At 46.2% G+C, this 130,253-nt stretch overlaps 1 protein-coding gene and 1 long non-coding RNA gene across 2 annotated transcripts; both read left to right on the forward strand.

The window, feature by feature from the left end:
- The first annotated feature begins 222 nt into the window (after window positions 1–222).
- CHRDL1 (chordin like 1) lies at window positions 223–64,225 on the forward strand. The gene is made up of 10 exons (XM_030209749.1): window positions 223–291; window positions 12,384–12,530; window positions 34,038–34,150; window positions 38,250–38,343; window positions 47,912–47,979; window positions 49,714–49,888; window positions 54,835–55,029; window positions 59,312–59,482; window positions 61,225–61,314; window positions 62,790–64,225. Exons 2-10 carry the CDS (start codon window positions 12,434–12,436, stop codon window positions 62,918–62,920), a joined length of 1,134 nt encoding a protein of 377 aa, XP_030065609.1. The 5' UTR covers window positions 223–291; window positions 12,384–12,433; the 3' UTR covers window positions 62,921–64,225.
- A 47,103-nt stretch (window positions 64,226–111,328) lies between these two features.
- On the forward strand, window positions 111,329–124,255 carry LOC115474868. The gene is made up of 3 exons (XR_003942922.1): window positions 111,329–111,339; window positions 117,902–117,905; window positions 124,175–124,255. It is a non-coding gene; the product is annotated as an uncharacterized LOC115474868 (long non-coding RNA).
- Window positions 124,256–130,253: the final 5,998 nt, after the last annotated feature.

Below are 130,253 nucleotides of genomic sequence, written 5' to 3' on the forward strand. Positions count from 1 at the left end.
GGTGGAGCTTTTCCTGTACCCTTTTTCTTCTCTGTCTTCTACCCTCTCTCTCTCTCTCTCTCTCTCTCTCTCTCTTTGCAACACACCCCGAGCAGGCAGGGAAACTGTTGATTTCTGGCTCATCCGCAAGAAGCAACACATCTTCTCCCCCCGCCCTCCCCCAGGAGGTCATCGGGAACAGGCTACTGGAACCAGTTTCATTTGAAGAAACTGGGAAGACAGAACTACGCAGAAAGGCTGCCTGGCTTAACTTTTCTTTCTCAGCCCTGGGTGGAAGACGGTCCCAAGGAGGTAAGTTTTTACTCTCCCCCTCCCCACCCCCGGGCGCTCTGCTGGAAGATCGGTGTCTTATCACACATAAAACGAAGAAATATATTCAGCATTCCTTTCCACCACACCGGGGAAGTTCCTCAGCGCTACCCCTGCAATCCTCAGATCAGATGGGATTTGGGTGGAGAAATTGCACAGAGTTTTGCATCCCAGATCCAGGTACTTAAGTAGGTATCTGAGCATTTCTTGAATGATTGTTTACAGGGGAAAGCGAGCAAGAAAAAGAAATATTCCAGCTTTATTCTGCAGATAACGGGGAGGGAGGGAGGTGGGGGGGGGGGGGGGGGAGACGGTCGGTATTAACCTGTTTCCAGGTTTGGGTAACTGCTATTTTCCAAAGGGATCATCACACATCTGTCCTGTGCTCGGTCTGGAGAGAGGATCTCTCTGGGGCACTTTCTCAATCCCAGCACTGAATTTCCATATGATGTCCTGGATCAGGACCGGGTTCGGCTGGTCCTGAAACCAAACTCTCCCTCCCCCCCTCCTCCCCTCCCCCTCTACACCCTAATAGTGCAACGACCCCGATTCTAAGCCTCTCAACATCCCGAGGGCTTGAACGTCCACTACAGCCTCCTGTAACAAGGTCAGATTCATCTAACAGACTGAGCCCAGAGAAATCGGGGGCTTCTTATAATGGGGGGTCCGGGGGGGGGGGGGTCCGCCTTTTGCACCTTGCCCGCCCCACTCAGTAGATATGTGTTTCGGGACCTGGCTGGGGGATCAAAGGGTTTCCCCAGTGGCCCGGACTGGGAGCCACTTTCTGACCGGCCGGAGAAAACACGAAAATGAAGTTCCTGATAGACACTTACCCAGTGGTCTCTATTGCTCGTTATTTCTGTATTTAAGAAATGAAATAACCAACATCTTTATGTCCTGCTTGGTAAGAAACTGGGAATTCTGGTAAGTCAGGAAAAGATTCCATAGAAATCTTGATGTCTTCCAGTGTCTCCCTACAACTGCAACAAAATAAATCGAATTTACAGAGAAAGGATTAAATTATAAACACCATCAGGACAGGCTGGAACGTGGAAACGTTGCACGAAACATTTTTTTTTCTTCTTGACGTTAAATTGCATTTCGTTTCGGACCCACAAACTCACAATCAGGAATCCCGTGTGACCTGTTTTCATGTGAAATGCTCTTTACGGTGACACGGACGTCATCTCACCTGGCCAAGCAATGGAGCAGGGAAAATCCCAGGACAACATGCGAATCAAAATACAGAGAAAGAAATGCTTTTCCCTGTTTTTGCCCAGGTATTTTAATTTTGCTTTGTGCGATTTTTTTGATTTACTTTTTTTCCCATTTTTTTTTTTATTTTTCTTTATTGGTGTCAGCAACATCAATGATAAACAGTTACAGCCTTCAACGGAATTAGCCAAATATGAGAGTATGCTATATCAGACGTCTCAATATGCGGGCATATGGACCAAATTTTTGAAAGAGAATGTGTCACACGATGTATAGGGTACAAGAGAGAGGATGGGGTGGGGGAAGGGGAGGGGGGAGGGGGGAGGGGAAGCCCATAGAGAGTGTGATGGAGGATGCCAGGGCTTGTGGGGTGAGATGATTGGGGGATGGATGGTGTGTAGTATGGGGAGGAAAACAGAAACATTTCCCAGCAGTTCTGAGGGGTTTCAGATTATTTTATTTATTTATGTTACATTTGTACCCCAGAAATTAGCTGTTGTCCCGTTCCATTGTTAACATATTTGAATGCTTTTGACCATTCCGTCCAGGAATTCTCACTTTTTTTTTTCTTTTTTTGTGGGTGGGGGTTGTTAACAAATCTAAGTAAGCCACATTGAGCCAGAAAATAGGTGGGGGGAATGTGGGCTACAAATGCAATAAATAAATAAAATAAGGTTGAAGGAAAATTTTTGCTTGGAAAGATATGTGAAATAGAAAAAAAAATCAATAAGAAAGATTTGGTACAAAGAGAGGAAGTTAAAACTCAATCTTTGGATTTAAATTTGACTCAAATTATTGAAGGAGACAGTGTGGGCTTAACAACTGCTACACTTAAAGTGATTTTTTATACTTCAGCCGGATAGAGACTGGATACTCAAACAATTTTTCCTTAATAAAAGACCTGACTTTCTAGCGAGTAAAATTAGAATGTATCCTGATGTCTCTAGGAACACTTGCAAAAGAAAAGACAAGAATTTCTCAAACTGAGACCAAAGGCAAGTGCAACTTGGAGAATTATTCTGGCTGAACTTTCCTTGCAAGTGCATGGTAAAATTGAATTCAATCAAGTATACATTTTTTGAGGCTAATCAATTAAACTCTTTTTTGGAAGCAAAGCTGAGAGACTCACACCTTCCACCAACAGGGACATTTACAACTTCAACTCCGTAAGTAGTGTTCATTGCTCGGAATGCTCATACCAGCCACCGTGATTTAGTTTTAGAAGCTGGCTTCTAAAAAATTTTGATTTGATTTCCTGAAAATAGTGATAATTCCCCAGTATTGTGGACTATAGACGAGTAATGGACTTCTTGTTAATTATATTTCCTTTTCTGTATATTTTCTAAGAATTTTTCCAAGAAACCAAATCGTCTTTATCTGTATTCAAGATATAATACTTGAATGTAACTTGAAATTTTTAAATAAAAAAAAAAAAATCAAAGCCCATCTAATCCCATTCCTTCTCAGAAATCTCTGACCGAGAATGAAAGGCCTTGTGCTGTTTTCGCCCAGGTATTTTAATTTAGCAGGATAGAAGTTTTGCTTTGTGCAATTTTTTTGATTTACTTTTACCTGTGAAAGATTCTACCCTCCCAGAGGTTGGGAGACATTAAAGCCGGGGCAAAACCTGCAGCAGTTTCAAAATCATGCAAGGAGAGAGGCTTAATGCTTTTTCAGGGCGAGAAGAGTCCACTTATTTTGTCCAAAACTTAAATCTGGCACTTAGACAGTGAAGAAGGACAGACAGCAGGGTGAGTGTGGTTACAGTGGTGTAAAGTTACAAAGCTGAATGAAAATGAAGCTGAAACATTGTTGCTATATTAAAACCACAAGCATACACAAAGAAAAAAAAACGCCCCTTAAAGAGACAAGGGGTGACGTCCCCTGGGCCCTGTTATATTGGAGACAGGCAGTGATTATTAGTTTGGAAACTCGGGGGGGGGGGGGCCTTTTACTAAGCTGCGGTAAAGTTATAATCCACTGTCGTGGGGCATGCTTAGGCATCCCGTGTTAGTTTTCAGATCTGCGTGTGCTTCCCACGTGTTAAAAAATGCTTTTTAGTTTTTAGCGCTGGGGGCATGTCTGCACTGGGTAGAGAGTAGGCATGCCCAGTGATAATCAGTTAGGGGCCCTTGTACAAAGGTGCACCAAAAAAGTGGCCTGCGGTAGTGTGGGTGAGTGTATTGTACAGAAGTACATAAGTGTTGCCATACTGGGACAGACCAAAGGTCCATCGAGTCCAGCATCCTGTTTCCAACAGTGGCCAATCCAGGTCACAAATACCCGGCAAGATCCCCAAAAAAGTACAAAACATTTTATACTGCTTATCCCAGAAATAGTGGATTTTCCCCAAGTCCAATTTAATAACGGTCTATGGACTTTTCCTTTAGGAAGTCGGCCAAACCTTTTTTTTAAACACCGCTAAGCTAACCCCCTTTACCACAGTCCCCTGGCAACGAATTCCAGACTTTAATTACATGTTGAGAGAAGAAAACGTTTCTCCAATTCGTTTTAGATTGGATGCACGCTGGACCATTTCTCCACTGCGTGTGGGGAAAAAAGGGGAGGGTTTGGGCTGGGAAATGGATGTGCGGCAAAATGAAAACCAGTGCACATCTATTTATGGCCTGAGACCTTAACGCCACCCATTGTCTTAGCGGTAAAGGCTCACACATTTCCCATGCGGTAACTGTCCAGTGCATGCCAACTGCTGATTATCGCCGGGAATGCCCCCCGTGGAAAAGAAAAATAGAAAATGATTTTCTACCGCATGTTTTCGCCATGCACCAAATTCAGAATGACCTAGAGATGGGAATAACTAGTGAGGTAATTAAATTCGCCGATGACACAAAATTATTCAGGGTCGTCAAGTCGCAGGAGGAATGTGAACGATTACAGGAGGACCTTGCGAGACTGGGAGAATGGGCGTGCAAGTGGCAGATGAAGTTCAATGTTGACAAGTGCAAAGTGATGCATGTGGGTAAGAGGAACCCGAATTATAGCTACGTCTTGCAAGGTTCCGCGTTAGGAGTTACGGATCAAGAAAGGGATCTGGGTGTCGTCGTCGATGATACGCTGAAACCTTCTGCTCAGTGTGCTGCTGCGGCTAGGAAAGCAAATAGAATGTTGGGTGTTATTAGGAAGGGTATGGAGTCCAGGTGTGCGGATGTTATAATGCCGTTGTATCGCTCCATGGGTTGACCGCACCTGGAGTATTGTGTTCAGTACTGGTCTCCGTATCTCAAAAAAGATATAGTAGAATTGGAAAAGGTACAGCGAAGGGCGACGAAAATGATAATGGGGATGGGACGACTTTCCTATGAAGAGAGGCTGAGAAGGCTAGGGCTTTTCAGCTTGGAGAAGAGACGGCTGAGGGGAGATATGATAGAAGTGTATAAAATAATGAGTGGAATGGATCGGGTGGATGTGAAGCGACTGTTCACGCTATCCAAAAATACTAGGACTAGAGGGCATGAGTTGAAGCTACAGTGTGGTAAATTTAAAACGAATCGGAGAAAATTTTTCTTCACCCAACGTGTAATTAGACTCTGGAATTCGTTGCCGGAGAACGTGGTACGGGTGGTTAGCTTGACGGAGTTTAAAAAGGGGTTAGATAGATTCCTAAAGGACAAGTCCATAGACCGCTATTAAATGGACTTGGAAAAATTCCGCATTTTTAGGTATAACTTGTCTGGAATGTTTTTACGTTTGGGGAGCGTGCCAGGTGCCCTTGACCTGGATTGGCCACTGTCGGTGACAGGATGCTGGGCTAGATGGACCTTTGGTCTTTCCCAGTATGGCACTACTTATGTACTTATGTACTTATGGTGCGTGCTTCACATGCGTAGGCCTTTACCAGCCTTTGTACAAGGGCCCGTAGTGCAGCTGCATCACTGCACGCCAACCAGGGGCGTAGCCAGAACTCGGCGGGAGGAGGGGCCAGAGCCCAAGTTGGGGGGGGCACATTTTAGCCCGCCTCCCCATCTGCCTCCCCCTTCCCCGCCACTTCCGCCGCCCCCCCCCCCACACCGCCAGCACTTCCTACCATCGCCACTGCTTGTAGTATATATAGGACAGATCTCGATTAATGGTCTTAAACCTGGGCACCGTCCTATTAATCTCCAGGAAAAGAGGTGGACATTTAGGGAAGCCACAGTACGCTTTAAAGCTAGCATATTCTGTATTCAACCTGCCTGACCTTTTCAGGAATCCTATGACAGCAGGAACAGTGCCAGTAACTTTAGCTGTGATCAAAGGAAAGATGTACCGTAAGCAGTCGGGGGACACATAAAATACAGAACAGAGTTCACTGGCTAACAGATATGGGGGAAAGGGGCCTGAGAAACAAGCTGGTGGACAACACGCAATCTTCTTCCCTTCCAACCCTCCACTTATACCTCTTACGATCACATTTCAACCTTGTACTTGAGGAGCAATGCTGAATTCATGGCCAGCAAAAATATTCCTGCAAACACATCCATTTATCTAGCAAGATCTGTAAAATGCATTTATGAAGAGTTCCTTTTTTTGCATTTTTAATTTAGACCCTTTTAAGGCACCATTAGAGAGACATGGACCCATGCTAGTCAGACTCAGATGTTTTGCACTGGGATTTGTATTTTCACCAAACAGTGCCCTAATGAAGGAAGTTGCCGGTACTTCATGGCTTCTATCTCTTAAGATGTTGGAATCTGCTTAAAATCCAGATTAATGTATGTCTTTCTAGATAAGTTGGTTTGGACACCTTTCTGTAGCAGGGCTCTGAGTGCGTCTCCTCTCTTTGGGGTTTATTTGATTGCGCAATAGCAGGAAGCAGGAGACTTACTTGAACTCTAAACACATGGTTCTATATTTACAGTAAACACCAATGATTAATTGTTGCAGGTATATAAGTTAAAGCCTTAGGTTTAAAAAAAAGAGTGCAATCTATTGTAAGGCCACTATGCGGGAGGTGGTGGAAATGAAAACGGTAACAGAATTCAAGCATGCGTGGGATAAACATAAAGGAATCCTGTTCAGAAGGAATGGATCCTAAGAAGCTTAGCCGAGATTGGGTGGCAGAGCTGGTGGTGGGAGGTGTGGATAATGCTGGGCAGACTTATACGGTCTGTGCCAGAGCCGGTGGTGGGAGGCGGGGCTGGTGGTTGGGAGGCGGGGATAATGCTGGGTAGACTTATACGGTCTGTGCCAGAGCCGGTGGTAGGAGGCGGGACTGGTGGTTGGGAGGCAGGGATAATGCTGGGCAGATTTATACGGTCTGTGCCAGAGCCGGTGGTGGGAGGCAGGACTGGTGGTTGGGAGGCGGTGATAGTGCTGGGCAGACTTATACGGTCTGTGCCAGAACCGGTGGTGGGAGGCGGGGCTGGTGGTTGGGAGGCGGGGATAATGCTGGGCAGACTTATACGGTCTGTGCCAGAGTCGGTGGTAGGAGGCGGGACTGGTGGTTGGGAGGCGGGGATAATGCTGGGCAGACTTATACGGTCTGTGCCAGAGCCGGTGGTGGGAGGCAGGGCTGGTGGTTGGGAGGCGGGGATAGTGCTGGGCAGACTTACACGGTCTGTGCCCTGAAAAGGACAGGTACAAATCAAAGTAGGGTATACTCAAAAAGTAGCACATATGAGTTCTCTTGTTGGGCAGACTGGATGGACCATGCAGGTCTTTTTCTGCCATTATGTACTATTTTACTATGTGGCACTGTTATCTGTAAAGCAGTGGTTCTCAAACCTGGTCCTGGAGGCACCCCAGCCAGTCAGGTTTTCAGGATATCACAATGAATATTCATGAGAGAGATTTGCATGCAGCGGAGGCACTTAAAGTCCTGCTTCTGCATCCTGCTGGCATTGCCCCAGGTGCATTATTTCTGCGGCCATTGTCCTCTAGTTTTTGAGGAGGAGAGTGGCCCGTGCTGTTTTCTTACATGGAAGTGCCTTGCACACGGCAACAGATAATTCCAGTGCTATGCTTGCTGCTTCTAGATCTCGACTAGCTTAGAACAGTGCTTATCAGGCCAGTCCAGCTAGTCGCATCAGGTTTTCAGGATAACCACAAAGAATATTGGGGGGGGGGGGGGGGGGAGGGAAGGGAAAGGGATGGAACTTGATATACCACCTTTCTGTGGTTACAGTCCAAGCACTTTACATATTATATGCAGGTGCTTATTTTGTGGAAGGATAAGTAACTTGCCCAGGAGCTGCAGTGAGAATCAAACCCAGTTCCTGGGGATCAAAGTCTGCTGCACTAACCACTAGGCTACTCCTCCACTAGCAACATTCCATGTAGATTCTCAACTAGGGAAGGGGAAATGGGACTTGATATACTGCCTTTCTGAGGTTTTTGCATATATTCAGGTACTTATTTTGTAACAGGGGCAATGGAGGGTTAAGTGACTTGCCCAGAGTCACAAGGAGCTGCAGTGGGAGTTGAACTCAGTTCCCCAGGATCAAAGTCCACTGCACTAACTACTAGGCTACTCCTCCACTAGCAACATTCCATGTAGAATCTCAACTAGGGAAGGGGAAATGGGACTTGATATACCACCTTTCTGTGGGGTTTACATGGTATATACAGGTACTTATTGGTACCTAGGGCAATGGAGGGTTAAGTGACTTGCCCAAGGTCACAAGGAGCTGCAGTTGGTAATTGAACCCAGGTCCCCAGGATCCAAGTCCGCTGCACTAACCACTAGGCTACTCCTTCACTTCTTATTCTTTGGGATTCTGGAATCTTGCTACTCTTTGGGGGTTGCTACTCTTTGAGATTGTGCATGGAATCTTGTTAATGGGTCTTGATATACAGCCTCTCTTTGGTTTCTGCAACTACATTCAAAGCGGTTTACATATATTCAGGTACTTATTTTGTACCAGAGGCAATGGAGGGTCAAGTAACTTGCCCAGAGTCACAAGGAGCTGCAGTGGGAATTGAACCCAGTTCCCCAGGGTCAAAGCCCACTGCACTAATCACTATTCATTGTGGATATCCTAAAAATCTGCTTGGATTAGGTGTACCTCAAGAACTGAGTGGAAAGCACTGGCTTAGAATAAGGTCATTCAGCATTGGGATTTGTTCATTGTGTAGTCAACCTACATTGTTGCCAGTGTAGAAATCTTTAACTTGAGAGCAGTGGCGTAGCCACAGGTGGGCCTGGGTGGGTCAGGGCCCACCCACTTAGGGTTCAGGCCCATCCAACAGTAGCATACGTTTAGTGGTAGCTGGTGGAGATTTCCCTTTCATGGTAAGCCAAGGTGGAAAGAAGCGTTTTCTCGCCAGCTGAGATATTTTTTTGGTGGTGGTGGTGGTGGTGGTGAAGAATACTTCTTGCCTAGGCCCACCCAGAATCTGTTGTCTGGCTACGCCCCTGCTTGAGAGTAAACTAAGGCATTCAGGGGTCCTTTTACTAAGCTGTGGTAAAAGCAGGCCTGCGCTAGCTTCACAGCAGCAGGCAAAAAGCTGTCTTTTTTCTGGAAAAGAAATGGCCACGCGGTAAGTGAACCGCTTACCGTGTGGCCATTTCAGAGGGGAGCACCCGTTGAGGTGGTGGTAAGGGCTTCCACGCCAACCTGGTGGTAACCGCACTGCCCGATTACCATCGGTAAGGACCAATGCTACAAAAATAGAAATTATTTTTATAGCGCCGGAAATGGCACACGTTGGGGGTGGGAAGCTGTGGTAGGCCAGCGGTAGTTCCGGATTGGCGAGCGGCAAGCCTGTTACTGTGCATCTAGCCTTCAGTAAAAAGGCCCCTCAGGGCTGAGTTAGTAAGACTTTTGTATGTAGCACTAAGTTGGAGGAAACCTTTCAGAATTAGGGGCCAAGGGACTGCTCATGAATGATGCCCAGCCCACAAGACACATCACAGCCTCAAATTACAAGAAACACAATACTTATTACTTGTGTTCTGTCCCCCATGAGTCACCCTTTAAATGCTGTATAAACTATGCAAAAGCCCATGGATTTTGTAATGATACCAAACCGAAAAGCAGAACAGTGTCTGTCTACATCTTAATTACTGATACGCAGTGGCGTTCCGAGGGGCGCTGACACCCGGGCCGGATCGCCAATGCGCCCCGCCCCCTGGGTGCAGCACCCCCCCCCCCAGCGAAGGGACACCCCCCACCCCGGTGAAAGAACCCCCCCCGGGTGTACGCCGCTGGGGGGGTGCCAAGCGCCGGTCAGCATCTTTGGTTTCCATGCTCCCTCTGCCCCGGAACAGGTTACTTCCTATTCCGGGGCAGAGGGAGCATGGAAACCAATGACGCTGACCGGCGTGCGGCACCCCCCCAGTGGCGTGCACCCGGGGTGGAGCGCCCCCACCGCCCCCCCCCCCCTTGGTATGCCACTGCCGATACGACAGCTAGCTTCAAACTCTTCGATTACCTGTTTCTGGGGCTTGGCCAAAAAGACAGGGACTACTGTATTATGCAATGGTGCCTCATTTTGCAGACTTTAGTTTTGTGCAAATTGAATTGTGCAAGGATAGTATGAAGACAGCTGATACGAAAAGTAGAAGCAGAATTTTTTTCCCCATGGCCGTAAGCACATTTCAGGAGGATCAGCTGCACACAATAATCTTACTTAGCATCAGGGCTTTCTTTTTGAGGGGTACTTGGGGGTACTGAGTACCGGCACCTTTTCCATTGTCTACTAAAATTGACCCATGGTTCCCAAGTTTTAATGAAAGAGCTCAGGCTCTACATTCCAATTCTGCCTTGTCATAGATTCTGTGACTGGTTGCAGGGAGCCTGGCTATTGTGGGATGAGTCCCTCAGTGATCACCCCACCCCTGAAAGTTGGCCTAGCATTTGAGTACCGGCAGCTTTTTTGCTAGAAAAAACACTACTTAGCATAGGTTATTCCCTCTTAATCACCTTTTTCAATGGTGCCCATGTCTGCCCTCAGCTTTCCTTTTGGCTTTGCCTCTGTTTAATACTCTCACCCAGGTTAAACAGGTGAATGGTAATTCCTAACCGTCAAAGTGTAGCAACCTCTTCACTACAAAATCAAAACCTCCCCTCCCTAATTTCATATTGTGAGATTCTGAATGGTACTTCCCTATCCCTCAGCACACATGGCCCTTCCAGGACCTGATGCGTAAGTGGAGGGTCACTGTTTTAAGGGACCTGAATTCCCAGAGAAGGCTGCATTAGTGAATTCTGGAATCCGTTCAGGGAGGCACAAACCGCAGCACGTGTTGACACCCTAAGACTGTGTGTGAGAGTGTGTTAAGAATTCAGAAGCGTAGTCAGCTTTGGACGTCAAGAGGGACAGACCTTCTGTAAAACAGGTGCTGTTGAAGGGCTGCAGGCCCAATTGGCATAGGCGTCATTTTGTTCAAAATCTGTTTGGGGGAGTGGCTGCTCCCGGTTTGCATCCCACCTAGCTATGCCTCTGGTTAAGATCATACTCGTCTGGCACAAGTTACGTTAAACACTAGACTGAAATAACTATCATTTCTGTTTCTGTCTCTCCTTCCTTCTAGCACTTCCTTGTGTTTCTTTTGTGAGCTAAGTACGTAAGTATATAAATATGTAAGTTTTGCCTTACAGGGCCAGACCAAAGCCCCAGTGTCCTCTTCCCAACAATGGCCAATCTAGATCATAAGTATCTGGCAGGATCCAAAATATATTGCTTACCCCCAGGGATAAGCAGTCACTTTCCCCAAGTCAACTTTACTAGTGGTTTATGGTCTTTTCCTTCAAGAACATGTCCAAACGTTTTCATAAATCCAGCTACACCAACTGCTTTCACCACATCCTCCAACCCTCTGCTCAATGTGCTGCGGTGGCTAAGAAAGCAAATAGAATGTTATTAGGAAAGGAATGGAAAACAAAAATGAGGACGTTATATTGCCTTTGTATCGCTCCATGGTGCAACCGCACCTCGAATATTGTGTACAATTCTGGTCACCGCATCTCAAAAAAGATATAGTGGAATTAGAAAAGGTACAGAGAAGGGCGACGAAAATGATAAAGGGAATGGGATGACTTCCCTATGAGGAAAGGCTGAAGTGTCTAGGGCTCTTCAGCTTGGAGAAAAGACAGCTGAGGAGGGGAGATATGATAGAGGTCTATAAAATAATGAGTGGAGTTGAACGGGTAGACTTGAAGCATCTGTTTACTCTTTCCAAAAATACTAGGACTAGGGGACATGCAATGAAGATACAAAGTAATAAATTTAAAATGAATTGGAGAAATTTTTTCATCACTCAATGTGTAATTAAACTCTGAAATTTGTTGCCAAAGAATGTGGTAAAGGCAGTTAGCTTAGTGGGGTTTAAAAAAGGTTTGGATGACTTCCTAAAGGAAAAGTTCATAGACCATTATTCAAATGGACTTGGGGAAAATCCACTGCTTATTTCTGGGAAAATCAGCATAAAATGTTTTGTACTTTTTTGGAATCTTGCCAGGTATTTGTGACCTGGATTAGTCACTGTTGGAAACAGGATGCTGGGCTTGATGGACCTTTGGTCTGTCCCAGTATGGCAATACGTATGTACTTATATGTACTTATGTACTAAGTTCTATAACGTAAGTATTCATTGAGTGACAACATACTTTTTCTACTTGTTTTAAATACACTGCTGAGTACACGTCTTTGTACGTTTTGAAAGAGTATACAATTGATTGGTAACCTGTTCTTGTCCACTCAGGATTTCATCATATCTCCCCTCAGCTGTCTTCGTCAAGCAAAAGAGCCTTCCTCATAGAGGAGTCCGTCCATCCCTTTTATCATTTTGTCTGTCCTTCTCTCTTTCTCTGTACTGCTCTGCCTAGATCTAGGAATTAAAGGACAGAGTTGCTGAAACTCTGATGGTGGTTGGTTGAAATCTCATTATCACCTGAGCTAGGCTTCTCTCTTCCCAGCAGGTTCAGTCAGTGTTTTGTCTGTGAAGAGACTTGGAATATTTGAAAAAATGAGAAATCCATGGTGGCTGGAAGAGTTCCGATTCCTGTTTTCTTGTCTGTTACTTCTTCTTTACCTAGATGGAGGGAAATCGGAGCCAGCAAAACGTAAGTGGCAGCTTTCACTAATAAAGAGTTTGTTTATGCAACTGTTTGTAAAGTTATTCATGGCGATTGAACCTCAAAAACAAGCTACCTCAGGACTTGTAGTTCTGATTAGAGGCTGACCGGAATTTAGTTTTGGCTTCGGTTACGGAGCTGAAACTGGCCCCAAATCCCTTTTCTGCCTGGTTTTGGTTTCGGCTGAAAGGTTATTTTAATTTTTGGCCAGGCTTTCAGTTTCAGCTGACAATGACCATGGGTTTTCAGTGGAAGCCAAAAATTTGTCCTGTTTATCTCCATCTCCCCTCCTCCTACCCCCCCCCCCCCCCCACCCATGGGGCCCTCTACAGCCTATTTTACAATCCCTGGTGGTCTGGAGATGTAGCTGGGATAGGATAGGGTTACCATATTTGGTCCCCCCCCCAAAAAAAAGGGCAAATGCCCCACCCCACCCCGCCCCCTTTCACACCCACCCTACCCCTTTCACACCCTCGCTCCGCCCCTTTCACACCCTCGCACTGCCCCCAGTCACATATTCCCCTCTCCCCTGTCACACACCCCATCACCCTACTACTACTATTTAGCATTTCTATAGCGCTACAAGGCATACGCAGCGCTGCACAAACATAGAAGAACGACAGTCCCTGCTCAAAGAGCTTACAATCTAATAGACAAAAAACAAAGCAAACAAATCAATTAATGTGTAGAGGAAAGAGGAGAGGAAGGTAGGTGGAGGCAAGTGGATATAAGTGGTTACGAGTCAAAAGCAATGTTAAAGAGGTGGGCTTTCAGTCTAGATTTAAAGGTGGCCAAGGATGGGGCAAGACGTAGAGGCTCAGGAAGTTTATTCCAGGCGTAGGGTGCAGCGAGACAGAAGGAGCGAAGTCTGGAGTTGGCAGTAGCGGAGAAGGGAACAGATAAGAAGGATTTATCCAGGGAACGGAGTGCACGGGAAGGGGTGTAGGGAAGGACGAGTGTGGAGAGATACTGGGGAGCAGCAGAGTGAGTACATTTATAGGTTAGTAGAAGAAGTTTGAACAGGATGCGAAAACGGATAGGGAGCCAGTGAAGGGTCTTGAGGAGAGGGGTAGTATGAGTAAAGTGACCCTGGCGGAAGATGAGTCGGGCAGCAGAGTTTTGAACCGACTGGAGAGGGGAGAGGTGACTAAGTGGGAGGCCAGCAAGAAGCAGATTGCAGTAGTCTAAACGAGAGGTGACAAGGGTGTGGATGAGGGTTTTGGTAGAGTGCTCGGAAAGAAAGGGGCGGATTTTATGGATGTTGTAAAGAAAGAAATGACAGGTCTTGGCGATCTGCTGGATATGAGCAGAGAAGGAGAGAGAAGAGTCAAAGATAACTCCAAGGTTTTGAGCTGAGGAGACAGGGAGAATGAGAAAGCCATCAACAGAAATAGAAAACGGGGGGAGCGGGGAGTTGGGTTTGGGGGGGAAAATGAGAAGCTCGGTTTTGGTCATGTTTAATATCAGGTGGCATTGAGACATCCAGACAGCAATGTCAGACAAGCACGCTGAAACTTTGGTTTGGATGCAAGGTGAGATATCAGGGATAGAAAGGTAGATTTGGGAGTCATCAGCATAGAGATGGTAGGAAAAGCCATGGGATGAGATTAATGAACCAAGGGAAGAAGTACAGATAGAAAAGAGGAGGGGACCAAGAACAGAACCCTGAGGTATGCCGACAGGCAGAGGGATAGAAGTAGAAGAGGATCCACCAGAGTGAACACTAAAGGTGCGGAGGGAGAGGTAGGAAGAGAACCAGGAAAGGACAGAGCCCTGGAATCCAAGTGAGGACAGGGTATCGAGAAGTATGCTGTGATCGACAGTGTCAAAAGCAGTGGAAAGATCAAGAAGAATGAGGATGGAATATTGACCTCTGGATTTAGCCAGTAGTAGGTCATTGGAGACTTTAGTAAGCGCAGTTTCGGTTGAGTGGAGAGGGTGAAAACCAGATTGTAGTGGGTCAAGAATAGCATGTGAGGAGAGAAAATCAAGGCAGCGGCGGTGAACAGCACGCTCAAGTAATTTGGAGAGAAAAGGAAGGAGGGAGATGGGTCGGTAATTAGAGGGACAAGTAGGGTCGAGTGAAGGCTTCTTAAGGAGAGGTGTGACCACAGCATGTTTAAAGGCAGCAGGGACAGTCGCAGTGGAAAGTGAGAGGTTGAGAATGTGACAGATAAAAGAATTAAGAGCAGGAGAGATGGCATTAAGAAGGTGGGTGGGAATGGGATCAGAGGAACAGGTGGTACATTTTGAGGAAGAAAGGAGAAGTGTAGTTTCCTCAATACTCCCTTACTCTTCTGCCTTGGTGGTCTAGTGACCTCTTTGGGGCAGGAAAGAGCCCCCTCTTTGCTGCCCGGAGCGCTGCCCTGCATCCTGTTGCTGATCTCAGTGCCGATTCAAAATGGCCACCGAGAGTTGAAGTCTCGCGAGGTCGCGTCAACTCTCGGTGGCCATTTTGAATCAGCGCCGAGATCAGCAACAGGATGCAGGGCAGCGCTCCGGGCAGGAAAGAGGGGGCTCTTTCCTGCCCCGAAGGTGGAAGAGGTCACTAGACCACCAGGGCAGTAGAGTAGTAAGTAAGGGGAAGGGAGGGCCGGGAGGCTAGCATAGGATGGCCCACCTGCCAGCCCGTTTGTCCAGAAATCCGGACAAACGGGCAGATTGGCAAAACCCACCCGGTTGCCCGGACATGCCCTCAAAAAGAGGACATGTCCGGGTAAATCCGGGCATATGGTAACCCTAGGGTAAGAGTGATCCCCAGTTACTCTTACCCATCCTAGCTCCGCTCTCAAAATGGTTTCCGTGACTGGGGTATTGCTCAGTCTTTGTTTTTTTGTACTGCAATTGCAAGTAATCGAGTTGTGATCTTGCACAGTGGTAAACATAGTGCTCCAAATAAATGTTTTTGATACAAAATTTTAGCAGGAATTTAAGTATGTAAATTTGGGATAGACACAGTTCCCGTGCCAACAAAGAAAAATTATTTTTGGGGGTGGGATTAGCATGCGTTGATGGACACACTACAACGGGATGCCTGCGGCACTGCATTTTACCACGCAATAGGCACGTGGTAGCACCTAGCGTGGCTTAGTAAAAGGGCCCCTAATATTATAAATGACACATGCAGTTAGGAGTGCAGTTAAGCTCATACCTTAATTATCTAATTGGAGCTAAATTAGCACTTAATTGGTGATAAGTACCATTTATTGGCATTAATAAGCACTAATTTGCATTAGTTTGGTGTTATACCCTATTCTATAAATATTGTGAGGGGTCTGAAAGGAGTCTAGTTCCAGTATTGCTGAAACAGGGATGGGGGAGACATTTTCCCTTTAGCTTTAATGACTCTTCTTCACTAATCCCTTCTAGACAAAAAGTTTGCCCTCTAGTGGCCAAAGTGCCAGTGAAACCACTAGTTAGGGGAAAAAACTACCATCCCCAGAAACCACTGGGACACCAGCAGGACTCTCAGGAAATGGAGGGAGAAATGAGTTCTGATCAAGGGAATGAGCAGCAGCTGGGGGAACCCGGGGCGGAGGAAGACATGGAATGGGATAAAGAGGAAGTAAGTAGGGGAAGAGGGGGAGGAGGAGTACACGGAGGTCTCAGGTCTTGCTCAGACCCCAGCAGGAAAGGTAAAGGGGTTTTGTGGCGTCAGTATGGCCTAAACTGTGGACAGTTGGAGAAGAGAAAATAATACAGTGGGGAAGGAACTGGTGGAGAAAGCTAACCCATTAACTACCTGAGGATGGAAGGTAGTGCCAGTGGCGTTCCTAGGGGCGCTGACACCCGGGGTGGATCGCCAATGCGCCCCGCCCCCCTGAGTGCAGCACCCCCCCCCCCGGAACAGCGCGACCCCCCCCCCCCCCGGCGAAATAACCCCCGGGTGCAGCGCAACCCCGGCGAAAGAACCCCCCCCCGGGTGCATGCCGCTGGGGGGGGGGGTACTGCGCACCTGTTGGCTCTTCGTTTCCATGCTCCCTCTGCCCCGGAACAGGAAGTAACCTGTTCCAGGGCAGAGGGAGCATAAAAACGAAGAGCCGACAGGCAAGCGGCACCCCCCCAGCGGCGTGCACCCAGGGCAGACCGCCCCCACCGCCTCCCCTTGGTACGCCACTGGGTAGTGCCGGTGAGGGTTATGCGATAATTGGGAATAAGACAAGGATTTATTGCTTGGTGGTATTCTGAATTAAGATTGAACTGTGTTGAGAAAGTGACATTGACCTAGAAGGGGCTTGGGTTTAGGCACGAGCATTTTCACCAGTCTTTCACACGGCCTCAGTGCTTGTCACTAATGTTAGGTGCCAACTCATACTAGTGTTTTATAACTCAATTAAACTCAGATATATCGCTGTTATCCCCCTCTTTCCTGCCCCGAAGAGGCCACTAGGCCACCAGGGCATGATAAGGCAAAGGAAGGGAGGACTGGACACCCTGAAGCCCGCCAGCCTGTCCATTCATCCGCAAATCCGGACAAACGGGCAGGCTGGCAAAACCCACCCAGATGCCCCACAGTGTCCTCAAAAAGAGAACATGTCCGGGTAAAACCGGACATACGGTAACCCTAGTGGTACTGGGTAACAATTCTTTGTATGCTGCTAGTTCTGCTGGACAGTGAAATCATATCACTTTGGTACCATAATTATGGGTATTGCAGGTCTGGAAGAATCTGTTTTACGTCAACTGTCCTGAGCTGAGCCCAGTTCTAGTTTATAAAACAATATAAACATCTGAGAGTTTTGCTGGACTTGATCCCATGCACGGTGCTGTTCTGCTGAGAACTCTTCCCAGCTCTACGTACGCCAAAAAACAAAAACAAAAACCTCACACAAACCAGCTCTGAAATATCCTTTGAGGAAATGAGGGATCCAGGCGCTGTCACGGGCTTCACTGTTTATTGTAGAAGAAGCTCACAAATAGAACAAGCCTTTTTAGTTTAACAAAGCCACTGATGGCTCCAAGATGAGGTTTGCAATGAAGGGAGCTAACGCGGCCACATGAGCTCACCCACACCTAATGGAAGAGTGTAAATGCAACGTAGTTTTGTTAAGAAAACAATATGTCAAATGCCTTGGACATTTAAGCCGTAGCACAAAATCCCAACAGTGACGCTTTCTTCTTGACAGCCATCTTGGATGCTTTCTAATTCTCAACAAAACAAAACAATGAGGTGGATCCAAGGAGGATATCAAAAGGTCTTTATTGGAAAACAGCTGAAAGGCGACCCGACACGGCCGTGTTTCTGCACAAAAGGCCTGTCTCAGGGCTCTAGGTGAATTAATCTGATGTTGTGGCAGGAGTGCTAAACTGCGAGATTGTTGTGAAAGTTCTCAATGTAAAATCCTTGTAATAGCCTCAATGGGACAGGAGTGCTGAAAGGAGTAGCCGTCCAATTTTTTCGCAATATTTTGCGGCACTCACTTGCAGCAATCCTGGACATGAATCACTGCCAGCCATCCTGAGAATGTAAGCTGCAGGCACTACAGCAGCATCAGGGGAAGAATTCCAGACTGGATTCTGAGTGGGCCTCCGGCAAGTTACATACAGTGGTGGAAATAAGTATTTGATCCCTTGCTGATTTTGTAAGTTTGCCCACTGACAAAGACATGAGCAGCCCATAATTGAAGGGTAGGTTATTGGTAACAGTGAGAGATAGCACATCACAAATTAAATCCGGAAAATCACATTGTGGAAAGTATATGAATTTATTTGCATTCTGCAGAGGGAAATAAGTATTTAATCCCTCTGGCAAACAAGACCTAATACTTGGTGGCAAAACCCTTGTTGGCAAGCACAGCGGTCAGACGTCTTCTGTAGTTGATGATGAGGTTTGCACACATGTCAGGAGGAATTTTGGTCCACTCCTCTTTGCAGATCATCTCTAAATCATTAAGAGTTCTGGGCTGTCGCTTGGCAACTCGTAGCTTCAGCTCCCTCCATAAGTTTTCAATGGGATTAAGGTCTGGTGACTGGCTAGGCCACTCCATGACCCTAATGTGCTTCTTCCTGAGCCACTCCTTTGTTGCCTTGGCTGTATGTTTTGGGTCATTGTCGTGCTGGAAGACCCAGCCACGACCCATTTTTAAGGCCCTGGCGGAGGGAAGGAGGTTGTCACTCAGAATTGTACGGTACATGGCCCCATCCATTCTCCCATTGATGCGGTGAAGTAGTCCTGTGCCCTTAGCAGAGAAACACCCCCAAAACATAACATTTCCACCTCCATGCTTGACAGTGGGGACGGTGTTCTTTGGGTCATAGGCAGCATTTCTCTTCCTCCAAACACGGCGAGTTGAGTTCATGCCAAAGAGCTCAATTTTTGTCTCATCTGACCACAGCACCTTCTCCCAATCACTCTCGGCATCATCCAGGTGTTCACTGGCTAACTTCAGACGGGCCGTCACATGTGCCTTCCGGAGCAGGGGGACCTTGCGGGCACTGCAGGATTGCAATCCGTTATGTCGTAATGTGTTACCAATGGTTTTCGTGGTGACAGTGGTCCCAGCTGCCTTGAGATCATTGACAAGTTCCCCCCTTGTAGTTGTAGGCTGATTTCTAACCTTCCTCATGATCAAGGATACCCCACGAGGTGAGATTTTGCGTGGAGTCCCAGATCTTTGTCGATTGACAGTCATTTTGTACTTCTTCCATTTTCTTACTATGGCACCAACAGTTGTCTCCTTCTCGCCCAGCGTCTTACTGATGGTTTTGTAGCCCATTCCAGCCTTGTGCAGGTGTATGATCTTGTCCCTGACATCCTTAGACAGCTCCTTGCTCTTGGCCATTTTGTAGAGGTTAGAGTCTGACTGATTCACTGAGTCTGTGGACAGGTGTCTTTCATACAGGTGACCATTGCCGACAGCTGTCTGTCATGCAGGTAACGAGTTGATTTGGAGCATCTACCTGGTCTGTAGGGGCCAGATCTCTTACTGGTTGGTGGGGGATCAAATACTTATTTCCCTCTGCAGAATGCAAATAAATTCATATACTTTCCACAATGTGATTTTCCGGATTTAATTTGTGATGTGCTATCTCTCACTGTTACCAATAACCTACCCTTCAATTATGGGCTGCTCATGTCTTTGTCAGTGGGCAAACTTACAAAATCAGCAAGGGATCAAATACTTATTTCCACCACTGTAGCTGCTTAAGGGATAAATGGTGAGCTGTGGGGGTCCCAGCCATGGTTCTGGTCACATTCTGCTGGCTGGGAGAGAGATGGATGCTGGGCGAAAGGGGGGGGGGAGAGGGGGATATGTTTCATCCTTATTACATTAAGGGGCTCATTTTTGAAAGAGAACATTTTTCAAAAAGTGCCACAAATCAGCATTTGGACATTTTGCTTGCCAAAACGTTCAAATCGCTATTTTTTCAAAACCCATTTTGTAAATGTTTTGGTATGCATTCATCGGCAGTGCGTCCAAATCACGAGGGGGCATGTTGGGGGCAGGATTTGGGTGTCCTTAATATTTGGATGTTTTTCTGCCGTAATGGAACAATACAAAAATGTCTGGGGCTACAATTTAGATGTTTTGGTCTAGACCTGTTTTTATCACGACTAAGTCAGAAACGGGTGCCCTAAATAAGCGTAAGGGGAGATATAATCCAGAGGCACCTGAATGGATTCATCTAACAGATATTGAGGGGGTTTAGGGGGGTTTGGGCTGTTGGGGGAATCAGTTGTTGAGGGGTTAGTGGGGGGGGGAGGGTGAGGGGGGAAGGGGGGTTTAGGGGGGGATAAAAGGGTTATAAGCATAATGTTAAAATAAAAATTAAATTGTTGCATTGTCATGTGCTGGAGCCAGTGGCTCGTTGTTATGTTTGAGATGCTATTTCAATAAAAATTCAAAGTTAAAAAAAAAAAGAAGATGACCACTGCATGGATTATGGCATAACCCCCCCCCCCCCACCTTACTTTTACTCCCTCAGTGGTCACTGACCCCCCCCCTCCCATCCCCCCCCCAAAGATGTGAAAGAAACAGTACATAACAGCCTCTATGAAAGCTTCAGATGTTATCACCAGTCCTGTTAGAGCAGCAAGCAGGTCCCTTAAGTAGCCTAGTGGTCAGTGCAGTACACTGTAGAGAAGGGGACCCAGGCCTATATCCCACTCTAACTGGTATACTTGTTTTGTTTTAGACTGGTTCAGTGTCAGTGCATTTTTTCTTCCGTTTTTTTTTTGAAAACCGATATACAGCGTGCGGCAGAGATAGGTGCAGCGATGCATCGCATACGATATCTCTGTTAACAATTAACGTACTGAGAGTCATCCTGATTTACAAGGTATTTTGCATGAAGAATTAATAGACCCCTGACGCAGGCCTTCTCGGCCGAAACACGTCACGTGTCGGGTTGTTTTATTGATTTGAATAAAGACCTTGTTTAGAAGGACATCAACTGTGAGAGGACTTTTTGGATCCACTGTTTGTTCGTTTGTCGGTGGAAAGTGTAAGCCATCCAAAATTCACCAAAAACCTACTGTACCCACATTCAGGTGACACCTGCAGACATAATGGTTATTGAAGTGGTATATAGTTGGGTACAGTAGGTTTTTGGTGGGTTTTGGATGGCTCACCATACAAACGGCTATGTTCATCCGCTCACTTACCTATTAGCGGTAAGTGAGCGGACTCCCAAATCTACCTTTCTACCCCTGATATCTCACCTTGCATCCAAACCAAAGTTTCAGCATGCTTGTCTGACATTGCTGTCTGGATGTCTCAACGCCACCTGAAATTAAATATGACCAAAACCGAGCTTCTCATTTTCCCCCACAAAACCACCTCCCCGCTCCCCCCATTTTCTATTTCTGTTGATGGCTCTCTCATTCTCCCTGTCTCCTCAGCTCGAAACCTTGGGGTCATCTTTGACTCTTCTCTCTCCTTCTCTGCTCATATCCAGCAGATTGCCAAGACCTGTCGTTTCTTTCTTTACAACATCTGTAAAATCCGCCCCTTTCTTTCCGAGCACTCTACCAAAACCCTTATCCACACCCTTGTCACCTCTCGTTTAGACTACTGCAATCTGCTTCTTGCTGGCCTCCCACTTAGTCACCTCTCCCCTCTCCAGTCGGTTCAAAACTCTGCTGCCCGTCTCATCTTCCGCCAGGGTCGCTTTACTCATACTACCCCTCTCCTCAAGACCCTTCACTGGCTCCCTATCCGTTTTCGCATCCTGTTCAAACTTCTTCTATTAACCTAAAAATGTACTCACTCTGCTGTTCCCCAGTATCTCTCCACACTCGTCCTTTCCTACACCCCTTCCCGTGCACTCCGCTCCATGGATAAATCCTTCTTATCTGTTCCCTTCTCCACTACTGCCAACTCCAGACTTCGCGCCTTCTGTCTCGCTGCACCCTACGCCTGGAATAAACTTCCTGAGCCCCTACATCTTGCCCCATCCTTGGCCACCTTTAAATCTAGACTGAAAGCCCACCTCTTTAACATTGCTTTTGACTCGTAACCACTTGTAACCACTCGCCTCCACCTACCCTCCTCTCTTCCTTCCCGTTCACATTAATTGATTTGATTTGCTTACTTTATTTTTTTTTTTTTGTCTATTAGATTGTAAGCTCTTTGAGCAGGGACTGTCTTTCTTCTATGTTTGTGCAGCGCTGCGTATGCCTTGTAGCGCTATAAAAATGCTAAATAGTAGTAGTAGTAGTAGCTTAAAGTGAGTATCCATTCAGTTGTTGATCGTGATTGAGTCATTGGTGACCATATATTTTCTTTTTGAGGTGCGGTTTTGTTTACAACTAGTTAACAATTGGATAGCAAGAAACAAGGTAAGACAGAAGTTTTATGTATTGGGTAAGAGTTGCTGCCTGTGGATTTGGGGCAAGTATTGTGATTTGGGGCAGGTATTGTTGGTGAGGCCCCATTTGGAGTATTGTGTTCAGTTTTGGAGGCCGTATCTTGCTAAGGTTGCAAAAAGAATTGAGGCGGTGCAAAGAAAAGCTACAAAAATGGTGTGGGATTTGTGTTACAAGACATATAAGGAGAGACCTGCTGACCTGAACATGTATACCCTGGAAGAAAGGAGAAACGGGTGATATGATACAGACGTTCAAATATTTGAAAGGTATTAATCCGCAAACAAATCTTTTCTCGAGATGGGAAGGTGGTAGAACTAGAGGATGTGAAATGAGGTTGAAGGGGGGCAGACTCAAGAAAAATGTCAGGAAGTATTCTTTCACAGAGAGAGTGGTGGGTACTTGGAATGTCTTCCCATGGGAGGTGGTGGAGATGAAAACGGTAACGGAATTCAGAAATGCGTGGGATAAACATGAAGGAATCCTTTTCAGAAGGAATGGATCCTCAGAAGCTTAGTGGAGATTGGGTGGCAGCACCGGTGGTTGGGAGGCAGGTCAAGTACTGGGCAGACTTCTATGGTCTAGGCCCTGAAAATGGCAAGGATAAATCAAGGTCAGGTACACATATAAAGTAGTACATATGAGTTTATCTGCCGTCATCTACTATGTTACTAAGTTAATATATGGGGGTAACGGTGAGATGTGTACCTGGGACCTTTTATGTGAAGTCTATTGCAGTGCCCCCTAGGGTGCTCCACTGCTCTGCTGGGAATGTCTCTGTGGCCAGTCTAGAATGCTGGCTCTCCTACATCCCAATGGTTTGATTTTGTACGTTTTTCACTTGGCCTTTTTTTTTTAATGGATCAAAAAGATAAACGGACACATTGAGCACAAAAACATCTAGCAAATGGCCATTTTTGGAACAAAAAGATAAATGTTTTTCTGTTTTGAAAATCGCTATATTCACCACTTGACTTTGGGACATTTTGAGCAAAATTTCCAAAGTCGAATTTAAACGTCATATCGAAAATGTCCCTCCACATATATTGGATATTATTTCAATGCCTTCTATTTTGAAATATTTTGTGGGGGATTCTTTTATTAATTGGCTGAGTTCTTAATAACTGGCTGTTATTCTGTTTGCCCATCGTTTAAAATATTTATTTTTGTATGGATTTTCTGCCAGTTCTGGAGCAAATGCAAAGACAGAGAGAAGTGAAGATTTCCAATCTCTACCTGCTGAAAATACAATGTTATCTTTCCTGCTGTTGTTGTCTGGACATTTTCTTTTTTAATTGTGCGTGTTTTGGTCTCTTTCTGCCTTTTCCGAAGTTCTTTCCCACATGCTTCTCAATTATATTTGATATTTTATGAATTATGCATATTGTATTTATTATTATGTTGTAGGTGTTTACATTTTTTGTGGTAGGTAATGTTTCTGTCTTTCCATTCTTGCGCTGCGTGAAGAGGCCGGCCTTTTGCACCTTTCTAACTCAAGGGCCAAGGTACAAAGCTTACCGTGGTTGCGACGTTTGCTTTAGACCAGTTGTATGCACAAAGGGTTTTGCAGGGCTTTACCTGTTTGCCGTAGCTGCTACTGAGAATCCTATGCAAATGTAATACAACAAGCTCGTTAATATTATAATGAGCATTCTGTGCAATGCACAGGAAGGGGTGCCTACCTTTAATGTGCTATAATTTATGTCAGGTCTGGTGCTGCCGTTGTGTGCAGTCTGCTCGTATTTTTCAATAGCACAGTGGTGTTCTTTGGTCGGCTGTCACCCAGGGCAGATCGCCACTCTGCATCCTCCCCCCCCCCCCCCGGGTGCAGCGTTGTTCCCACCCCACCCCTGGTGCATCACCTCCAAATCCCCCTCCTGCATTTCTCTTACCTCCTGGGGTGCAGGAAACGCAAAACACACAGTTACCCCTTAGCTAATTCTAGCAGGCAGAACACACTGGAGTGGAGGAGTAGCCCTAGTGGTTAGTGGATTTGGGCTTTGATACTGGTGAGCTGGGTTTGATTCCTAGTACAGCTCCTTGTGACTCTGGCCAAATTACTTAACCCTCCATTACCCCTGGTGCAAAATAAGTACCTGTATATAATAGATCAACCACTTTGATTGTAACCACAGAAAGGCGGTATATCAAGTCTCACCCCGTTCGCCTTTCCTTTTTCACCAAAAATAGCAGTATGGTAATGATTGCTTTATTTGAGTGGAATGTATTCACTTAATGTAAAAAGAGCCCAATGTGGCCACATTTCGACTGATGCCTGCATCAGGGGCAAGAAATAACCAAATCTCCAGTGGTCACAGAAAAAGAAGAATTGCATTTCTCATAGATGATATGTATAATCCCTTTTAAGACAGAGAAAACAACTTGTATAGTTATATCACACTCTCTCCAGCACTGGCTGAAGGTAGCTCATCTTAAAAATTTCAATTCCAGTAGGGACGTTTGAATCCAGGTCTTATGCAGTATGGTAACTGTAGCCCCTAATTCGATTCTACCCCCTAATGTCAGCACAGCTGGTCCAATAAAGCACCCTGAGGCACACCTAGCCATCAAGTTTTTCAGGATTCCACATTAGCTGCCAAGTTACCCATTCCAGGAGGGAGACTTTTTGGCCGGTCCTGAGTAGAGAGGTGTGGTAGCCGTGTTAGTCCACTTTTAAAGGTAATCAATAGAAATAAAACAAAATAAAACATGGAAAAGAAAATAAGATGATACCTTTTTTATTGGACATAACTCAATACATTTCTTGATTAGCTTTCGAAGGTTGCCCTTCTTTGTCAGATCGGAAATAAGCAAATGTGCTAGCTGACAGTGTATATAAGTGAAAACATTCAAGCATTACTATGACAGTAAAATCGATACTATTGGAGATTCTACATGGAATGTTGCTACTATTGGAGATTCTACATGGAATGTTGCTATTCCACTTGCAACATTCCATGTAGAAGGCTGCGCAGGCTTCTGTTTCTGTGAGTCTGACGTCCTGCACGTACGTGCAGGACGTCAGACTCACAGAAGCAGAAGCCTGCGCGGCCACATTGCTGATCTACAAGGGCCGACTTCTACATGGAATGTTGCTAGTGGAATAGCAACATTCCATGTAGAATCTATAGAAATCAAACCAAATAAAACATGGAAAAGAAAATAAGATGATACCTTTTTTATTGGACATAACTCAATACATTTCTTGATTAGCTTTCGAAGGTTGCCCTTCTTCGTCAGGTCATTTCACAGGACCCTACGGTCATTCACAAAGGAAAAATATTCAACATTAAGGAATCTTTCACGTGCTCATCTTCCAATGTGGTATATATCATTCAGTGTAAAAAATGCGACGAAGGCTGCTACATTGGAGAAACAAGTCAGATGCTAAAGAAGAGATTTAATTTACATAGACACCATATGAAAAATGCCAGTACCAATAACGATGTCACGCCTGTGGGGCAGCACTTTACAAAACCAGAACACTGTACCAGTGACTTCATGGTAAGAATCCTGAAAGGGAACTTTAAAACAATACAGGAACGTAAGACCTTTGAAGTCAGAATGATTAAATATTTTGACACCCACCGGACAGGACTTAAAGATCTGGGTTTTCTAGCCCATTATAAACCATAAAATTGTACTGCTTTGTCCCCCATCCTGTCTCTCACCTATCCACCCCCATCCTGTTAGACTGTCACTGAAATGCTTTGATGTTTCACTCATATATACTGTCGTCTACCAACATTTGCTTATTTCCGATCTGAGGAAGAAGGGCAACCTTCGAAAGCTAATCAAGAAATGTATTAATCCCTAAAATCATGTAACGACTATATCATACTCTGTAAGCCACATTGAGCCTGCAAAAAGGTGGAAAATATGGGGTACAAATGCAATAAATAATAATAATAATATTACGTTATGTCCAATAAAAAAGGTATCATCTTATTTTCTTTTCCATGTTTTATTTTATTTTATTTCTATTGATAAACTTGCATCCCAAAGCAGTGTAGTATTTGTAGTCCATGATTCTATCCTTTGAAATCAGGGTTGCAGGTCCCATAATGCACCAGCTGAGGATGGCAGAAATCCAGGTCCGGTCACAAAAGTCTCCCACCTGGAATGGGTAACTTGGCTGCTCTGCCCCAATGAATATGCATGAGTTACGCTCGCACACAGTATGAGCAGATTTGTTTCATACATATTCATAATCCTGATAACCAGACTGGCAAGGTGTCTTTCCAGGAAAGAACTGTGGAGCCCTGTTGTCACGGTTGTCAGAAATCCAGGACCAGCCTCATATGTCCCTGCTGGAACAGGGTAAGTTGGCAGCTAGTGTCCATGCAGAGCTGGGCTTGTTAAAAGCGATCTGGAAGTGGCAGACTGCTGCTGGGACAAAGTTACTTCCACAGTGTTAAATGATGACAAAGGCACTAAGAGCCAGATGCACAAAACCTAACGAGCCCACAACTTGCGTTTTAAACTGGTTCCAGGCAGTTTAAAACGCAAGTAGTTTACCGGGGGCATGCACTAAGGGCATTTTTCCTGTCACGGTAGCAGGCAACGAAAACGGAATGGAAATTATCCAAAGGCTATTATAATGAGATGCACTACCGTTTTTCCAATTCCCTTACCGTGGAAACCCTAACGTGAGGTCTGCACCTCTCGTTAGCGCTCCTGTGAGGGAATCGGAAAGGAAAAGGGCCCCAAAAAAAGGTAAAAAAAGAAAAAAAAAAGCAGCGAGCGCACGTGAGGGGCGTCCTTTATGGACGTACTCTGCCTGCGCTTGTGAGGGACGTCTTTTCGCTGTTGGTTTTTTTTTTTTTTTTTAGTTTTGTCTCCCCGGCGCTGCTCACCTTCTGTAGCAGCGAAGAGAAGGGAATCGGGGACCTGTGAGTCAATCCGGAGTTCGGGACGTCCCTTTCCATTATGCTCCTCTTCCAGGTCTCTTCAGCCAATCAGAGTGCGTGTAGCTGACACCAGCAAGCTAGCTGCGCTTTGATTGGCTGAAGAGACCCAAGAAGAGGAGCATAACCGAATGGGACGTCCCGATTCTCCGACTGGCTACCGAGGCAATGGTGAATGCAACGGAGCTACAACGAGTAGCTCATTTGCATTCCCTTTCCTTAGTCAATTCCCGTTCCCTACCGATTCGCTATGGAATCGGTAGGGAACGGGAATTACCGACGACTTTAGTGCATCTTCCTCTGTGAGAACTGCATGTAAACCAAAATTGAACCCTTGAAACATAAATGATTAATCCCTTAAATCTACTTATTGTAAAGTCTAATGTTTTACAATAGACTACATCCTGGGCCACTCTTTAAACAGGAATTTGCCTTCTGTTTACTTCTGTCTGCTGTCTTTCTATAACGATCTGCCTGGGCTCTCTTGAGTCCAGATATCTTTCAAACTGCCTTAAAAGGTGCTTTCCAGTCACTGAATGTCTTTTTAAATGGATTTCTCAAGACATCTGGCAGAGTGCTAGAGTCTTTCACTTCTGGCTTAAATCAGATCAGGACAGCAAAAGAGAGGGTCGAAGCGCCCACAACAAAGGAAAAAGAAAAAAGCACCGAGGTCCGTTCATGCATGGGTTACATAGAGGGGCATAATCGAACGAAAACGTCTATCTCCATGGGCGTTTATCTCCGAGAATGGGTCCGTGAAGGGGCGGACCGAACCGTATTTTCGAAAAAAATAGACGTCCAGCTCAAAAATGAATAAATCCAGGAGTCGTAGTGCACTGGTCCCCCTCACATGCCAGGACACCAACCGGGCACCCTAGGGGGCACTTTTACAAAAAAAAAAAAAAAAAAGGTAAAAGAGCTCCCAGGTGCATAGCACCCTTCCCTTGTGTGTTGAGCCCCCCAAATCCCCCTCAAAACCCACTGCCCACAAGTCTACACCATTACTATAGCCCTAAGGGGTGAAGGGGGGCACCTACATGTGGGTACAGTGGGTTTGGGGGGGGTTGGACGACTAAGCATTAAGCAGCTCAATTGTAACAGGTAGGGGGGGGATGGGCCTGGGTCCACCTGCCTGAAGTCCACTGCACCCCCTAACAACTGCTCCAGGGACCTGCATACTGCTGCCAGGGAGGTGGGTATGACATTTGAGGGTGAAAATAAAAAGTTGTGAAACATCATTTTTTGTGGTGGGAGGGGGTTAGTGACCACTGGGGGAGTCAGGGGAGGTCATCCCCGATTCCCTCTGATGGTCATCTGGTCATTTAGAGCACTTTTTTGGGACCTGTTCGTGTGAAAAAAGGGTCCAACAAAAGTGTCCTAAATGTTCGCTAAAACGCCTTTATTTTTTCGATTATCGCCCTAACGCGTACATCTCTCCTCGGCCGATAACCACGCCCCAGTTCCACCTTCACCACACCTCTGACACGCCCCCATCAACTTTGTCCGCATCTGCGACGGAGTGCAGTTGAAAACGTCCAAAATCGGCTTTCGATTATACCGATTTATTCGTTTTTGTGAGATAAACGTCTATCTCCCGATTTGGGTCGAAATCTAGGCGTTTTTCTCTTTCGATTATAAGGTGGATAGTAACATAGTAACATAGTAGATGACGGCAGAAAAAGACCTGCACGGTCCATCCAGTCTGCCCAACAAGATAACTCATATGTGCTACTTTTTGTGTACCCTACCTTGATTTGTACCTGTCCTCTTCAGGGCACAGACCGTATAAGTCTGCCCAGCACTATCCCCGCCTCCCAACCACCAGCCCCGCCTCCCACCACTGGCTCTGGCACAGATCGTACAAGTCTGCCCAGCACTATCCCTGCCTCCCAACCACCATGCATGGGTTAGTCACGAGTCCTTTATTATACTTGACATGGGCCTGCATCAGGGGTCTGATACAACAGTCACTTCGTTCATACGTATTTTTCATCACACAGTCGATATTTGCTTTTTTATAACTCACACACACACCAATTTGCATGTTTATCACAGTTGATCAATTTGGTAGTTTTATGTGTTTCGAATCATTTTTTATTAAAGCACCAACAAAAGACATTAAGAAGAGCAAATATCAGAAGACATCAAAATATCACTTCCCCTCTAGCCCTCCCCCCTCTCTCCCCTCCTCCCCACCCCCAAACCAAAAACAGAGAGTGACTGAGTCATAAGTTCAACAGGCAACCGCGGGCCACTGGTGAGAGTGTGTTCCAGAAAGGAGTCCACATGGGTTGAAACTGACCTCCTGGTGGAGAAGAGATATCCCGTACAGCAAGAGAAAGGCCAGCATACAAGACCACCACTGTTGTAGAGTTGGAGGTCTGGAAGAAAGCCAACAGAGTAGAATAGTTTTCTTAGTCGTTACCGCTGCCCGAATCATAAAACTTTTCATACCTCTTAGGACAGGAGAGGACAGTGCGGGAGTATTAAAAAGTAGCAAAAGGTCATGATGAAACCTACAGTGCCAAGGTCTAGAGACCACGCCCAGGAAAGAGTTCCAAAAACTCCGAATCAGGGAGCAGGTCCAAAATATATGGCCCAAGGACACTCCAGGTGCCCTTCACTTTGAAGAAGCACCATTAGTACGTAATCCCATGTGGTGGGCACAACGAGGAGCCACATAAAGACATAAAGCCTACTTCTACAAGACACTCACCCCAGCTAGCCCATTGATACAATAAAAGCAATCTACCATACATAGCCACAGCCATCCAACCTTGTATGCACCCGTCACTCAAAGACCAATTGTAAAATAGCCCCTCCTGACCACCCCTGCCCTCCCAAAACCCAACCCCATGCCCAAAACCCCAGAAACAACCCCAACATTACCCAAGTGAGACACATCACAAGGAAAGCAGATCTCACACTATTGATACAGGAAGTCCTGCCTCTCAAACTAAGATGGTGAACAGTAAAAGCCCAACAAAAACAAAAGTGCACCCCGTTATCCTGTAAAGAAAGAGGAGATATCCCCCAGAGACAACAGTTATACAGTAAAAGGGAAAGGGGAGCTAGGTAAACAGACAAAGATGAGTACTCAAACCCCCGCAACAGGGAGAGGAAGAGAGGGATACACCAGCCTGCAGGCAGTCCCTGGCTTCCACTACAGTGATGAAAATTTGAGCAGGGCTGGGCACACCAGCAGAAAATGCTGGCCCTTATTTGCCAAGTCCATGCAGAAAGAGAGAAACTTTTGCTTGTGCTCTTGTAAGGCTGGAGTTTAGTCCTGAAAGATTAAGATAGGGTCATGTTTCAGGCTACAGCCATGCACAATGTTCAACTTATGTCGGTAATTGAGGACCCGAGCCACGATGACCCTGGGCAGTTAGCGGTCTTCCAGCTGGCGCCTCATGTGATAGGCATATTCCAAGGTCAAAGGACCCATGTGGTCAGAGAGCAAAAGTTCTTGTGTAAGCCAGTCCTCAAGCCAAGAGGTTAGGTTGCGTTCAGGAACCTAATGATATGAAGATTGTTCCGACTGGAATGGTTTTCAAGGTCTTCGAGTTTTGCTTCCTGATCTCTGACTTGCTGCTCAAGTCCCCAGTGCATGCACAGCATCTCGAGTACTCCCATGCGGGACGCAATCCCATCCAATGCTGCTTGGAACAAGTCCATTTTGTTTGATAATGCACCCACCAGTTGGGGTTCCAGTGCTTTTTCCACTGCCAGAGTTAGTTGTGCCAACTGGGTATCTGAAAAGGCTGCCACAACAGGAGACGCATCTTAGCTTCACTACCGCCTGTGCACCTCTTGTCTGTTTTCACAGGTTTGTTCGCCATTGTGGTACCTGATTTCTGTATAAATTTGTCCATGCAGTCCTCAGAGGGAGATCTTTGAAAGAAAATGGGTACAAATAGTGTAATAGGGCAGCGTATAGCACTGATAGAAGAGCAGGGATCCCGGAGCCTTAGCAGAACACCGTCGCTAAGCTCACCGCATCACATGATCCCAGTTTGTTAATTTCATATGTTTTGGATGAATTATGACAGTCAAAAACAGCGAAGATGACGCAAAAGAAGGGAAAAAAAAGAAAACAATGAAGAAGAACCAAAAATGAACAAAAAAACAGTAGAAACAGGAAAATTCTGAAAAGTAAAGAATGCAAAATATACTGAAGGGAGAAAAAATATAAAACAAAATTATAAATAAAATATAAAAATCAAAAAAGGAGACGACACAAGCAAAAATGAAAAAATACTAAATGGATTTATTGAGGTGATATGACTCGACACAGCTGTGTTTCGGCCCAACTGGCCTGCGTCAGGAGTCTGTTACACCATGTATGTATTATCTGGATATCAGTCCTTGAAGGGTATTCAGTTGGACGCGCCTTTATTCACAAACACTCTACCTTTAAAAAGGCTGTGTGCACGATTTAACAACAATCGTTATAGAAGACTCTGGTCCAAGAAATATATATATATTTTTCACTAGAATAGCTGCACACCAGCGTTAGCGTTCACTAGCAAACGAATTGGATGAATTATGATTCACATTCATTTGTATTATATTGGATATCAATATTTATTTATTTATTTATTTAATACATTTATACCCCACATTTTCCCATTAGTTGTAGGCTCAATGTGGCTTACACATAACCATAGGGTAGGCTACAGTTCAGAAAGTATAAATGAACAATGTAATAGTAGGTTATTAAGCGTATAGGTATCATATAAAACAACAGAGATAACAAAAGATAGTACAGGGTAATATAAGATAATAAGGTCCATGGATTTTGCTGAAAACAGGAAAAATTAAGATTAGGTTGAGTCTGGAAGGTATGCCTTTTTGAACATGGTGGTCTTCAATAATTTTCTGAAATATATATTTTTATATATGTTTATACTTGTTGCATTGTGATTTATTTATTTTATTTTTGTTACATTTGTACCCCGTGCTTTCCCACTCATGGCAGGCTCAATGCGGCTTACATATTGTATACAGGTACTTATTTGTACCTGGGGCAATGGAGGGTTAAGTGACTTGCCCAGAGTCACAAGGAGCTGCCTGTGCCTGAAGTGGGAATCAAACTCAGTTCCTCAGGACCAGAGTCCACCACCCTAACCACTAGGCCACTCCTCCACTGTTGCTCTTGATTAATTCATGCTTGAACGGCCCTTCAGAATGGGCCATTACAGCATACTCTCATGCTCAGGGGCACCCATGTTGGCAGAGGAGCCAAAAGACTGCTCTCTCATCATGGGAGGTGGTCCCAACAGAGCAGTATTGAGGTATATTGTTGTTGGGAATGCCCTACTGCTCTCTTTCTGTACCTTTCTGAGATAGGACAGTAATTTGTTCTGTGAATAGAAGGAGGCCTTCAGTTCTCAATGATATCCATCTGGCACTTTTGACGAGCATAAGAAATTCACTTGGTGAAAAAAAGAGTATCCTTAAATAAACCATGCTTTTGAAGTAGGTGGGATTCTGTGTTTTATGGCGTTAGAACTGTAAATGTTGTTAAAAAGTTGGAGATAAGTTACATTTTTCTAAGCACTTTATTATTTCATTGTTTGTGTATGCATTTGGCAAAAGGAGCTCAAAATCAGTGGGTGGGAAAAGGCTGAGGGCCTTATTCAATAAGGATTTTCTTTCCATATTCCCAGAATAGGGAAGGGTCTTTTTTCAAGTAAGGTTCTTCAGTTCCAGTTTTGTGAGACTTTTAAACAATTTGGAACTGGCGGGCAGAAGGACAAGTTACCCAGTTGCAGAAGGGAGCTGCAGGCAGTGCTTGGGATTTATAGTCCCTGATTCTGCCTCTTGAAATCCAAGCTGCAGGTCCCATATTGCATCATTATAGGGTTGTAAGAAAGCCAGGACTGGCCTAAAATCTCCCTCCTTGACCTGGGTATGTTGGAAGCTATGCATTTATAATCACCTGACATTTAGAAGAACCTCACCACGCTACTTCAATGGGGGTTGACAAGGGGCAGGTGGGAAGGGGGGGGGGGTTGGGAGCTTGGAGATGTGTTTGATGCTGGGGCTGGGGGCTGATACGGGTGCTGAGAGAAGAGGGCTGATGTTAGTAGATGGCATCTGCTGTCTTTATATTTTGCACAGTACTCGGGGACATTTTCTGTTTCTGTGGCGTTGCATTGTATGCAGAGTCTGGCATCTTGGGGGTTCAGTTTAATTTTTGTCTAAATAGAAAGTTTATGATTACTTATTCTATAGTGGATTAGGGTGTATCTGTGTTTGTGAAAAAGACATGGCTTTCAGTTGGCATTGACTGTGCAGGATCGACGATCTGTACTAAGCTGTCTGTTTTCGTTTTACAATAGGTGAATTGATGTTCTAGTGCTCACTGTAGTGTTTAAGATGCTTTCCTTTTCCTTGTGTGACTCGTAGAAATGACTGCTTATGGTATGGTAAAATTGCTCTATAGGTCGTGAGTGTTTTGTATTCTCGGTATGCCTAGTACTGGATTTGGGACGGGGGTGTTAAAAAATGACCGGCTCCGGGTGTCAACTACCCTAGCTACGCCACTTGGGTATAAATAAATGCCAATCCAGAACCTCCTCTTTCTGTTTCATTCTAGTCCCTTCCTCCTGATACCAATTGTACTTCTTTCATATATTTTCTTTATTTTCTTTTGTTTTTTTTTCTCATTAATTTTCATTTTCATTCTTTGATTTATTTTTCTTGCTTGAAGAAAGTGGTCTGCAGCGAAAGGCAGAATTGCTCCCATTCACTGTCCTTCCTCTGCCCTTTGTATAGGTTCGGAAACGTACTGTGTGTTTCAAGAGAAGAAGTACCGGATTGGAGAACGGTGGCACCCTTACCTTGAGCCCTATGGATTGGTTTACTGTGTGAATTGTCTCTGTTCAGAGGTAGAGTGCATCTTTGTACTTACAGTGGACAGACTGGATAGACCGTACAGGTCTTTATCTGCTGTCATCTACTATGTTACTATGACTGTCTGATCTTGCAAGTTTTCAAGCAACAGAAACCCTTTTTTTTTATTTGCAGCTTTGGAAACATGGGTGTTCATGGCAAAATGAAAGCTGAAGTATGGTGTTAGAAACCAGGGGCCCGATATTTTAGGAACAAGAAAAGTGTGTGGCAACCACTATACCCTCTAAGCTAAGCAGGAGTCCTCCACCTTCAGTCCTGCCAGCAGGGTGTGCTGTTTCACTATGACATTTTCAAGAGTGAGGGACAGGCATGCTCTGCAGGACTCCAGGGAACCTGCCTGTCCCTAGTGAATTGAAAAAAACAATATTGAAGCGCACCCCCCCCCCCCTCCCAGCAGCAATTCAGTTGGATGACTCCCACTCAGTTTAGCGAGAACAGTGGAAACAGAGGCGGATTTACATACATAGTAACATAGTAGATAACGGCAGAAAAAGACCTGCACGGTCCATCCAGTCTGCCCAACAAGATAAACTCACATGTGCCATTTTTTGTGTATAACTTACCTTGATTTGTACCTGTCTTTTTCAGGGCACAGACCGTATGAGTCTGCCCAGCACTATCCCCGCCCCCCAACCACCCGCCCCGCCTCCTACCACCGGCTCTGGCACAGACCGTATAAGTCTGCCCAGCACTATCCCCACCTCCCAACCACCAGCCCTGCCTCCCACCACCGGCTCTGGCACAGACCGTATAAGTCTGCCCAGCACTATCCGCACCTCCCAACCACAAGCCCTGCCTGGCAGGGAAAAGAAGTAAGAAGCATAGCACTGATTTTCAGCACTAGGGCCATAAATCTAGGAACATGAATGGCAGGCTTACATTTATCAGCGTAACTTTTAAGCTCTTAAATTAAGAAGAATTTTCAGCTGAAAAGTTATGCTCTTAAGTCTGGCTGAAAATACTGCAGAAATTTAGGAGTATAAAATTAGGAGCTCAGCATTTTCTGAATATTGGGCTCCAATGGGTTCGATTTCCAAGCTATAAATCCTGAGGTCTTGGGATGTCAGAATTTGACAGAATTCTGCTCTTGTATGCTGTTCTGTAATGGAACCACAGCACCCAGGTTCCTTTATAGAATACAAGCACAACCCAATGTAACCCTGGTCTCACCAGTCTGGGCACCAGCTAGCTCATAGCGGCTCAGGGGGCACCAGGAGACCAGGACCTCAAAGCACTGTAGCTTTTCTAGTCACACACACTGAACTGGACGCAGGCCGGGGCCAGATAAAAAAATCCGGAAGGCCGCGTAGGATATTAAGCCAGGGCTGTTACTACACTCCACTCACTTTTCTCAGTCAGTTCTGAGAGGAAACAGATTCTCACTCCCATGCAAAGAAAAGACTCCAGTCCAGGTTTTTATGCAAACAGGAACTTTACTGTAACTCTCTGCAACAGGCAGTTCAAAATCCTTTCCAGCATAAATCAAATCAATTTGTAATCCAACTTGATATTGGATGCAAACAATAAGTCTAAAGCCAAACTCAGGGATATGGTGTATCTTCTCAATTGCAGTTTATAATCCTACTGCTCCTCCTGTCCTTACCCTTCCCTTCTGGGTGAAACAACCTAAGACCAGCACTTTCACTGGATCAGATCTCCGTGTCTGTCCACACACTTCTTTCCCAAAGGAGTACCTTTCCGGGCTACTACCTTTGACTCTGAACAGATCTTTCCTTTTCCTGCTGCCAGGCTAGGATCCCCTATTCAGGGCTGCCGAGAGACTGAGCTGAGTCTGGGGTAGGGCCGCTGCCACCGGGCCCAGTGTAGGGTCGCTGCCACCCCCCGATTGTCACCGCTTCCGCCCCTCCCCCCAGGATTGTCACTGCCACAACTGAGGTACCTTGGGGCTGGCGGGGATCCCAAGGCCCCGCCAGCAGAAGAGTCCAAGGCTGCTCTTCACTCCATGCCTGCCCTTCCTCTGCGGCTGCTTTATTCTCTCGTTGCATATGCTTGGTTTCAAAACCGAGCATGCGCCTGAGGGGGAAAACAGCCGCTCGGCACGGCAGTAGAAGCGAGCGAAGAGCAGCGCTAGAGGGGGGGACCTGGCTCCTGCTCCTGTCGGACCTGATCACTCTGGGCCCATCAGGAGCAGGAGAGAAAGAGAGAGAGACCCCAGCGCCGGGTTCCCCCTTGGAGGCCAGGTCCGGGGAATTTAGCCCCCCTCCTCTCGGCGGCCCTGCCCCTATTCAGTGGCGTACCAGAGGGGGGGCGGTGGGGGCGGTCCGCCCCGGGTGCACGCCGCTGGGGGGGGTGCCGCGGCGCACGCCTGCTTCTCCGAGTTCGCTAAACTTTGTTCGTTCGCTGCAGCTCCCTCTGCCCCGGAACAGGTTACTTCCTGTTCCGGGGCAGAGGGAGCTACAGCGAACAAACGAAGTTTAGCGAACTCGGAGGAGCAGGCGCACGCCGCGGCACCCCCCCCCCCCCAGCGGCGTGCACCCGGGGGGTGTCATTTCGCCGAAGGGGGGAGGTGTCATCTAGCGGGGGGGGGGCGCGCTGCACCCGGGGGGGAGGGCACATCAGCGCTCCGCCCCGGGTGCCATCCAGGCCAGGAACGCCACTGCCCCTAGCCCACCTGGAGCACTCCTTCACTTCATGGTTAATGCTTTACTGGCAGAAACCTCCTCTTAGGTCAGCCTTAGTTTCTTGAACCCTTCCAGGACACCCCCCTCTTCACAAGGATCCCGGCGGGGGTAGAGGCTACCAAAGACCTCGTGCAAACCCCAACAATCACATTTATTCCTAACTCCTCCCACTCCTACCATCATTCAAATGACCAGAAACATTTCCCTCCGTAACTTACCCAGGAACCCACCCCCTTGAGCTGGAGCCTTTACCACCCACAACCTCAAAGCCTTCCCCTCAGTAACTCTGGAGAGTTCTCTGGTGAAGCAACACTCGCAAAGGTCTTAGAATAAGAAAAAGAGGTCCCTGGCAGCTTCAAAATTTGGCATCTTAAGCAGTTGCCTGTAAAGTCAGGCTTGCTAACTGAATAGTAAGAGGTGATGATGTGAGGCTGGAAGGGGTAGAGACTACACTGGAGTCAGGCAAGGAAGCATATTTTGGGGAAGTAGTTAGATACATTGAGCTAAATTTTTTAAAGATGCAGTTACAGAAATGGTGGTGGACACCTGGAATAATCTTCAGTGAGGGTTAAGGGGGGTAATCACCAAACAACTATCTTTCGAAAATCGCTGAAAACATTCTTCTTCAACAAGGCCTACAATTGAGAAAATATAGCCTCGCTTATTTTCAAAGCACTTAGCCTCCCAAAGTTCCATAGAAACCTATGGAACTTAGCCTCCCAAAGTGCTTTGAAAATATGCCTCTTAAGTCACTTCACCAACCCACTCAAGCATGAACGCCCACCTTCTATAACTACCCTAATCACTCTCCTCCCTCTCTTCCCTTCCTTGATCGCTACACATTACTAACTGTATCTGATATCATGAAATGACAATGTTTACAAATCTATGTAAGCCACATTCAGCCTGCAAATAGGTGGGGGAATGTGGGATACAAATGCAATAAAATAAATAAATAATAAGGAAGCCAGGAAAGTGTGTGATAAGCACCACAATCTCTAGCAGTGAGCAGCCGGGGGGGGGGGGGGGGGGGGGGAGGGGGGAAGATTTAAAAAAGTAGAATCTGTGCCTCTGCACCAATATAGATAGAAAATATAGCAGAGTAGAGGGACAAAAGTGTCTTTATCACTGTTGCGCTCTGTATTAGCTAGGAAAACAATCAAGGATATTCCCAGTTACTGATAAAATCAACAGCTCTGAGATTCGCCATATTAAGGGTGCAATAGAGATCGACAGGTCTGGACTCTAGGCCCCATGTCCAGTAGGGCTGCTTCCATTTCTCTAGCTATCGTAGTGTCCTTTGAAACTTGACCCTTGATTCTGTTACCTATAGACGGTTCTGCCCAACCCCCCCCCCCAACACACACTTTTTGTAAATGTTAAATTACTTTAGTATATCCCAAAATGTTGACTGCCCTTTTGCTTCTTCTAGAATGGCAGTGTTCTCTGCAGCAGGGTGAGATGTCAGAGTCTTTCCTGTCCCAGCCCTGTGCATGTATCCCACCTGTGCTGCCCTCGGTGTCCAGGTAGGACAATCATACTTAACTTAAAATCACGCTCTAACTGATGTGGGATAATGAGAAGACACTTGGTGCCCACAACTGATACAGCGAGCTACACCTAGAACGCAGGCAGTCACTATGTCTGAAAGTGGGCTCCAAGGCTGTAGAACTGTGCGCTGTGACACTAGGCAGTGGCGTACCAAGGGGGGGGGGTGGGGGCAGTCCGCCCCGGGTGCACGCCGCTGGGGGGGTGCTGCGGCGCGCGCCTGCTCCGCATTCGCTAAACTTCTTTGCTCGTTCGCTGCAGCTCCCGGAACAGGTTACTTCCTGTTCCGGGGTAGAGGGAGCTGTAGCGAACGAGCAAAGAAGTTTAGCGAACGCGGAGCAGGCGTGCACCGCGGCACCCCCCCCCCCCCAGCGGCGTGCACCCGGGGGGGTGTCATTTCGCCGAAGGGGGGAGAAGGTGTAATTTAGTGGGGAGGGGGCGCATCGGCGCTCCGCCCCGGGTGCCATCCAGGCAAGGAACGCCACTGACACTAGGGACTCAGATTCGAATATCCTACCCAACAGAACCAGCAGGGGGCATTGATGTAGTACCTGGGCACTGAGATGGGAGGGTAGGTGGCTGCCATTGGTGCATGAATCGTCATTAGCAGAAGGGCAATTCTGAGGAGAAAACACCCATCTTTGCTTTTGGCCATTAAGGAAATTTGAAGTGCCTGGACGTACCACAGGGTAAGAGGATTTAATATATCAGAAAGCAATTGACGATAAATGATATTTGGTGTCCTTCTTTTGGTAACACCCTTCTAGCAGTTCTTTGTGTCCATCTAAATTAGAACAGATACATCTTTTAACCTAAAAAGTGTCAATCCATGTTATCATTAGCAGGGGTGGCCCAAGGCAAGATGCCGCCTGAGGCAGGGCTGAGATGCTGCTGCCCCCTCCCCCAGGGCCACGGTCTGGCATCTCTCCCTTCCATCCTTCACCCCATTCTCCGAGTTTACCTTCGTTTTCCATTTTCCAAAAGGCGGCAATGGCAGCGATTCCCATAGGCTGCTGGCACCAGCCTCTTCTCTATTGTGGCTCGTCAAAGGAAACAGGAAGTTACATCAGAGATGTGGGCCACAGTAAAGAGAAGAGGCCGGTGCCAGCGGTAGAGCAGCATATGGGAATCGCTGTGGCTGCCGCCTTTTGGAAAATGGAAAAAGAAGGTAAACTCGGGGAAGAGGTGGAGGAAGGAAGGGGGAAATGCCACTCCAGGAAGAGTGCCACCTGAGGCCCCGCCTCAGCTGGCTTAATGATAGGGCCGTAATAGCAATGATGAGCTGAATGTTTTTGAATTTCTAATCAAAGTATTAAATGGTATCCCTTTTTTTAAACTTATTTTTCTTTTTTCTTCTTTTATCTATAATACACTCAAAGCAGAGAAAAAGACCTCATCAGTCCTAGCTTGGCGTTACTGCGCTTAATGTGCTCAAACGCCAGCGTTCTTTGGACTCCGTTGTAATCCTCGGTCTTAAAAAACTCTGCTCCTATATAGTAAGTAATGGATATTATAATCAATGATAGTCAATCGTGATCTTTCTAAACTAAAACCTGTGCGCCAAGTATTGGCTACCATGTTAGTCCAAATTAATTGTAAAGACAAAAAGATCTAATTGGACACAATTCAAAAACATTCAGCTCATCATTGCTATTACGGTGGAAGTTGTTTGCTGAAATTGTGTCCAATTAGATCTTAATGTTAGGGCCACCACTGATCATTAGCAGGAACACAAGTCATTGCTTAGGCAGATTTTGGCCTACTAATGCTTTGCCAGACTTGGCTCATTAATGCCACTCTTTTCCAGTCCCAAACCCTCTCTGCACTCCTCATTTAAGCAAGCTATCTCTGTCTCTCATGCCTGCTCATTTCCCTTCTACCACTTTTTGTAAGTAATAAACTTCCTTTACATGTTCAAAACTGCTCCAGTGCAGGCAAAAATTTTCTCTGCTCAGACTTGCCTGTCCATACATGTACACAAGAACAGAAGTGTTGCCATACTGGGACAGACCGAAGGTCCATCAAGCCCAGCATCCAGGTCACAAGTACCTGGCAAGATCCTAGAACAGTAAAACAGATTTTATGCTGCTTATCCTAGAAATAAGCAGTGGATTTTTCCAAGACCACCTTAATAATGGCTTATGGAAGTTTCTTTTAGGAAACAATCCAAACCTTTTTTTAAACCCTGCTAAGCTAACTGCATTTACCACATTCTCTGGCAACGAATTCCAGAGTTTAATTACATGTTGAGTGAAGAAATATTTTCTCTGATTTGTTTTACATTTACCAATTAGTAGCTTCATTGCATGCCCCCTAGTCCTTGTATTTTTGGAAAGAGTAAACAAGCGATTCACGTCTACCTGTTACATTCCACTCAGTATTTTGTAGACCTCCATCAAATTTCCCCTCAGCCATCTCTTCTCCAAGCTGAGGAGTCCTAGTTATGTTATGCCCATGCCAGTTCGAATCTCAAAATGGCTGCCACGGCCTCCAGTGACAGTCTCGCAAGACGGTCGCTGGAAGTCCCAGAAGCCATTTTGAAGAAGGAGCTGGCCATGCGCAGGAGCGAGTGGAGATCACCTCTGCGCCTACAAACCGTTAACAACACTGTAAGCCCAGGAGGGGGCTGCTGCTGGTCACAACCTGTTTTTCTGCTTTGACTGCAGCAGTGGCGTAGCCAGAATGTAATTTTTGGGTGGGTCAGTGGGTAGGTTGGGTGGGCATGCATTTCATCTTCCCTTCTCCACCCCCCCCTGAACCCCTCCCCACCCCACCCCGACATCCCATCTGAGCCCCCCTGCACGACCCAGTCCCCACCTGCCTACGAGCTCCATGATCGATGAGCAGATGACCCTCGTCTTCCACCCGGCACCGAGCCTTTAAAAAAAACCCGGAGAAACGCCTCGCATCTGCTGTGCGCTGCTGTAAAGCAAGCAGCAAATCGTCTCATCGCGTCAGCCCTTCCTTCACTGTGTCCCGCCCTCACGAAAATAGGAAGTTACATCAGAGGGCGGGACACAGTGAAGGAAGGGCCGACGAGATGAAGCGATTTGCTGCTTGCTTTACAGCAGCGCACAGCAGACGCGAGGCGTTTCTCCTTTTTTTTTAAAAGGCTCGGTGCCGGATGGAAGACGAGGGTCATCTGCTCGTCGATCATGGAGCTGGTAGGCAGGTGGGGACTGCAGCGCCAGCAGAGCACCCCCCCACCTGCTGACACCCAGGGCGGGGCGGACGTTGGCTGGGCGGGCCTGGAGGGAAACTGGCTGGGCCTGGGCCTATCCAGGCCCGCCCGTGGCTACGCCCCTGTCACTGCAGTTGCTCTTTGCTGCTTCAAGAAGTTGTTGACCTAGGCGACCTCCTAGTTTTGCCTAATGGTTGGACCAGCCCCGGTGTCTGGGATCAGGTTCTTGGAGTAGGAGCCACAGAGCTGTAAGGCCAAGGCCTAGGGGATCACTCTGCTCCTTTCAAACACAGTCCAAACTTCAGGGATTTGTTCTAAACCCAGCGTATGTTTACTGAGAAGCAGGAAAGAAAAACAAGCACAAAGTGGAAAAAAAAGTTTAGACTATTACAGGGAAAACAAACTCTGTAATTTCCATCGTTTCTAGTTTTCAGCAATTATCTAGGTCTCAGTAGAAAACCAGACACAATCCACTGTCTAAACGATGCTTAAATTTCTTGAGCGCTCACTGAGTGGAGCTTGGGCTTCTGATGTTCCCACTGGAACTTTTCTCCTGTAAACCCAGGAAAACTGAGGAAAATCCTCTTCTATCTTTTCAAGTATAAAATGTCATTTTATTTCATTTAATCATTTATACACTGCACAGCTCCAGCCTTCAGGGCTATTCACAATAAAGTTTAAATCGTTCTCAGCACTGTTCAGCCCCACCCTAACCCCATTACAATCGATGTAAGCGCTAGAGAGGGTGATACCAAATAAAACCCCACAACAATGGAAAAACATAACCACCATCCCCTAAAATCAAACGAGCCTTCATTGCCTAGAACCAGAACCAGAACCAGATGTGCGGTATACACCTCAGGAAGATCACTTAGGAGATTTCAAAAAGTGATCAGCCTCTTTCAGACCCTTGCTAGCTCCAGCCCTCAATCCGTTTCAGAAGTATAGACAACTTATTCTTACGAATCGGGGCCACTGCTGAGAAAGAAGCATTCCTTGTGATTGCATATTGAAAACCCTTCACCTCTGCAACGGCTGAAAAATCACTGAAGACCAGGGGCAGACTGACCATTGGGACAACAGGGCAGTGCCTGAGGGCCCCTAGCCTCCATTTAGTTTAACTTTTAATAGGTGGTTAGGGGGGCCCATGACCCTTATTGCCCAGGGGCTCAAACCACTGTCAGTCTGCCCCTGCTTAAGACCTTACTGGTGGCCAGTGTAGCAAGGACACAGCTCTTACTCCCCTGAGCTGTGAATATTCAATGTCCAATGCACTGTTCCAGTGAATCTTCCCTGCTCAATGAATCAGGAAGGAGGCGGGGGCAGGCCCCTTAAGATTTTTTGACCCAGGCCTGGCTTTCTCTCTGCGGCCCTGCATGTGGTTGATCATCTAGTCAGGCCTTTGTAAACCCCCACTTAAAGTGTGGAGGAGTGGCCTAGTGGTTAGTGCAGCAGACATTTATCCTGGGGTTCAATTCCTACTGCAGCTCCTTGTGACTCTGGGCAAGTCACTTAACCCTCCATTGCCCCAGGTACAAGTAAGTACCTGCATATACTATATAAACAGCTTTGAATGTAGTTGCAAGAACCACAGAAAGGCAGTATATCAAGCCCCATTAATAAGATTCCATGGACAGTCTCAAAGAGCAGCAACATTCCATGTAGAACCCCAAAGAATAGCAAGATTCCGGAATCCCAAGGAGTGGAGGAGTAGCCTAGTGGTTAGTGCAGTGGACTTTGATCCTAGGGAACTGGGTTTGATTCCTGCTGCAGCTCCTTGTGACTCTGGGCAAGTCACTTAACCCTCCATTGCCCCAGGTCCAAATAAGTACCTGCATATACTATGTAAACCGCTTTGAATGTAGTTGCAAAAGAACACAGAAAGGCAGTATACCAAGTCCCATTTCTCTTTCCCTAGTTGAGATTCTCCATGGAATGTTGCTGCTATTTGAGATTCTACTTGGAATGTTGCTAGTTGAGGAGTAGCCTAGTGGTTAGTACAGCAGGCTTTGATCCTGGGGAACTGGGTTCAATTCCCACTGCAGCTCCTTGTGACTCTGGGCAAGTCTCTTAACCCTCCATTGCCCAGGTACAAGTAAGTACCTGTATATACTATGTAAACAGCTTTGAATGTAGTTGCAAGAACCACAGAAAGGCAGTGTATCAAGCCCCATTAATAAGATTCCATGGACAGTCTTAAAGAGCAGCAACATTCCATGTAGAACCCCAAAGAATAGCAAGATTCCGGAATCCCAAGGAGTGGAGGAGTAGCCTAGTGGTTAGTGCAGTGGACTTTGATCCTAGGGAACTGGGTTTGATTCCCACTGCCGCTCCTTGTGATTCTGGGCAAATCACTCAACCCTCTATTGCCCCAGGTACAAAATAAGTACCTGAATATACCATGTAAACTGCCTTGAATGTAGTTGTAAAAGAACACAGAAAGGCAGTATATGAAGTCCCATTTCCCTTTCCATTTTATTCTATTTTACTACCTAGGACCCCTCCCAGCTCTGGGAATGTCCTGGTTGAAAATGTAACCTACCTGTGTTATTTCCCACCTCTGACCTAATAAGGTCCCCGACTCATGTAATGTGGTCCTGGTGTGCCTGAGGGAAGATGGTAAAGTCCTGGGGTATTTCTTGCAGACTGTGGCTTAGTTTTGTTATGGTTATGGGAGGGTTATATTTCTGATGCGTTGGAGGGGGAGAACTAAATCCCTGGTATGTTTTGGGGGGCATTTCCTAAGCCTGGGAACAGGTTACCTTGAAAACTGCACTTTAAAAATAGTTTCTGGACTTAACCTTGCCAAAAATGCAGACTTTGAAAAATGATCTGTCCTGGATATTCAAATAAGCAGCAGGAAGTGTGATGAGGGAAGTGTACAAGAGACAGAGTGTGAGTGAGAGGGGCAGAGAAAGAGACACCGAGAAGGAGAAACAGAGAAGTAAAGACAGGGAAGAGCCAGTGAAGACAGAGAGGAAAATTAAAGCGACCGTGCAAGAAGAGACTATGATAGGCAGTCATCATGCATAGTTTGGGATTTTAAAAAGAAAAACAGGACAAATATAGCCTAGCAATCTGAGGGTCAAACATGAAAAGCACTAAGTTAACCTGAGTCAGCCTCTCACATGCCAAGTAAGGAAAAAAACATCACTGGCAGACATGTGTGATATTTACAATACAGAATGTCAAAGTACGGGCTGTACTCATGGGGGTTTTCTAAAAATTCACATGCTGAGAATAGCTTTACACAAAGCGATCTTCCTGCAGGCTGTATAAAGTGAGGCAAAAGGGAGGTTTGCATATAAACGGTTTTCTGTGCACTGGTAGTGAGATCATGGTGACTTTTGTTGCAGTGTTTGTGCAAAAGTGTAAACTGCTAACTGAAGTCATACCAAGAAAAAGCTACTATAGGGTTAATATTCAGCGTGATTTAACTGGGTAGGAGGGCTTTTACCCTGTTAAATCACATGATCAGCTCCACACATGAGTGACACTATTGTAGTGTTTGTGAAAAGGCATCAGTCACTATCTGAAGTCATACTGACAAAAAGATACTGCAGGGTTAATATTCAGTGTGATGTAACTGGGTAGGAGGGCTCTTATCCACTTAAATCATGACCATCGGCTCCACATATGATATTTGGTGCCACTCATAAGAGTAGCCATACTGGGTCAGACCAGTTGTCCACCTAGCCCAGTATCCTGCTTCCAACAGTGGCCAATCCAGGTCACAAGTACCCGGCAGAAACCCAGATAGTAGCAACATTCCATGTAGAACCTCAAAGAATAGCAAGATTCTGGAATCCTAAAGAGTGACAAGATTCCATGCAGAATCTCAAAGAGTAGCAACATTCCATACTACAAATCCCAGGGCAAGCAGTTTCTTCCCATGTCTGCCTCAATAGCAGACTTTTCCTCCAGGAACTTGTCCAAACCTTTTTTAAACCCCGATATGCCAACCACTTTTACCACATTCTCCAACAAGTTCCAGAGCTTAACTATTTGTTGAATGAAGAAATATTTCCTCCTATTAGATAGTGCCGCTGAATAACCCATGTGACCTCTGTGGCACTGTGTAAAAGGTTTGTTTGTAGATTAATATTTGAATGTCTGTTTCATATCACCCTCTTTCTCCTTTCCTCCAGGGTATACACGTTCAGGTCAGTAAGTCCCTCCTTATACATCTTGCAACACAAATCCCATCCCATTTTTGTAGCTTTTCTTTGCACTGCTTCAAGTCTTTTTACAACCTTAGCAAGATACGGTCTCCAAAACTGAACATAATGCAGAAAGGATGATTTAACTGTGTAGCCTTCTCTTGCTCATCTGGAACCAGCCCTAATTAAGACCGGGGTGCCACCAACCCTCATTTCATGCTACCAGTGAGCAAGTTCCTGTTTTTACCCTCCCAACCCCCATCAAGCTTAGCCACCACAAGGACAGTCATCAGATAGAGGACAAAAGCTCCCCAGATCCCGTCCACACATTCCCTGAGTCTGGCCAGTGGGTGGCACTGTTCAGTGACAACTATGAATTCTGTCCCCATGGTATTGCTAGCCCATGCCAGCTCAAGAAGCAACAGCCAAGCTCAGGACTCAGCCGTCTGGCACTAAGCCATTTCACTAATTCTCGGAGATACAAGCTGCAGCGTTCAGGCTTACAAGCTGGCAAAGTGAAGTTAAGCTTATGTTATTTTAAAAGGCGCACCAGTTACGTATTTAAGTAAATGCACATGCTACACTTTGACAGGGGTTCTCACAGGTATTTGTTTAAGTAGAGTAGTGATGGCTAGTGAGATATTCAATTGTAGAGGCAAAGTACATTTTTCTAGGGGGCAGCAGGAGTGAAATGTTCCTTCTGTAGCCTTCTTTCCTTAGCAGTCATCCTTACTCCCACCTACTCTTCATTGTCTCAGACTGGGCAAAAGCCCCTTTCCTTCTTTTATTGCTGAACCAGCCAGTAGAGGGAGCCAGGGCACCAGAAGCCATTCCTATGCAGGCAGAGCAATCTGCTGCTGCCTGTAGCGCTTCCACACGGAGGTGAGAGGCGCCGTCAGGTCAGTGCAGGGGGCCCGGCACAGAGGGGGGAGGGAGCGGCGGCAAGGAGGGTAGCTGGACATGGGGGGAGGGCAAGGGGGAGAGGCCATGGTTGCTGGACATGGGGTGAGAACAGGGCACAGAGGAGGGTTGCTGGACATGGGAGGAGGGGGAGGCCAAGGGAAAGAGGAGGGTTGCTGGATATGGGGGGGAGGATCGGTGGACGGGGTGAGGCCAGGGGAGAGAGGAGGGCTGCACTACTCGCCCGTTTTTATGGGCTTAATGGCTAGTATATATATATACATACAAAATACAGGGACTTCTGACGCAGGCCTTAGGGGCCAAAAGACAATTCATGTCGAGTCCAATTTTATTTTGAACAAAGCTACTGATGTGAACTCTTTGAGTCCATTGGATGTTTTCTTTGTATCATCCTTGTCACCTTCACTGTGTTTGACCTGGACACAACATCATTTACATGTATGTTTAATTAGGATTTGTTTTCATTTGAATTCCGAAATAAATTATTGGGGTTTTTATTCAAGTACAGCATAGTAACGGAAACAAACATCCGAGATGTAAGATTGCCTTTAGAAATATGGTTTATTTAACCTTATATGCCGCCAATGTTTGAATTCACAGCAAGCATTCAGGGGCATTCAAATATTTCTGGCAACCCACGGGGATCTCTACTACTACTACTACAAATCATTTCTATAGCGCTACCAGTCGTACGCAGCGCTTCACAATTTAACATGAAGAAAAAGACAGTCCCTGCTCAAAAAAGCTTACAATCTAAATCAGGACAGACAGACAGGACAAATAAGGGATAAGGGTAGGACAGACAGATAGGACACATAGGGAAAAGGGACTATTGAAGAGAGGAAGACAAGATAAAGGTTACGAGCAGGTGACAAGTTAGGAATTAAAAGCAGCATCAAACAGGTAGGCCTTTAGCCCGGATTTGAAGGCGGCCAGGGATGGAGCCTGACGTAATGGCTCACGAAGCCCATTCCAGGCATAAGGTGCGGCGAGATAAAAGGAATGGAGTCTGGAGTTAGCGGTGGAGGAGAAGAGTGCAGTTAGGAGAGATTTGCCTAGTGAACGGAGTTCCTGGGAAGGAGTGTAGGGAGAGATGAGGGTGGAGAGGTAGTGAGGGGCAGCAGAGTGAATGCACTTATAGGTTAATAAGAGGAGCTTGAACTGTATATGGAAACGGATAGGGAGCCAGTGAAGTGACTTCAGAAGATCTCAGGTCATTCCTCTGGAAAGAAGGTGGAATAAATCTGCATCTCTAGTCTTTAATGACATTTTCTTCTCTATTAGGGGATGGAGAATTATCCTGGGAACATCCTGGAGGTGATACTTTTCGGCAGCCAGCCAATCGAGAAGCGGTATGTGTGTGCAGTGTAACAGAAAGTGATGTGAAACCTTCTATATACCGATCCATTAAGCATCTGAGGTGATGACAGATGAAATAAACTCACAAGGACAATCTGAAAGGAAGATATTTTGACTCCGGGCAGATTATCAGCATTATGTTAGGACACAGAATATATTTCTATACAAGGCTGAGTTTAGTTTTGGCTATGGATTTAAATGGAAGACCTATTATAGAACTGAAAATGCTGTGCTCCTCATAAAACTGATTTAAGAAAGTGATAAGCTGAGGAAGCCTGAATGAGAAGAATTGGGAGCTTAGCCTAGAATGGGTGGCAGAGCTGGTGGTTGGGAGGCAGGGATAGTGCTGGGCAGACTTATACAGTCTGTGCCAGAGCCGGTGGTGGGAGGCAGGGATAGTGCTGGGCAGACTTATACAGTCTGTGCCAGAGCAGGTGGTGGGAGGCAGGGATAGTGCTGGGCAGACTTATACAGTCTGTGCCAGAGCCGGTGGTGGGAGGCAGGAATAGTGCTGGGCAGACTTATACGGTCTGTGCCAGAGCCGGTGGTGGGAGGCAGGGATAGTGCTGGGCAGACTTATACGGTCTGTGAGAGCCGGTGGTGGGAGGCAGGAATAGTGCTGGGCAGACTTACACGGTCTGTGCCAGAGCCGGTGGTGGGAGGCAGGGATAGTGCTGGGCAGACTTATACGGTCTCTGCCAGAGCCGGTGGTGGGAGGCGGGGTTGGTGGTTGGGAGGCGGGGATAGTGCTGGGCAGACTTATACGGTCTGTGCCAGAGCCGGTGGTGGGAGGCGGGGTTGGTGGTTGGGAGGCGGGGATAGGGCTGGACAGACTTATACGGTCTGTGCCAGAGCCGTTGGTGGGAGGCAGGGATAGTGCTGGGCAGACTTATATGGTCTGTGCCAGAGCCGGTGGTGGGAGGCAGGAATAGTGCTGGGCAGACTTATACGGTCTGTGCCAGAGCTGGTGGTGGGAGGCGGGGTTGGTGGTTGGGAGGCGGAGATAGGGCCGGACAGACTTATACGGCCTGTGCACTGAAGAGGACAGTACAAATAAAAAAGTAGCACATATGAATTTATCTTCTTGGGCAGACTGGATGGACAGTGCAGGTCTTTTTCTGCCGTCATCTACTATGTTTACTATGTATTCCTCAACATGGCTTCTGACTCTGGGGGTGGTAGTAGTGAGGATACTCCAGGAGGGTGGGGACAACATCTACTGGTTGTCCACTTGTGCTGGCTTTCTGGTGGAAATCTACTTCTTTCCCCTTAGAGTACTGTTCTTGTGATGTGAACTGAGAAATAGGGATGGATCTAGTTTTTCTACCATTCTTGACACCTGGAGCTGGGGAACCACAGATGAATCTCCTCTTTACCCAAGGTTGGCATTTAAAGTTATTCCTGCATCAGCTCTCCTCTGTTCCTCATAAAAAAACTGAAGGAGAGCTTTTGGTCATACTTTCAACCATCAATCCATGGGTTAGGTGCTTGGGAGATGCCACCTTTATCTATCGCTGACATTGGGTCGCCAACGGGTAGATTGTTTCCATCATGTGCTAGCTAAATATTAGTTTGCCTCTCCCCTTCATTGTCTCCTTTTTTCTGTCCATACCCAACTCCAAAATCAGGGTACACCTCTCGTAACTCTAGAACCTAGTCTACTGAGTCTTATGTCAGAAAGGAAGAACTTCCCTTCTTAATAACATATTTGTGCTTCTGTGTAACAGAGACACTCATACCACCGCTCTCATCATGACCTTCCAGTCAGTTCTAGTAGACAGGCGTTGAGCATTCCTCGCTCTTCCAGTGCTCGGAGTAACCGTGAAGTGCTTCCAGACCCTTATCAGGCATCAGGAACAATCGTACAAATTGTCCTCAACAACAAACAGAAACATGGACGAGGTAAGGAATAAGTTCGTTCTTTGGACAAAGGCTCTAAATATATGGGACCAACCACTGACTTCTGCTGACTAATACATTCCCCGAATTTGACACCTGCTGCTCCTTAAGCTAGTTGGGGATGCTACAGAGGAGTCTCAACTACCGCACAGCAACAAAGGCTAGCGGCTGGACTTAGGGTGCATACATATCAACTTCAAAGGGAGTTGTGGCCTGTAGGCACTAGCCAAGGACGGTTGTTGCCTTGTAAACAGCTATTCTGTAAACTGTAATGTGAAACATTCAAAGCCTAGGTACATTTTTCAAGAAAAGCCAATAATTTAGGTAACTCTCCAGCTTATTTTCGAAGGAGAAGGGCGCCCATCTTCTGACACAAATCGGGAGATGGGTGCCCTTCTCCCAAGGACTGCCAAATCGGCATAATCGAAAGCCAATTTTGGCTGGCCTCAACTGCTTTCCGTCGCAGGGCCGGCCAAAGTTCAAGGGGCGTGTCGGCAGTGTACCGAAGGCGGGACAGGGGCGTGGTTAAGAGATGGCCGTCCTCGGCCGGTAATGGAAAAAAGAAGGGCAGCCCTGACAAGCATTTAGCTGCCTTTACTTGGTCCCTTTTTGTTCACGACCAAGCCTTGAAAAAGTGCCCGAACTGACCAGATGACCACCGGAGGGAATCGGGGATCACCTCCCCTTACTTCCCCAGTGGTCACCAACCCCCTCCCACCCCCCAAAAAATTTAAATACATTTTTTTGCCAGCCTCTATGCCAGCCTCAAATGTCATACCCAGCTCCATCACAGCACTATGCAGGTCCCTGGAGCTGTTTTTAGTGGGTACTGCAGAGCACTTCAGGCAGGCGGACCCAGGCCCATCCCTCCCCTACCTGTTACACTTGTGGTGGTAAATGGGAGCCCTCCAAAACCCACCCGAAACCCACTGTACCCACATCTAGGTGCCCCCCATTACCCTTTAAGGGCTATGGTAGTGTTGTACAATTGTGGGTAGTGGGTTTGGGGGGCTCAGCACACAAGGTAAGGGAACTATGCACCTGGGAGCAATTTGTGAAGTCCACTGCAGTGCTCTCTAGGGTGCCTGGTTGGTGTCCTGGCATGTCAGGGGGACCAGTGACCTACAAAGGCTGGCTCCTTCCACGACCAAATGGCTTGGATTTGGCCGGTTTTGAGATGGCCATCCTTAGTTTCCATTATCGGTGAAAACCAATGGTGGCCATCTCTAAGGTGGACCCAAATGTTGAGATTTGGCTGTCCCCGACCGTTTTATCGAAACGAAAGATGACTGGCCATCTTGTTTCGATAATACGGTCGGGGACGCCGCTTTACGGGGCCGTCCTTAAAGATGGCTGCCCTTATAGATGGGCGCCCCCGTTTGATTATGTCCCTCTCTACTACCTCCATTGCATACGTAGTAAGGAGTTTATAAAAAAGAACACTGAGATTAGGTCAGGGCTTCCCAAAATCATCTTCTCATAGCCAATTGGGTTTTCAGGACATTCATCATCATGTACCTACATGAGATATATTTGCATATATTGGAGCCCGGGCAAAATTCATACTCAGTGTTATTCTACACAGGGCACTCCAGGCTGAGCGCTCTTTAGCAAATAGTGCTTAGAACGTATTCCGGCATCCAGGGGCGACCCAAGACCATCTGCTACCTGGGGCAAGAAATGAGCTGCTGCCCCAACCCTTCCCTGCCCAACCTCCTTCCCCGAAATTACCTTTTCTATTCTGTTCTTGTTTTTCAAAAGGCGGCGGCAGTAGTATTCTCCCATAGGCTGCCCTGCTCCTGGTCCCGGTCCCGGCAGCATGCAGCGATGCCCGGTTACCACTGGGTTACCGCCGTGTAAGTCATTTCTGGGGGGGGTTTCTTTTTCCCCCCATAAATGGTACATGCTCAGGGCAGGACTACCACCGGAGGCCACATTGGGCTGGCAGTAGTCCCAGAAGAGTAAGCATTAAGCCCGTGTTGAGCTTACCGTCGCTCTGTAAAAGGGCCCCTAAGCGTATTTTGTAATGCAGTGCACCTAACTTCTAATGCATAAAGGCAAGAAAGGGCGTGGTTATGGGCAGGGAAATGGGTGTTCCAAAATTTACACGCGTAGTTATAGAATATGGCCCTGTGCACCTAATTCTATGCGCATTTATGCCAAATTTTCATCTGTGTAAATGGAGGCGCATAGTTTTAGGCACTGGGATATCGACTAAGTGTATTCACCTAAATCTAGGAGCCACTTATAGCACAGATGTTTTAGGCACCATATATAGAATGTCTCTCTATATGGCTACGACAACAGTACTGTCTTCACAGATAGGGGATATCCATTAACCCCAGATTCCTTACATGGTGACCAAATTTGGGCACCCTAATTTGAGCATGGATCTCCGATCTGCATGCAAACTAATTAGTTAACAAGCTGTTATCATTTATTGACGTTAACTGGCATTAATTAGGATTTGCGCCCAGCTCTGCCTAAGCGCTATTCTATGACACAGAAATGCCTAAATTGTCCAGCATGCAACTGGCTATAGGAGGGGCATTCCAAAAATGTAAGTACAGTGTTATAAAATAAATGCCATGCGCTTAGCGTATGCACCAGTTACTTACCACAAAACATTTTAACGCGCTTTGCAGTAAGTGTTTTAATGCATGCTGAACTATACTAGAATTTCATCCATTTGCTTCTTGAAAACCATCTAATATAATAATTCGCACCTCCAATGTTCTGAAGCTGACTCCGTGGCAGCGTGGCAGCGAAGCCGTGTAGTGTTCATAGGGTTCGTAATCGCCCCGCCTTCGAGGGAACTCTGTATAGTTGCCAGGGAAAGAAACGCGATGCCAGAAGGAGAAGGGACCAACCACAGGCCTCCCACTCGCTCTCAGTGTCCCGCCCTCAGAGGGAAGGGAAGGCTGCATATAATATTCACCCACCAGAAGTTCGTTCCCTCCCTCCGAGTTCCAGGGTCGTCGTCCGTCCCCCCTCCCTCCCTCCCTTCCAGTTCCAGGCCCCCCCCTCCAAATTTTAAAAGTCATCCTGACTTACCTTGCGCGGTAAAATGTGTGCAGGCTCGGCACTTACTTCAGTTTTCCCTTCTCTGTCTCTCAGCTCTGGTCCCGCCCTTGCGGAAACAGGAAATGAGGGCAGGACCAGAGCTGAGAGACAGAGAAGGGAAAACTGAAGTAAGTGTTGAGCCTGCACGCTTTTTACCGCTGCTGCCGGCCGCCGTAACCCCGACGAGGTAAGTCAGGATGACTTTTAAAAATTTTGAGGGAGGGGGCCTGCAACTGGAAGGGAGGGAGGGAGGGATGACGACCCTGGAATTCAGAGGGAGGGACGACGACCCTGGAACTGGGAAGAAGGGGGGGGGGACCCTGGAACTGGGAGGGAGGGAGGGAAGGAAGGAGGACCCTGGAACTGGGAGGGCCCTGGAACTGTGAGGGAGGGAGAGAGTGGGGGACCCTGGAATTGGGAGGGAGGGGGGATGCTGGAACTTCCCTTAAAAACATTAATGGCAGAAGGTGATTACCTTGCTAGCGCCCGGTTCATTTCAATGAGAAACGGGCTTTTTTTACTAGTCTCTTAATAATTCATATGAACTATTGACTTAAGCTAGGGGTTCTCAACCCAGACCTCTGGATACACCTAGCCAGTCAGGTTTTCAGGATAAGCATAATTCATATGCATGGGATAAATTTTCAAACGAGCAGATCAGTGGTAGATGTACACAACCTTTGGGGGTCTTTTGCTAAATCTTAGCTTGAGTTATCTGCAGCAGGGCCCATAGGAATAAAATGGGCCCTGTTGCAGATAACGCGAGCTAAGATTTAGCCAAAGACCCCTTTAACAGTAGAGTACACAAACTTTAATAGTAGAGTTGCAAACAAGTATATTGCCCGACACAGGCTGTGTTTCACCCAAAAGGGCTGTGTCAGGGGCAATGTTGTGATCTTCAGTGTCAAAAACTTGTTAAAAAGTGTGTATACTATTCTCCAACATAGAAGCTGCACAATAGTAGAAAAACCGGCAAAAGCACAATTCAAAACGCCAAGGTAAAATCCGCATCTCAGTGTGACGATCACAACACAGCCCCTGAAGCAGCTCTTTTGGGCGAAACACAGCCTGTTTCGGACAATATACTTGTTTGCAACTCTACTGTTAAAGTTTGTGTACATCTACCACTGACCTGCTCTTTTTATTTCTACAATGGAGGTAGGGCATGCAAATTTATCTCACGCATGTTCATTGTGGGTACCCTGAAACACCTGACTGGCTAGGTGCAGTGGCGTAGCTACGTGGGGCCACGGGAGCCTGAGCCCCCGTAGATTTGGCCCTGGACCCCCCCTGCCGAAGACCCTCTCGACCCCCCATCCCGCCGACGACCCTTTCGAACCCCCCTCCTGCCGCCAACCCTCCCCCGCCGTCGTTGTACATGCAGGACGTCAGACTCACAGAAACAGAACGAAGCCATCTTGCAAGGCTTCGTACAACGTGCAGGACGTCAGAAACAGAACAAAGCCTTTGCGGGAATAAGAGGACCTCGGCTGGCAGGGATTGGGGTCCCCCCACCAGCAAAGGTAGCCCAAGGCGGCAGCAGGGGAGGGTTGGCGGTGGGAGGGGGGGTCGAGAGGGTCGTCGGCGGGAGGTGGGGTCGAGAGGGTCATCGGCAGGGGTCGTCAAAGTTGGTGGTGGTGGCGGGGAGGGGGGTCGGCAATGGCGGGGGGGGTGGTCGGTGTCACCGGGGGGAGTTAAAATGTGCCCCCCAAACCTCGGGCTCTGGACCCCCCTCCCGCCAAAGTCTGGCTACGCCCCTGGCTAGGTGTGTCTGGAGCCCTGGGTTGAGAACCCCTGACTTACGCTATTGATAAGATCATTTTAAGAGATGCTGAGGTTTATGCCAAGAGCTGCATACGTCTAAGGTGCTTTGCATTGTTTCACAGTCTGTATCTCCCATGGGAAGACATACTCACATGGGGAATCCTGGCACCCACATCTCCGGGCATTTGGAATCATCAAGTGTGTGCTGTGCACCTGCAATATCACCAGACAAGAATGTAAGAAAATCGGCTGTCCTGACCCGTATCCCTGCCGACACCCTCAGAAAATAGAGGGCAAATGCTGCAAAGTGTGTCCAGGTAAAGGAAAGAAAGACTTGTGCTCTTAATTTGGATAATTTTGTCAGAAGGTGCCTAGTTATAGGTGTCAGGAACACACGGAAATGACAGTATTTTAATCATTCTCTGATAAATTCTAACCAGTGTAAAAGTAGGCACATGGTGAGAATGGCACATATTTTCACTGTGGGCATGCACATGGCCAGAGTGTGGTGCAGCATGGGTAGCACAAGCAGTCCACATGTTGATTATGAAATATATATAAGTACATAAGCATTGCCATACTGGGACAGACTGAAGGTCCATCAAGCCCAGCATCCTGTTTGAAACTGTGGCCAATCCAGGTCACATGTATCTGGCAGGATCCCAGAACAGTAAAACACATTTTATGCTGCTTATCCTAGAAATAAGCAGTGGATTTTCCCAAGACCATTTTAATAATGGCTTTACTGCAAGGGCCATGTGGTAACCGGGAGGTAACTCCAAATTGGCACGTGTTCGGCGCGTAGGCGTCTGTGCGACTTAGTAAAAGGGGGCCCTCAGAGAAGAGTAATTGGGTGGTCTCAGTTTCCACCTTCTACCTCCTGTCTTCATTGTCATCTAGTGACAACTGGGGGTAAGGACCAGAAGAAGACAAAGAAGAGAAGGAAGGAGACCACTATTTCCTGTTTCAGGGAGAATTCCTGGTGTTTCCACAGCGCATCAATTGTAATCTATTTGAAGCAGCCTTCAAGCAGAATAAGTACTAAGTACATAAGTATTGCCATACTGGGACAGACCGAAGGTCCATCAAGCCCAGCATCCTGTTTCCAACTGTGGCAATCCAGGTCACAAGTACCTGGCAAGATCCCAAAACAGTACAATACATGCTGCTTATTCTAGAAATAAGCAGTGGATTTTCCCCAAGTCCATTCTAATAATGGTCTATGGACTTTTCCTTTAGGAAGTCATCCAAACCTTTTTAAAACCCAGCTAAGCTAACTGCTTTTACTACATTCTCTGGCAACGAATTCCAGAGTTTAATTACACGTACTTGCAAACTATATTTTATTTTTATCTATTTTATTTATGCATTCTTGTATCCCACTATAAATCCAAAACCAAGTTTCGGTTCACAGTGGCTTTCAATTTACATTTTGGTGGAGTTACAATAGTCTTGTGCAATGTTGAGAGGGCATCGATAGTTTATGTAATAATTCATAGAGTTTTTGAAGAGATAGATTTGAAGAGGAAAAGGTAGTGGTAGCTTTTGTGTTCTGTTGTAGAGTTTTGGTGATATTTATTCATATAGTTTTTGAAGAGGTAGTTTTGAAAGGAAGGCGACGATATCTTTGCGATTAGCTGTAGAAATTTTTTGAAGAGGTAGTTTTTCATTTCTTGCATTGTACTTGCAAAGTGTAGGGCTGGTCATTTACGTTATCTCTATGACTGTAAGTTTAAGTGATTGCACCATGAACTAGGGTGGGTTTCTGGCCGACTACGTTAGTATTTTATGAAAAAAGTAGGCATTTTATCAATAAAATAGGCTTAAAGCAGGTGCCTTCGATAGTGTTTTTAGTACGTGCCCAGTTTTAAAATTACCCTCGGAGTCCATGTTGATATTTACAACTTCTTTGAGTCAGCTGCATGTTTTTTGAGAGTATGTCTGAGCTACTGGTAATCATTGTAGGCAGGGGTGTGCTGGTAAATTTTTAACAACAGACTCTTTCTCCGGAGGTAGCCAGCTCTGCAGGGGGGAGCAACACAACACTTGCCTCTCTCTCCTCCCTCCCTTCGTGCGGGCACACTAGGCATACCTTTGCTGGCAGCCAATAAATGGACTGCCACCACTCCCAACGTCTTGCTTTGAGCAGTATGCTGGAACTTCTCACACATGCTGGAGAAGTCCCAGCCTGCTGCTCAGAGCTGGAAACAAGGAGTGGGGTACAGCAGCAGTCTATTTACTTGGCTGGCACGGCTCAGCATCCCCACCAGCAAAGTAAAAGAGAATTTAGTAGGGGGCCCAAGCCCACATTTTGGGAGCCAGTTGTTAAACTAGCCATGGGGAGGCCTACTTTAACAACCGGCTCCCAAAATTCTTAAAAACTTAACAACCGGCTTTTGCGAGCTTGTGAGAGCCTGCTCCAGCACACCACTGATTGTAGGAGTCTGGTTTGTTGAAGGCTCATAGGGGGATCTTTTACTAAAGCTTAGCTCGACTTATCTGCAGCAGGGCCCTTAGGAATAAAATGGGCCCTGCTGCAGATAACTCGAAGTAAACTTTAGTGAAAGACCCCCATAGGGAGGGCTATCTTATAAAACAGGCGTGAAATAGATGTCTTTGTGGAGGTTTTCTCACGGATGCTTTGTTACATGTGACCATCTCTGGGAAAAGGTGACTAAAGTAGTAGATCCAAAATGTTGAGAATGGACGATTTTTCACGTCATGGGTCCAAACTTTACATGTTTGAACTTCTGTAACTTTTTAAAAAATTTTTCACATAAAAAGATGGGGTTTGAACTGTTGAATTACAAATTGTTTGCTCTAATAGAGGTCTTATTTACATGTTGTGCTGTCACTTTCTTCACTGAGCTGTTTCGCTTTGCATTAGAATGGGGCTCCTGCAACTTATAAGCATGTATTCATTCCCTTCACACCTTTATTTTGGCTCAGTCATTTGGCTTAGCCGGTGGTGGGAGGCGGGGCTGGTGGTTGGGAGGCGGGGATAGTGCTGGGCAGACTTATACGGTCTGTGCCAGAGCCGGTGGTGGGAGGCAAGGATAATGCTGGGCAGACTTATATACGGTCTGTGCCAGAGCCGGTGGTGGGAGGCGGGGTGGGTGGTTGGGAGGTGGGGATAGTGCTGGGCAGACTTATACGGTCTGTGCCAGAGCCGGTGGTTGGGAGGCGGGGCTGGTGGTTGGGAGGCGGGGATAGTGCTGGGCAGACTTATACGGTCTGTGCCCTGAAAAGGACAGGTACAAATCAAGGTAAGGTATACACAAAAAATGGCACATGTGAATTTATCTTGTTGGGCAGACTGGATGGACCGTGCAGGTCTTTTTCTGCCGTCATCTACTATGTTACTAACGTCTCTTTTTTTTTTTTGTTTCTGGTGACTTTAGTCACCTTTTCCCAGAGATGGTCACATATAATCAGGCCCAGAATAGTAATAGGGCGGTGATGTTCTATTGACCTTTGAGGTGACTCCAAACAGAAACTCTAAAAGGTGTTTAATTCTGACTCCCACAGAGGTGGGGGAGAACCTCGAGTAGCCATTTTCCTGAAAATGATAATTAGGTACAGCAGAAGAACACTTAGATTAGGCAGTAAAGGCGATTCCCCTTGTGATCATGAGCAAGTCGCTTAACACTCCAGCAGCTCAGGAACAAGCTTAAGGGCACATTTGCTAAGGTGCACTACGTAGTTAGCGTGAGTTTTATTCTCTAGCGTATATTAAACAGCCAGTGTGTTAAAAATTCAGGGCTGCCTGGCTCTTCATAACATATTACAGCTGGGATCAGCATGGAGATTGGAGGGGGGGTAGGGGAGGGGGGAAGTGGGAGATTTAATAGGGGGGAGGTAGAGGTGGGATGGGGGGAACTTAGAAGCTAAGAGGAGGGTAAGGGGCGAAGTATGGAAGGGGGCTATGGGTTGGGGGGGTATGGGCTTATTTGGGAGGACTGTTGGATAATTCTTTTATATGGAAAATAATTTGATATTCAAAAGGTTTCGACATGGAGTCTATTGGGATATTACATGAACCTATGTTATTGGAAGACAAATGTGTAATGGTTCCTTGAATGTTAATAAAATTGTTAACAAATAAATAAAATAAAGTCCTTCTTTACAATCAAAAAAAGAAATTCAGGGCTGCCGAGAGGGGGTTGGGGGGGGGGGGCAAGATTCCCCCGGGCCCAACCTCCAAAAGGGGCCCAGCGCCAGGGTCTGTCTCGCTTCTGCTCCTGACGATACCCAGGTGATCGCGTCCCAACTGGAGCAGGAGAGAGAAAACTCTGGCACTGGGCCCCCCCTTAGAGGCTGTGGAGAGGCAGACATAGGGCTTCGGGGCCTCTGGTTTGGCTGGCAGGGGTCCCCAAGCCCCGCCAGCAGAACCCTTCCTCTAGCGCTGTTCTCTGCCACATTGCCTGCCCTGAGTCTGCTTTTCCCCTCACGCCGCGCATGGGTTAAGCTAGGTCTTACGCACAGGCACCGGGGACATCTAGTTGATGGAAGTCCTTAAATAGTAGTGTAGACTTTTCTGAAGCCCCCACTGTTTGGGGTGATATCAGTAAAACAGTCATTTCTTTTGGGCTATTGCAGAGGAGAAGGTGTCTGAGCAGCAGCTGGACAGCAAAAGTTACTTCTGTGGGGAGGAAATCTTGCTTGTGTATGAATCTGTTTTGCTGGAGGAAGGAAAAACTGTAAGAAAAATAGCTGCTGAAACAGCAAAGTCCCCGCAAGTAGAAATCCACGTGTGGACAATCCTAAAAGGTACAGTAAGAAGGTATTGTAATGTTTCTGTGTTAACATTTTTCTGTATATCATGTTGTGGCTCACTTAGATGTCTGACATTAAGAATAATAATTGCATCATCAATGGCAGAAGGAAAATGCAGAGTGCGGCCCAATTTCTGTGTTCTGTAAATTGTATGGAGCCCCAAACTCTGGTCTTCAGAACCACAAGAAGCCTGGAATTTGTTCACAACTTTCACAGCATATATTTAAAAGCTGTACTTGCATAAATTTAATCCATGAACCTGGTTGATTTGCATATTTTGTAACCCTGAAAAGCAAAAATAGTAACACGGGAGCACTTCCCGCCTCCTAACATCGGTGTTATCCAGTTAACTCATGCGGTGGATGCATAGAATGGCCTCCCAGTGGAGGTCGTGGAGACAAAGACTGTGTCAGAATTCAAAAAAGCATGGGACAAGCATGTGGGATCCCTTGGGAAAAGGAGGAGTTAGTGGTTACCGAGGATGGGCAGATCTGCCGTCATGTTTCTAGCTGTACCATCAGTTCAGCCCAAAGCCACAGTGTTTGTAATCTTGTTAACTATTTTCATGGATGTTTCAGGAAATTGTACCATCAGTTTGGCTCATAGTGGCAATGATTTTGCGTATTTGAGTATGTGTGCTGCCCCATCGGGGCAGAGGGCATTATTATCTATATTTAATAGGAATATTATTTGTATAGACAGCACTGTTTACTGGGGCTTCCCCTCCCCCTTGTCTACAGTTGCAGTGTCTTGTGATTGGCTCTTTGTGAGCTTGTTTCTATTGGTTGTTAGCTCTGAGTTAAGCAGTGTTGCCAGGTGGGCGGTTTTACCGCCCAATTGGGCGGTTTTCCGCGACCCGCCGCGGGAAATTTTTGCCCGCGGCGGGTTGCGGTTTTTTGGGCGGTTTTTTGGGCTTCCGGGCGGCTTTTTGATTTTTTTCGGCCGCGGGGGGCGGGGTTAGTGACGTTTTTGGGCGGGGTTAGTGATGTTTTGGGCGGGGCCGATGACGTGGGAGGCGGGGCCGATGACGTGGGAGGCGGGGCCGTTGATGGGGAGGCGGGGCTGATGACGGGGAGGCGGGCCCGATGACGTGGGAGGCGGGGCCGGTGACGGCGGGGGCGGGGCCGGTGACGCGGGGGTGGGGGTGTCAGGGGCGGGGTTTGTGTTTGGGCGGGTTTTGGGCTGGTTTCTGGCCTGGATTGGGCTGGAAAAAAAATTTCTACCTGGCAACCCTGGAGCTAAGGCCAGCCCGCTTTCTTTGCTCCCGCAGGCTGAGTGTGAGAGGTAAAGTAGTCAATTCTGCAGTAAAACCATGGAATTGGGCTATTTCTCGCTCCTCCTCATGGGTTTTTTTGGAAGCCTGAGGGTTGCAGCTTTTTGAGCTATTTTTGTCGTGGGTTGGCCGATTTTTCATTGCTGCGGACGCGAGTTGGCTGCTCCTTAACTGCTCGCCTTCCTATTGGTCTCCGAGTCTACCCATTAAGCTTCTCCATTCAAAGCATGTGCATGCAAGGTCCCCATGCTAATCCACAAACTATTACTGCTATTATACCCACAGCTAGGCTCTGCACTTTTCCTGATACTTCTGGAGAGGCGAAATGATGGTGGGGGGTGGGGTCCCTCGTGGGGGGGGGGGGGGGGGGGAGGGAAATATATGTTTGCCTAGGACCCAATATAGTGTTAGTCCGGCTCTGGTTGCATATGTCTAACCTGTGAATCTTGCTCCTTTGCCATAGGCATTTTAAAAGATTTTCACACCGAGAGAATATCAAAGACAGAGTTTGAAGATCAACCTGAATTTAAAGAAGTAACCTGGACAACTCCAAGTAAGTACGAGTCTCCATCCCATGCTGCTGATGCTGATTTTCTGCCAACTCACAGCAGGTCATCGCAGAGCTGCCAAGGAGACCGACCCACTCAGCGGGAGATTTAGGGCCTGCCCCCCAGCTCTGCCCATAACCCTACCCATTGCTCCGCCCCAGCACAGCTGATTTGCAGCCAGCAGCAAAAGGGAAGGGAGGGAAGGGAAATGGGACTTGATATACCACCTTTCTGAGGTTTTTGCACCTACATTCAAAGCGGTTTACATATATTCAGGTAATTATTTTGTACCAGGGGCAATGGAGGGTTAAGTGACTTACCCAGAGTCACAAGGAGCTGCAGTGGGAATTGAACTCAGTTCCCCAGGATCAAAGTCCACTGCACTAACCACTAGGCTACTCCTCCACTCATTCCACCAATAAGAGCCAACCTCATCAGTGATGTCACAATGGCTTGAATGCCTGATACTTGGCTCACTTCTGATATTGTGATGTCATAAGGGAAAGGGAACTGGGACTTGATAGACCACCTTTCTGAGGTTTTTGCAACTACATTCAAAGTGGTTTTACATATATTCAGGTACTTATTTTGTACCAGGGGCAATGGAGGGTTAAGTGACTTGCCCAGAGTCACAAGGAGCTGCAGTGGGAATCGAACCCAGTTCCCCAGGATCAAAGTCCACTGCACTAACCACTGGTCTCCCCATCCTGTGGCAGTAGGAAACGCCTTTACAAAATGTCATCTCCTCCTGCAGTTGGATCAGTGGCAGCATGAGATGGTGCTTTATGAAGGCGTTTCCTGCTGCCACTGGACAGGGAAGCCACTCAACGGGACCTGGAACTTTTTTCAATTAACTGGAGGCTGGCACAAGCCCCAACCTGGCAACTTGATACTTTACATGCAGGAGTCCCACTGAAAACAGGTGCCATAAAAGCATGTCTACAGAATTACTGCAAGCTCTGTAAAGTCAAATTCTCTGTAAAGCAATACTGCGAAGCCTCAACGTTGCGTATTTATCAGCCTTCTCACGCATTTAGGGGGTCTTTTACTAAGCCGCGGTAGCGTTTTTAGCTCACGATAGAAATCAGCTGATGGTAAACGCCGAGACGCCCATTATATTCCTGTGGGTGTCTCGGCATTTACTGCCAGCTGATTTCTACCGTGAGCTAAAAACACTACTGCGGCAAAAGACTCCCTTAGATAGCTAGTTCGAATTTATTTGAGGTTCCATCTTTAGGTAAATCAGACTTGTAGACTACCGATCCTCGCTGTTCAAAATTACTGGTCCAAGCGATAGAGGCAAAAACCAGTATCAAATTCGAGACAGTGTGACGCAGTCTCTGGGGGTGGGGAGGGGGGGGTCTAGTTGTGGAAATTGCAAAGCTCAAATACAGTCTGAGATGGATCAGAGTTTGCATTTTTCCCCGTCAAATTGCATGTGTCATGCAGCACTAATTTTATTATTCTGTTTGATTTGAAGGCCAGTGGAAAATCTTCACTGAGGGGGAAACTCGAATCAGTCAGATGTGCGAAAGCAGAGTGTGCAAGACCGAGCTGGAAGATCTGGTAAAAGTTTTGTACGCGGAGAAGCCCGAGAAGAGCCTCTGTTAAGAAAGACAGAGAACTGCATGGGAGAAAGAAAAGGGGACACAGACTTGGCCCCCTGCAGCTGGACTGTAGAACTCCACGAAGCCCATCAATAGTGCCGTAAAAGCTAACACTTCAGTACCATCACCAGTCAACAGTCTGTTCGGTACCGAGTAACTTGGTGACTGAAGTGTATGGATTGCAAATGTCGCTTCTGTTGCTTTAAAGACTCTGAATTATTTCTTTCTAAGGAAAACCGCTGCAGTCCGATCTGGTTAATCTGTGCTTGGTTGAACTCAGTTTTCAGGTGCATGAGGATCTCCTGACTCCTTGGTCTTCTGCCTGTAGGGTTACTTACCACTCCAAAGGCTTTTAGGTGGGTCAGCAGATGAAACTCCACCATGAAAGACATAGCTTAGATCTTCATTTCAAGCTGATGTTTTTCTAAGCTTAAAACCAGCTGACCCTGCTGAGAATAACAATCTGAAAGCAGGGAGTGTGTCCGTTTCACAACACTGATAGTATCAAACATCGGGTGGGGGAGAAGGGAACCATAAGAGAGGGTTATGAAGTGGGGGCTCTAGCGATTTCGCTATGGCTTTGAAATGGGTCAGAGAGAAAAGATGGTCACCAGTCTGCTCTTCAGAATGTGGATTTGATGTTTTTTTTTGTTCCTTAATCCAGAGACATGTTCAGCTCTCAGTTTCCTATTTCCTTTTTATGCATTAACCAGGTGTAACCAAGATGCTTAGTCGCGTTACGCTGCTTCATGTTCGCAAATGTTATACCTGGGATGAGACAAGGAGCCACAAGTATCCACATGAAAGTTGGTAATTACAGGGAGTCCCACAGGGGGACAACTTTTAACACTTTGCTTGTGGGCCTCTGGGGAGGGGGGGAGGAGGCAAATATTGGAAAAAATCCAAATACCAACTGTCATGGAAGCAGATGTTTGGGGAACGGCACCTAAACGCATACATACTTTCAGCGCACACAAATGAAGGAGCCACTGGAGGTCCTATCAGGAAGCTCTTCACTCCATGTACAGATATCACCACCAACACTGATTCACCCAATACAAGCACACATTTCTTTACCTTCCAGGAGGAGGCCTCAAACCCTGAGGCAGGAATAATTCTGGTCTGGGGAGCTGCCAAACTCAGATGGCATACTTTGCTAAATCTAGCCTCTAGGAATCACCCTCGAGTGATCGATCATCACAGCCCTCCCACCCCAGAAGCTGTGAACCCTCTTCTGCAGTACCCCATCCCAGTCTAACCAGAGCATGGTGGAGAGGAAAACGGTAACGGAATTCAAACATGCGTGGGATAAACATAAAGGAATCCTGTTCAGAAGAAATGGATCCTCAGGAGCTTAGCCGAGATTGGATAACAGAGCCGGTAGTGGGAGGCGGGGCTGGTGGTTGGGAGGCTGGGATAGTGCTGGGCAGACTTATACGGTCTGTGCCAGAGCCGATGGTGGGAGGCGGGGATAGTGCTGGGCAGACTTATACGGTCTGTGCCAGAGCCGGTGGTTGGGAGGCGGGGCTGGTGGTTGGGAGGCGAGGATAGTGCTGGGCAGACTTATACGGTCTGTGCCAGAGCCGGTGGTGGGAGGCAGGGCTGGTGGTTGGGAGGCGGGGATAGTGCTGGGCAGACTTGTAGGTCTGTGCCCTGAAAAAGACGTACAAATCAAGGTAAGGTATACACAAAAAAGTGGCACATTTCTTGGGCAGACTGGATGAACCGTGCAGGTCTTTTTCTGCCGTCATCTACTATGTTACTATGTTCAGCATGTAAGACCGGGTTAGCCCTCAACACTTCACACCCATAGCATAGCCACAGGTGAGCCCGGGTGGGCACACACCCACTCACTTTGAACTCAGACCCACCCAGCAGCGGCACAGCTGTGATGTGGTTGGCGGGGAACTCCAAGCCTTGCCAGCTGAAGAATCCTGGTGTCTCTCCCTCCCCTCCTCCGGGCAATTGGGGGTCTCTTAACTGCACTCCCCCAACCCCCCCGGCACCTTTTAAATCTTTCAGGAAAAAGCATATATTTATACCATGATATAAAGAAATTGAAGCTGGTATGTGACCAGTAGCAACAGCATGGGACCTGTAAGAAACTCCCATAGCCCTGCATCATCCCTGCCTCATGCACTGGTTACCTCGGTAACAGGAGCACCATGCTGGATGAGGAAGCATGGGTACCACAGGGTCTGTGTGAGCAAATACCTGCTAACAGGCCTCAAATGTCTGTTAGGGTTGTGCATTCATTTGAAATAGTAACATAGTAGATGACGGCAGAAAAAGACCTGCAGGGTCCATCCAGTCTGCCCACGAAGTGTGCCACTTTTTTGTGTATACTTTACCTTGATTTGTACCTGTCTTTTTCAGGGCACAGACCTACAAGTCTGCCCAGCACTATCCCCGCCTCCCACCATCGGCTCTGGCACAGACCGTATAAGTCTGCCCAGCACTATCCCCGCCTCCCACTACCGGCTCTGTTATCCAATGAAAATGAACAGAAAAAAGTACCAAATTTCGTTTTGTCGTGTTCAGGCAGTGCTGCATACTCTTCCAAAAGAGTACGCACTCTTAAGGACATTGCTTCCGTGAAGACATAAGGAAAAGAACCCAAACAAAATGAAAATTTTACAAAACTATCTTTAGTGGTTGACAGAAGTACAGATAATTGAAATAATGTTTCGGGGTCTTGTCCTGGAATTGTTGGCACTAAAAGAGGTCTGTGTTCCTGTTTAATATATTAACAATGTTTATCATGTCCTCCGTACATCCATCTACATAGATGGTCACATTTTGGAGTTATCACCATTGACCAACCTTGGTTTTATTTGTTTGTATATTTTGAGGTGATCTATTTTTATTGTTTGCCCTTTTTCTTTGTGCTGATTTTTATCCTGAGGGCTCAACATGGCACTACATTTTGAATTAAAGGCGATTCATTATTAGCAGTAAATTACAATTAAAAGTGGAAAAATAATTGTGGTATATGTGTGTCTTTTAATACCTGTCAATAAATGGACGGATGGAATATTTCCATTGGTTATTTATTTATATTATACGTATGTAAAAGAAATAATGATGTTTTATAATTGCTGTCTAGCGTTTTCTAGTCTTTTCACATAGCCAGTAAAATATGCCTTGACATTCGCAGAGCAAGAGACAGTGTGGTTACCATGCATGTCCTTTATTACACAGACTTGTTTTATTTTCAAAGCAATAATCAATAAAATGATCTTCCAATAACGTGTGCCGACTGCCGTTATTTCTGTATGACATCTCTTCTTTCTTCCCAGTTGCCATGAACATGTGGATAAACCGTCTTATAGCAGAAGTTCAGCGTTTTCTAAAATGTGTGCTATGTGTATGTATCATACGCTTTATTACAACCAAAGACAGGCATTCCCCTCATTTGAGTGGAGGAGTAGTGGTTAGGGTGGTGGACTTTGGTCCTGAGGAACTGAGTTTGATTCCCACTTCAGGCACAGGCAGCTCCTTGTGACTCTGGGCAAGTCACTTAACCCTCCATTGCCCCATGTAAGCCGCATTGAGCCTGCCATGAGTGGGAAAGCGCAGGGTACAAATGTAATAAAAAAAAAATAAATAAAATTTATGTCTGAAACATCAAAGGTTAATCCAAATGCATGCAATCTTACATTAATGCAGGTGTTGTGCCCAGCATCTGTCCTGCCCCACAGGGCAGACCTTTACTGCAGGGTACCAGGTTACCCTCAGTGGCACCTGAATTATCTACCACTGCAGGGAACATGATGTGGGCCCTCTCAAAAATATATAATTTACCACACACCAGTGAGGTGGTGGTACGCCTTCCACATCTCCCCCTAAAATCCAATCCCCCTTCCTGACATCTGCCAATCTCAGCCTCCACCCACCAAGATATCCCCTCCACATCCAATCCCCCTGCACATCCGATCCCTTCTCTGAAGGTGTCCCTCCCCCACATCTGATTCCCCCAAACCTCTGATTCCCTCTAAAGGCCCCCGTTCCACTCCACTCATTATTTTATAGACCTCTATCATATCTCCCCTCAGTCGTCTCTCCTCCAAGCTGAAAAGCCTTAGACGCTTCAGCCTTTCCTCATAGGGAAGTTGTCCCATCCCCTTTATCATTTTCGACACCCTTCTCTGTACCTTTTCTAATTCCACGTCTTTTTTGAGATGCGACGACCAGAATTGAACACAATATTCGAGGTGCAGTCGCACCATGGACCGATACAAAGGCATTATAACGTCCTCATTTTTGTTTTCCATTCCTTTCCTAATAATACCTAACATTCTACTTGCTTTCTTAGCCGCCGCAGCACACTGAGCAGAGCATTTCAACGTATCATCAACTACGATGCCGAGATCCCTTTCTTGGTCGGTGACTCCTAACTTGGAACCTTGCATGACGTAGCTATAGTTCAGGTTCCTCTTTCCAACATGCATCACTTTGCACTTGCTCACATTAAACGTCATCTGCCATTTAGATGCCCAGTCTCCCAATTTTTCACAATCCTCTTGCGATTTAACAACTTTGAATAAATGTTTGTTTTCAGCAAATTTAATTACCTCACTAGTTACTTCCATCTCTAGATCGTTTATACATATGTTAAAAAGCAGCAGTCCCAGCACAGACCCCCGGAGAACCCCCATTATCTACCCTTCTCCATTGAGAATACTGACCATCTAACCCTACTCTCTGTTTTCTATCTTTTAACCAGTTTTTAATCCACAATAGTACACTACCTCCAATCCCATGACTCTCCAATTTCCTTTGAATCTTTCATGAAGTACTTTGTCGAACACCTTTTGGAAATCCAAATACACAATATTGACCGGCTCACCTTTATCCACGTGTTTGTTCACCCCTTCAAAGAAATGTAATAGATTGGTGAGGCAAGATTTCTCTTCACTAAATCCGTGTTGGCTTTGTCTCATTAATCCTTGCTTTTGAATATGCTGTGTAATTTTGTTTCTTATAATAGGGCAGGTAAAAATCAGTCATTGCTGTCCAAACTAATCGGGTGGATTGTTGTTTATATTTCAACAGTTTTTATTGATGACAACTCAAAAAGTACAAATCCACCTTAACATAGCAGCATCAAAACAATTGTACAAAGCTCAGTGGAACAACACTTCAAGCATACAACATTACGTACAGCCATCAAATTTTGTAATATAGCACTTATCCCTCCCTGCCCCCAAACCGTGTTCTGTATTTAACATTTATGTATTAACTATTGTTATGGATGAAAACGCATGACTAGCAATTCCTTATTAAACAATAAAAGTCTGATAACAAATAATTCTATCATAACCCATAAACTTCTATATTAAACTCCAATAATTGTGTCTCATGATTTGCTCTGTGTATTATTACCTCGTTTAAATCCCAACAATGTTTACAGACGAGACTTCTGAATATATGTCTTCAAAGGAGACTTCTCCAAGCTATTATTATTATTACATGTAACTCTTCAATTTACATAGAATATTACCTTTTCCAAAACTATATCCCCTTCCCCCTCCCCCACCTCCCTCCCCTCTATCCTCTTAAACCAACTTTTTACTTCATGGCGTTCCTCTGCCTCTCCCCTCAGTATAATTATCAGAGTGTAGGTTAACGTGTCCGGTTTCCCTTGGCACTTTGCACCATTTTCTGAGGCGGACTTGGGTGGATTGTTGTTTAAAATGAGCCTCAATTACTGGAAGTGGGACTACTCACATACAGTGTGATTGGCTCAGGACCAGGGCCGGGAATGAGCGGTAAGCCCACATTGGCTAACGCAGGAGAGTTGTTTTCCTACATCGAGGCCGTCCATTCCGACAGGCTTTGGACACACACATACAGTGGGGGAAATAAGTATTTGATCCCTTGCTGATTTTGTAAGTTTGCCCACTGACAAAGACATGAGCAGCCCATAATTGAAGGGTAGGTTATTGGTAACAGTGAGAGATAGCACATCACAAATTTAATCCGGAAAATCACATTGTGGAAAGTATATGAATTTATTTGCATTCTGCAGAGGGAAATAAGTATTTGATCCCCCACCAACCAGTAAGAGATCTGGCCCCTACAGACCAGGTAGATGCTCCAAATCAACTCGTTACCTGCATGACAGACAGCTGTCGGCAATGGTCACCTGTATGAAAGACACCTGTCCACAGACTCAGTGAATCAGTCAGACTCTAACCTCTACAAAATGGCCAAGAGCAAGGAGCTGTCTAAGGATGTCAGGGACAAGATCATACACCTGCACAAGGCTGGAATGGGCTACAAAACCATCAGTAAGACGCTGGGCGAGAAGGAGACAACTGTTGGTGCCATAGTAAGAAAATGGAAGAAGTACAAAATGACTGTCAATCGACAAAGATCTGGGGCTCCACGCAAAATCTCACCTCGTGGGGTATCCTTGATCATGAGGAAGGTTAGAAATCAGCCTACAACTACAAGGGGGGAACTTGTCAATGATCTCAAGGCAGCTGGGACCACTGTCACCACGAAAACCATTGGTAACACATTACGACATAACGGATTGCAATCCTGCAGTGCCCGCAAGGTCCCCCTGCTCCGGAAGGCACATGTGACGGCCCGTCTGAAGTTTGCCAGTGAACACCTGGATGATGCCGAGAGTGATTGGGAGAAGGTGCTGTGGTCAGATGAGACAAAAATTGAGCTCTTTGGCATGAACTCAACTCGCCGTGTTTGGAGGAAGAGAAATGCTGCCTATGACCCAAAGAACACCGTCCCCACTGTCAAGCATGGAGGTGGAAATGTTATGTTTTGGGGGTGTTTCTCTGCTAAGGGCACAGGACTACTTCACCGCATCAATGGGAGAATGGATGGGGCCATGTACCGTACAATTCTGAGTGACAACCTCCTTCCCTCCGCCAGGGCCTTAAAAATGGGTCGTGGCTGGGTCTTCCAGCACGACAATGACCCAAAACATACAGCCAAGGCAACAAAGGAGTGGCTCAGGAAGAAGCACATTAGGGTCATGGAGTGGCCTAGCCAGTCACCAGACCTTAATCCCATTGAAAACTTATGGAGGTAGCTGAAGCTGCGAGTTGCCAAGCGACAGCCCAGAACTCTTAATGATTTAGAGATGATCTGCAAAGAGGAGTGGACCAAAATTCCTCCTGACATGTGTGCAAACCTCATCATCAACTACAGAAGACGTCTGACCGCTGTGCTTGCCAACAAGGGTTTTGCCACCAAGTATTAGGTCTTGTTTGCCAGAGGGATTAAATACTTATTTCCCTCTGCAGAATGCAAATAAATTCATATACTTTCCACAATGTGATTTTCCGGATTTAATTTGTGATGTGCTATCTCTCACTGTTACCAATAACCTACCCTTCAATTATGGGCTGCTCATGTCTTTGTCAGTGGGCAAACTTACAAAATCAGCAAGGGATCAAATACTTATTTCCCCCACTGTATATTTTAAACAATTTACATCCAAGCGCTGACCCCCGAGGCAGGCGTTGCTTAACGCCGAAACACGGCCCGTGTCGGGTCTTCTATCAATAAAATACTCCTGTTGTCTCAGTCTTGAAGGCCCAGTGTTGCTTTTTTTTGGTTTGTGTACTTTCTACGTATGCTGTTTACCCTCTCTGCTCGGTTTGCATTATACAAGAAGGCCATCAGACAACGACAAAAAGAGAAAGACGAGAATGTCCTTGGTGCTTCTAAACGAGTGCGGAACACGGACATTGGAAAGCATTCAGTGCGTGTTTAACTGCTCTAGCATAATATGAAAAATAGACTAATTTATTTTGGACTTGTTTTAACCTAATTCAGGCAATGAAGGCACCAGTCTGTCAGTGAAACGTCTGCTGATAACAGATCGTGTCTTATCACAAAGCCATAATAAGCAGGTAGCATTAACACATCATTGAGCTGTGTAAAACTGGTATTGAGTACTGAAATGAAAAATGCTAGGAACATCTGCGCTGGACTTGCCCTTGATTTGCAAGATCTGAACTATTACGTGCAAACTCATTTGTTTTTATTGCTTTCTCATAGCCGTTAACGCTCCTAACAAAAAAGGGTATCATTTGTTTTCTATTAACGTAGGTCACGATGAAGGTGTTATCCTGTAAAATCAATGATAAATTGTGCAGTGATCCCGCAGTCTTACGGGCTTCATTCCAGCCACCATTCCAGCCTGGCTCTACGGCTTCAGAAAACATTGTAGTACATTTTGTTGGCACTGCGGTCAACCATCCGCCTTTGCCCAAACGCAGCTCATCTGGGATTCAATGACTTGATGTAAGTGGCCGTGTCAGATGGAATCCTATTGCCCTTCTTACTAAATCAGTTTATAAGGCTGGGGACAGCCTTATAAACAGCAGTTATTGAATGCATGTGTTTTGTGACTGCCTGGGGTTCACACAAGAAAACATGTCTCCTTGAATTATGCCAGTAACCAGTGATATAAGCTACTATTACCACTGCTACGTTCAGTCGTTTTGGATGTCAAACTATTATACGAAGGCTTTACCAAGCTTGTGAAAACAAGTTCTGCTCCACCATGCCAGAGGTCAGCTACATCAGTGTTTCTCAAGCCAATCCTGCCCTCTGGCCAGTTTGGTTTCTACAATATCCACGATGAATATGCATAACATAGTAACATAGTAGATGACGGCAGAAAAAGACCTGCATGGTCCATCCAGTCTGCCCAACAAGATAAACTCATATGTGCATAAGAGAGATAGACAATGCATGCAGTTCTGCCTCATGCATATTCATTATACATATCCTGAAAACTAGACGGGCTGGGGATATTCCAGGAGGGGCTTGAGAAATATTAAATTGCTTGTGCACCAAAGTTTCTGTTAACCCTTTGCAACCCAAAACCTTTTGAAAACACCATAAATTAGTGTCAGATAAAAGGAGTTGTCAGGTTACATAGTAACATAGTAGATGACGACAGGAAAAGACCTGCACAGTCCATCCAGTCTGCCCAACAAGATAAACTCACATATGCTACTTTCTGTGTATACCCTACCTTGATTTGTACCTGTCCTTTTCAGGGCACAGACCATATAAGTCTGCCCAGCACTATCCCCGCCTCCCAACCACCAGCCCCGCCTCCCACCACCGGTTCTGGCACAGACCATATAAGTCTGCCCAGCACCATCCCCGCCTCCCAACCACCAGTCCCACCTCCCACCACCGGCTCTGGCACATAAGTCTGCCCAGCACCATCCCCGCCTCCTGCCACCGGCTCTGCCACCCAATCTCGGCTAAGCTCCTTAGGATCCAAAGGGTTTCGAGCACTGGCAATTTGTCTTATTATGTGGCTTGATCAAATTGATGGGGCCTCTTAAATAAAGCGAGGCAAAATACCACCACTAATCTCTTCTCCACTGGGCCTGCTTTTTATGTACGAGCCATTATGTGGTCAGCATTCATAGCCAACTGCATCAGTGGTTTTGAATGTTGACCTTATGATATTATTAGAGAAATTATTTATGGGGCATTAGTTGAGTGTTAGTGCATTAATAAGCTGAACTCTTACGTGGGTAGGGATAGAATATCTTATTTAAGTCTCCGCCATCCTAGTTGCAAAGGACTCAAATACAAATCAGTTCATGGATCCAGCTTCTCATATATAAGTACACAACTCTGGAATGCACTCCCAAAAACCGGGAAAACTACGTACGACCACCTCGAATTCCGGAAATCACTAAAGATTTACCTGTTCGAAAAGGCATATCCTAAGGACCCAACTTAATTACCTGAATCCAGTAACTCAAAGAAACCCAAATTTGTTATGAACTTAATGAACTTTATATAATTTCCCTCTCTCTGTTTCCCTAATGTGTCTGTGCATATCTATTTCATTTAAAATAACATCACTCTATATTTGTTTCTTCACCGGAGGAGGCTTTCGCCCCACGGCGCTATGTAAGCTACATTGAGCCTGCAAATAGGTGGGAAAATGTGGGGTACAAATGTAACAAATAAATAAATATAAAGGCATGAGTACCATAGACGTTATGGCAGGAGTGGCCTAGTGGTTAGGGTGGTGGACTTTGGTCCTGGGGAACTGAGGAACTGAGCTTGATTCCCACTTCAGGCACAGGCAGCTCCTTGTGACTCTGGGCAAGTCACTTAACCCTCCATTGCCCCATGTAAGCCGCATTGAGCCTGCCATGAGTGGGAAAGCGCAGGGTACAAATGTAACAAAAATAAAATAGATACTATTGGAGATTCTACATGGAATGTTGCTACTATTGGAGATTCTACATGGAATGTTGCTATTCCACTAGCAACATTCCATGTAGAAGGCTGCGCAGGCTTCTGTTTCTGTGAGTCTGACGTCCTGCACGTACGTGCAGGACGTCAGACTCACAGAAGCAGAAGCCTGTGCGGCCACATTGGTGATCTGCAAGGGCTGACTTCTACATGGAATGTTGCTAGTGGAATAGCAACATTAACATTCCATGTAGAATCTCAAATAGTAGCAACAGTGGAGGAGTGGCCTAGTGGTTAGGGTGGTGGACTTTGGTCCTGAGGAACTGAGTTCGATTCCCACTTCAGGCGCAGGCAGCTCCTTGTGACTCTGGGCAAGTCACTTAACCCTCCATTGCCCCACGTAAGCCGCATTGAGCCTGCCATGAGTGGGAAAGCGCAGGGTACAAGTGTAACAAAAAAAATTACAGGTACACACTAAGATAAGCTCATAAATCTTTGTCCATTTCACAATGCTAATAATAACACTAAGAACAATATCCAATACTGTCACATCTCAGCTTACAAGTTGACAAATCTATTTCCCAGCATACACGATATCAGTATGGGCACACTCACCACATAATTCCCCAGATTCTCCCAACTATGGGCACACTTCCAAGATGTGTGTGTAAATAATTTGGAGAATGGGCTCTGAACCATCATTATTTGGCAGTGGGGGGCTGCCTAAGATAGTTTACCAGCTGAGTGAGGGGATGAGCTGCCGCCCCGGCTCTGCCCCCTCCCACGTTCTGACATCTCCCTCCCCCCCCCCCTCTTCCTTCTTCAACCCCTCTTCCAAGAATTTACCTTCTTTTCTCGCTTTCCAAAAGTCAGTACACTGCCCTGCCGCCAACCTCAGCCCCTTCTCTCTACTGCGGCCCACCTCAGAGGAAACAGGAAGTTATATCAGAGAGGCAGACCGTAAGAGAGAAGGGGCTAGGGGCGGCAGAAGGGCAGCGTATGAGAACCGCTGCCGCCCTGACTTTTGGAAAGCAAAGAAAGTAATGTAAATTCGGGGAAGGGGGTTGGGAAAGGAAGGCAGGGGGTGATGCCAGAGCGCAGCCAGCATGGGAGGGGGAAGCCGCTCCAGAAGAGTGCCGCTTGAGGCCCCCGCCTCAGTTGGCCTAATGGTAGGGCCGCCAATGTTGGTGGTCATTAAAACTTGCACGTATGTCTGCATGCACGCTATTCTATAGGGTATGGCACCTAACACCCACGGTGAGCAGCAAAATCCCATGGAAGTACACGAAACCAAAGGAGTGGGAAGTGGACCAATAACTCCAGAGACTGGGACAACCGAGTCAAACAAGAAATATTTTATTAAGGACTCAACACAGATCTGTGTTTCGGCCACAGGCCTGCCTCAGGAGTCGCAAATTGTTCAGAAAAAGCCTATCTGATGGAGGTTCGAAACAAACCTTTGTAGCAGTAGCATAGCCAGACCTCATTTTTTGGGGTGGGCCTGGGGGTGGACTGGGTGGGCATGACCCACATATTTCCTCTCTGTCCATCCCCCTCACGTAAAGATAAACACCTGGGCTGGTGGGGATCTCCAGGCCCTGCCAGCTGAAGAATCTTCTGGAGGCCCCCAAGGCTTGAGAAGTCTCATCCCTGCGCCAGTCACCAGCGTGGCGGGAAGCAGCGTTCAGCAGCGTTGCCTGCATGCCTGCCTTTTAAAATAATTTGTCTCCCCAGGCTCCGCTGCATTTACTTCTTTGCCCGTTGCAAAGCGCTGCCATTCGCACAGGCAGCTCCGCTCCCCTTTGCTGCGTCCATCCGGCCCTCTCTGATCCACTTCCTGTAGTGGCTACGTAGGGCCAGATGGACACGGCAAAGGGGAGCCTTCCGAATAGGTGAGTCTTTAATGACTTTCTGAATTTTAGGTAATCATAAGTTGTTTTCACCACTTGTGGCAATGCGTTCCACGGGCGTGCGCCATGTAAGAGAAGTTGGACGCATGGGTTGTCTTGTATTTTAGTCCTTTGCAATTTGGGTAATGGAGATTCAGGTAAGACCGTGATGAACTGGTACTATTTCTAATTGGGAGATTGATTAGGTCAATCGTGTAATCTGGGACTACTCCATAGATAATCTTATGGACTAAGGTGCAGATTTTGAAAGAGATGCGTTCTTTGGTAGGAAGCCAGTGCAATTGTTCACGGAGTTTATGATTGCCTATGTATGGAATTTTATTTTTACACCTTTATTATTTATTTTTACCTCACTGGGGGGTCCTGAGGAGTGAGCCACGGTCCTGCCGTGGATGTTGGGCACTCCAGAGCAGCAGACTTGTTCCCCACCACTCAGCCCCGAGGCTCAAGCAGAACCAGGTCCTTTCTTAAAGCTCCCCCTACAGAAACTGAGCCTCCCCCGCAGCTCCAAAAACAAGGTTGCCGCTCTGGAGTGCCCGCATCCACGGTGGGTCTGGGGCTCACACAGCCCCCTCCCATGGGCCCCAACGGGAGGGATCCCCCAGAGATAAAAATTAATTAACCTCAGGTTACAGTGCTGAAGGTTCCTCTGTATGTTCATAGCTTGTTTGTTTAGGGTACATCAGTATGGCGGCTGCGCGGGGGAGACGGCTTCGACTTTTTGATGTCATGCCATGTCCATTCATAAAAGCTCCTTGCCTTGTCCTAATTATCCTATTGTACGCTAACCTAACACCTATTGCCCACCCAAGCTCTGTCAAAGCAATGCCAGTTATGCATCTCCACAGGATCATAGTGGGAGGATGGCAATGCAGGGATCATCACTGTAGAATTTAATTATTAAACTGTTAAAGGAGAGGGGCCTGAAGGGTGTAAGACCAACGGGACACCTAGGACCAGGGACAGCCCAAAACAATCTGCCACCTGAGGTAGGGATGAGATGGCACCCCAGTCCACCCAGTATCATGCCCCCCTCCAAGTCCAACTACTACTACTACTATTTAGCATTTCTATAGCGCTACAAGGCATACGCAGCGCTGTACAAACATAGAAGAAAGACAGTCCCTGCTCAAAGAGCTTACAATCTAATAGACAAAAAATAAATAAAGTAAGCAAATCAAATCAATTAATGTGAACGGGAAGGAAGAGAGGAGGGTAGGTGGAGGCGAGTGGTTACGAGTCAAAAGCAATGTTAAAGAGGTGGGTTTTCAGTCTAGATTTAAAGGTGGCCAAGGATGGGGCAAGACGTAGGGGCTCAGGAAGTTTATTCCAGGCGTAGGGTGCAGCGAGACAGAAGGCGCAAAGTCCAACATCTTTCCACACTCTCTCTGCCAACTACCTCCCCCCCCCAGTCTACCTCTCTCCCCCCTTGTTTCCTCAACCTCCATCCCTGAGCCTACCTTCTTTTTTTGCTTTTGTTTTCAAAAGTCATTGGTGGCAACGATCCCCCATACACTGCCTTGCTGCCGGCACCTGCATCTCATCTGTACTGCGTCCTGTCTCCAAGGAAACAGGAAGTTACATCAGAGAGGTGGCCCGCAGTACAGAGGAGACACCGGTGCCGGCAGCAAGGCAGTGTATGGGGGATCGTTGCCACCAATGACTTTTGAAAAACAAAAAAAAGAAGGTAGGCTGGGGAGGGGAGTTGAGGAAGGAAGGGGGGAAAGATGCATTAATCCGCAAATGAACCTTTTCCGGAGATGGGAAGGCGGTAGAACTAGAGGACATGAAATGAGATTGAAGGGGGGGCAGACTCAAGAAAAATGTCAGGAAGTATTTTTTCACGGAGAGAGTGGTGGATACTTGGAATGCCCTCCCGCGGGAGGTGGTGGAGATGAAAACGATAACGGAATTCAAACATGCGTGGGATGAACATAAAGGAATCCTGTTCGGAAGGAAGGGATCCTCAGAAGCTTAACCGAGATTGGGAGGCAGAGCCGGTGGTGGGAGGTGGGGCTGGTGGTTGGGAGACTTCTACGGTCTGTGCCCTGAAAATGGCAGATACAAATCAAGGTCAGGTATACACATAAAGTAGCACATATGAGTTTATCTTGTTGGGCAGACTGGATGGACCATGCAGGTCTTTTTCTGCCGTCATCTACTATGTTACTATGACTATAAAGAGTGCCGCCTGAGGCCCCCACCACAGTTGACCTACTGGTAGGGTCACTACTGCCTAGGACACCTAGCGCCCTGTTTACTAAGCCATGCTGTAGGTGCGTTAACATTTTTAACGTCCGTTAACCACATACACACGTTAACTGTGTATGCGCCTACAATATCCCTGTAGGCACCTACGCAGTTAGTGTGCACGTGCTAATTGTAGGCACGTTAAAAATGCTAATTCGCCTTAGTAAACAGGGCCCCTAATACCCTTATATCAGCTCTGTTTGTTGGCAGCCCAGGGAGGGTCACCTAATTCATCTTCCCTTCCAATGCTTCTGAAGTGGGCATTTGTGCAGGAGCAGGCACACAAAAGACAAGTAGCTTCATTCCTGTCGGATTTTTAAACCACATTTGTGCAATTTTGTTTAACACCTTGGATCTCAGAGACCTGGAACGCTCAGGTTGAAAACACAGACTCTAAAAATGCTCACTCACCTTAGTTAGCCCCCGCCAGCCGAAGTCCTCTTCTCCGGCGCAGCCACATTGCTGATCTGCAAGGGCAGGCTTCTGTTTCTGTGAGTCTGACATCCTTCATACGTGCAGGACGTCAGACTCACAGAAACAGAAGCCTGCCCTTGCACTGTTAACAGTGCTGCTTTTAGGGATATTCCATTCACTCTGGGTGTCAGAAGTGAGAAATTGTTTACGCGGCAAGACCTAACATAGTAACATAGCAGATGACGGCAGAGAAAGACCTTCACGGTCCATCCAGTCTGCCCAACAAGATAACTCATATGTGCTACTTTTTGTGTATATACCTTACCTTGATTTTTATCTGCCATTTTCAGGGCACAGACTGTAGAAGTCTGCCCAGCACTAGCCCCACCTCCCAACCACTAGCCCCGCCTCCCACCACCGGCTCTGCCACCCAATCTCTGCTAAGCTTCTGAGGATCCATTCCTTCTGAATAGGATTCCTTTATGTTTATCCCACGCATGTTTGAATTCTGTTACCGTTTTCATCTCCACCACCTCCCGCGGGAGGGCATTCCAAGCATCCACCACTCTCTCCGTGAAAGAATACTTCCTGACATTTTTCTTGAGTTTGCCCCCCCACTTCAATCTCATTTCATGTCAGACCTGGCTTATTTGCACATTATTGACATCTCTTCCAGCACGTATTTATTTATTTATTTATTTATTGCATTTGTATCCCACATTTTCCCACCTATTTGCGGGCTCAGTGTGGCTTACAATACATTGAGGGGCATAATCTAACAGAAACGCCTATCTCCATGGGCGTTTATCTCTGAGAACGGGTCCGTGAAGGGGCGGACCCAAGCGTATTTTCGAAAAAATTAGACGTCCATGTTTTATTCGCCAAGTTGTGAGCTGGGCGTTTTTGCTTTTCAGCGATAATGGACAATGAAATCGCCCAGCTCAAAAACGAATAAATCCAAGGCATTTGTTCGTGGGAGGGGCCAGGAGTCGTAGTGCACTGGTCCCCCTCACATGCCAGGACACCAACCAGGCACCCTAGGGGGCACTTTTACAAAAACAGAACAAAAGGTAAAAGAGCTCCCAGGTGCATAGCACCCTTCCCTTGTGTGTAGAGCCCCCCAAATCCCCCTCAAAACCCACTGCCCACAAGTCTACACCATTACTATAGCCCTAAGGAGTGAAGGGGGGCACCTACATGTGGGTACAGTGGGTTCGGGGGGGGGTTGGACGACTAAGCATTAAGCAGCTCAATTGTAACAGGTAGGGGGGGGATGGGCCTGGGTCCACCTGCCTGAAGTCCACTGCACCCCCTAACAACTGCTCCAGGGACCTGCATACTGCTGCCAGGGAGGTGGGTATGACATTTGAGGGTCAAAATAAAAAGTTGTGAAACATCATTTTTTGTGGTGGGAGGGGTTAGTGACCACTGGGGGAGTCAGGGGAGGTCATCCCCGATTCCCTCCAGTGGTCATCTGGTCATTTAGGGCACTTTTTGGGGCCTTATTCGTGAAAAAACAGGGTCCAGGAAAAGTGCCCTAAATTCTAGCTAAAAACGCATACTTTTGTCCCATTATCTGTGAAATGCGCCCATCTCTGTTCGGCAGATAACCACGCCCCAGTTCCGCCTTCGCCACACCTCTGACACGCCCCCATCAACTTTGTCCGCATCCGCGACGGAGTGCAGTTGAAAACGTCCAAAATCGGCTTTCGATTATACCGCTTTATTCGTTTTTGTGAGATAAACGCCCATCTCCCGATTTAGGTCGGAACTTGGGCGTTTTTCTTGTTCGATTATAAGCTGGATTGTGAGTGATGGAAATACAATTTGTTGCGGTACGATTATGGGTTACATTGTGAAGAGTTATGGGAAGACAAAGTCAAACTCAAGATATCATTTGGGAATAGAGCAATGGAATGTAACAATGGGGATTTGATAGGGCGATAAAACAATAGCAAGAGAACATTATGGTATTACAATTTTATCTGTGGTGAAAATGCAGGGGAAGAGAATTCAGAAGAGAGTGTATTGATGCGTGTCTATTAGTGTGTATGGACTTCATGTGTTTTGATCCTTGCAATAAATTTTCTCAAAGAGATGAGTCTTCAATAGTTTGCGGAAGTCGGTTAGTTCGTATATCGTTTTCAGGTTGCGTGGTAGTGTATTCCAGAATTGCGTGCTCATATAAGAGAAGGTTGATGCGTGCAGTACTTTGTATTTTATGTCTTTGCACTTAAGGAAGTGGAGATTGAGGAAGGTTTGTGATGATCTTTTAGCGTTTCTGGGTGGCAAGTCTATTAAATCAGACATGTATGCAGGGGCTTCACCGTGAATGATTTTGTGGACTAAAGTGCATACTTTAAAAGTGATACGTTCCTTGAGTGGGAGCCAGTGTAGTTTCTCATGTAAGGGTTTTGCACTTTCGTATTTTGGTTTTCCGAAGATGAGTCTACCTGCTGTATTCTGGGCTGTTTGAAGTATGACCACAAAAATTCAAAAAAGTGATTGAATTCCAGATTGGAAGTTCTGGTCTCCTCCATCACTTAGACAGAAATAGAACCGTCTAGGATTCCTATCAGGAAGTTTGCTATACCACAGACTGGACCAAGTAGAGTCTTAGCTATTCAGGATAGAGGCATCATGCCCCATGCAAAGGAATATCTTTCTTCACATGATTTAAATATTTCCAGGCACTCGCCTGTGATCGCTTAATTCTCTTTTTTGTCATTTATCTCCAACTGTGCCTAAAATTGATTTCCAAATTTAACTTATTCGTTGCCAGCACAGCACTGAGCTGAACAGAAATCATTTTCCAGGTGAAATCAGTTTGTTTCACTTCTCTGGATCATGCCATATAGCACTTTTTCAGGATTCAAAGAGCAGGCAGTGTAATAAAATACAGAGAGAGCCACAGAAAGAGCCAAAAACATTCTTGCAGAGACAGGGGAAATTATGGTCATGAGCTCTCAAACAGAAGATTCTTCGCTCATAAGCGAATGCCGCAAAGCAGACCTCGCCAGTTTCTTCTTAAGCCAGGCACAGTAAAAGTCAGTCGTGTTTTGAAATTCTTGGATTTGATATGGGTATCCAGTTGCACCCCAGTCGAGCCGTGGAGCTTAGACTGCTTAGCTCGCCGTGCTTCATGCCTCCACTGACGCCGCTACTGAACCTTTGAAATGAACTGATGGGAAAAGAATCTCAGCTCCGGTGGTGCGATTCCTCGCAATCAGCAAAGCCTCTGTTTTTATTATTATGTGCTTGCACAGTTGGACAAGCTTACCGGGGAGCACATCAGCCCTTTTTCATTGTGTTTCATTGCTAGGGTGGGGATTGGGAAGGGTCTGAAATTTTTTTTTTTTTTTTTGGGGGGGGGGGGGGAGGGGTTCTACATTGTTTTCATTAAGTTTTATTGTTAGCACATGATAATTTTGTGTGGGGGGTGGGGTTCAGTTCAGTTTTTAGCATGAGCGGCTGTGGCCCGTATAGAGTGGCCGGTGTGGCTCTGGCCTCATTGTTGGGCAGACCGGATGGACCATGCAGGTCTTTATCTCATTGGCGTAGCCAAGGGTGGGCCCAGGCCCACCCAGTAGCAGCACACTTATGAAGTGGCTGGCAGGGATCCCCAAGCTACCAGCCCAAAACTCCCACAACTGTCCCTCCTGCATACCTTGTAAATAGCAGATCTTCGCCTGCAGCGAGCAGCAGCTGATACATACTGTTCGCAACACAGCCTTCTCTCTAATATATTCCCACCTATGCGGAAACAGGAAGTTGCATCAGAGGGAAGGCTATGGGGGCGAACATGAGCACTGTGTATCAGTTGTTGCTCGCTGCCGGTGAAAATCTGCTACTTAAAAGGTATGCGGGGGAGGGAGGATGTTTGAGAGACCATATGGCATACAGGCAAGAGAAGGAGAGACCAAATCACTTGTGGGACAGGGCAGAGTTCTTCTGCCCACCCAAGCTGGGCCCAGGCCCACCCAAAATTGGGTGTCTGGCTATGCCCCTGCTTTATCTGTCGTCATTTACTGTGTTACTGTGTATTTTGATGTCTCTAGTCATCCTAAAGCTCATCTAAGTACAAGAATCACTTGGCTAAAGTCCATCTGTAGTTGTGGCTTGATAGGGTTACCATATTTTGTCCCCCCAAAAGGAGGACACATGCCCCGCCCCACCACACACCCCGCCCATCCCCTTGCACGCCCTCGCTCTGCCCCCTGTCACATTTTCCCCTCCCCCCTATCACACACCCCGTCACTCCCCCTTCCCGTAGGGTTACCATATTTTGTCCCCCAAAAAGGACACATGCACCGCCCCACCACACACCCTGCCCCGCCCCCTTTCACACCCTGCCCCCTTTCACGTCCTCACCCCGCCCCCTTTCACACCCTCGCTCCACCCCCTTTCACACCCTCGCTCTGCCCCCTGCCATATTTTCCCCTCCCCCTGTCACACACCCCGTCACTCCCCCTCCCCGTCACCCCCCTCCCCTTACCTTACTACTGCCCTGGTGGTCTAGTGACCTCTTCAGGGCAGGAAAGAGCCCCCTCTTTCCTGCCCGGAGCGCTGCCCTGCATGCATCCTTCCTGTTCCTGATCTCGGCGCCAATTCAAAATGGCCACCGAGAGTTGAAGTCTCGCAAGGTCATTTCAACTCTAGGCGGCCATTTTGAATCGGCGCTGAGATTAGAAACAGGAAGGATGCATGCAGGGCAGCGCTCCAGGCAGGAAAGAGGGGGCTCTTTCCTGCCCCGAAGGAGGAAGAGGTCACTAGACCACCAGGGCAGTAGTAAGTAAGGGGAGGGGAGGCTAGCAATCTGCCCATTTGTCCGGATTTCTGGACAAACGGGCAGATTGGCAAAACCCGCCCAGTTGCCCGGACATGCCCTCAAAAAGAGGACATGTCCGTGTAAATCCGGACATATGCTAACCCTATGGCTAGATGCAGAGGTGCCCAGGGTGGATCGTCCCAAAGACTGAGATTTTCCAGATCCTGGATCCCAGTATAAACCTAGAAAGATTTAAGAGTTGTATTGCTTTGCAAGTGAAAGAAGCAATACAGAAAAATAATCTCATGGTAGATATTCAGCAGGCAGTGAGTCAGGTCATATCTGGGCTCCGATGCTGAATATCTGGGCATACGCAGCCAGCTACAACTTAGTCGTTTAAGTGCTGAGTATCAGTGCCAATACTGAGTGGCAGATTTTGGCTACAGATTCAGTTTTGGTCATCCTCTAACCATGACTGCCCCATCAGCACTGGTGCTGTTCTGGAGGTAGCAGGGAAAGGAGAGAATCTGCTGAACACATCACAGGTGGGAGAGGGGAATGCTGAACACTTCAAGGAGAGGAGATAGGAAAGGAGAGAGAGATGCTGAGGTAGTATAGGAAATCCTGAGCAACACGAGGGAGGGGGGAGGGAGGCGAGATAGAGAAGGAAAGATATCCTGAATATCAGAAGAGGGGGAAAGTATAGAAGGAAAGAGGCTAGACACAATGGGAAGTTGGATAGAGAGAGACAGATGCCGAACACCATAAGCAGGGGTGGAGGAGGAAATGAGAGATGCTGGACACCATGGGGGGTGATGCTAGACTATGGGAGGACAGAAGATGCTGGACATAGGAGGTTGAGCACCATAAACCAACTCCTGATGGGAGGAGAGGCGCATGACTGAAGGTTCACTTAGGGTGTCAAATACCTTGAGCCAGTCCTGCTTTCTTTACATACACAGTCTCTCTCTTATGCAAATATTTATAGTACAGGGGCATTTTCGAAAGAAACGTCCAATTTGCAATTTGGACGTCTTTGCAAAACGTCGAAATCCAGGGGTGGGGAAACCCGTATTTTCAAAAAAAGATGGATGTTCATCTTTCATTTTGAAAATACAGTCAGAGACGTCCAAATCCTTAAATTTGTATGTCCCTAGATTTGGACATCCTTGGATCTGGACGTTTTTGACTTTCGGCGATTTTAGAAACCAAAGACGTTCATGTCAAAAATGTCCAAATGCAAGTCATTTGGACGTGGAAGGATACAGCATTTGTAGTGCACTGGTTCCCCTGACATGCCAGGACACCAACTGGGCACCCTAGGGGGCACTGCAGTGGAGTTCATAAATTGCTCCCAGGAACATAGCTCCCTTACCTAGTGTGCTGAGCCCCCCCCCCCCCCAAAACCCACAACTGTACACCACTACCATAGCCCTTATGGTTGAAAGGGGGCACCTATATATGGGTACGGTGGGTTTGTGGTGGGTTTTGGAGAGCTCGCTGTTTCCTCCACAAATATAACAGGTAGGGGGGTATGGGCCTGGGTCCGCCTGTCTGAAGTGCACTGCAGTACCCACTAAAATTGCTCCTGGGACCTTCATGAGCTGTCATGGACCTGAGTATGACATCTGAGGCTGGCATAGAGGCTGGCATGAAATATTTTTAGAGGGTGGGAGGGGGTTAGTGACCACTAGTAACAGGAGGTCATCCCTGATTCCCTCTGGTGGTCATCTGGTCATTTCGGGCACCTTTTTGTGCCTTATTCATAAAAAAAAAACACATCTGAGTGAAATTGTCCAAGTGTTCGTCAGGGACGTCCTTGCTTTTTTCGATTATGGGTCAAAGACATCCAAGTGTTAGGCAGGTCCAAGTCCTGCCTTCGCTATGTCTCCGACACGCCCCCTTGAAATTTGGACGTCCTTGTGACAGACTGCAGTTGGAGACGTCCAAAATCAGGTTTCGGGGTTTTTTTTTTCAATTTTAAATTTTTATTAAATAACCAACATAACAACATTTTGAGTCTACAGACGCCAATACTTTTCCATTAATCAAACTTGATCAACATTTTTCACCCCTCACATTTTCCCCCTTACACCTTTCCCCCTACACCCTCCCCCTCCCTCTTCCCCATCCCCAGCTTCACTGGTTTATGCAGTCCATTTTTCTATATTCCATCCAACTGTGTCCATTCCTCTGCTGTCGGACGATATCGCCCTCTGTGCCTATCGGTCAGTTTCTCCAATGCAACCACCACTTTAAGTCTCTCTATCCAATCCTGCTCTATCGGACCCCTTGTTTGTTTCCATTTCAAGGCTATGGTACATTTTGCCGCAGCCAGACCCATTCTTTTAATTCGACATTGCCACTTCTTCCCCCCCCCCCCCCCCCTTGTTCCCCCAACCCAATAAACACCATTTAGGGTCACAAGGGAACAATTGTCCCACCGCTTTGGTTAATAAGCTCGTTACCTCTTCCCAATACTCCTTTATTACCGGACATTCCCACCATATGTGGATAAATGTGCCCTTCTCCTTCTCACACCGATTTGGACATCTCTGTGAGAAGGACGTTCATCTTCCGTTTTATGTCGAAAAATGGACGTTCTTCTCTTTCGAAAATGAGCCTGATAGATTGTAAGTCAGGTATGCTAGCCTTGAAGGTAACAACTGAATGCTACAGATAATAGTTTCAGAACTGAACCATGCCGTTATGTATTTTAGACACAGATATCCAAAGGAGCCATATTTAATAAGAAGTGAGATATGCTGTCTATGAAAATTTTCATTGTGTATTGTGTTGGCATTATAATGTAGCATACGATGCCATACTTTGTATTGTTTTCTGAATAATTTTACTGATGTAATTGTTTATTGCTTATGTTTGACTTATTCTTGCTGTACATCGTCTTGAGTGAATTCCTTCAAAAAGCGGCAAATAAATAAATAAATAATATCGTCTGTACAACAGGAAAGAGACCTCTGGGTGATGACCTCTGATGATTTCATAGCTGAGATATAACTAGTATAAAAGAGGAAATGATGATGTCACTGTAAATTGGTGTCAGATCTCATGTAGAGTATTTTGTCCAGTGCTGGAGACCGAAACTCTAGAACGTTGGTTGGTCTTCAGTTCCAATCCTTGTCCTTGAGAACAGTCAACAGGTCAGGTTTTCAGGCTAGCCTTAATGAATATGCATGAGAGAGATATCTTAAAAACCTGACCCACTGGCAGTCCTCAAGGACTGAAAATGAACACCACTACTCTATAAGGATTTAAGATATACTTTGTAACAGTGAAAACTTGATTTATCTCTCTTCAAGTTGTGTTTCTCACTCTCTGTTACCTCATTGTGCTCCACTGGAGTTTGGGGAGAAAATGTTTGCTACTGTGAATCTTCCAAGAAGATTTATAAGAATGCGCAATTAAATAGGACAGTAAATCAGAACCTTATAACATCACATAATAGAGTTTTTGTAGAAATTAATTATGAAACAGAAAAGCATGGGAATCACCTACATCCAGCCAGAGAGTCTAAGCTGTCTTAAACCTTTTCCTTCAGTCTTTTCCCCAAATTAAATATCATACGGCATTACATGAAACAATAATATATAGGCAGCACATTGGAGTGGCCCAATCAGCATCCAGACAGCATTGTTTGACTCCTCCAATCAAAAAGGTGTTCCACTCAGAGTAGTATTAACTCTTTGGTGGACCCTAGGCAAACAAGCACATTGGCCCTCCTTCCCCTCCCCCCCATTGTAATATAAATTCATTTCACACTCCCACAAATGGGATCCTAGGTGGTTCTGACCAAAGAAGACAACTGGCAGAGGAGGAAGCAGAAGGTAAGAACCTCTGCTCACCAGCTCCTCCTGCTGGCTGGAAGACAATGCAGCTGTGGTTCTGATTCCTCACCCCATCCCCTTCTCTTCTTTCTACCAGTGGCCGACTTACCAGAACGAAACTCTGCCTTGGATTGAATTAGCACATCTTGAGAGGCCCCCTCCTAACATCTGGGCCTAGGCACATGTCTAGTTTGCTAATGCCTTAATCCTGCCCTGGTTCCATTGCCCCAGTAATAATGCATCAAATGGGCTCTCGTGAAAAGGTTCAGGTCCAGTACCTCCCCACTCTCGTCTCTCCATACGCCCCCCCCCCCCTCGTGTACTCCGTTCTGTAGATACATCTCTCTTATCCATCCCCTTCTCCTCTACTGCTAAGTCTAGACTCCGTTCCTTTTGTCTTGCTGCACCTCACGCCTGGAATAGACTTCCCGAGCCTGTGCGTCTGGCCCCGTCTTTGGCCGTTTTCAAGTCCACTGCTTTTGACTCCTAACTACTACTCACCTGCCCAGTCCTTAACCTCACCTATTATTCCCTTACCCTTAATTGTTCTGTCTGTTTACCTGTCTTATCTAGATAGTAAGCTCTTTGAGCAGGGACTGTCTTTTTTTGTGTATGGTGTACAGTGCTGTGTATGCCTTGTAGCACTAAAGAAGTGATAAGTAGTAGTAGTAGTAATGTAGAAGCTTGCCCTTGCAGATCAGCAACGCGGCCGCGCAGGCTTCTGTTTCTGTGAGCCTGACGTCCTGCACGTACGCAGACTCACAGAAACAGAAGCCTGCGCCACTGCGTTGCTGATCTGCAAGGGCAGGCTTCTAGATGGAATGTTGCTAGTGGAGGAGTAGCCTAGTGGTTAGTGCAGTGGAACATGGAATGTTGCTACTATTTGAGATTCTGGAATGTTGCTATTACTTGAGATTCTACATGGAATGTTGCTACTATTAGAGATTCTGTTGCTACTATTTGAGATTCTACATGGAATGTTGCTATTCCACTAGCAACATTCCATATTTAGATTATGAGCTCTTTGAGCAGGGACTGTCTTTTTGTGTTTGGTGTACAGTGCTGCGTATGCCTTGTAGCGCTATAGAAATGATAAATAGTAGGAGGAGGAGGAGGAGCACCCCATCCTATTCCAACTTTCTGCCAGGCTAGGGAAGGTGGAAGAAGGATCAGGAATGCATTAGCGCTCTGCTTTAGGAAACACCAATGAAATAAAGTACAGTACAGTGCAACCTCGGAAAAATTATTTCTGAAAAGGGAATAATATGGAAGAAAGACACCCAGACATTTGGGAGAATAAACCTGAAGTGCAAGACTCTTGAAAAGTAACCAAGAAGAGAACGAAATCTGTTCCGGAAGAGGACTGACCTCAAATGTTTTCCCTGTCTATTTCTGACATGAAACAAGGGCTAATTTTGGGACCTCTCCCCTTCCCCCATACTCCTTTGAGTTAAGGCAGACTTGCTTTGCAAGACCTCTGCACTCCTCAGTCTCCTGCTGGTGGGACCAGGCACTTTCCCTGACCTAAAGCTACCAACAGTTCAAAAGGAGTCCTTGTTGGCATCCCAAACAAGCTAGAAATGTTCCAGCACGGATATCCTTGAACAGGAAGAAAATGGGAGGAGCCTCCAAGGGGTCAACCTATCCAAATTCTTTTGGCTTCTGAATAGTGATAAAAAGAAGTAGCCGCAGTCATAAAAACAATGATATGTCTGAGATAATCAGCAAAGTAGAATATACTTGTCCCCAGGGCCCTTTTTCCCGCAACCGGTAGAAGCCCCCCCCCCAAAAAAAATGGCCACATAGATAACATTTTAGGGGTGGCTTTTACCGGGTGCAGAAAAAAGGAACCCCCCCCCCCTGCCGCTAGTGCAGGTCCCTTTTCCCCACAGCTTAGTAAAAGGACCTATAGTTTTGACCATCTCAGCTGGCTGCATGTTTCCTATTTAGGAGGCCCTACGTGCTTCCATTTAAGTCCACGTTATCCAGTTGGCACATACTACCCAGAATTTGCTAGCCGGATAACGCTTCCATGCCCCGCCCCCTTCCCAGCAAAAATTACAAAAATAAATAATGCGCCATTAGTGCGCACTAAGAGTCAAATTACCGAAAAACGCTTGAACCCAGTTTGCAGTAAGCCTTTTTTGATGTGCTAAGCACACATTAGAGCGTAAGACCCTTTAGTAAAAGGTCCTTATATTTGCTGTGCTGTTCTTACTCACCTAAGGATACGTGTATGCAAGTTTGAAAATATAAATCTCAAGGAAATGGGACTTGATATACTGCCTTTCTGTGTTGTTGTTTTTTTTTTTTTTTTGCAACTACATTCAAAGTGGTTTACAGGTACTTATTTGTACCTGGGGCAATGGAGGGTTAAGTGATTTGCCCAGAGACACAAGGAGTCACAGTGGGAATTGAACCCAGTCCCCCAGGCTCAAGGTCCACTGCACTAACCACTAGGTTACTCCTCCACTCGCAACATTCCATGGCATGGAGAATCTCAAGGTGGTTTATATAGTATATACAGGTACTTATTTGTACCTGGGGCAATAAAGGGTTAAGTGACTTGCCCAGAGTCACAAGGAGCTACAGTGGGAATTGAACCCAGGTCCCCAGGCTCAGAGTCTGCTGCACTAACCATTAGGCCACTCCTCCACTAACAACAGTCCATGTAGAAGCCTGCCCTTGCAGATCAGCAATGCGGCCGCGCAGGCTTCTGTTTCTGTGAGTCTGACATCCTGCACGTGGCCGCGTTGCTGATCTGCAAGGGCAGGCTTCTACATGGAATGTTGCTAGTGGAATAGCAGCATTCCATGTAGAATCTCAAATAGTAGCAACAGAATCTCAATAGTAGCAACATTCCATCTAGCAACGTTCCATGCAGAATCTTCAAATAGTACCAACATTCCAGGATCTCAAATAGTAGCAACAGCAACATTCCACGCAGAATCTCAAATAGGGAAAGGGATAATGGGACTGCCTTTCTGTGGTTTTTGCAACTACATTCAAAGTGGTTTGCATAGTATATACAGATATTTATTTGTACCTGGGGAAATGGAGGGTTATGACTTGCCCAGAGTCAGAGGGAGCTGCAGGGTGAATAAAACCCAGTTCCCCAGCATCAGAGTCCGCTGCACTAACCACTAGGCTACTCCTCCACTCCTGTGGGTGTGTAGGTGTCAGCAGAATGACAGCAGTCACTCTTTCTTTAAAATCTGCTGTTGGCTAAGGGGCCCTTTTACAAAGGCACATAAGGGCCTAAGCGTGTGCAGCATGCATCAAATCGGCATCACCGGCCGGCTAGCACGTATGCCTGGCCGTAATTCCGAGTTTGGCGTGCGCCGAAAACCCACGGTAGAAAATAATTTTCTATTTTCTACCGCGGGGGCGTTCCTGGCAGCAAACGGGTAACGCGTGAGCTCTTACCGCTAAGTCAATGGGTGGCATTAAGGACTCAGACCGTAATTAGACCTGCACTGGTTTTCATTTTGCCGCATGTCCATTTCCCCACCCAACCCCCCCTTTTTTTTCCAGATGTGGCACCCACACTACCGCAGGCCACTTTTTGGCGCGCCTTTGTAAAAGGGCCTCTAAATTAGATATTTAAAGCCCCTGACCTACATATCTTCTGGCTTTGACCCAGACTGCCATGGCATTGCCCGAACTGTAAACAGTGAAGTAAATCATGTTTGGCAGAAGGTCTTTATTTGAAGAAAACGACCTGACATGGACTGTGTTTTGGCTCTAACCTTATAACATCCTTATAAGGCCTGCATCAGGGTCTAAAAAAACTATACAAACATGGAATATGCATTAACATTTTATCAGTTTATTGATTTGACTATTTTTGATAAAATGTTAATGCATTTTCCATGTTTGTATATGTTTTTAGACCCCCTGACGCAGACCTTAGAGCCGAAACACGGTCCGTGTTGGGTCGTTTTCATCAAAGAAGGATCTTCTGCCAACGATCATTCATTTCGCTGGGTTTTTTTTGTGTGTGTGTTTTCCTTTCATTTTGTGGAGTGAGCTCTCCTTGGTTTTGTTGCTTGCGATTGCCCGGACTGTGCCAGGGAGATCAGAAGCTGAAATTCCTTGCAGTACCTGGTAATGTGCTGCTGAATAATCGGTGAACAGTCCATTCAATATTGTTTAAACAGACAGAAGCTTCTCCTGCCCACTTCAACCACGCGAATATCAACCCTGAAGTTCCAGGGTCAGAGATGTTCCTCAGGGTCATATCTGGGTTCTCAGCGGCATTATACAGATGAAGGAGGCTTTATGACAGGAGACGGCATAACTTCAAAAAGTTGAAGCCATCTCCCCCGCGCAGCTGCCGGACGCTATGAAGACAATGGCAAACCTTGTGAGGTTTATGACTGGCTAGATGTTTGTTTTTAATTTGGTTCATAAAATCATCTACGGCGATGCCCCGGGATACATGACAGACCTTATAGACCTACCAAACAGAAACACAACAAGATCAACACGAATATACCTAAATCTCCACTACCCAAGCTGCAAAGGACTCAAATACAAATCAACCTATGCATCCAGCTTCTCCTACATAAGCATGCATATATGGAACGCACTACCAATCGCCGTGAAAACAACATACGACCACCTAAACTTCCGGAAACTCCTAAAGACTAACCTATTCGAAAAGGCATACCCTAATCACCCAACCTAAATGCCTCGACCCCACTACACTAAAAGATAAAAGTTCGTATTGGACATAACCTAACCCTTCTTCCTTACAACCCCCAACATGCCTAACACACTTGATCATTACTCTACCATAACCTCACTTTATATTTGTTCATATCGGTATTGGCGATCGCCTCTACTGTACTATGTAAGCCACATTGAGCCTGCAAATAGGTGGGAAAATGTGGGATACAAATGTAACAAATAAAATAAATAAATATTGACTAATCTGACATCATCCCAATTAATTCCAGGCTAAATAAAGAGAATACATCAATAAAGCATACAGTCAAAACCATAATATACTGATGTGGATTCAGGAAAGAGTTACAGTTATAAGCTTGAAACGTGCCAAGAACTAAAATACCCAAAATCAGGTTTTTCAACTCCCATCTGTTTCTTCTTTGACTATGCTAGAATTTTGTTTGGATAATTACAAATGGGTTCAATGATTTCATGCTGATTCTTAAATTGGTAACATATTCTAAAAAACAAGATGATTCAGGAGGAAGAAAGCTGGAGGCAGGACTTTAAGGGAATTGTCTTTTATGTGTTTTTATTAACGAAAGACCTTCACAGGTCTCTTGAACATTTTTATTTATTTATTTAAACGTGCATGTACCGCATCATCCAAACTTCAGTAGAAACAAACATAATCTCAGGGGTCCTTTTACTGAGCTGCGGTAAAAAGCGGCCTGCTGTAGTGCGAGCACATCTTTCGGGTGTGCGCTGGGCCATTTTTTCACCGTGTCTAGGAAAAAGGGCCCAGAAAATAGATGTGCGTTAAAATTGCAACCAGTGTGCATCCATTTTCGGCCTGACACTTTACTGCCACCCATTGCCCTAATGGTAAGGGCTCATGCGCTACATGCACAGTGACCAGTCGGCATGTGCCAACTGCCGATTAACACTGGAAACGCTGCATGTGGTAGGAAATAAAAAAATAATTTGTCCCGGCATTCTGGGTGTGCCAAATCCAAAATTACTGCCCGGGAGCACACTAGCCTGGCAGTAGTTTCGTTTTGGTGCACGTTGCACACGTGTAGAGCCTACCGTGCCTTTATAAAAGGACCCCTAAGTGACACAGAGGGGCATTTTCGAAAGAAATGTCCAAGTTGCAATTTGGACATCTTTGTAAAACATCCAAATCTGGGGATGGGGAAAACCGTATTTTCGAAAAAAGATGGACGTTCGTCTTTCGTTTTGAAAATACCGTCAAAGATGCCCAAATCCAAGGACGTCCTTAAATTTGGATGTCTTTGGATTTGGATGTCTTTGACTTTCGGCGATATTCAAAACCAAAGACGTCCAAGTCAAAAACGTCCAAATGCATGCCATTTGGAGGTGGGAGGAGCCAGCATTTCTAGTGCACTGGTCCCCCTGACATGCAAGGACACCAACAGGGCACCCTAGGGAGAACTGCAATGGACTTCATAAAATGCTCCCAGGAACATAGCTCCCTTACCTTGTGTGCTGAGCCCCCCAAACCCATTTCCCACAACTGTACACCACTACCATAGCCCTTAACGGCGAAGGGGGGCACTTATATGTGGGTTTGTGGTGGGTTTTGGAGAGCTCACTGTTTCCTCCACAAATGTAACAGGTAGGGGGGGTATGGGCCTGGGTCCACCTGTCTGAAGTGCACTGCAGTACCCACTAAAACTGCTCCTGGGACCTTCATGCGCTGTCATGAACCTGAGTATGACATCTGAGGCTGGCACAAAATATTTGTAAACATGTTTTTAGAGCATGGGAGGGGGTTAGTGACCACTGGGGGAGTAATGGGAGGTCATCCCCGATTCTGTCCGGCGCTCATCTGGTCATTTCGGGCACCTTTTTGCACCTTAGTCGTAAGAAAAACGGATCCGGGTGAAAACATCCAAGTGTTCATCAGGGACGTCCTTGCTTTTTTTGATTATGGGTCAAAGACGTCCAAGTGTTAGGCACGCCCAAGTCCCGCCTTCACTACGCCTCCGACACGCCCCCTTGAAACTTGGAAATCCTTCCAATGGACGTCCAAAATTGGGTTTCGATTATACCGATTTGGACGTTTCTGGGAGATGGATGTCCATGTTTCGATTTATGTTGAAAGATAGACGTCCTCTTTCGAAAATGAGCCTGATACTCATATATGTAAAAACAAAAACGCCTATTTCATATATTTAAAAAATCAGGAATCCTTATGACATATTAAAAAGAGCAGCCATTCATAAAGGTATCCATCATTAACTATCAGAGTGAACATTGTACTTTATTAATAAGCCAATATTGGATTATGATGGGAAACATGGAATAAACCAAGCAGTGAAATATTTCTATAGCCCCTGGGCTGGTGAGATAGAGGGGATGCTTGGGAAGAATCAGGAGCCAGTCAACAGCTCATTCTAGTCAGAGTCCTTTCCTGACAGAGGGAAATTTGACTGTGTTTCAAGAATGACAAACCAGCAATCCAAATTGAAATTCACAATGTCAATATTGTTGCTAACTTTGATCTGGTTAGAGCACATTTCTTACAGAGACCTTAGACTCACCTAAGTACTTCGGAATCAAACAGTTTATAGGGCTGTATTTTGATTAAACTTTTAATTGCGATTAATTGCGTGATTAAAGGTGTGTTATTTCTTCTTTTTTTTTTCGCACTGGAGCTCCTTGTAACTCTAGGAAAGTCACTTAGGGCCCCTTTTATGAAGCTGCGGCAAAAGGGGGCCTGCGCTAGCGTTGGCACGTGTTTTTGAAGCATACCGAGGCCCTCTTTTACCACAGCGGGTAAAAGGCAGATGAAGCACTTGCCACGCGGCCATTTCAAGGGGAGCACTTACGCACCCATTCAGATGGCGGTAAGGGCTCCTGCACTAACCCGGCGGTAACCGGGCAGGATTACCGCTGGGTGAACACTGGTGCTGCAAAAATAAAAATATTTTTGTAGTGCCAGGATATGACGCGGGCTGGGGGTGGGATCTACCACTGGGCTGCTGCGGTAGCCTGGAGATAGCTCCCTTTTAACGACTTTATGCTGTGTTGAGATTGGTGGTTTGAAGATTGGGACTGAGTCAGAATATTCATCACATTCCTTTAGAAAAGGGGCTGCCACGAGTGCTGAAACAGTGGGGATGGGGGCCAGGGCAATTCAGTGTTTAAGCAGATGGAAGTCTGGGGTCTTTAGCAAGTACATCAGGCATTTGTAGGTCTGCCTGGTGGTTTGGAGTTTTTGCTGGTTTCTTAATTCTTTGTTTTACAGCTCATGCTCGAGAATTTGCTGTTTGGATTGTCGGGCATTCCTATGTCCATTGGGCTGGTCAGCGAGCGGCGACACGTCCTGGAGGACTACACCTTGGCTTGGAGGTGCATGGAGTTCGGTTATCATGGTGGGAAGATTGAGGCATGCGTTGGCAGGACCTGATTCCCTTACTGGTTAAATTTCAGCAACCGGAAGCCCTGTTGATTCATCTGGGAGGAAATGATGTCAGCAGTTATTCTAGCACGCTCCTCCTTTCATACGGATTTGGAGCTTTTGCAAGAATGGTATCCTCGAGTGACATTCTTTTGGTTGGACATTATACCCCGGCCCAGGTGTATTGGTGACAAAAATGGACCAGAGGATTGACAAAGGTCATCGGCAAGTGGCAAAGTGGTTGATGGACAGGAAGGGAGTACAGATCAAACATGCTTGGGCAGAAGCCCATTGTGTTGGATTGTATGGGAGGGACGGAGTTCACCTATTAGATATTGCGCTCGACCTATTACTCAATGATTTTCAGGAGACCATTGAGCAAATTGATTGGCCTGCAGCTTCCTTTTTTGGTGGTGGGATCCCTAGTGGAGGTACTCGAGCATAGGCCCTTCAAGGAGGTCTTTCAAGGAGGCCTTATCATTCAACTGGCTGTGAATGGGAGGCCTTGGTTACTATGCCAAGCCTAGAGGTCTGGGCTTGGGGGTTCAGTTAACTTGGTGTGTACTGAGGCAATATATTAATTCACAGGGGTATTTAAGTGACCTAGGTCATAAAGCTTGGCGTAATCCTGATACCAGGCCAGGCATGGAGCCAAGACTTGCAGTCTTTTCTTCCTTGGGAAGCCATTGGCTGATTTAGCTTCTCATATTGACCAGCAGGTCTACTTTGCCTCAAGGCTTACTTTAGCTCCTTATTTATTTATTTTTAAGATGTGGTCAAACTAATCAGATTCATGGGCAAGAGAAGCATATGCTTGAGACAGGGAAAAGTGAAGGAATGAAAGGGAAAGGGGACTTGATATACCACCTTCCTGTGGTATTTTGCAACTACATTCAAAGCGGTTTACATATATACAGGTACTTATTTTGTACCAGGGGCAATGGAGGGTTAAGTGACTTGCCCACAGTCGCAAGGAGCTGCAATGGGAATGGAACCCAGTTCCCCAGGATCAGAGTCCGCTGCACTAACCACTAGGCTACTCCTCCACTCAGATGTCCCTTATCATGGAGGAAGTGACGTCAGCTCCGGGGCTGAAGCTGCACGTGGGTTGCCTATAATTTGTGCTACATCTCCTCTCTGCGCCTCTCATGCTACCCTCCCCACAGTTTTTAATCCTCCTATATTTGCTTCATAGATTTGTTGGCAGGGCCACCTCTGGAGCATCTGAACTGTTTTCCTCTGGCAACACATGACTCTCAGCAAGCTGAAGCTGCTCTATGCCTAGTCTCCCAAATTGCTCTCTCAGTCTTCGGCAATGCATGACTCAAATGTACAGAGAACTAATGATGTAGGTATAAAACAGAGCAACAGATATGGATGTAGTGCTGCCAGCAGCAAGACTTGGGGTGGGGGAGAGTCATTTTTACATTTTGTATTCTACATACTACCAGTATGTTCTTCATTGCAAGGCCTGGAGTCCAATGGTGGATCACATCAATCATACATGTGGGAGAGAGTCAGTGGGCCACATGTAGGGTTGATGTGATCCACCATTGGCCTCCAGGCCTTGCAATGAACATATTGGTAGTATGTAGAATACAACATGTAAAAATGACTCTCCCCCACCCCAAGTCTTGTCACTCTTTAGGGTTCCAGAATCTTGCTATTCTTTGGGGTCTACATGGAATGTTGCTACTCTTTGAGATTCTGCATGGAATCTTGTCACTCTTTAGGGTTCCAGAATCTTGCTGTTCTTTGGGGTCTACGTGGAATGTTGCTACTCCTTGAGATTCTGCATGGAATCTTGTCACTCTTTAGGGTTCCAGAATCTTGCTATTCTTTGGGGTCTACGTGGAATGTTGCTACTCCTTTAGAGTCTGCACCGAATCTTGTCACTCTTTAGGATTCCAGAATCTTTCTATTCTTTGGGGTTCTACATGGAATGTTGCCACGATTTGGGTTTCTGCCAGGTTCTTGTGACCTGGATTGGTCACTGTTGGAAACAGGATACTGGGCTAGATGGACCACTGGTCTGACCCAGTATGGCTACTCTTATGTTCTTATGTGGTATATAGGGAACCCATGATAAAATGGCACAACGAATAACCGTGCAGTAAAAAGTAACGCCTAACTTGTGAAGCGTAGAAAGGAGTGTCCATGGTCTAATCTGCACTCACATCTGGTACCAGTTTAACATATTTATAGAAGGAGATTTTCCATTCATTGTTCACATATCTGAATACAAGAGAAACTAAATTAAAAAATAAGTCTGGATAACACCAGAATCAAACAAACAGGCCTTTGGCTGGAGACTCCGTCCAATTTGGCTGGTGTGCAACAACACTAGGTTTATATCCTACGGCATAGTTACAAGACTATTACTGTATTATATCAATAAACAACTTCATAAACAGCCCTACACTCCTGCAAACATCCCCCCCCCCCCCCACTATGCTGAAGTATCTCCATTTTCATTATTCGAGTGGCTACTGCAGCCTATCTTCAGCTGTGTAAATACGCTTGTCCTAGATTTATACTCATGCATAATCCAAAAAGCTTATAGCAAATTTAACATTAAAAATTCAGTCTGAAGGACAGTATTAAGAAGAAATCATTGCTCGGGTTAATGTTCTTGAGAAACCCAGGGCCATTGAACGGCAAGGGTTTTTTATTTTTGTCCTTTTGTTAAAATGAGATTGTTTTTGCTCACCAAAGTCTGCAAATTGCTTTCTGCCAGTTTTTTTTTTTTTTTCAAGTAGGAAATCTGGATGGCTGGAGCCTGCCGTAGGAAGAGTCCTGGAAGTGGAAGAAGTGATTGAAAGAGTTCTCTAGGGATTGAGAAAGAGCTTCAGCTATCACACAACAGCAACAGCTAGTGACAAGACTCAAGCTACACATGAATGGATTCTGAAGGGAGCCAGGATGTGTGACCTTTGGGCAAGGACTGTCACTAAGAGTGTGACTAAGAGGTTTTGGAGGGGAAGAGAGGGGATCAGATGGTAATTAATAGAGCGGTGAGGGGAGGGAGAAATCAAGGCACTTGTGAGTGAAGGCTCATGTCCATAATCCTGTGAAATGGGCTCCCAACCAAATCCTAAAGGTACGCCTAGCCAATCTGGATTTTAGAAAAGCCCCAACCTGTCCTAAATGTCCCATGGCAAGTCACATTGTCTGTATTGAACGTACATGAGGTATATTGATATAATATTTATTTATTTATTTATCAATCATATTTGTACCCTGCACTTTCCCGCTCATGGCAGGCTCAATGCGGCTTACATAGTAGATAAGGTTTCAATGTATTGCAGAGAGAAGTACAAGCTGTAGTAATGAATGTAGAATGGTAAAAGTAGTTAGGTGATAGAACAAGAGAAGGGATAGTAAAGGTGGGAGAGGTAGGGAGGGGATGAGTTGTATTAGTCGGGGGATTTGTTGTAAGAGAGTAGGGGGAGGGAAGAGGTTGTGGGAAGACTGGTGGGAGGGGGCCTAGTAGTGTGGTAGCCATATTGGTCCACTCTAAAGGTTAATAAAAATACAAATTTATGTCATGTATAGTCATTGTGGATATCCAGAAAACCGGGCCAGATCTAGGGTCAATAGGAAAGGTCTGGGAATCTCCGAGACTAGCTCACTGACCCACGGATTCTATGTCTGGTGCCCAAAATTGTGCACTGAAGTTTGGACATACATTGAGTGTATTTCATAATTACCTGTGCAACTTAATTGACAATTAAGAAGTTAATTTGCAATGATTGGGCAGTAACAATTATTGGCAATAATTTAAATTTTCAAATGCACCTTCCTACGTGGTATTTTATTTGGTTTTGGGATTTTTGCTCACACCTTTTTCAGTAGTAGCTCAAGGTGAGTTACATTCAGGTACTCTGGATATTTCTCTGTCCCAGGAGGGCTCACAATCTAAGTTTGTACCTGAGGCAATGGAGGGTTAAGTGACTTACCCAAGGTCACAAGGAGCAGCAGTGGGATTTGAACTGGCCACCTCTGGATTGCAAGACCGGTGCCCTATCCACTAGGCCACTCCTCCACACATTCTATAAATATGTGCACGTACATTCTTGCATGTGGATCTGAAAAGGGGATGCGGCCATGGGAGGGGCATGGAAGGGTCAGAGGCATTCCTAGAATTTATCACAGTGTGATAGAATATGGCAGATCTGGTCCTTATTTAGACGCAAGGATTTACACAAGGTTTCAGTTGGTGTAAATCCTTGGAAACAAAATTGAGAGCACCGTATACAGAATAGTGCTTATATTTTTATTATTTTTTTTTTTTACAGAATCTAGTCCTGAGTGCTTGCAAAATTATTTCCTTACATATTCATTGTGGGTACTCTAAATAAAAATGTGGCTGTTTAGATGTACTTCCAAAACTGGGTTGGGAACAATTGGCCTAACAGAAACCAGTTTTGGTCAAACTGAAAACCTAAAGGAGCTGGAGGAAACTGCCAGCCAGTGCCGTGGCGAGGGCGGCTGACATTCGGGGGGGTCGCTGCTGCGCACCCCCCCTTGGTGCGCACCCTTCCCCCAGAGCGCATTCTTACTTGAATTAGGAAGCGAGGGGCGGGCGAGAGGGCCGATCCGCCCCCGAGTGCATGTCGCTGGGAGCTGTGTCGGCTCTGCTGGTTCTGCCCCAGAACAGGAAGTAACCTGTTCCGGGGCAGAGGGAGCAGGGAACCAGCAGAGCCAACACCCCCCAGCGGCGTGCACCCGGGGCGGACCGCCCCACTGCCCCCCCTTCCTACTCCACTGCTGCCAGCCCCCCCCCTTAAAAATGGGGTCAGAAAGGTGAATAAAACAGCTAGTACTAAACTCAATCAGTACCTCTCTCACATTGTTGCCTTTAAACCAGATTTTGCTTGTACAAGTTACAATTACCAACTAGGCCCATATCAACTGCAAGCATATTTATCTCATGCATATTCATGAAATAAATATCCTAAAACCCCACTTCTCAACCCTCTCCTGGAAGCACACTTAACGATTTGGATAATTTCTCTAAAAGAAAATTCCATAGGCCATTATTAAGATGGACTTGGGAAAATCCACTGATTTCTTCTAGGATAAGAACCCTAAAATCTGTTTCACTCTCGCCTGGAACTTGTGACCTGGATTAGTCACTACTGGATACAGGATACTGGGCTTGATGGACCCTTGGTCTGTCCCAGTATGGCAGCGCTTATGTTCTTAGGTTTCTGGAAAACCACAATAAATATGCATGAGACAAATTTGCATACAATGGGTCTCCCATATATACAAATTTCTCAAGCATATTCCTGGTGCTAATCCTTAAAACCTGACTGGCTCTCGGACTGCTTCCAGGAGAAGGTTGAGAAGCAGTGTCCTAAAATCCTGACTAGCTGATAGGTTACCAGACCAGGTTTGGAAACCACTGTTTCAGGAACACAACACTCTCTCATTTCAATTTTGAATCAATCTGTGCATCTTGGGTTCGTAGCCTTCCTTCACTGGGAAATTTTGCGAATGATGCAGAAATCTACAGTGCTGATTTTTATTTTAAAAGTGGAGGAGTGGCCTAGTAGTTAGGGTGGTGGACTCTGGTCCTGGGGAACTGGGTTCGATTCCCACTTCAGGCACAGGCAGCTCCTTGTGACTCTGGGGAAGTCACTTAACCCTCCATTGCCCCATGTAAGCCGCATTGAGCCTGCCATGAGTGGGAAAGCGCGGGGTACAAATGTAACAAAAATAAAATAGATACTATTGGAGATTCTACATGGAATGGTGCTACTATTGGAGATTCTACATGGAATGTTGCTATTCCACTAGCAATATCCCATGTAGAAGCCTGCGCGGCGACATTGGTGATCTGCAAGGGCCGACTTCTACATGGAATGTTGCTAGTGGAATAGCAACATTCCATGTAGAATCTCCAATAGTAGCACCATTCCATGTAGAATCTCAAATAGCAGCAACAGTGGAGGAGTGGCCTAGTGGTTAGGGTGGTGGACTTTGGGCCTTGGGAACTGAGTTCAATTCCCACTTCAGGCACAGACAGCTCCTTGTGACTCTGGGCAAGTCACTTAACCCTCCATTGCCCCATATAAGCTGCATTGAGCCTGCCATGAGTGGGAAAGTGCAGGGTACAAATGTAACAAAAATAAAGCACAGAATGTTTTAAAATAAATGTTACTATAGAATTTGGAGAGTAGCATCTCCTGGCACAGCTGGGGTTACCCGGCCCTTCTGTCCAGTGTCTTATCGCGTCTTTTCACCGCTGTATACAGCCCTGATATCTCAGCAGAGAATGTTCAAGGGTGGAAGAATGTTGTTACATGGCAGCCGGATCTTTATATGTATAAATCTGTGTCATACATGGTCACTACAAATTCTAAAAACTGGGACTGGCTGTACACTGCAAAGCACCATAGCATCCTGGAATGCTCCTCTGTGAAGAGGTTCCCAAAGTGATTCCAACCTTGAGACTAAAACATCCCACAAGAGGCTGGTGTCAAGAAATCCTTTATTTTTTTCTGTTTTACTACATAAGTACATAAGTAATGCCACACTGGGAAAAGACCAAGGGTTCATCGAGCCCAGCATCCTGTCCACGACAGCGGCCAATCCAGGCAAAGGGCACCTGGCGAACTTCCCAAACGTACAAACATTCTATACATGTTATTCCTGGAATTGTGGATTTTTCCCAAGTCCATTTAGTAGTGGTTTATGGACTTGTCCTTTAGGAAACCATCTAACCCCTTTTTAAACTCTGCTAAGCTAACCACCTTCACCACGTTCTCCAGCAAAGAATTCCAGAGTTTAATTATGCGTTGGGTGAAGAAACATTTTCTCTGATTTGTTTTAAATTTACAACACTGTAGTTTCATCGCATACCCCCTAGTCCTAGTAAACAGACGCTTCACATCCACCTGTTCCACTCCACGCAATATTTTATATAAATCTATCATATCTCCCCTCAGCCGTCTCTTCTCCAAGCTGAAAAGCCCTAGCCTCCTTAGTCTTTCTTCATAGGGAAGTCGTCCCATCCCCGCTATCATTTTAGTCGCCCTTTGCTGCACCTTTCCCAATTCTACTATATCTTTCTTGAGATGCGGCGACCAGAATTGAACACAGTACTCAAGGTGCGGTCGCACCATGGAGCGATACAACAGCATTATAACATCGTCACACCTGTTTTCCATACCTTTCCTAATAATACCCAACATTCTATTCGCTTTCCTAGCCGCAGCAGCACACTGAGCAGAAGGTTTCACTGTATTATCGACGATGACACCCAGATCCCTTTCTTGGTCTAATGTTTTCTCCTTATTTATTAGTGGTTCTGGTTCTGGTTCTAACCTATGTCCTATAAGGATCTCAGCACCAATTATTGATTGCCATAAATCAAAAGAGTAATTGTAAAGCCTTAATACACCAGTGAGCACTCTAATGCCACAAACATCTGTACTTTAACAGGCAAAAGTTAGAAAAACAGAGTCTTCATGGCCAGAATATTGTCAGAGGATAAGAACCAGTTTTCCTTGGATTGTTCAGGCAAAGTGTTTGTTCTTTATTTTGTGTATAATAGTGCCCCCACGTGGCCATTCAGAAACCTACAGCGTGCAAGTGCTCATTCCTGATTATGGAGCCCGTTTACTAAGCCGCAGTAAAAAGTGGCCTGCGCTAGTTTTGGCACATGAAACTGGTGCACACTGGGACAATTTTTATTGCAGTTGGAAAAAGGCCTTTTTAAAATGGGGCAGTAAATGGCCGTGCGCCAATATTAAAATTAGCGCATGGCTATTTACTGCCTGAGTCCTTACCATTGCCTACTTAGAAGGCAGTAAGGGCCACCAAGCGTGCAGGTTCGGCCCTTCTCTCTCTGTTAGCTCTGGTCCTGCCCTCAATTCCTCTTTCCGCAATGAGCACGGGACCAGAGCTAACACAGAGAGAAGGACTGAGGCTGCACGTCTTTAAACGCTGCTTTCCTCTGAAGATGATTTTTAAAACTTGGAGCGAGTGCGGCTGGAACTGGGAGGGAGGGGGACCTTGAAACTCGGAGGGAAGGGAGGGGAGGGAGGGGGCGACCCTGGAACTCGGAGGGAGGGACGACCCTGGAACTCGGAGGGAGGAAGGGGGGCGACCCTGCAACCCGGAGGGATGACCCTGGAAGTCGGAGGGAGGGAGGGGGACGACCCTGGAACTCGGAGGGATGGGAGGTGGCGACCCTGGAACTTGCAGGGAGGGAGGGGGGCAACCCTGGAACTCGGAGGGAGGGAGGGAGGGAGGGAGGGAGGGGGACGACCCTGGAACTCGGAAGAAGGGAGGGAGGGGGCCCATGACACACATTCTCATTCTCACACATACACTCTCTCTCTCACAGACACACTCGCACCCAGTCACTCTCTCTCTCTCACACAGTCAATCTCATACACACTCTCTCAAACATACACACTCCGAGGACAACCTTGCTAGCGCCCGTTTCATTTGTGTAAGAAACGGACCTGTTTTACTAGTCTAATCCTAAAACTTCTTAAAAAGAAAAGTTTTCAAGGCTTTTTGAAAAGTAGATCAGTTCTGCATTTTTGTTAATTGTACAGGAAGAGAGTTCCATAACAGCGGGGCTTGAAACATGAGGCTTGCAGAATAAATGGTCTTATTTTTCAATTCAGCAGGCCTAGGGTAATGATTTCGAAGGCCTCTGTTTTTATTGGACATTTGGACCCAACATATTCTGGTGACTGCCTAAAAAGAATTTTATGAACTAAAATACAAACTTTGAATTGAATTTGAGCCGCCATCTTCAACCTTCATAGTTCCCTTCAGAAGGCAAACTCATTGGATAAGGTTCTGTACCTTTTCCAGAATATTGGAAGAGCCCAGGAAGGGTGGGGTTGGTAGGATGCAGCCCTTTAAAAATGCCTGTTTCCAAGGAGAGAGGAGGAGAAGGGGAAAGATGTCAAGGAACTGATGAGTGGACACCAAAGGAAAGGATTTCTCAAGAAAACAAGGTACTTTACCTGAAGTCTAGAATAATGGGAAGGATAAGGAACTTTGATTTGTCCACAGTGTGGAGGGAATATTGTGAGCCTTGAAGTAAGATTCTGATGTCAACAGCTGGGGTTGGAGGACAGGATTCTAACGCTGAGGCAGTGGCGCTCCTAGGGTGGCTGACACTTGGGGCGGATCGCCGATGCCCCCCCCAGGTGCAGCGCGACCCCCCCCACCCCCAGTTAAAGGACATCTCCCCCCCCCCCCCCCGGCGAAAGGATGGACAGCTCCCCCCCGGTGAAAGGACACCCCCCGGGTGCATTTTTACCTGCTGGGGGGGTGCCGCGCGTCTGTCGGCTTTGCTCGTTCGCTGCTCCCTCTGCCCTGGAACAGGAAGTAACCTGTTCCGGGGCAGAGAGAGCAGGGAACGAGCGGAGCCGACAGCCATGCGGCCCCCCCCCCCCCCAGCGGCGTGCACCCGGGGTGGACCGCCCCCCCCCCTTGGTACGCCACTGCGCTGAGCTGAAATAAAAACTTGTCCAAGGGGTGGTTTTACCCGAGACCCTCATCTCCCAGTTGAGGACTCTGTTGAAGAGAGTGTACTGAATTGCTTGTTGAAAGAAGAGTAACCCCTACAGAGTGGTTAGCAGAAGCTAATTGGAGTAGATTTGCATTTAGAATGGTTAATTTGCATATCCTGGGAGGCTGGCTAACTGAGTTTTGCATAACTGACCCACAGGTTCCCAGGGGAGGGCTCAGTTCAAGAGTGCTTGCTGAAGCATTTGTTACAAGAAGACTACCCTTTCAGAGAAATTATAGCCCTGCGAGAGAAGATTTGCCTTCTGAGTGGCCAATTTGCATATCCTGTGAAGCCTGTTTGTCAAGTGGTATTCCCCTGATGGAGTGCAAGGAGGGTGACAGAGTGGTGACATGCTACAGGGGAAATCTTCAGAGGAGAGGATGTTGGATGGAATAACAGATGCCACGATTATTCACCCGGTTAAAAGGGAGCTTTGCGGATTGACTGTGAAAAAGAAATAAAACATTCCAAAGAGAACTTTCCTATGAATTTTTATTGTGCAAGAGTTCAGATTACCTAGTGCCTACTGTTAAAAAGGAGGGAATACTATATGGCCATCTCCTGTTAAAACGGAGATGGAACCTAAGGGAGTGTATATAACACAGGGGCGCAGCCAGACAACAGATTTTGGGTGGGCCTAGGGAAGAACTGGGTGGGCACCAATTGTTCTCCCCCCTCCCCCAACCACCACCCACAAAATATCTCAGCTGGTGGGAAAACGCTTCTTTCCACCTTGGCAGTCTGAAGTAGGCCTGCGCTGAAAACCGAACATACGCAGGTGCCGGTATCATGGAGAGTAGCGTTTTCGTTACCATCTGGAGGAAGTCTTCAGCTGGCTGAGCTTGGGATCGCACCAGCTACCACTAAACGCGTGCTACTGTTGGGTGGGCCACTGATATAACATCTCTCTGGTGAGGGGGAAGTGTTGTCAGTAGGAACGTGATGTATCACTTTTTATTAAAAGGGGTGAATGTAACACCATCCGGGACAGCTCCAACCTACGATGATTCCCCCCCCCCCCCCCATTTTTTCCTTCAATGAGGTCCTGGTGTTGTGGACGCTCTGGTGGTGCATCTTGATGGTGTGTCCTGTGCACCGTCACAGTAAATCCATAGGAAGTTGGACTAAAATACAAGATAATTAACTAACTAATAAGAAATAAAAGAGAGAAAAACTCTGTTGCTGGATGGACCGTGCAGGTCTTTTTCTGCCGTCATCTACTATGTTACTATCCACCTTATAATCGAAAGAGAAAAACGCCTAGATTTCGACCCAAATCGGGAGATAGACGCTTATCTCACAAAAACGAATAAATCAGTATAATCGAAAGCCGATTTTGGACGTTTTCAACTGCACTCTGTCGCGGATGCGGACAAAGTTGATGGGGGCGTGTCAGAGGTGTGGCGAAGGTGGAACTGGGGCGTGGTTATCGGCCGAGGAGAGATGTACGCGTTAGGGCGATAATCGAAAAAATAAAGGCGTTTTTAGCGAACATTTAGGACACTTTTGTTGGACCCTTTTTTCACACGAACAGGTCCCAAAAAAGTGCTCTAAATGACCAGATGATCATCGGAGGGAATCGGGGATGACCTCCCCTGACTCCCCCAGTGGTCACTAACCCCCTCCCACCACAAAAAAATGATGTTTCACAACTTTTTATTTTCACCATCAAATGTCATACCCACCTCCCTGGCAGCAGTATGCAGGTCCCTGGAGCAGTTGTTAGGGGGTGCAGTGGACTTCAGGCAGGTGGACCCAGGCCCATCCCCCCCTACCTGTTACAATTGTGCTGCTTAATGCTTAGTCGTCCAACCCCCCCCAAACCCACTGTACCCACATGTAGGTGCCCCCCTTCACCCCTTAGGGCTATAGTAATGTTGTAGACTTGTGGGCAGTGGGTTTTGAGGGGGATTTGGGGGGCTCAACACACAAGGGAAGGGTGCTATGCACCTGGGAGCTGTTTTACCTTGTTTTTTTCTTTTGTAAAAGTGCCCCCTAGGGTGCCCGGTTGGTGTCCTGGCATGTGAGGGGGACCAGTGCACTACGACTCCTGGATTTATTTGTTTTTGAGCTGGGCGCTTTCATTTTCCATTATCACTGACAAACAAAAACGCCCAGCTCACAAATTGTCGAATAAAACATGAACGTCTATTTTTTGCGAAAATACGGTTTGGTCCGCCCCTTCACGGACCCGTTCTCGGAGATAAACGCCCATGGAGATAGACGTTTTCGTTTGATTATGCCCCTCCATGTTAGCTACAGGACCTAATGTATAAGGTGCTGTGGCAAGCCTTCAAGGAAAAACTGCAGTTGTGCCCCCTCAGATGTGTACTTCCTACTGTCAGGGGGGCAGTACCAGGAAGGCCTTGGCTTCGGCAGCTGAAAGCACATGGGCGCAAAGGTTCTCTCTGGTGATTGTCTCTAATTGGATAGTTGCTGCGGCCAGTGGGCCAGGCCTGGAGGCACAGCGGAAGCACGGCAGGGGCACACGCCGACGGCAGGAAGCAGCAGGACCAGGGATCAGCCCAGGCCCTGATGCAGGAGGGCAGGCACAAGTGGTAAGATGGTGCTTGGCTTGGGTCAGCTTTTGGCGCCCTCCACAAAGGCTGACACCCTCCTGCCATACTTACTGTGTTTACTGGGTTGTGCTGGCCCTGAAGTCTGCTGCAGAGGAAGGTGGGAGGAGGCAGTGCTTGAAAGTGGGACTGTGCTTACAAGGCCAGCGTCATGCTCATGCTGGGGGGAAGAGATGAGGGTAGGATTGTGACAGTGGCAGCCCAGCCAGGGGAAGGCTCTAGTGCATGCAGGAGCTATGCCACTGCCCCTCCTAAATTCTGTCACATGTAGTCTGCCTAGCAGCAGGGCCAGCCCTGACCCCCTTTCCCAAACGCTAGCAGTCTTCACCTACAATAAAATCGGTAACATTTACAGAGGCAAAGGTTTTTGCAGGGTGCATTCTGCATTGTTCAGTTGGCTGCACACCAGTGGAAGGAGCATTTCCCAGCCAAAACACAGATTGGACCATCCCGAGATCAAATGCCAAGCCCAAACAGCGAGGGTGGGGTGGGGTGAAAGCTCAGAGAAAGTGTCTGCACTGTATGGAAACTGGTCATTACCACTTCTGCACAATTAGTTCTTGAACAATGCTGAAATCTGTTTATTCTCAAGCGGAACAGCTGAGCTGGTAAACTTGCACAACCTGAGCACATTCAGCACTTTGAAATGCTCCAGGTCAGAACGCACTGTATACTGTTCGTTTCAAAATACTGTTGAAAGAGCACCTTCACGGCAGTCTGCTGACACATTTTCTACAGCGTTCTAGTACCATTTTAAATGTCTGATTCTTCCGGGGCCTTACCAGCTCATCATCACTACCTCCCGTTCTTCTAAAAAGTCTCTAACAAAGCATGAAGTAGTTTTGCCTTTGGGTTTTATCAATGATTTCCAAAACGGACGGGGTGGTCTCAGATCACTGTCTGCAGCAGCTGAAGAAATAGTTAGCACAGCCCTGAGACACACCCTGCTGCCTTCCTTCAGAGGGAATACCAATACCACATCATGCTTTAACCTCTAAGACTAAGCACAGTGGCGTTCCTAGGGTGGCTGACACCCGGGGCGGATCACCGATGCACCCCCCCCAGGTGCAGTGTGACCCCCCCACCCCCGGCGAAAGGACACCTCCCCCGGAGAACTACTACTACTACTATTTAGCATTTCTATAGCACTACAAGGCGTACGCAGCGCTGCACAAACATAGAAGAAAGACAGTCCCTGCTCAAAGAGCTTACAATCTAATAGACAAAAAAATAAAGTAAGCAAATCAAATCAATTAATGTGTACAGGAAGGAGGAGAGGAGGGTAGGTGGAGGCTCAGTCCACCAATAAGAGCCAACCTCATCAGTGATGTCACAATGGCTTGATTGCCTGATACTTGGCTCACTTCTGATATTGTGATGTCATAAGGGAAAGGGGGAAAGGGAAAAGGGACTTGATATACCACCTTTCTGAGGTTTTTGCAACTACATTCAAAGCAGTTTACATATATTCAGGTATTATTTTGTACCAGGGGCAATGGAGGGTTTAGTGACTTACCCAGAGTCACAAGGAGCTGCACTGCACTAACCAATAGGCTACTCCTCTACTACTACTACTATTTAGCATTTCTATAGCGCTACAAGGCGTACGCAGCGCTGCACAAACATAGAAGAAAGACAGTCCCTGCTCAAAGAGCTTACAATCTAATAGACAAAAAATAAATAAAGTAAGCAAATCAAATCAATTAATGTGTACAGGAAGGAGGAGAGGAGGGTACTACTACTACTACTACTACTATTTAGCATTTCTATAGCGCTACAAGGCATACGCAGCGCTGCACAAACAGAAGAAAGACAGTCCCTGCTCAAAGAGCTATGTAATAAAAGTGAGCCAAGTATAGGACAATCAAGCCATTGTGACATCACTGATGAGGTTGGCTCTTATTGGTGGACTGAGGCATTATGACATCACAATATTAGCTCTGGTTACAAGAGACTACTACTACTACTACTTATCACTTCTATAGCGCTACAAGGCATACGCAGCGCTGCAAAAACATAGAAGAAAGACAGTCCCTGCTCAAAGAGCTTACAATCTATTAGAAACGACAAACACCTCCCCCTGGCAAAACGACCCCCCCCCCCCCCCCCGGGTGCATTTTTACCTGCTAGGGGGGTGCCGTGCGCCTGTCGGCTTCGCTCGTTCCCTGCTCCGTTCCGGGACAGAGGGAGCAGGGAACGAGCATTGCTGACAGACGCGCGGCACCCCCCCAGCAGCGTGCACCCGGAGCGGACCGCCCCCACCCTTGGTAAGCCACTGGCTAAGCAACTCCCTTTCCACCCACTGACAGCAAAATTGTCATCCAGCTGGCTTAAAGCTCATTCATTTACAGCTCTCTAGTTCTATAACAACAAGTTGGTGACGAGATTTGCTTACGGAATACTAGTGTAAGGCTGGCATTGGTACGTCCTTTTCTACCATTTCAATGGCCGGCGTAAGTTGGGGTTTCTACATCAGGGCTGGGCGACCTCGGTCCTTGAGGGCTGCAACCCAGTCGGGTTTTCTGGATTTCCCCAATGAATGTGCATGCGATCCGTTTGCATGCAATGCCTTCATTGTATGCAAATAGAGGTCACGCATATATCCGTCTTTCGCAGCCTAGTGCAATCCCTCGTACTCAGCCACCTGGACTACTGCAACTCACTATACGCAGGTTGCAAAGAGCATACACTGAGGAAACTTCAAACAGCCCAAAATATGGCAGCCAGACTCATCTTTGGAAAGCCAAAATATGAAAGTGCAAAACCATTACGAGAGAAACTGCACTGGCTTCCATTCAAGGAACGCGTCACTTTTAAAGTATGCACATTAGTTCACAAAATCATCCACGGCGAAGCCCCAGCCTACATGTCTGAGCTAATAGACTTACTACCCAGAAACGCCAAAAGATCATCCCGAACCTTCCTCAACCTCCACTTCCCCAATTGCAAGGGCTTGAAATACAAGACGCTACACGCGTCAACCTTTTCTCACATGAGCACGCAGTTTTGGAATACACTGCCGCGCAACCTAAGAACAATCCACGAACAAGCTTCCTTCCGCAGATCATTGAAGACCCATCTTTTCGAAAAAATTTACGGAAAGAGCCAAAACACATAAAATCCACACTCACTGTTTAGTAATGCACTATAAATCCACTTCTGAACTCTCATCCCCCGTAATCCCACATCACTCATACCTTTACTCACAGAAATATGTATACCATATGTCTTTACGCCTTAATATTGCCCTTCAAGCTCCCATTGTCTCCTTCCAATGTTCAATGTTGTGTTCCATTGTTGCACTCCTTAACGACACTTCGATTGTCTCGCATAATTCTGCACAATGTAATCCATAACCAATCTGTAACAAATTGTACTTCCATCATTCATTTCTTATTGTAAGCCACACTGAACCCGCAAAAAGGTGGGAAAATGTGGGATACAAATGCAATAAATAAATAAATAAATCCATTGGGGAAATCCAGAAAACCCGACTGGGTTATGGCCCTTGTGGATTGAGGTTGCCCACCAGAAATGCCAAGTGACCCAGCTCCAGGCTGGAGATCTTTGGACAGTCCTGGATTTCTGAGCACCCAATCTCGGTGCATTATGGGACTTGCAGCACTGGGCAGGACCAAGCACCACAAATCCCACACTGCTTAGGGATGTAAGTTCAAAATCAAGAGTGTCCCAAAAGCTCCAACCTGGATCTGTTGCCCACCCCTAATCTGGATGAACCAAATTATGCCTATAGTTTACAGCAGGGGCGGACTGGCCATACGGGCTACCAGGTAGTGCTCGCAGGTCCAGTGCAGTTGAGGGGCCCAGTACCTCTTCCCTACATGTCCATCCCTCTCCCCTCTGTTCCCTCTCTCGCCCCCACCCCCATTTACCTCAAAAGTCCTTTTTCCCTACAGGGCCCCCGGTTGTTTGCTGCTAACCGGAACCTTCTCTCTGCCCCGCAGCCTGCCCCTTTCTGACACAACTTCTGCTTTTGCAAGGGTGGGCCACGGCAGATAGAAGGTTCCAATCAGCGGCAAACAGCCGGGGCCCTGTAGCGAGAAAGTTATTGAGGTAAACCGGGGGGGGGGGGGGGGGGGATGAGAAAGGGGACAGTGCCAGACCTGGGGATGGAGGGTGAGAGGAGAAGATTGCCAGACCTATGGGGATGGAAGTGGGGTAAGAGATGTGGGACCCAGGGGCAGGGAAGCCCAGAACCCTCTTATTGCCTGGGGGCCCAGATCTGTGTCAGTCCACTCCTGGTTTACAGCATTCTGTAACTACATGCCTAACTAGGAGACACGCTTCTTGCGTGCCCATGCTCTGCCCTCATGTATGCTGTTCCTTGCAGTTAGGCCCTATGGCCTTATAGAATAGTGCCTTCTACACCTGTCAATTTGTGGCCCCTTCGATGTGCATGACCCCTACCTCTAGGCGCTACTTTACATAATTACCCCCATAAGCTTTGCTGAAGCAAACTTGTCTGATGCCTCTGTTGGTTTCTCTTGCTTCGTAAGATGATATTGTTTTGGATGGAAGTTATGCTGGGTGCTGTCTTTGCTGTACTAGAATTTGAAAGATGATAAATGAAACTGGGTGGGGGGGCGGTGGAGAGAGAGAGGAGAAGGGAGCAATATGTAGCCCCTCTAGTCCACCCTGGGCACCCCCAAAATTGGAGGGCTGGCTATGCCCCTGTTAATGACATTCTTTAAGACCATTTAATTAAGCAAAACCTGAGACCTTCCCTACATTTCCCCTGAGCTTAATTGGACTGCTAGATATTGTTGTCAAGAGCTGTGCTGGGTCTGGGTAAAACCCAGATTCCTCAGATCTTCCAGATCTTCCAGATCACTCATCCCTCCCCTCCCCCCTCAGCAGGGCTGCATCTACCTGGATCCAGCACTCATTCCCCTCTGCCTAGGATAGATCCACTTTGATCCAGCATTCATTCTCCTCCGAATAGGCTGGATCCACACACGGTGTGGCACTGTGTGCAGTGGCGTAGCTACAGGTGTGCTTGGGTGGGCCAGGGCCCACCCATTTATGGCTCTGGCCCACCCAACAGTAGAACGTGTTTAGTGGTAACTGGTGAGACTCCCAAGCTCCGCCACCTGAAGATTTTCCCCTGATGGTAATGAAAACACTACTCTCCATGACACCGGCACCTGCTTAATTTTCAGTGCATGCCTGCTGCCAAGGTGGAAAGAAGCGTTTTCCCACCAGCTGAGATAATTTTTTTGGGGGGGAGGGGGGAGAACACTTGGTGCCCACCCAATTCTTGCCTAGGCCCACCCAAAATCTGTTGTCTGGCTACGCCCCTCCAGTACCCATTCGCACACTCAAAAAAAAAAAAAAAGAAACCCGCAGGCTCCACCGGGATGGACCATCACTCATTCCCAGTTCCCACCAAAAGGGCAGCGATAGCGTATACCTTAATCCAGCACTGCGGGACCAGCAGAGAAGAATAGAACACATTAGCACGAGGGCTGGCCTCGCAGGGTACCAAAAATAGAACAGCACAGCACTCCGTTTTAAGGTGGAATTGACAGGATCCGTGGGGAGGATCCGCCTTCTACCTTTTTCCGCCAGCGCTGAAGGAAGAGGGAAGCTGTATTTTATAAGAAAAATACAAAGTGGGGCAAAAAGCCACCTAGGAAGCCACAGATCAAGCGGCTGTGCCTTGGAGTGGAGCTCTGTCTCTGAGCACGGGGTCGGGGTTGCCTTTCTTGCCGCTGACCTTGCCTGCCACTCGGAGACACGTGGTCGCCTCTTGCCTGGACGTCTCCCTCCACTTCAATCGCAAAGCCACAGAGCCCCAGATCTTTGCATTCAGCAATTCTTTCTCATGTTTCAACAAGTCACTGGCTGCCTAAGCTATTTTGGGACATTTTTTCCCCTCTCTGGGGGAAGGTAGAGACCGTGCTGTAAAAAGCTGCAGCTTTGTGCCATTCGCTCCTTCCTCTTCATTTCACTCATCACTTAGAAGACTGTCTCTGTCTTTCACATCAGATCCCCGGAGCCTGCTTAACCGGACTGAAGGCTCCCCGCCACGGATCGCCTTTCTGCCAAAAAGCACGGTAAGACAGGGACACACTCTTGCGTTAAAGACTTTTTAGCAAAAAAAAAAAAAAAATGTTTTTTCATATATTTATGGCGAAGGCTTTGCTTCATTTTTTTATTTGTGTCCATTGCTTCCAAATCTAAAGCTGCAGGGGTGGCAGGCAGTCTCCGGTGGCTGATCTTTCTTTTTAACTCCCCCCTCCGTACGGTTTCCGGTTTATTTACGCTACTTACTTTACCCCTGACGCTGGGTTTCTGTATTTAAAAGTACTCATCAGATCCAAGTATTTTCTCACCCCCAAAAAGGTACCCTTCCAAACTCCAGGAGATTGAGGGGGGAGGGTGTTATACCGTGGAGTCCTCCTGAGTACTATAGATCTGAGAAAAGTATTAATCATCCTAATAAAATTCAGCTGTAAACAGAGCCTCGGTTCTTTTTCCCATCCCCCACTCTACTAGGTACAAGGATTGCAGTTCACTTTTTGCATGACCACGCTCTCCAGTCATACAAACCATGGGCCTGTTTTGTATATACTGTGTGCTTAATAACTCAACCAGCAGTAGCATGCACTTACAACTTTCATTCCTTCTCTACCTGTTTTCAAATCTATGCTGAAAACCCACCTTTTCACTACTGCTTTTGGCTCCTAGCCACAATTGCCCTCCCCTTGTCCCTTCCTCCCTTCTCATCCATTACTTCCCTCACCTGTAACTGTCTTGTCTGTCTGTATTATTTAGATTGTAAGCTCTTTTGGGCAGGGACTGTCTCTTTGTGTCAGGTGTTCAGCGCTGCGTGCGTCTGGTAGCGCTATACAAATGCTAATAATAATAATTAGCGTCTTCCCATCCCCACCCCTTCATAATTCCCTTTTAATGTACTCGGTGGTCACCCCTATCTGCAAAAAAAAAAATGCAAAGGACGCCCATGTGTTAAGCACACCCCAGTCCCGCCTTCGTTATGCTTCCGACACCCCCCCCCCCCCCCGTGAACTTTGATTGTCCCCGCGACGGAAAGCAGTTGAGGACCAGTGGCGTAGCAAGGGCGGGGCGGTCCGCCCCGGGTGTCATTAGCCCTGCCCCGCGGCCCGAAAAACCGCACAAAAAACAGCACAGAAACCCCAAAAATAGCCCAAAAAACCGCGACCCGCAGCGGAATAAAATTTCCCGTAGCGGGTCGCGGAAAACCGCCCAATTGGATGGGAAAACTGCCCACCTGGCAACCTTGCCCTTCACTCACTGTGTCCCGCCCTCGAGGAAATAGGAAGTTACATCAGAGGGCGGGACTCAGTGAGTGAAGGGCCAACGACGAGACGGTTTTCTTCTTTTACAGTCAGCAGCGCTGCAGATTCGAGGTGCCGGGTGCACAGAGCTCAGCTGGTAGGCAGGTGGGGACTGTCGGGGGGGGGGGAGTGAGAGGCGCTGCGCTGGGAGGTCCAAGCCAGGGGGGTGCCCTGCCACGCCGGGGGGGGGGGGGCGCCGCCGCCATGTTGCACTGCACCCAGAGGGGGGGTGCACACAGCGGCGATCTGCCCCGGGTGTCAGCCAAGTACGGAACGCCACTGTTGAGGACGCCCAAAATCAGCTTTCGATTATGCCGATTTGGGCGACCCTGGGAGAAGGATGCCTATCTCCCGATTTTTTTTTTTTTGTTTGTTTGTTTTATTACATTTGTAACCCGCGCTTTCCCACTTATGGCAGGCTCAATGCGGCTTACATGGGGCAATGGAGGGTTAAGTGACTTGTCGTCCATGAGGAGCTCAGTCACAAGAAGCTGCCTGTGCCTGAAGTGGGAATCGGTTCCCCAGGACCAAAATCCACCACCCTAACCACTAGGCCACTCCTCCTCCACTGATGCTACTATTTGAGATTCTACATAGAATGTTGCTATTCCACTAGCAAATCACAATACCAAAGATTAGAACTGGGTGTGTGCAAACAATTCACAAGCCAACTGTTAAGTTAAAGTTATTATAGGGAGCCCTCGGAAAATACTACTTTACGGCAATTTCACATTATTTGCCTAGTAGCATAGAGGGGCATAATCGAACAGAAACGCCTATCTCCATGGGCGTTAATCTCCGAGAACGGGTCCGTGAAGGGGCGGAGTGAACCGTATGTTCCAAAACAAAATAGACGCCCATGGTTTATTCGCCAAGGTGTGAGCTGGGCGTTTTTGCTTTTCACCGATAATGGAAAATGAAATCGCCCAGCTCAAAAACGAATACATCCAAGGCATTTGTTCATGGGAGGGGCCAGGATTCATAGTGCACTGGTCCCCCTCACATGCCAGGACACCAACCGGGCACCCTAGGGGGCACTTTTACAAAAACAAAAAAAAAGGTAAAAGAGCTCCCAGGTGCACAGCACCCTTCCCTTGGGTGTTGAGCCCCCCAAATCCCCCTCAAAACCCACTGCCCACAAGTCTACACCAGTACTATAGCCCTAAGCGGTGAAGGGGGGCACCTACATGTGGGTACAGGGGGTTTGGGGGGGTTGGACGACTAGTAGCATTAAGCAGCACAATTGTAACAGGTAGGGGGGGGATGGGCCTGGGTCCACCTGCCTGACGTCCACTGCACCCCCTAACAACTGCTCCAGGGACCTGCATACTGCTGCTTGGGAGGAGGGTATGACATTTGAGGGTGAAAGTAAAAAGTTGTGAAACATCATTTGTTGTGGTGGGAGGGGGTTAGTGACCACTGGGGGAGTCAGGGGAGGTCATCCCCGACTCCCTCTGGGGGTCATCTGGTCATTTAGGGCACTTTTTGGGGCCTTATTCGTCAAAAAACAGGGTCCAGGAAAAGTGCCCTAAATTCTAGCTACAAACGCATCCATTATCGGCGAAGGGCGCCCATCTCTGTTCGGGTGATAACCACGCCCCAGTTCCGCCTTCACCACGCCTCCGACACTCCCCCGTCAACTTTGTCCGCATCCGCGACGGAGTGCAGTTGAAAGCGTCCAAAGTTCGGCTTTCGATTATGCCGCTTTATTTGTTTTTGTGAGAAGAACGCCCATCTCCCGATTTAGGTCGGAACTTGGGCGTTTTTCTCGTTCGATTATAAGCAGGATAGTCTCTCTTCATCGGGTCGTCCCTTGATAAACTATTGGTGAATGCTGTGATTGTTGCAAACACACTGCCGAGAGTGCTCAAAAAATATATATAATGTGTGCTTTAAATATAAAAAATGAAAAAACTTTAACTTAACTTGCATGCCACTGATTTCAAGTGGTTTCAGCTATTCCACTAGCAACATTCCATGTAGAAGTCGGCCCTTGCAGATCACCAATGTGGCCGCGCAGGCTTCTGCGAGTCTGACGTCCTGCACGTACATGCAGGACGTCGGACTCACAGAAACAGAAGCCTGCGCAGCCTTCAACATGCTACTGGAATAGCAACATTCCATGTAGAATCTCCAATAGTATCTATTTTATTTTTGTTACATTTGTACCCTGCACTTTCCCACTCATGACAGGCTCAATGCGGCTTACATGGGGCAATGGAGGGTTAAGTGACTTGCCCAGAGTCACAAGGATCTGCCTGTGCCGGGAATCGAACTCAGTTCCTCAGTTCCCCAGGACCAAAGTCCACCACCCTAACCACTAGACCACTCCTCTCTTTCGAAAATAAGTATACTTCTTACAATGTCAACACAATACGTAATAGGACATTTTAATTGATAGTGATGGGTAAAGCAAAGATGTAACATATAGATAGATAAGAGAGTAAGAAGAATTAGAAAGTAAGGTGATTGATTTGAGGTCAGAGAGATGGTTAAATATTATCTCAGCTAGGGTAGGAGTGGATAAACATGTCCCGCTGCAGTATGTGCAGCCCGACTCAATCCTTGTGTGTGTGAGTGAGACTAACAAGTTAGTTACTTCTTCCGTTAAAGGCTTGGTTGAAGAGTCCAGCTTTCACCTGCTTCCTGAAGTAGAGATAGTCTTGTGTTAAGCGGAGCCTTTCAGGCAATGCATTCCAGAGTGTGGGGGCTACCCTGGAGAAGGCTCGCTTGGGGGTATCACATTGTGTAATGTCTTTTGGGGAGGGTGTGTGGGCAGATGGGAAAAATTTTCCCCACCCAAAATCGGCCCTAAACCAGCCCAAAACCCACCCAAAGTCAAACCCCGCCTCCAACGTCACCGCCCCGCCCCCAACGTCCCTGCCCCTGACGTCACCTCTGATGTCAGCCCCGCCCATGACGTCACTTCTGATGTCATTAACCCCGCCCCTGATGTCAACCCTACCCCGGAAAAGCTTCTATTGGACCAAATTGGACCAATAGAAGCCCCGGAAAAGCTTGTATTGGACCAAATTGGACCAATAGAAGCCCCGGAAAAGAGCCCAAACCCCGCACAGCTGCAACGAAAAAGCCCAATTTCCCGCAGCCCGCAGCCTTCGAAGATTTCCAGCATCCTGGCTTAAAAACCAGCCCAATTGGGTGGGAAACCCACCCATCTGGCAACAGGACCTTAGTGTCCTTGGTGGTGTGTGGAGGATCGTCCTGTTCTTCAGGTACTCAGGGCCCTTGAGATCAGACTTTTTACTTTCTAATTATTAAAGCAAAGTTTTATGTATATATGCATACACAATGAGGCCAATTTCCAGAACCCTATTAATCAGGTAATTGAGCTATTTTAAAAGTGCCCAGATGAAATACACGCTGATGGATCCTTGGGTTTGTGCGGGTGTCGGGACCTGGTTTACTTTGCCTGCAACCGCTCTTTGCTGGCCCTGGGCGGAGTACAATTGATTTTGGAATTTCTTTGCTAAGACTGCATTTCCAGTAAAATCTTCTGCTCATAGCTGTGCTCAATAGCCATAAAGAAAGCATTTTTAGGAAAAGGTTTTGGAAATGTTATTTGTTCAGTTAAGCTCTGCAGGGAAGAAACTTGTGTATTTGTACAGGGCTGTGGATGGCCTAGTAGCACTATGGAAGTTACAAGTGAAGCACATTGTGGGCCCGATAATTCAATCTGTGGTGCTAAATGGCTTCTAAGCAACTTGCCATTGTGGGCTGAATTAACCCTGGATATTTATTGCCAGGGCATGTCCAGCGTGGACAATGCCGAAGTTATCCGGGTACCAGCTGATATTCAGACTACTGCCTGGTTAACTTGGCAGATGAAGTTAGGGCAGGCTTTTTGCTGTCCCAACTTTATATACTTACTTAGTCAGTATTCTTTTCTGCATTCTTCTATACTTCATAATCGCTACCTGCTTTGCCTTTATTCCTTCAGACATTTCTTTGGTGAACCATATAGGTTTCCTTTTCCTCTTGCTTTTGTTTACTTTCCTTACATAAAGATCCGTTGCCATTTTTTTTTTTTTTTTTTGTTCCTTTCAGCTTGGACCACTCATTTTCCACTTCTCTTATATCCTCCCATCCTGCTAACTCTTTCCTCAGATACTCCCTCATTTTATTAAAAATCAGCATGTTTGTAATCCAGGACTTTGGGTTTTGTGTGTCTACACTCCTCTTTAGCTCCGCAACCTCGGAGTCATCTTCGACTCCTCCCTCTCCTTCTCTGCGCATATCCAACAGACTGCCAAGACCTGTCGCTTCTTCCTCTTCAACATCAGCAAAATTTGCCCTTTCCTCTCTGAACACACCACCCGAACTCTCGTCCACACTCTTATTACCTCTCGCCTTGACTACTGTAACTTACTCCTCACCGGCCTCCCACTTAGCCATCTATCCCCCCTTCAATCCGTTCAGAACTCTGCTGCATGTCTTATATTCCGCCAGAACCGATATACTCATATCACCCCTCTCCTCAAGTCACTTCACTGGCTTCCAATCAGATACCGCATACAATTCAAGCTTCTCCTCCTTACCTACAAATGCACCCGGTCTGCGGCTCCTCACTACCTCTCTACCCTCATCTCCCCCTATGTTCCCGCCCGCAACCTCCGCTCACAGGACAAATCCCTCCTTTCAGTCCCCTTCTCCACCACTGCCAACTCCAGGCTCCGCTCATTCTGCCTTGCCTCACCTATGCCTGGAACAATCTTCCTCAACCCCTACGCCAAGCCCCCTCCCTACCCATCTTCAAATCTCTGCTTAAAACTCACCTCTTCAATGCTGCTTTCGGCACCTAACCTTTCGAGAAATATAGTATGCCTTATCAGATTGACTCTACACTTGTCTTTAGATTGTCTTTTAGATTGTAAGCTCCTTGAGCAGGGACTGCCCTTCCATGTTAAAATTGTACAGCGCTGCGTAACCCTAGTAGCGCTTTAGAAATGTTAAGTAGTAGTAGTAGTAGTAATATCAAACCATACAGTGTAATGATCACTACTACCCAGGGGAGCCCCCCACCCGGACATTGCACGCGTTTTCCCCATTTGTGAGCACGAGATCCAGTGTCGCCTCTTCTCTGGTTCTGTCACCACTTACCTGAGGACAGCACTTTGAAAGGCACCCACTCACTCTCTACTTTGTGTCAGAGCTGGTGGTAGGAGGCGGGACTGGTGGTTGGGAGGCGGGGATAGGGCTGGCCAGACTTATATGGTCTGTGCCAGAGCTGGTGGTTGGGAGGCGGGGTTGGTGGTTGGGAGGCGGGGATAGGGCTGGCCAGACTTATATGGTCTGTGCCCTGAAGAGGACAGTACAAATAAAAAAGTAGCACATATGAATTTATCTTCTTGGGCAGACTGGATGGACCGTGCAGGTCTTTTTCTGCCGTCATCTACTATGTTACTATGTTACTTCTTTCTGATTCTACGATGGAGTGCTCCAATCTGCATCCGGCAAGTTGAAATCTCCCAGCAACAGCACCTCACTTTTCATTCCCAGCCTTTCGATATCTATACCTAGGAGTGAACTGAAATCTTTGATTCAAAATGTACGTTTCCTGTCTTTGTTGGGTACAGTAAAATCAGATTGGGTGTGTTGTTTCAGGTTAGAAATTTGATAATGTCCAAGTCTGCATGTGAATCATGAACAATTAATCCCAATTTGCTCAAGGCGAACCGAGATTCTAGGATTTCACAGATGCAGTAGCAGCGAGGATTGTTCTTAAATGACAAAATAATAGGTTGAGGTCATTTTAATTACAAAGAGTGGCACAAACAGAGGTTGTTATTACGTTGAATAAGTTTGCTTTTAATTATTGCTTTATAAAGCTGAGAAGCAAATTTCCTTACAGAAAGGGCAAGATAGATGAGGCTGTTAGCATTGGAGCCAACTCTGTGGGTGCTTGAGCACCCCCAATATTGATAAAATTCCTTGTATGTGTCCAAGGAAGGGTTATTTTAATTGGATTTAGCACCCCCAATAATTTTGAAAAGTTGGCTCCTATGGCTGTTAGCACTCTAGTATGATGTTTTTGTGCTGGTTCGGGCATTTGGAAATGAAAATTGATATACCCTCAATTAAATTCTAAAGCTAAGTTGTGTATTTTTTTTATTACATTTGTACCCTGCGCTTTTCCAGTCATGGCAGGCTCAATGCGGCTTACATGGGGCAATGGAGGGTTAAGTGACTTGCCTAGAGTCACAAGGAGCTGCCTGTGCCTGAAGTGGGAATAGAACTCAGTTCCCCAGGACCAAAGTCCACCACCCTAACCACTAGGCCACTCCTCCACTGGGCAGTCAGTTCATGGGCAGCAAATAGAGATGTGCTGAACAGAGTAAGCGGTGGCTGATGGTAGGGGGCAGGTTGCTGGAATACTAAGTGCACATGGAGTTCTGAATTTATGTATTTGTATGGGCACAGGAGTAGTGACATCATCTGAGTCACCTTTACTAGGAAAACAGCTTGGGCTGCAGTTCAGCTCTTCTCAAAACTGCAGCCCAAGCTGTTTTCCTAGTAAAGAAACACAATTAAATTAAATCTTCTTGATGGAGAATAATAGACCTATTTAATTGTGTCTCTGCAACTACATTTTTGTGGATTTGGGAAATTGACTGGAAGTTGTCGTGCGAGAGGTTAAAGAGATTGCCTATAAGGAAAGCTGAAACTGCTGGTGATATGCTTTGGGCAAAGATCATAAAGTTTCTGAGAGTGATCTCTATATCCGATTACGTGTGGAGAAATGTTTCTGGACTGAGAGTTTGTGTGATTTAAGATAGAGGAGTGTGGTAGCCGTGTTAGTCCACTGTTAAGGTTATCAATAGAAATCAAACAAAATAAAACATGGAAAAGAAAATAAGAAGATACCTTTTTTATTGGACATAACTTAATACATTTCTTGATTAGCTTTCGAAGGTTGCCCTTCTTCGTCAGATCGGAAATAAGCAAATGTGCTAGCTGACAGTGTATATAAGTGAGAAACATTCAAGCATTGCTATGACAGTCTGACAGGGTGGGAGGATGGGGGTGGGTAGGAAGTATGCATGGGGACATCAAAGTATACTATTGGTATTCTAACAGGGTGGGTGTGGACAGGTGAGGGGAGGGTGATCAACAGAGACATACAGCTTTATGGTTTATAATGGGCTAGGAACCCCAGGTCCTTGTTAAGTCCTTTCTGTTGGGTGTTAAAATATTCAATCATTCTGACTTCAAAGGTCTTACGTTCTTGTATGGTTTTAAAGTTACCTTTGAGGATTCTCACTGTGAAGTCACTGGTGCAGTGTCCTGGTCTTGTAAAATGTTGCCCAACAGGCGTGGGAACCCTGCTGGCACCAGCATTGTTTATATGATGTCTATGTAAATTGAATCTTGTCTTAAGCATCTGGCCTGTTTCTCCAATATAGCATCCTTCATTACATTTTTTACACTGAATGATATATACCACATTGGAAGATGAGCAAGTGAAAGATCCCTTTATGTTGAATGTCTTTCCTTTGTGGATGACTTTGGGGTCCTGTGAAATATTTTGGCATAGTTTGCAACTGGATAAATTACAGGGAAGTGTGCCCTTCTGTTCCTTTTCAGTCTGTGAAGGAAGTTTACTTCTGATTAGCTTGTGTTTTAAATTGGGTGGCTGTCGGAAGGCCAGTACTGGTGTGGATGGGAATATCTCTTTCAGTAATTCATCCTCCTGGAGTATAGGTTGTAGATCTCTTATGATTTTCCTCAGTTTTTCCAGCTCTGGATTGTATGTCACTACAAGCGGGATTCTGTCTGTGGATTTTTTCTTTTTGTACTGTAGCAGATTCTCCCTGGGTGTTTTGAGGGAGGAGGCAATTTTCTTGGAGATTATTTTGGGGTTGTAGCCCTTCTGTTTGAAGGATTCAGTCAGGGTTTTAAGGTGTCTGTCTCTGTCCCCTGGGTCAGAGCAGATACGGTGGTATCTTGTGGCTTGGCTGTAAATGATGGATCTTTTTGTATGTGAAGGATGGAAGCTGGAGTTGTGGAGATAGCTACATCTGTCTGTGGGTTTCTTGTATACAGATGTTTGTATACAGATGAAAGCTGCATGCTGTGTGCCTGCCTGCAGAGTAATTTAAAGGGATAAGCTAATGAAACTGAAGCTGACTGAATGAGTGTAAGCTGTAAGGTCATTTTTGAGTGTCAGAATTGGAAAGGCTGCAGTGGTGAGTTGACTGCACTGTCAGGAATGAACCTCATGCTCTTCGTTAGCTTAAGGAAAAGTTTAAAAGCTTAGGCGGATTGTAGATAGGGAGCTTTTAATTTAAAATTTCATTTCATTTCGTTAGCAAGGCCACTCCAGTTCCTTTAGAAAATTCCCAGACAGGGACCTTGACTAAAAAGATTAAGGAGCTAGGGTTTTCCTTTATTTGATTTTGTACAATTAGGTTAATAGGTCTCCTGCCAGAAGATCTCGTGATTAGAGAAAAGCCAGGCGCCCAACAATCCAAGAAAGTCCTGCGAAGAGAAAAAAAAGCAACGTGACTGAACAATTATACAAAAGTGTGGATATCCTCAGGGATATCCATGGTGTAAAACATGAAAGGGAAGAAAAAGACATTTAAAGTGTCAAGTGTTTAACTGAGTTAGTTTACTTGAATAGTTAAATTAAAAAGGTCAAAAATGTTTTGTGTTAATACTTAGGATCTGAGTATTTGCTTTTCAAATTGAATCCAAATTGGTAGAAGCGATGCAGTTTTTCTGAAAGAGAGAAACATTCTGCTCTGTTGAGTAGGGACTGTCTTTTCATGTTAATTTGTACAGCGCTGCGTAAGTCTAGTAGCGCTATAGAAATGTTTAATAGTAGTAGTAGTAATTGTAATATTTTATCATTATTATTGTGCAAACTGGTAACAACGTTTTGCTTAACTAATTATATATTCAACACCCTATCTCTCTTTACATTTTATTAAATGCATATATGTCATGTTAAATTGCCTGGTTTGGTGTTGAGACTATTTGGGGAAACCACTGCAACATCATTTACTTAAAGTGTAATATCTTGCTCTGTCACCAGGGGGTTTACAATAAAAAAAGATGGCAGATAAAGGCCATATGGTCCATTCAGTCTGCCCATCCATATCATCTGCTATCTCTTCTACTACTACTACTATTACTTATCATTTCTATAGCGCTACTAGATGTACGCAGCGCTGTACACTTGAACATGAAGAGACAGTCCCTGCTCGACAGAGCTTACAATCTAATTAGGACAGACAAACAGGGCAAACAAGAGATAAGGGAATATTAAGGTGAGGATGATAAAATAAGGGTACTGAACAAGTGAATAAGGGTTAGGAGTTAAAAGCAGCATCAAAAAGGTGGGCTTTTAGCTTAGATTTGAAGACGGCCAGAGATGGAGCTTGACGTACCGGCTCAGGAAGTCTATTCCAGGTATATGGTGCAGCAAGATAAAAGGAATGGAGTCTGGAGTTAGCGGTGGAGGAGAAGGGTACAGATAAGAGAGATTTACCCAGTGAACAGAGTTCCCAAGGAGGTGATAAGTGTGTGGATATGGGTTCTGCTAGTGTGCTCAGAAAGGAAAGGGCGCTTCTTCCCGCTAAGAGATCCCACATGCCTGTCCCATGCTTTCTTGAATTCAGATGCAGTCCTCATCTCCACCAGCTCCACAGGGAGGTCATTCCATGCATTCACCACCCCTTCCATAAAGACGTATTTCCTTAGATTACTTTTGAGTCTATCCCCCTTGAACTTCATCTTCTGTTCTCCTGTTCCCGAACTTCCTTTCAGTTGAGAGACTTGCCTCCTGTGCATATATGCGATGGATATATTATTTAAATGTCTCAATCAATATCTTTCTTCCAAGGTATATGTGTTGAGGTCTATGAATGTCTATATATGTTTTATGATGATCACTGACCATTTTCATAGTCACCTTCTGGTCCGACTCTATCCTGGTTATATCTTTTTCAAGGTGTGGTCTCCAGAATTCTGCACAGTACTCATTTAAATGGGACTTCACCAGAGACTTAAACAGACACTATCACCTCCTTTATTTTTTTTCTGCTGACTATTCCTATTCCTGTGCACCCAAGCATCCTTCTGGCTTTGGCCATTGCTCTTTCTACCTGTTTGGCCACCTTAAAATCATCAGAAATGATCACCCCCCAAGTCTCGCTCTTCTTTAGAGCACAGACGTACTTCCATTCTTAAGTGGTACTGCTCTGTAGCTCAAGTACATGACCCTGCATTTTATTAACCTTAAATCTTTGATGTCAATTTCTGGACCATTGTTCTAGCTTCGCTCCTCATGCTAACCACACCATCAGTGGTGTCTGCGCTATTACAGAGTTTTGTATCATCGGCAAAGAGGCAAATCTTACCTGACAGGCCTTATGCAATATCACTCACAAAGATGTTTGATCTTTCTAAGTCTGTCCCCATACTCTTTATGATGAAGACCAGTGAACATTTTCATAACTACCCTCTGAACTGACTATATGCTGTTTATATTCTTTTGAAGGTATGATCTCTAAAACTGAACCTGGCACTCCAAATGAGGACTAGACGGAGCATGACGTACCAACTCGGGAAGCATATTCCCACCATAAGATGCAACGAGGTTGAACAAATGGATTCTGGAGGCGGAGGGCAAGGGCACAAACAAAAGCAGAATTCCTGAGACGCGATGTGGGGAGAGGCAGTGAGCTGCTACAGAACGAATGCGCTTGTTAGTCAGTAAGAGAAGTTTGAACTTTATGAGGAAATGGAGAGGGAGCCAATGAAGTGGCTTGAGAAGAAAGGTTAGAGTATGCGAGAGCAGTGACATCACTTCCTTATTCCTGCTGATCATTCCTTTGTCTATACATCCAAGCATCCTTCTTGCTTTTGTCACTGCCTTTTCTTGCTGTCCCCCCCCCCCCCCCCCCCCCCCGGTATAATGGTTGTGCTTGGAACTAACAAAGAAGGGGACTTTTTCAATCTCTGGGCCGCTTGAATGGAACAAATTGCCTTTAAGACTAAAAAAAGAGACTCAATTAGTAGCGTTGACGTGACATTTAAGGGACTACTTACTGTGTCTGGCTTACTATGCGCCTGACGAATGAGGACGTTTGTCTGTTTGACCTGCCTAGTTGTTTGTTTGTTTGTTTATTTATTTGTAACATTTATACCCCGCACTTTCCCACTCATTAGCAGGTTCGATGCGGCTTACATAGTAAATCAGGTTGACAAAGTCATACAGAATGGACTGCTGGCCTTTGTTGGCTAATTTCCTGGTTATATCTGATTTATGTTTTGTCATTTTTACATATATATTTTTTATTGTTCTCCGCCCTGGACAAGGGTGGATTATAAATAATAAATCTAATCTTTTCTACCTGTTTGTCCACATTAAGATCATCAGATACGATCATCATCCCAAATTCCTTTATGCACAAAAGTCTTCATCTCCTATGCTGTACTACCGTCTTGGTTTTTTGTTGCCGAAATACATGACTCTGCAATTTTTAGCACTAAAATGGAGACCAGCCAGTGGATCTAGAAGAGAAGGAAGATGGAAACTGACCCGGACAAGCGCACTCTAGAGGGATCTATGCAATGCAGACCCAACCTGGGAGAAGATGGAAGTGATTCTGGCCGATCAAGACAGATGGAAGAAAGCTTGCTGCCCGTGCATTGCACAAAAGAAAAAAAATCCTAGTTTGTGATCCAAGTTTTAGTCCATAATATTGAGGCATATTTTCAAAGCACTTAGCCTTCCAAAGTTCCATAGAAACCTATGGAACTTTAGAAGGCTAAGTGCTTTTAAAATGAGCCCTGCCCGGTGGTCTTCATTCTTCCTTGACTTTTATACACATAAGTACATAAGTAATGCCACACTGGGAAAAGACCAAAGGTCCATCGAGCCCAGCATCCTGTCCACGACAGCGGCCAATCCAGGCCAAGGGCACCTGGCAAGCTTCCTAAACGTACAAACATTCTATACATGTTATTCCTGGAATTGTGGATTTTTCCCAAGTCCACTTAGTAGTGGTTTATGGACTTGTCCTTTAGGAAACTGTCTAACCCCTTTTTAAACTCTGCTAAGCTGACCGCCTTCACCACATTCTCTGGCAACAAATTCCAGAGTTTAATTATGCGTTGGGTGAAGAAACATTTTCTCCGATTTGTTTTACATTTACTACGCTGTAGTTTCATCGCATGCCCCCTAGTCCTAGTATTTTTGGAAAGCGTAAACAGACGCTTCACATCCACCTGTTCCACTCCACTCAATATTTTATATACCTTCATAGAAAAGTGACACTTGGAACCATTTAATTCAGTTTGGTGATCTGTAAAACAGCAGAAATCCTAGGAGGTTGCGTTTGTCTTCTTTCACTTTTCTGGTTTTTGACCACCAAACTTTGATTGATGATGGTTATGACCTTTGCCATCTTTTTGTTGTTGAGATGGGGCATTTTGTTGCATTGGCCTTCTTCTCTACAGTTTCTCTGAAGTTACAGTGGAGGGGCTGCCTGCCCTGCGGGAGATCCAGCTTTCATTCTTGGGTCTGCAAATTTAATTTATTTTTTTTTTTTAACTATTGCAAAATTGTGCGGCTTTTAGGCTCCTGGTTGAAAGTAACCGGTACTGTATATTATATTATTTTTTTTTTTTACCCCGCGCTTTCCCACTCATGGCAGGCTCAATGCGGCTTACATATACAGGTACTTATTTGTACCTGGGGCAATGGAGGGTTAAGTGACTTGCCCAGAGTCACAAGGAGCTGCCTGTGCCTGCAGTGGGAATTGAACTCAGTTCCCCAGGACCTGAGTCCACCACCCTAACCACTAGGCCACGTCAGACTCACAGAAACAGAAGCCTGCGCAGCCTCCTTCTACATGGAATGTTGCTAGTGGAGTAGCAACATTCCATGTAGAATCTCCAATAGTAGCAACATTCCATATAGAATCTCCAATAGTAGCAACATTCCATGTAGAATCTCCAATAGTATCTATTTTATTTTTGTTACATTTGTACCCTGTGCTTTCCCACTCATGGCAGGCTCAATGCGACTTACATGGGGCAATGGAGGGTTATGTGACTTGCCCAGAGTCACAAGGAGCTGCCTGTGCCTGAAGTGGGAATCGAACTCAGTTCCCCAGGACCAGAGTCCACCACCCTAACCACTAGGCCACTCCTCCTTGCAAATAAAAAAAAGAACCTGATGTAACACAGATTTTAAGCCTAGCCAGTGGAATAAAGCTCTCTATGAAATACGTTTTAATTGCATAGAATACCTATCATTACTACAGATTTATCTTTTACTCCTGGGCAAAACTTTTGTAAGAAGTGCACGTTCAGGATGACACATGTTAGGTAGGGCTGTATTTCAGTGATTAATAGCTGTTTTATAATTGCATCTAGCTATTGTTATCACCTTCAAAATGAGAATATAATTGGAATTCTGGAAAGCAAGTTCTGGCTTCACTTATTTTTGTGTGGAACAGAGACTGACTGACTGACCAGAATCCAAATTACTCATCTGTGTTGTCGGATAAAATGAATAATCCATTACAGTAAGTCTGGTACAAGACGGAAGCTAATTGCTAGACTTGTTAGATTAGATTTCACTATCTGGGGAGGGAAGGAATTATAGATTTATAGATTCGGCTTCTGGCTCTGTGTGGTACTAACAAGTCACCTCATCACCCTGTGTGCTTCTGATGTATCATTATCTGTAAAATGGCCAGTAGCCCATGCCTAAAATTAAACTCCTGCTCTGAGGAGGATAGTCTTGAGCAGAGTATCTCAACCCAGTTCTTGGGACACAGTAGTGGTTTTCAAGATATTCACAATGAGTAAGTGTGAGATAAATTTGTATGCGCTGCCTCCATTGTATGCAAATATGCTCATGCATATTCATAAGAATGTAAGCATTGCTGTACTGGGACAGATTGAAGCTCTGGCAAGATCCCAGATTTTATGCTGCTTATCCTACAAATAAGCAGTGGATTTTCCCAAGTCCACCTCAATAATGGCCTATGGACTTTTCTTGTAGGAAATGATCCACACCTTTTTCTAAACCCTGCTAAGCTAACTGCATTTACCACATTCTCTGGCAACGAATTCCAGAGGTAATTACACGGTGAGTGAAGAAATATTTTCTCCGATTTATTCTAAATTTATTACTTAGTAGCTTCATTGCGTGACCCCTTGGCCTAGTATTTTTGGAAAGAGTAAGCAAGTGGTTCACGTCTACCCGTTCCATTCCACTCATTGTTTTATAGACCTCTATCATACCTCCCCTCAGCTGTCTCTTCTCCAAGCTGAACATCCCTAGCTTCTATAGCCTTTTCAAATAGGGAAGTCATCCTATCCCATTTATCATTTTCGTTGCCCTTCTCTGTACCTTTTCTAATTCTGCAATATCTTTTTTTGAGATATGGTGACCAGAATTGCACACAGTATTTGTAATGCGGTCGTACCATAGAACGATGCAAAGCAATTTCATTGTGGCTGGAATGGTGTGTCCTGAGGACTGGGATGAAAAGCCCTGGCCTTGAGGAATCATTTATGTGCATTTCAGTAGATGTATTCGCTCTAACTCTCCTTCATTTCCCCCGCATGTGTAGCTCAGTATATTTTATTCCTCCTTCCAGATGCACATAGGAGACTGCAACCAGAATGCTTAATATTAGTGGATTATGGTGCATTTGACTTAATGAACCAAGTACTAATAAAAACAACACACCTCTTTAACAAAGCTTACAAAAGTCACCCTCAATGATATAAATCATCCCCCAAACCACCCAAGCACACCTAAAACACGTCTCACACAACCCACCCAACATCCGCCCATCCAAATCCTCTTTTACCTCAACTTATGATCAACTGTATTTATATCATGTACTGACTTTATCATAACCTTACTCTGTAAGCCACATTGAGCCTGCAAAAAGGTGGGATAATGTGGGGTACAAATGTCATAATTAAATAAATAAATAAAAGTCTGAGGGTGTATATAAATGCATTAAAATCCATACAGTGTGGTTTTTTTTAACCTGTTCTGAAGATAATTTTATTTATTTATTTGTTGCATTTGTATCCCACATTTTCCCACCTATTTGCAGGCTCAATCTGGCTTACATTTGTTCCGTCATGGCAATCGCCATTCCAGAGTGAGAGATGCAAGTGGTATTACATAGAGAACATGAATGACAAAATAAAAGTAAACAAACCGGTATAAAGAGAACACATTCAGAATAATAGATAAAGTGGTAATGTGTTAAAGGTCATATGAAGGATCATTGCGGTATGCCTTGTTGAAGAGGCAGGTTTTCAGTGATTTCCGAAAGTTGGTTAGGTCGCGTTGTTTTTTCACGTCAAGTGGTAATGCATTCCATAGCTGCGTGCCTATGTAAGAAAAGCTGGATGCATGTGTTAATTGGTATTTTAGTCCTTTGCAGCTGGGGAAATGGAGATTTAGGAATGTGCGTGCTGATCTTTTAGTATTCCTGGATGGCAAGTCTATGAGATCTGTGAGGGAAAATCCGCCAGAAAAGCGGAGAACTCAAACACCCCACGGTAAAAACAGAAATGTAAAAAAAGTGGGAGAGCGACCAAGGATACCAGAAACTGGAGGATGTTCGATAAAATACAATTATTAATACATTGTATTTTATCGAACATCCTCCAGTTTCTGGTATCCTTGGTCGCTCTCCCACTTTTTTTACAAGTCTATGAGATCTGACATGTAGGTCGGGGCATCACCGTAAATGATTTTATGAACCAGGGTGCAGACTTTGAACGTAGTACGTTCTTTGAGTGGAAGCCAATGCAATTGTTCTCTTATTGGTTTGGCACTCTCGTATTTTGTCTTACCAAATATGAGTCTGGCTGCAGTATTTTGGGCTGTTTGAAGCTTCTTGATGATTTGTTCTTTACAACCAGCATAATTTTGTAAATTGGTGCATCCATTTGGACACACCAAGGCCGAGTGCTTGACGCTAATTGTGTAACACAACAAAAATGGGGTAGAGAGGGCCCAATGTCAAACTTTTCAGCAGTACGTTGTATGAAGTGCTTGTTAAGGTTTTTGTGATTCTTATTAATGATCATTAAATGCTCCATCAGTCGATATATCACCGTACATCCATAGATTGACCCCTGAAGAAGGCTGATATAGCCGAAACATGGACCGTGTTGGGTCCTAATAAAGGTTTTCTGGAGCATCTTACCCTTATGCGTGGTGACTGATCTCTTGACATTGGGCCCTCTCCACCCCATTTTTGTTGTGTTTGATCGCTGTGGAGAGTGTGAACCCCGCTCTGTTTTCCTGCTAATTGTGTAACAGCATCTGTACACCAAGATTCTGTTATATAATATTAGTGGAAG

Source organism: Microcaecilia unicolor, chromosome 7 (assembly GCF_901765095.1).
Source record: "Microcaecilia unicolor chromosome 7, aMicUni1.1, whole genome shotgun sequence".
NCBI classification, from domain to species: Eukaryota; Metazoa; Chordata; class Amphibia; order Gymnophiona; family Siphonopidae; genus Microcaecilia; species Microcaecilia unicolor.

What these genes read in the sequence shown, in the direction of transcription:
- CHRDL1 (XM_030209749.1), top strand. Translation starts at nt 12,434, where the DNA reads ATGAGAAATCCATGGTGGCTGGAAGAGTTCCGATTCCTGTTTTCTTGT. An exon ending in AGCCAGCCAATCGAGAAGCG is followed by an intron (nt 47,980 to 49,713) that starts GTATGTGTGTGC and finishes TCTGTGTAACAG; the next exon opens with AGACACTCATACCACCGCTC. An exon ending in AGTAACCTGGACAACTCCAA is followed by an intron (nt 61,315 to 62,789) that starts GTAAGTACGAGT and finishes TTTGATTTGAAG; the next exon opens with GCCAGTGGAAAATCTTCACT.